This window comes from Aethalodelphis obliquidens, unplaced genomic scaffold, assembly GCF_003676395.1.
Source record: "Aethalodelphis obliquidens isolate GAN/ISIS:26980383/991018 unplaced genomic scaffold, ASM367639v1 scaffold3, whole genome shotgun sequence".
NCBI classification, from domain to species: domain Eukaryota; kingdom Metazoa; phylum Chordata; class Mammalia; order Artiodactyla; family Delphinidae; genus Aethalodelphis; species Aethalodelphis obliquidens.
Genome location: NW_020837947.1, coordinates 38,560,498 through 38,704,676, shown reverse-complemented (window position 1 = coordinate 38,704,676; position 144,179 = coordinate 38,560,498). Strand labels below are relative to the sequence as shown.

Sequence of the window (144,179 nt, the reverse complement as noted above, 5' to 3'; positions counted from 1 at the left end):
CATAACTTGTAGTAGTTCAGAGAAAATGCTTTACAAAGTTTTCTCCCACAATTCACGTTGAAACCACAGCAAATACCATTAGCTCTACCTTCCAGATACATCTAGAATCAACTACTTCCCACTATTTCCCCCATTAGTCACTATTCCAAGGCCCCTGAATTATTGCCACTAGCCTCCTCTGGTTTCTCTGCTTCCACCCTTTCTCCCCTTTAGGTTCTTCTCAACACTGATAAAATATGTCAGATCATGCACAATTCTCAAAATCCTCCAGTAGCCCTTTATCTCACTTAGAGACAAGTCTAAGTAATTGCAACAGCTACAAGTTCCTATGAAGTTTGGCTCCCTGTGCTTTTGTGATCTTATCTTCTACAATCCCATGTATTTACTGTGCTCTAGTCACACTGGCCCCCTTTATGTGGCTTGAATTTGCTAGGCATTCTCCCACTTCAGGGCCTTCATAATTGCTATTTTCTTTCCTGGAATCCTCATTTGCTACGTAACCCCATGGCAAGTTTCCTTCAGCTCCTCCCAGTTTTAACTCATATATTATCTTCTCAGAGTGTTCTTCCCTGAGCATCCTATTTAAAATTGCAATAGTCCCCCGGAACACCCTCTGTCCCCTTCCCTTGGTTTATTTCTCTTTAGCATCATTATAATTTAACATACTGCATAATTTACTTAGTTTAGTTTCATTTCTGTCTCCCACACTTCACTTTGCAAGTTCCAAGAGGGCGAGTTTTTCAGTGTTATTTACTCCTATCGACTTGATGCCCAGAGAGTTGTTTCAAATATTACAGGGATTCAATAAATATTTGTGAAATGATTATATAAGTAAGGAGTAGAGTCCATGGCGATTAAAAGCACAGATTTCAGTGTTAGGAAGACCTGGATATGAATTCCTGCTCTGCCTCTTACTAAGTAACTTACCTTGAACAAGTAATTTTTCTTAGCCCCAGTTTACTCATTATAAAATGGATATAATGATACTTAGCACTCAAAATTATTTTTATAAGCTGGAAAGGAAATAATAAAATTTAAGCAAAAAAAAAGAGAAAACATCACTTTTGCAGTGATTCATTATCACTATCAATAATGAGTAATAAAATGAGATTGTCCAAATATATATGATAAATTGTAATTGCTTTAATTGGCCACTAAGTTAATTATTTTAATCATTTCAAATTTACTCAAAAATTATTTTTTACTTTATAGTGCCATTTGATACTCATTAAAAGATGATTAAGAAAATTACAGTACATTTCTCACAAGTTTTGAATTATAAAATGTAGTTTTATAAATAAAATAGTTTTTTAGATATACTTTCCATAAAGAGTTGCATGTTCAATTTTAAAATGTAATTATAGTATTCAACAAAGACATTTTAAAATAATAAATTTAGATGTTAATCATTTTGGTTAGCTCCAAACTTACAATGAGCTTTATTTTATTTATTTATTTTTTTTGCAGTATGTGGGCCTCTCACTGTTGTGGCCTCTCCCGTTGTGGAGCACAGGCTCTGGACGCGCAGGCTCAGCAGCCATGGCTCACGGGCCCAGCCGCTCCGCAGCATGTGGGATCTTCCTGGACTGGGGCACGAACCCGTGTCCCCTGCATCGGCAGGCAGACTCTCAACCACTGCACCACCAGGGAAGCCCACAATGAGCTTTATTTTAAAGTTGGTCCTCATTTTGTCTGATGGTCCAAGGCTGTTGATCTTACAGCAGAAATTTCTCCCACCATTCTACTTACCCATAGGATTTTCCCACCAACCTACCTTCATTTTCATTGTAAAGAGACTGCACTTAACAAAACCCAATATTGGCTCTGTTCCCAGATACATGGATTTCTACTTTTCTTAAATTTCTCTGTCTCCTTACCTCCCAGTATTCACAATGACTATCACCAACTTAAGCTCCAGGAAAATCAAATACAACTCTATTCCACAAAAACACTGAGGCCCCTTGATCTGGTCTACTCCTCTTATTAGATAATTGGAAAAGTGAAGCACAAGACATATCAAGTGGTTCAAGTTCACAAAGCTAGTCTATGAAAAAGTTGGACCTTGAATCCATTTTGCCAAATAGCCAACCACCTGTTTTGTTTGGAGATTTTTTTTTTTTTACTTTACTATATAGCCTCAACTATCTTCTCAGCTTTACTCTAAAGCCAAACATCTTAACTGTTATCTTAACACATATATGTATGGTTCTAACAAACATTTTACTGTTGTTGAATAATGTGACTGGAACATTCCATGTGCGACTGAATATTGTTTTCTGGCTATCTATCTTATAGTTTTAAGTTATTGGTATGGAAAAAGCCTGGGAAATGTAAATACTCTTCAGTTATTAAGCATTTTAACTTACATTTTAAATTGTAATGTAAAAATAAGTTGGATGTCCAACAATTAGTTGTTTGAACTTTTTAATAATTATTATTTTTATGGGGTATCTTATATTTGCCAACCAATGTTCTAAGAACAAAAATACATGCTCTGGGCCAGATCCCAACAGAACATGAACTTGAATGGAGGTCTAACTCCAGCCCTTTCCATTTGCTGCAGTAATACTTAACTTGTTTACTTACCAGGAAGAACATTGTCTACTTTCTATGTGAAGAAGGATTTTAAAATGCAATCAAATATATGCATTTCTCTCTTCCCTTTGTTCCTTAAAATACTGAACTCATAGCTCACCTCTAAACAAACTTTTTCCAAGATTTCTGGTTCAGATTATGTTAGATGGTCTCACAATTTGAAAGAGATGTCTTTTTAAAAAAATACTATTGTAACTTTTATCCTAAAGTACATGATATTTGTGTCTAATTTTGACTCCAAGCAAAGCAGTTTGTTCCTAAGTAATGCTGCCAGCTATGTAAACTGTTAACTAGACATCAGAGGATCTGTGTATTCAGCAATAGTACCTTTGTGGAAGAGAAAGTAACCTTCCATCTCTTTTTGCACCAATACTGGTACAGTAAATATATTAAAATTGGCTGGTGTTGGTCTCTATTTCAAATAAAGTTTGTTATGCAGAAATGACTAGGTGGACATTATAAACAGCAATCATATCTTTCTGATTCTCTATTATAGTATGCAACTAAATAATATCATTATTAGGTAATCCTCTGAGAGCAACACCAAAAGTTTTTTTAAAGTTTGCATATTTAAAATATTAATGGAAACTTTAATATCCTTATGGGAAAAATAACTCAGAAATGTAAATTTTAGTCACTGAGGAAGACCTTTCAGTGAGCACGCAGCTCTTAACTCCAAACGGAATGTGATACTTAATGCATTAGTATATATCTGCTTAGGCAACATTGGAATAGATAAAAATAATCACAGGAGAATCTTAATAATGAAAAATAATGTCTTACTAGCTTAAATTTCTGAAATCCACCCCTCCTGTCTATGTCAGAAATGTTCTACATGCTTTTGGCTCACAGTTTAGGGTTACATATACGGAGAGTTCTGAGTTGTTCGGAATCTACCAGGAGTCATGAATTGATTTTGTCTTCACTTCTATCTTACCAACTGTGTAAAATGATTTTTTCCATCATATTTTAAGAACTTTATGGTTTCTTTGATAATAATTCAATAGCATTCCTCTTGTTAAACCACCTTGATTCAATTTTAATATTTTAATGCAAAACAAGATTTTTATCTCTTAATGAATTAATCATTTTTATCTCATGATTAATAGCATAATCAATGCTATTTATACAATGGCTGAGATTAAATGTCCACAGTATGTTTATAGTCAGAGAGCATTTTGAGAAGAGAGTAAAGCAGGAAATGATACTAACTCATAGCAGTAGTAATGGCTAACAGAAGTTCATACTGTGTACCAGGCAGTACACTTCATGTTTTTAATGTTTTAGTTAATGCAATCTGTTTAGGAATATTATGAAGTACATGCCTCATTGTATCCATTTTGGAGATGGAGAAACTCAAATACAGAGAGGTTAAAGAACTGGCCCAAGTGGTAGAGAGACAATTAGAACCCAGGCAGTTGAAAACCAAAGACTGTTCTCTTAACTACCATGCTCTACTGCCTCTGGGGTCTTTGGAAAGAACATGAAACACAGATTCTTCTAAAATAGGAGAGAAGAAACTAATGGGTGATATCATAAGTGTGTACAGAAGTGGAGGGGAGAGAAGTTAAGTACTCACTTGATAACTTGCATTTTCTCTGTAAAGTATAAGGCAATATCATCTGTGGATGATTAGGTATTTGGATGTAGGGCAGAAAGTTTAAGGACCATAGTACACTCTTAGAGACACCAAACCAGGCAGCTTAAGTACAATTGTGACCATTAATTAGCAAGCTATTCCCCAAATCACCTTCCCTACATTACCTTAAATCCTTACAGAAAACTTTACAAGGTAAGAATTAAATGGAAACTGAGGATCAAAGAGGTTAATAGTTTGTTCAAGATCGCTCAGATAGTAAGTGCTGAAGTTGGGTTATGAATCCAGGTCTGTCACCAATATCCATGCTCTTCCACTCTGCCACACTGCCTCAGAAAATAATGGAAAAGGGGACCACTGAAGGCAAGTAGAAGTAATATTGAGAAGTATTAAGGGCACAGCTTAGAATGAAAGTCATAAACTGTTGTATAACATCAATATGCATATGTAAGCAATGTTCCACACCAACTCGGGTAGTTTTTGAACCCAAATTAGTAACAGATGTAACTGCTTTCAATTGTGGCAGGAAAATAACTGGTTAGGTGAGGATAGTGAAAGCACAAGGAGTAGAAGAAAAAAGTAGAGCCAGGAAAGAGCTGTTTAATTGAGAGAAAGTGGAGATGTTGTGGCCATGAGGACAAATGTCAGGTTGAGAAGAAGAAACAACAGGAGACAAATGGAAGCAGAACAGTTATTGAAGAGAGAGTGAGATCTCTGAATCTAAGATATTTGCAAATGGAGGAGTTCAATAAGGTTTGACTGGAAGCAGAGATTTGCAAATTCTTAAGCAACCATTTAATGATTTTCACGCTTTTGTGCATACCTAGAGACTGTGACTTGCTTACTTTAGTTAATTCTAGTGCCACTCCTAAGACTTCATGAAAGATTATTTCAGTTTTTATAAGTTAATATCTGTCTTAGTACTCCACTCAAGTTAAGAGCCTTATAGAATGATCGTTTGCTCTCCTTGAGTACTGATGTTTCAAACTATGAAATTTTTTAAAATTCCAACTTTTTGATGTTTTAGAACTTTATTAAAAGTGGGCAGTTCTTCATCTGCATTTGAACTTCTATCAAATATACTGAGTTTCCATTCAGTGGCTACAAAGTGCAAAGTGAAGGCAGTCAATCACCCTATTTGGTTGGATCAACCATCATCACTGGACTTGGACAGTGTAGACCACAAACAATAAGTTTCTACTGCTAGAACTTGGCTGACAACACAGCTTCTGGTAAAAAATAATAATTCAAGATTACAAGTATCATATTACAAATAATCATTTTTAACCCCATAATCCAAGTTGTTGCATCCAAGCAACTTCTTTGAGAACATCGTTCTAATACCTATCTCAATTTACCAACAAATTAATGTGCAAAATTTATTCTAGTTAACTGTAACTGCCAATGAAATAGAGACACAGGTGTAGAGAACCAACGTATGGACACCAAGGGGGGAAAGTAGGGGGTGGGGAGGTGTGATGAACTAGGAGATTGGGATTGACATATATACACTAATATGTATAAAATAGATAACTAATAAGAACCTGCCATATAGCACAGGGAACTCCACTTCGCTGTACAGTAAAAACGAACACAACATTGTAAAACAACTATACCCCAATTAAAACAGAAAAAAACCCTGTAACTGACAAGACCTAAACAGTTACTCACTTGAAAATTCGGTCCTGACCACTTAAGGTCTCTGAAGCAATAGAAGATCTTGACATTACTGCTTGATTGACCTCCTGATCAGTTTACAGAGAACAACCTGTCTTGATTTGACTCAAAAAACATAAGTACAGGGGCATAGCAGTTCCTTGTGGGCTTAAACTAAAACAAATCACTAGCAGGATTTTCCATTGAGTGTGTATTTTTAAATGATTGTCTAAAATGATGTATCTATTCCAGCAAATGGTATGTCATATAAGGAAATTTCATTAATGATTATCAGAAATGCACTCCCGTACAATGAGACAATGGTTCTATACCCTAGCTCCACTGTAAGAGACAAACTTTTATACTGAAAAATATTTTAAGAGCTGTAGTTTTTCCTCATCTCCTTTCCTCTACAAGCATAATAAGCAGTAAAACTTGGTGAAGGCTAAAATAGGTGTCCCAGGCTTTACGTTCCATATCCCTGAGTATACCAGATAATCTTCTAACACTGATTTTGTAATGTTCTGCCTTGCCTGGTTTTTAAATATTATGAAGAAATATGTTACTACTACTCTTCTTGGAAGATTAATTCTCCTTCAATCCTTAATGCTACATTCAATCCTTAAAACATCCATGTAAATTCTTTCTCACAGTGAAAATTTTACTTGTTGAACTTTTTTCTATTACAATGTAATAGAACTTTATATCTTGAAATAAAAATATATACCCTCCACAACAGGGTAACTACTTAACCTGGTAATATCTTACATACATGAGTAATGAGATGACTTCAGCTATTCAGAAAGCAATGGTAATTCATTACCACGCCCTCCTTAACAACAGAAAAGATGAAGCAAAAATAATCCTTAAAAGTAAAATCACAGGTTTAAAAAATGGCAACTGTTTTTGGTGCTGTAACATGGAGGGAAATGTGACCTACTTAGAAACCTTTTTAAAAAAACAGATTCTCAAGAATTTTATAAGCTATCATTTTCTGATACTTTTCAATATTTTTGCCTTTGTTCTTATTTTTCATTCATTTTCCACTATTTGGTACCAGACTCAACAAACACACTTCTTCTGTGGCCTAGAATTGACCCAGTACATTGTACAAATACAAATCTTGAAGTTGATATATTTTATATCAGAACAAAATCCAGAAATACATAGAGGGGGGTGTGTGTGCATGTATGTGTGTGCGTATGTGACCTTCTTATTTTATCTAAAACTTAGGAAAATTACAGATGTCATATTTCAAAGGCAGAGTGCTTATAATAAATTTGATAAGGTATAATATCTTTTAAATTGACCCTGCAGTACTGTATGATATCACTTATATGTAGAATCTAAAGAATACAACACACTAGTGAATATAACAAAAAAGAAGCAGACTCACAGATACAGAGAATAAACTAGTGGTTACCAGTGGGGAGAGGGAAGGGGGAGGGGCAATATGGGGGGTAAGGGACTAAGAGGTACAAACTATTAGATATAAAGAAAGCTACAAGGATATATTGTACAACATGGGGAATATAGCCAATATTTTATAATAACTAATAAATGGAGTATAACCTTTAAAAATTGTGAATCACTATACTGTACACCTGTGGCATATAATATTGTACAGCCACTACACTCCAATAAAAAATTTAATTACATAAAAAATTGATCCTGTAAGACAAAATCTAATTTATATATGAGAGCATCAAGTGATGAATAAGCATGAGCACTATTACACTATAATTTTGACAGTATCAACTGCTATGAAACTAGAGGGGAATTTTTTCACTAGAGTGCTTTATTTGCTGTAAAAACCTGCTGTGCTATAACTCAACAAAGCTGGATGTTAATCAAAAAGAAGCATTTTTCAAATGAGATTTTCTGGCCCTAATATCAATGAGAAACAAGGCAGAGGCATGAGATACAACAGAAGCTACTATGAGTTAAGAGTAAGACTTATCATTGATTATTCCTTCATTCAACAAGCATATGTTTTTCACTCGCATCACAGTCCAAATGGGTTTTGCCAAATGCAACTGGCCTTTCCTGGTGATTTGATATCTGGCTTCTCCATCTTGTGTTGCTGAGACCTTCCAGGGCTTCCTCAGTGTCCTCTACATTCAGGCAGCCAATGAGTAAAGAGCAAAGCTGAAGGACAACATCCAGGAGACTTTATGACTAGGTCTAGTAAGAGTAGACATCACTTCCACCACATTCATCTGGCCAGAAGCAGATGGCCTGAACCAACTGCGACAGGGATCAGGAAATCTTGCCTTCAGGATGCCCATGAAGAAGAAATGGGGTTGGTGAGCATTAAGATTTGAATTGTGTCCCCCAAAAAGTATTTGTTAGTGTTCTAACATATATAACCCCCAGTATCTTAGAATGTGATAGGATTTGGAAATTAGGTCTCTACACAGGTAATCAAGTTCAAATGACGTCATTAGCATGAGCCCTAATCCAATCTGACTGGTGTCCTTATAGAGAGGGCAAAATTTGAACACAGAGACAGACGTACGTGGACACAGGAGAACATCACAGGAAGAGACATAGGGAAAAGACAGCTATCTACAAGCCAAGAAATGCCAGAGGCAATTAGAAGCCAGGAGAGATCTGGAACAGATCCTTCCCTAGCACCTTAAGAGGGAACACAGCCCTGCTGAAACTTGATTTTAGGCTTTCTGCCTGCAGAACTATGAGACAATACATTTCTATTGTTCTAAACTACCCAGTTTGTGGCTCTTTGTTACAGCAGCCCTATCAAACTAATACAATGAGCATCTTGGTGGTCTCTGTCACCATTCCACCTCTGATAAATAGAGGCTAGGTTATTTAGAAAAACCTTCCCATAGAAAACAACCAACTAAAAATTCTGGGTAAAATATTTGTAAACTTATGAAAAAGCATCAAAGTTCTGACAACGTAAGAAAACGCTAGGCCAGGACAGGTCGGTGGCCAAGATGGTGGAAAAGGAAGACCATAAGCTCACCTCATTCCACAGGCACACCAAAATTATAGCTATTTACAGAGCAACTATTGATAAGAAAAGCCTGAAGACTAGCAGAAAAATATCTTCTACAAGTAAAAATAGAAATTAGAAACCACAAGGCAGGTAGGAGGGGCAGAGATGCGGTATAGTCAAGAACCATACCCAGGGGTTGGTGACCCACAAGGGGAGGATAATTACAATTGCGGAGGTTCTACCAGAGGAGTGAAGGCTCTGAGCCCCACATTATTCTCCCCAGCCTGGGAGTCCTGCACCAAGAAGACCAGCCCCCAGGGATTCCCTGGTGGCGCACCGGTTGAGAGTCCGCCTGCCGATGCAGGGGACACGGGCTCGTGCCCCGGTTCTGGGAGGACCCACATGCCGCGGAGCGGCTGGGCCCGTGAGCCATGGCCGCTGAGCCTGCGCGTCCGGAGCCTGTGCTCCGCGCAACGGGAGAGACCACAACAGTGAGAGGCCCGCGTACCGCAAAAAAAAAAAAAAAAAAGACGACCAGCCCCCAGAACGTTTGCTTTGAAGGCCAGCGGTGCAATCTTTCAGGGGACGGGACGCAGAGAGCTATAGGAAATAGACTCCACCCTTACTGGGTGCACACAAAATCTCACATGCTCTGGGACCCAGGTCAGAAGCAGTAATTTGAAAGGAACCTGTGGGCTTCCCTGGTGGCGCAGTGGTTGAGGGTCCGCCTGCCAATGCAGGGGACACGGGTTCGTGCCCCGGTCCGGGAAGATCCCACATGCCGTGGAGTGGCTGGGCCCGTGAGCCATGGCCGCTGAGCCTGCGCGTCCAAAGCCTGTGCTCCGCAACGGGAGAGGCCACAACAGTGAAAGGCCCGCGGACCGCAAAAGAATAAATAAATAAAAAGAAAGGAACCTGGGTCAGACCCACCTGCTGGTCTAGGAGAGTCTCCTGGATAGGCTGGAGGCAATTGGAGCTCACCCTGGGGCTACAGACGCTGACAGTAGCCATTTTGGGGAGCTCGTTGTACCACAAGTGCACTGGTGCTGGCCAGTGCCATTTTGGAGTCCTTCCTCGAAGCAGGAACCTGGCCCCGCCCACCAGCCTATAGGCGCCAGAACTGGGATACTTCAGGCCATGTCACTCACCCGACAGGCCACCTGCATTAGTAACCCCTGACCTCCCAGCCACCTGAGAACACGGCCACCACATGAGAGGGCCGGAGACCAGCCCCTCCCACCAGTGCTCCAGCAGTAGCCCCAGGACACCCGGAACCTTCAGGTAGCTACCAGGATTTGCAGGGAATTACAGCCAGAGACCTTGGGACCCTGCTCCACCCACCAGGGGGCCGGCACTAGGCCCTGGACCAGCCTCACCCACCAGCGGACCAGCACCAGCTCAGGAGGCCCGGGGCCTGGCTCTGCCCACCACAAGGCTGGCACTCTCCTCAGGTTCCCGCCTTATTCACCAGTGTGTGGACACCAGCCCAAGGATACCCTGGGCCCCAGCCCCAACTTACCAGTAAGCAGGACCACAGCAGCTCTGTGGCCCGCCAGAGCTCGGTCCTGGAGTCTCTGACTACAGGGCCCTCAGGGTCCTGAGTCTGTGCACTGGCATGTGGGGCTGGGTCCTGGGCCCTCTGGTGGGCGGAGCCATGCCCAGGGGTGCCTGTGGGTTCTGAGGGTCTTAAGGCAGCCCATCTGCTGGTGGATGGGGCTGCGTCTCTGCCCAGTTAGTTGCCTGACAAGCATCCCAGTACTAGCACCGCCAGGCTGTTGGCTGGGGTGAGGCTGTGTCCCTGTGCTAACAGGCAGGAAACTCTCCATATCAGCTAGGTCTGACCGAGTCTCCTTTCAAATTACTGTTTCGGACCTGGGTCTTAGAACGTCTAAGGTTTTGTGTGCCCCATTTAAGAGAGGAATCTCGATTTCCCCCAGCCCTCTGGGATTCCAGAAAGTAAGCGCTGCTGGCCTTTGCAGCCAAACGTTCTGGGGGCTCATCTTCTTGGTGCAGCAACCCCAGGCTGGGGCACCCGATGTGGGACTCAGACCCCTCACACCTTTGGGAGAACCTCTGTAATTTTAATTATTCTCCTGTTTATGGGTCACCCACCTGTGGTTATGGAACTTAACTATATCAAAACTCTGCCACACCTACCCATGTCCCTGTGGTTCCTTCTTTATATCTTCATTTTACATCCATAGTTTTTCTGTAAATAGTTGTAAATTTGCTGTGACCATGCGAAGAGGTGAGCTTATGGTCTTTCATCCAGTTCAAAATAGGGTTTTAAGTTTTTTCGGGTACACATAGCATCACAGGCAAAATTTTGCCTTTAGTACAGAAAAAAGTTAACTGTAGACATTCATTCTCAATTTTATTTTCTCATTAAATAAGTCAAGTTTTGAATGTTAACTATTATCTAGTTTCTCTGAAATATTTTAGGAAATACAAAGATGCATAAGTAGGGTTCCTGCCTTCGGAGACCTAACCAAACAGTTGAGGAGACTAAAAGATATGAAACAGAGAATAATAAAAGATAAAATAACAAAGTAGTAAATTAAGTTCAGTTAGTAGGATTTCAGTGAAAGCCATATAAAATCTTTCCATTGATTTTACTAAGTAAATATATTTTATTAAGTATATTTTCTCCTATGAGATGAATATGTCTGAACCTTCAATCTATATGATGATGGAGGTTGCCTTTCAATCCTTGTTTGCCTAGATTCTGTAGTCAGTATTATATTTCTCCATCAGTGTATAAATATCATTGAATGACCTCAGGCCTGTTGAATTTTTATTGCCCTCTTCCAGATCAGATTAAAAGGAAAAAAAATTCAAATAAATATTTTATCACTGTAAGCACTCTATTTAGTGTAATAAATTACATTCTGCATCTTGCTAACAAAACTCTATTTTCTGAAGTTTCTTTAAACTCAACTCTTGTATCCTCAAGCCATTTGAGAAAAGATGCAGGATTTAAACAAACATGAATAAAAAATAAGCTCATTTCAAGTAGAGAATCTATAGAGTAATAAATTTTAAAATTTTTTTAAATTTACAAGTGAGAGATGAAAGAATTAAATTCTCCAGTTTTCAAAGGAATGTAAGACCACGTAATAAGAATAAGATGGAGCTCTAATATCTGGGCAGGTGTTGAATACAACCCCAGATAGGAAAGCTGTTTGATATGGTACAGGTGATTGTGAAAATGCTTTCACACACATACGCACACACGCACCCACTTATTTTCTGTGAATTACTGAAACTGATTCATTACAAACAACATCGATAGCTATGCATAACTACTCTGAAAAGTTTAAAACCACTGAAAAAGAGAAAGAGAATTAGCTGTCTGATCCCAAAAGCATTCATCTTCTGCTCCACTGCAAATACCATACTTTGACAAGTCTGTGTGCTCTGTGGGCTAAAACACATGAAAGATTTTGAAAATGTAAATAATTAAAGAAACCCAAAATGTATTCTTATTAAATTATTTAAGGGTAAACATTCCAAGAGATCCAATTTCTCTCATATTACAAGTGTCTTTATAGAAACAGAAGATACATGCAGGCCATATTTGGGGATTGAGGGAACCTCAAATTCTTTAAAAACCACTTTGAAACTTCAAATCAAACACAATGAGCCAAGCTAGAATCCAGGCACATCTCTAAAAGAGCAACCATTGTCAAATTCTCTCAGATGGTTCTTGGAAATCACGTCAAAGGAAACTAAAACAAAGAAAAATTCAAAAGATGATTAAAATTAAGATCCAGCTGTTGAGCTGATCTTTTCCAAGTGGCAAAAACATTAAAAAAAAAAAAAAAAAACTGAATGGGAACACCCTAATCATTAGGATATTTTAATTCACTCTGAAAAAAAAATCTTGCCCATCAATAATGTATTAGGAGTCTAAGGGTATGATTTAAGGATACTAGAAACTGGTGAGAGAGAAAGAAAGCTGATGATGTTATAAAAAATTGGTTACATAAGCCAGTGGACATGAATCTCTTTAATGTAATTGAAATAGAGCAGAAAGGGATTAGCAGGCCAAACCGAAACCCACTAAAAAGACATCTGTAATTGTCTTTTAAAATCTGTTACTGGCAAGAAAAAGAAAAACCACTTCTACTTCCTGGCCACTAAAGCATAGAAAGCTGCATCGGAAATAAGTGAAAAAAGACAGAATCTTGAAAATAGTTCCTATCTTAATTATCCCTAAGTATCCTCTGTTATTATAGAAAAAAGTGAAATCATTAGTGTTTAACCAACATATATAAACACCCACTAACATTAAAAATTATCCCACTAATTGAGCTAACTCCCAATCTAGGTATGGAAAATTGCATTACTTTTTCATTTTACAAAGAGAAATTCAAGGATCAAGGTTCAAACTCCAATAATTTAAGCAAATTTCATAAGGAACTGAAACATTTGTGTAAAATAAGGTAGGGTCTAAAGAACAATGAAAGATTTGCATCATTTCAGTTGCTTAAAAATATTAAAATATATTTTTGGCAGGCTGTTTTGTTCCTTATTTAGTTTTAAAATTTCTACAGATAATTTTGAAACTATCCCATCACTTGAAACATAAGAGTTTACTCTTGGTATTTAAATTGTTTTACTACAAAATGTAAGACAGGGCATAGTTTCAACAGTTTAAAATATAAGACTGGAAAAGCTTACCAGTGATCTTGATAACTAAGATGTTACACTTTATTAACTAAGGGCAATATTGCCAATTATAAAATGTTTATTTGGTACCTGAGTAAGACAAGTCTGAAAAACCATACCTTTTAACTTCCCAAACCTTAGCATTCTAGTAAGGAAGACAGAATTGTACCTAAAGCATGAATCAACAGCCTTAACTGGCCCTCGCCCCTGGCCTGCCAAGGTGTTTTTCTAGTCAGATAATTATTCACGACCATTTTTAATTTCCTCTATTCTAATCAAATCTCCAATTTTCTCCATAACCTGTCCCAGGTTTCCCATTTAATTATCAACAAATGACTGTGTCTCCTGCCTAGCAAAGAAGTACAAGCCCTGAGACACGGACTGCAACTCCCCACAAGGAATCTGTAAACCTGCTTCAATCCGTGCCCATCCTCTCCTCCTGGCCTACGGACAAAATAAGGAAAGGAAAGGGGCCTCACCTCTTATCAAGACCAATAATACCTAACCTGTATGCTAAAAGCCCCTTCTCTGCTGCTTTACCAAGAACTCTTAACTTTTTGTATTCTCCACTTGCCCCATTTTTCTATCAGTATTATAAACAGTCTTACATGTTTCTCATCTTCACAACCTTCCCTCAAGTCCCCTTTAGCTACTGTCCTATTTCCCTTCACAGCAAAATTTCCCAAGAGTGTGGCTTTATATTCATAACTTCCCTTTCCTTGCTTCTTTCTTACCTTTCTGCAGTCTGAGTTCTATTCCCAAATATTCCCTCATATCAAACATCCACTAGAGTAATCAGTCTACTCCATATTGCTAAATACAGTAGCTACTTTTCCGTTTTCATTCTGTTTGAGTTTTCACCAGTAAAAGCCAAAACAGTTCACCACTCCTCTTGGAAACAATTTTCCTTTAGCTTTTACGATACTGTATGCTCTTAGTTTTCCTCCCACCTCCCTGCACTCTGCTTTTAGGACTCTCCGTCGACAACTCATTCTTTTTTGCCCAGGCTTTCAAAGACGGAGTTAAGACAAGGTCTTAGCCCTCTTCTTCTGTAAATCCACGGAGGGGATTACTTTGTCTTTATAATAACACATTTCTAATAATAAATGGGATAATGGAATTAATTTTTTACAGGTGAAAAAAATTGAGGCTCGGGAGGCCTCCAAGATGGCGGAGGAGTGAGACGTGGAGATTGCCTTCCTCCCCACAAATACATCAGAAATACATCTACATGTGAAGCAACTCCTACAGAACACCTACTGAACGCTGGCAGAAGACCTCAGACCTCCCAAAAGGCAAGAAACCCCCCACGTACCTGGGTAGGGCAAAAGAAAAAACAGAGACAAAGAATAGGGACAGGACCTGCACCAGTGGGAGGGAGCCGTGAAGGAGGAAAAGTTTCCACACCCTAGGAAGCCCCTTCCCGGGGGGAGATGGGGGAGGCGGGGAAGCTTCAGTGACACGGAAGAGAGCGCAGCCACAGGGGTGCGGAGGGCAAAGCGGAGAGATTCCCGCACAGAGGATCGGTGCCGACCAGCACTCACCAGTTTGAGAGGCTTGTCTGCTCACCCGCCGGGGCGGGCGGGGGCTGGGAGCTGAGGCTTGGGCTTCGGAGGTTGGATCCCAGGGAGAGGGCTGGCGTTGGCTGCGTGAACACAGCCTGAAGGGGGCTAGTGCGCCACAGCTAGCCGGGAGAGGGTCCTGGAAAAGGCCTGAAGCTGCCAAAGAGGCAAGAGACCATTGCTTCCGGGTGCGCGCGAGGAGATGGGATTAACAGGGCCGCTTAAAGGAGCTCCACAGGCTGGCGCGAGCCGCGGCTAAAAGCGCGGACCCCAGAGACGGGCATGAGATGCTAAGAATGCTGCTGCCGCCACCAAGAAGCCTGTGTGCAAGCACAGGTCACTCTCCACACCTCCCCTCCCGGGATCCTGTGCAGCTCGCCACTACCAGGGTCCCGTGAACCAGGGACAACTTACCTGGGAGAACACACGGCGCGCCTCAGGCTGGTGCAACGTCATGCAGGCCTCTGCTGCCGCAGGCTCGCCCCTCATCCCTACCCCTCCCTCCCCGCGGCCTGAGTGAGCCGGAGCCGCCGAATCAGCTGCTACTATAACCCCGTACAGTCTGGGCGGGAACAGACGCCCTCAGGCGACCTACACGCAGAGGCGGGGCCAAATCCAAAGCTGAACCCCGGCAGCTGTGCAAACAAAGAAGAGAAAGGGAAATCTCTCCAGCAGCCTCAGGAGCAGCGGATTAAATCTCCACAATCAGCTTGATGTACGCCGCATCTGTGGAATACCCAAACAAACAATGAATCATCCCAAAATTGGGGCAGTGGATTTTGAAAGCAATGATATATATATTTTTTTCCCGTTTTCTCTTTTTGTGAGTATGTTTATGCTTCTCTGTGTGATCTTTTCTGTATAGTTTTGCTTTTACCATTTGTCCTAGGTTCGGTCTGTCCGATTTTTTTTTTTAAGTATAGTTTTTAGCACTTCTTATCATTGGTGGATTTGTATTTTGGTTGGGATGCTCTCTTTCCTTTCTTTTCTTTTTATTACTTTTTAACTTTTTATTTTTAATATTTATTTTTTATTTTAATAACTTTATTATATTTTACTTTTCTTTCTTTCTTTCTTTTTTCTCCCTTTCCTTCTGAGCCGTGTATCTGACAGGGTCTTGGTGCTCCAGATGGGTGTCAGGCCTGTGCCTCTGAGGTGGGAGAGCCGAGTTCAGGACATTGGTCCACCAGAGACCTCCCGGCTCCACATAATATTAAATGGCGAAAGCTCTCCCAGAGATCTCCATCTCAATGCTAAGACCCAGCTCCACTCAACTAGCAGCAAACTACAGCGTTGGACACCCTACCAAACAACTAGCAAGACAGGAACACAACCCCACCCATTATCAGAGAGGCTGCCTAAAATCATAATAAGGTCACAGACACCACAAAACACACCACCGGAGGCAAACACAGGCATAGCCTCATTGTACATAACACAGGCACCAGTCCCCTCCACCAGGAAGCCTATACAACCCACTGAACCAAGCTTACCCACTGGGGGCAGACATCAAAAACAATGGGAACTATGAACCTACAGCCTGCAAAAAGGAGATCCCAAACACAGTAAGTTAAACAAAATGAGAAGACAGAGAAACACACAGCAGATGAAGGAGCAAGGTAAAAACCCACCAGACCTAACAAATGAGGAGGAAATAGGCAGTCGACCTGAAAAATAATTCAGAGTAATGATAGTAAAGATGATCCAAAATCTTGGAAATAGAACGGAGAAAATACAAGAAACGTTTAACAAGGACCTAGAAGAACTAAAGAGCAAATAAACAATGATGAACCACACAATAAATGAAATTAAAAATTCTCTAGAAGGAATCAATAGCAGAATAACTGAAGCAGAAGAACAGATAAGTGACCTGGAAGATAAAACAGTGGAAAAACTACCACAGAGCAGAATAAAGAAAAAAGAATGAAGAGAATTGAGAACAGTCTCAGAGACCTCTGGGACAACATTAAATGCACCAACATTTGAATTATAGGGGTCCCAGAAGAAGAAAAGAAAAAGAAAGGTACTGAGAAAACATTTGAAGAGATTATAGTTGAAAATTACCCCAACATGAGAAAGGAAATAGTTAATGAACTCCAGGAAGCACAGAGAATCATATACAGGATAAATCCAAGCAGAAACATGTCAAGACACATGTTAATCAAACTATCAAAAATTAAATACAAAGAACAAATATTAAAAGCAGCAAGGGAAAAATAACATACAAGGGAATCCCCATAAGGCTAACAGCTGATCTTTCAGCAGAAACTCTGCAAGAAAGAAGGGAGTAGCGGGAAATATTTAAAGTGATGAAAGGGAAAAACCTACAACCAAGATTACTCTATCCAACAAGGATCTCATTCAGATTTGATGGAGAAATTAAAACCTTTACAGACAAGCAAAAGCTAAGAGAATTCAGTACCACCAAACCACCTTTACAGCAAATGCTAAAGGAACTTTTCTAGGCAGGAAACACAAGACAAGGAAAAGATCTACAATAACAAAGCCCAAACAATTAAGTAATAGGAACATACATATCAATAATTACCTTAAATCTAAATGGATTAAATGCTCCAACCAAAAGACATAGGCTGGCTGAATGGATACAAAAACAAGACCCATATATATGCTGTCTTCAAGAGACCCACATCAGACTTAGGGAAAAATACAGACTGAAAGTGAGGGGATGGAAAAAGGTATTCCATGCAAATGGAAATCAAAAGAAAGCTGGAGTAGCAATTCTCATATCAGAAAAAATAGACTTTAAAATAAAGACAATTACTGAAGACAAAGAAGGACACTACATAATGATCAAGGGATCAATCCAACAAGAAGATATTAACAATTGTAAATATTTATGCACCCAACATAGGAGCACATCAATACATAAGGCAAATGCTAGTAGCCATAAAAGGGGAAATTGACAGTAACACAGTCATAGTAGGGGACTTTAACACCACACTTTCACCAATGGACAGATCATCCAAAATGTAAATAAATAAGGAAACAGAAGCTTTAAATGACACATTAAACAAGATGGACTTAATTGATATTTATAGGAGATTCCATCCAAAAACAAGGCAATACATTTTCTTCTCAAGTGCTCATGGAACCTTCTCCAGGACAAATCATATCTTGTGTCACAAATCAAGCCTTGGTAAATTTAAGAAAATTAAAATGGTGTCAAGTATCTTTTGCAATGACCACACTATGAGACTAGATATCAATTACGGAAAAAAATCTATAGAAAGTACAAATACATGGAGGCTAAACAATACACTACTTAATAACCAAGAGATCACTGAAGAAATCAAAAACTACCTAGAAACAAACAACAATGAAAACACGATGACCCAGAACCTATAGGATGCAGCAAAAGCAGTTCTAAGAGAGAAGGTTATAGCAATACAATCCTACCTCAAGAAACAAGAAACATCTCAAATAAACAACCTAACCTTACACCTAAAGCAATAAGGGAAGGAAGAACAAAAAACCCCAAAGTTAGCAGAAGGAAAGAAATCATAAAAATCAGATCAGAAATAAATAAAAAAGAAATGAAGGAAACAATAGCAAAGATCAATAAAACTAAAAGCTGTTTCTTTGAGAAGATAACCAAAATTTATAAACCATTAGCCAGATTCATCAAGAAAAAAAGGGAGAAGACTCAGATCAATAGAATTAGAAATGAAAAAGGAAAAGTAACAACTGACACTGCAGAAATACAAAGCATCATGGGAGATTACTATAAGCAACTATATGCCAATAAAATGGACAACCTGAAATAAATGGACACATTCTTAGAAAAGCACAACCTTCTGAGACTGAACCAGGAAGAAATAGAAAATATGAACAGACCAATCACAAGTAATGAAATTGAAACTGTGATTAAAAATCTTCCAACAAACAAAAGCCCAGGACCAGATGGCTTCACAGGCAAATTCTATCAAAAACTTAGAGAAAAGCTAACACCTATCCTTCTCAAACCCTTTCCAAAATATAGCACAGGGAGGAACACTCCCAAACTCATTCTACAAGGCCACCATCACCCTGATACCAAAACCAGAAAAAGATGTCACAAAGAAAGAAAACTACGGGCCAATATCACTGATGAACATAGATGCAAAAATCCTCAAAAAAATACTAGCAAACAGAATCCAACAGCACATTAAAAGGATCATACACCATGATCAAGTGGCGTTTATCCCAGGAATGCAAGGATTTGTCGATATACACAAATCAATCAATGTAATATACCATATTAACAAACTGAAGGATAAAAACCATATGATCATCTCAGTAGAGGCAGACAAAGCTTTCAACAAAATTCAACACCCAATTATGATAAAAAACCCTCCAGAAAGTAGGCATTGAGGGAACTTACCTCAACATAATAAAGGCCATATATGACAAACCCACAGCCAAAATCATTCTCAATGGTGAAAAACTGAAACCATTTCCACTCTGATCAGGAACAAGACAAGGTTGCCCACTCTCACCATTATTATTCAACATAGTTTTGGAAGTTTTAGCCACAGCAGTCAGAAAAGAAAAAGAACTAAAAGGAATCCAAATTTGGAAAGAAGAAGTAAAGCTGTCACTGTCTGCAGTTGACATGATACTATACATAGAGAATTCTAAAGATGCTACCAGAAAACTACTAGAGCTAATCAAGGAATTTGGTAAAGTAGCAGGATACAAAATTAATGCACAGAAATCTCTTGCATCCCTATGCACTAATGATGAAAAATATGAAAGAGAAATTAAGGAAACACTCCCATTTACCACTGCAACAAAAGGAATAAAATACCTAGGAATAAACCTACCTAAGAAGACAAAAGACCTGTATGCAGAAAACTCTAAGACACTGATGAAAGAAATTAAAGATGATACAAGCAGATGGAGAGATATACCATGTTCTTGGATTGGAAGAATCAACATTGTGAAATGAATATACTACCCAAAGCACTCTACAGATTCAATGCAATCCCTCTCAAATTACCACTGGTATTTTTCACAGAACTAGAACAAAAAATTTCACAGTTTGTATGGAAACACAGAAGACCCGGAATAGCCAAAACAATCTTGAGAAAGAAAATTGGAGCTGGAGGAATCAAGTTCCTGGACTTTAGACTATACTACAAAGCTACAGTAATCAAGATAGTATGGTACTGGCACAAAAACAGAAATATAGATCAATGGAACAGGATAGAAACCCCAAAGATTAACCCACACACATACAGTCACCTTATATTTAATAAAGGAGGCAAAAATATACAATGGAGAAAAGGCAGCCTCTTCAATAAATGGTGCTGGGAAAACTGGACAGCTACATGTAAAAGAACGAAATTAGAACACTCCCTAACACCATACACAAAAATAAACTCAAAATGGATTAAAGACCTAAATGTAAGGCCAGATACTGTCAAACTCTTAGAGGAAAACATAGGCAGAACACTCTATGACATCAATCACAGCAAGATCCTTTTTCACCCACCTCCTAAAGAAATGGAAATAAAACCAAAAATAAACAAATGGGACCTAATGAAACTTAAAAGCTTTTGCACAGCAAAGGAGACCATAAACAACATGAGAAGACAACCCTCAGAACAGGAGAAAATTTTTGCAAATGAAGCAAGTGACAAAGGATTAATCTCCAAAATATACAAGCAGCCCATGCATCTCAATATCAAAAAACCAAACAACCCAATCAAAAAATGAACAGAAGTCCTAATAGACATTCCTCCAAAGAAGATATACAGATTGCCAACAAACACATGAAAGGATGCTCCACAGCACTAATCATTAGAGAAATGCAAATCAAAACTACAATGTGCATCACCTCACACCAGTCAGAATGGCCATCATCAAAAAATCTACAAACAATAAATGCTGGAGAGGGTGTGGATGAAAAGGAACCCTCTTGCACTGTTGATGAGAATGTAAATTGATACAACCACTATGGAGAACAGTGTGGAGGTTCCCTTAAAAACTAAGAATAGAACTACCATATGACCCAGCAAACCCACTACTGGGCATATACCCAGAGAAAACCATAATTCAAAAGAGTCATGTACCACAATGTTCATTGCAGGTCATATACCACTACTGGGCATATACTGGGCATATACCCAGAGAAAACCATAATTCAAAAGAGTCATGTACCACAATGTTCATTGCAGGTCTATTTACAGTAGCCAGGACATGGAAGCCACCTAATGTCCATCCACAGATGAATGGATAGAGAAGATGTGGCACATATATACAATGGAATATTACTCAGCCATAAAAAGAAATGAAATTGAGTTATTTATAGTGAGGTCCATGGACCTAGAGACTGCCATACAGAGTGAAGTAATTCAGAAAGAGGAAAACAAATACCGTATGCTAACACGTATATATGGAATCTAAAAAAAAAGAAAAAAAATTATTCTGAAGAACCTAGGGGCAGGACAGGAATAAAGACACAGACATAGAGAATGGACTTGAGGACATGGGGGGGGGGAAGGGTAAGGTGGGACAAAGTGAGAGAGTAGCATTGACACATATACACTACCAAATGTAAAATAGATAGCTAGTGGGAAGCAGCTGCATCACACAGGGAGATCAGCTCGGTGATGTGTGACCACCTAGAGGGGTGGGATAGGGAGGGTGGGAGGGAGATGCAAGACAGAGGGTATATGTGGATATATGTATACATATAGCTGATTCACTTTGTTATACAGCAGAAACTAATACAACAATATAAAGCAATTATATTCCAATAAGGATGTTAGAAAAACCAAAAGAGATACATACTACTATGTATAAAATAGAGAAGCAACAAGAATATATTGTACAGAACAGGGAAATATAACCATTGTTTCATAATAACTTTAAATGACTTTAGCTTTAAATATGTTTAAACCATAATAACTTTTATAATCTATAAAATATTGAATAGTGATTCAATATTGTGCACCTGAAACTAATATAATATTGTAAATCAACTATACTTCAATAAAAATATGAGCTGTTAGAAAGAAAGAAAGAAGAAAGAGAAGTGGACTTTAAAGTTTTAAAAGGTAAAGTAGCATAATAAATGTACTTTCAAGTTATTTAGAATATTTTTTCAGAAAAACTATATGCATGTTTACAATATATGGATATATATGAGAGAACAAAGAAAATATGGTAAAATATTAAAAATAGGTAAATTTGAATAGAAAGCTTCTAGGAGTTATTTGTACTATATTTGTAACTCTTCTATAGTTCTGAGATTATTTCAAAATAAAAATTTTTTAAACACTAGATAGGTAAATTAGAATCAAAAAGTTTTTCATTAAATAATACTTTCATATTTCCTTGATAAAATCAATATCAATTTTCAGAATACATTCACAAACATTTTTTAACTTGTTCTTATAACCATCTCACAAATAGAATATGAAAGATGATTGTTTCTGTAGTGTAGATAAAGCAGTGATAATCAGAGTGGTTAGTGCTCTTGCCTTGGGCCTCATAGCTGTGAGTGACAAAGTCAACAGTAGAACACGTGTATTTTGATCCATTGTCCAGTGTTTTCTCTACCACATTGTTCCTTAACATCTGACAAAATAAAGGAATTTTCCAAATCACCTCAAATGTATTAGTACATTAAAATTGGGGGTTAAGAAAATATGAAAAATGTATTCAGTCAATGCAAATATTTCTTTACTTCAGAGAGTTTCAAAGACCAGTATATGCGTAAAGCTAGGTCAATCATATGTTTAAAAATGATAAATGAAACATGACTCAGAAAAGGGGCCTATGCCACCACCATGCAATATTCATAATTTTATTAATAGCCAGTCATGCATATCAGAATTGTGATTTTATTCACATTGTACTCAGATATGCAAATAAATTTATTGCCTCAATTACTAGAGGTAACATAATCTTCCTAAGCCCTCTTGGTAACAAGGAACCTTGCAATTGTTGATTAACAAAATCTCAGTCTCTTCTACATTAAACAGTCTCCTTCAACTCAAATACCTGGACTATTTGAAGTTTAGCTCTGTGTTTAGCCTAGTTTAAATGCATCTTTTGGATGGCTTAGAGTTTTAGGAAAATGATCAGTCTTTGAGAGTTTGGGCACCTCACCCTTCTCTGTTCAGAAGACATCTGACTGGGTGAGGGAATGTGTACCATCCCCACAGAGGGCTGGGGTGGGCACTGGTGCAGCAGAAAGAGACCTGGGACTCCTGCCTGGTCTCTGCTGGGGTGAGGCTCCTCTGGTCTGCTCTTGCGTGGGTGACTGATCTCGCTTTTGGGAGTTCTCCTTTGAAAGTGCGGCTCTCCCTAGTCTTTTTAGAGAAAGAAATTCACTCTCCTTGGTCTTCTTAGAGACCTTGTATATGTGTCCAGATGTTTCTACAAGCCCCTACCCCTCCCTGAGAATGGATTTTGAGGGTGAGAGGCTTCAAACTGGGCAAGGAACATGGCAAAAGAACACTGCCATCTGATCTTGCTAACCCTATTCCCTCCTCCCCCTCAATCCACTAAAAAAGTGAACTTTTCTTTTATTTCCCTATTCTTTTTTGCCAAAATTTCTCTCTCACGTCCCTTCTCAGATTACAGATTCATGATTCAATCCCAGGACCAAACACAGGGAAAAATACCCAATAATGGAATGGAGGCATAAAAAATCTAGTGTACCCATTACAGATATATAAGCATTTAAGTATGTCTCCCAAGTGGGTATGATTCCAGGACTGAGACAGGCTGTGTTCTGACAGTATTATTCTCAAAAGACAGCTCTTCCATCCTGCTGGTATTTGAAGGAAAAGGAAAGGCATTATTTGCAGTGTTCTTATGAGTATTTGATATTTTAGCCACTAGGCCCCTCTCAGTAGTCAAAAGCATTTAAGTTCAGTCAAAGTTCACTGAAATCTAACTGAGCAAACAAACAAAAAGAGAGGCAGATCACTCCACCCCCACCATCACACCATTCTGGCACATAGAACATGATCATGTGTGATAAACACGTGCACGGGAGACATCTTGACTTCGTCATCCAGGATATAAAGTGATTAAACAGTAGCAAATTTCTTTGCTCCCGAGTTGGCTCTCCTGCACCCTGAAGATTCCATATATTCATTTATACAAACAAGTCCCATTTGGTATTTACTATCATACATTTTAAGCATGAACTATATACCATATTCACTAATTCCATAATTCATAATTAGAAACTGAAAGTTATTTGACCATATGCAGATACCCTTACAAACCAAAATTGAGTTAGAGAAAGGCCCATATGCCCAAAGCAGCATCATGCTGTTATCTTTTCACACCCTTAATTTCCATCTCTTCTAACATTCTCTTCCCTGCGCATAAACAAAATTGAGGCCAAAGAGTAATTATTATTTCACAGGTAATTTGTAAGACTTTTCAGAGTCAAAAAAGAAAGCAAAATATTAATTAAACTAATTATCATAAAGTCAAATCATGCAAATAGAACAAAGATTAGATAAACTATTGGAAACTTTGTTTGAAGCAAAGAAAGGCATTGCATAGTTGAAACACAGTGAGAAAGAGGAAAGAAAATTTCAGGTAGTTATGAGCTTATATCCTAACATAACCTTTGACTTACTGGACATAATATTGAGTCTTTATCCAATTAAATATCTGCAGCACACAGGTTGAAAGAGAGCCTTAAACTTTAAATAGTAAAATATGTTTCTAAGAAGTTCTGGTCCTTTGGAAGGAGGAAAACAATTCTATGCTCACCCTTAACCATAAAAGGCAGTTGCACTTCGTGGTATGAATAGTTCTGAAAGGTGATTTAACTGCAGGATCAAACAGCTCTAGGCTATTATTTTCTTTGCTGGATTTTTTTACTTTGGGAGCAGACTTTTAAAGTATTTCAAGGAAGTACTTATTCTCATATATCCTGGATAAAATTAAGGCAGTTACAGAATGCGAATTAATTTTCTTAGCTAGCTTAGGCTACCATAACAAAATACCATAGACTGAGTGGTTTAAACAACTGAAATTTGTTTTCTTACAGCTCTAGTTGCTGGAAAGTTCAAGATCAAGGTCCAGCAGGATTCAGTTTCTGGTAAGATCTGTCTTCCTAGCTTTCAGATGGCTGCCTTCCCATTGTGTTCTCACATGCAGGAGACACACACACACACACACACACACACACACAGATCTTCCTCTTCTTATAAGGCCACAGTCTTATCAGACTAGGGTCCCATCCTTATCAACTCATTTAACTTTAATTATCTCCAAAAAACTCTATTTCTTGGGACTTCCCTGGAGGTCCGGTGGTTAAGACATCACCTTCCAATGCAGGGGAAGCAGGTTCAATCTCTGGTTGGGGAGCTGAGATCCCACATGCCTCACAGCCAAAAAACCAAAACATAAAAACAGAAGCAATATTGTAACAAATTCAATAAAGACTTTAAAAATGGTCCACATGAAAAAAAATCTTTAAAAAAAGACTCTACCTCGATAAGTAACATTAGTGGTTAGGACTTCAATGTATATATTTCAGAAGGATACAATTTAGTCAATAGCATAAATCAATCATTTCTTAGAAATGATCTTTAGAATTATACAATACTATTTTCTACTAATACCTCTTTATCCAAGTAAAAAATAAATTAATTAATGTCTTGATTGAAAATGATGAAGGCTGGAAATGTGCAGTTTTACTATTGACTCCAAGGTTGAGAAGCCAATGTTAGTAATTTTCTAAGCCTGAAGGATTTGTTCCTAAATATTTGGACCATGACCATTAGTTAACAGGTTGTTGCTAATATAATTTTGAGGTCTCCACATCTGAAAGTTGAATGTCAAAATATGTGTTTTCTTTTCCTCTGCTGTGTTTTTAATCCAAGGTTTAAATTTCTATGTCTTAACAGAAAACCTACCAAGTTTATCTTAACATTTTTTCTTAACAACGAGTCAGTTTTCCTCACCATGAAGTCCATTAGGTTTATGGGGGTGCCAGCAATCATCAAAGTCACAGAGCCAAGGAACGAACTGGCAAAAAGCCTGTTATGAAATTTTTGGGTAAAATCCACTAATAAAAGAAGACCAATAAAAACAAACTCGTGTTCCTTTTTGTCCTTATTCTTACTTTGACTGTTACATTATCTTTTTGATCTTTACCTCTAGGACTGAACAATACCTGATTTGGCTTTCAGATTGATAAGCTGTTTTCTAAAATATCTGAAACAAAGAGCAGGTATTTTCCAGTTGTGCTTTGGTATCTATTTGCTGAGAGCAACAGGTGTCAGAAAGTAATGTTCCTTGTCTTTCTGTCCTCTGCATGCCAAACCCTGAACAGATTCATATAACAAACTGAAGTTCCCCATGAAGTTATTTCTATGGCGTATTTGAAGATGAAGGTGAAACAGTTAAAAGCATGCTGTAAGATATATTTTATTTGTTAAGAACACGTTTTTGATTGAGGATCTGACTAAATAAGAGTTAAATTTTAAGCAATATTTATGAAAACATAATTTGTTATTTTTAAATAGTTATCGATTGTCCATTAAAATGGAGACAAGTATGAAATGCTTTAATCAAATCCCACAATTATCATCCAAATGACACTCTATTTGTTTTAAACTAATTTTTAAAAGTCAGTACCTGAAAAAAATCAGAATATCATATTTAGTTTTTTATTTTCTTATAACCACACATCTTCTGAGGGTGTATGAACGAGCATTGTTACTGTCAAACAGAAAGAGAGAGAAGAGAAAAAGGGCTTAGATGATCAGCCCCGTCTAATTGATGTGGTTGTCTCAGCCATCTGATAGAAGATGGCAAATAGGAATAGTTTAAAAACAAAACAAAAACAAAAAAAGGAAGGACATGGAAGAAATTAGAAAGTCAAAACTATCTTCATGGAAAACAATCCAGTGTCAATCTATCGTTTCACCAATTTGTTGTACATTATGGTCATCTCATGGTCCTGCCTCTTCCTTGGAGGTCCTGTCAAACCCCTTAAGTACATCATGGATTTATGGCAATTTGCAAAATAAATTATGATTGTATCTGGCTCACCAATAAACAAAGGAAAGGGCAATGTAAAAACTAGATAGCAATATGTGATCTATTAAATTATAAATCCACATTTAATGAATTGGAACTGTAAAAAACACATTTTGAATTGTGCAAAAAATATAGTAGTTCAAAGTATAATTATAAGTTTAATTCAATAAATCAACTGAAAGCAAATTAGGGAGGAATTAGATAATATGACAATTATATTTAGTATAAATTTTGAAAATTCAAGGGGGATTTCTATTTCTCTGTAATAGAATAACAAACAATAAAAAAACTACACAGATCAGGGGTTGGAAAACTTTTGTGAAAGTTCAGATATACACATTTTAGGCTTTGCAAGCCACATATAGTCTCAGTCTCCTCTTTTTCAACTTCTTTTATCTCTTATCCTTCTTGTTTTTTTCTTGCATCTTGTTTTTCTTTATTCGCAACCTTTTAAAAATTTAAAAACAATTCTTAGCTCACTGGTCATACAAAAACAGGCTGCAGGTTGGATGTGGCTCATGGTTGTGTTTGCCAACCTCAGATATAGATAAACCAAACAAGGCTAGTATCTTTATAGTTTTCTAATATACCATAATCTCACTACTCATTTTCTATTTTCATGCCTTTGAACTTGCTGTTTTTCTCACCCAGACTGCCCATCCCTCTTTCTTGCCTAATTCAAGTCACATATCATTTAATATAAAATTTACATTCTACTTCCTCCAAGAAACTTATCTGATCAACATGGTATAACTAATATTTTTGTTATGAATATAACCATAGAAATGTATGAAATGTCACATAGTTCATTATTTGCATTAACAATTCCAGGTACCAATAGCCAGTTTTCTTATGTACAACTCTATAATTTTATTGACCATATTTCAATATTGTAATTATTTTAAAGTTATGCTTAGTACTCTTTAAGTCTCAAATTTAGTGAACTATGTTTTATTGCTTTTCTGCTAAGATTAATTCTACTAAGTTAATGCATCTGTTCTGCTAACAGCCTGCTTTAAAACAACTATAGGGACTCAGGGAGGTTCTGCATCTGCTTAGGATTCAGAAAACCACAAGAGAATGTTGCTATTATCCTAACAACAAGAAAAAAAATCAAAATCTACATTTTCTTTACTCCATAGGAGAGCTGAAGTTGCAGGGCAAGCAAATGCTCTGAGTTCCAAAGAGTGACAAGCTCTGTGAGGAGAAACAGTACACACAAATTTTCACCTTTGGCAAGACATGAGAGGATGAGATGGTCACCGTAGAAGTGGGTAAGAATAAATCACACTAAACTTTAACAAATTCTTAAAGGCTGAGAATGGACTAGCATATAAGTTTGGAAAAACTGAAATCCCTCGAAACAAGTATATTTTACACTCACTCACAAACATTTTTCATGAGCCAATTCCATGAAAATTGAAGGTCATGGTAGAAAACTGGAGAGAGCTTCCCTCAGGAACATCGGTATGCAGGTGTTCAGCTACACCTGGGGAACAGATACAAAACTTTGTATTTTCTCAGATCCTTCTCTTATAAAAAGTAAAAGCATTAAGTTGCTGGAATAGAGACAGGAAGTGCTACGTCCCTAGGATCCAGGCAAAAATCCTGTTTCTAGGGGAGGGGTAGAGGCATAACCCATCTGCTTCTGGGAGTGATTAGGAAGTCCCCCTATCTTCAGGACATAAACACTTCCACTGTTTCTGGGGGTTAAGTAGAAAGGGAAGAAGGAAAATCTTTCTGCTCATGAAAGAGGGCAGGTAAAACTCTTGGACCTGAGATCCTACACTGATACGAAGCAGATGTCTGCTACCAGTGGGGAAGAAGCAGGAAACACTCTCCCGCCCAAGACATGTGCAATATACAAGGCAGGGTTTGGCTGGCATGAGTTAGAAAGTCTGGACTATGAAAACTCTACTCCCAAGGCCCAGGAGCAGAGATCCTACCTAAAAATTGGGCTAGACCAGGATAATATAGCACCCTCTTCCCCTAACATGAGTAGCAATCAACAGCAATCTGGGTTGAGGTAAGAACATTGAGAGATATCCTCTCTGTAGCATAGGCATGGAGGACTACTGCAAGGTGAATGTGGAACAAGAATACTGAGAAGAACCCTCCAGTACTCCAGGCATTACTCCTAGCACAGGATAACAACAGCCCACCACAATAGGAATTTAAAGCCTGTAATGAATAAAGGTTTAAATAGCAACAGCCAAATCCAAACCCAGCTCAAGTACTGACAAGATTTACTCAACCCTCCATATTAACAACCTGACAGAAGAGATGGGCTGATTTCTGAGAGGAAATAATTTTTACCTCAGTCTCAACTATTCTTCTATATATAATATCCAGCATTTAGACAAAAATTATGAGGCATGCAACAAAGCAAAGGAAAAATTATTGTCAAGAGATAAATCAGTCAATAAAATCATACTCAGAGTTGTTCCATATGTTGGCACTATCAGACAGCAACTTTACAATAACTGCAATTAACATGTTAACAGATATTTCAGAAAAGATGAACTATATATAATATAAGATAGGAATTTTCAGCAGTGTTATTGAAACTGTAAAACAAGAGTCAAATAGAAATGTCATAAATTTTAAAAGCACAGTATCAGAGATGAAGAATTCCTTTGACATGCTTATCAACATACTGGCTATAGGTATGGAAAAAAATCATTGAACTTGAAGATAGGTCAATAGAAATTATCCAAGCTAAAAACAGAAAGAAAAGAGAAAGCAGATAGAATACCCAAGAGAGGGAAGACAATATTAAATGCACTAATATACATGAAATTTGAGTCCCCAAAGAAGAAATTAAAAACTGTATAGAAGAAATATTTGAAGACAACCAACATTACAAAGAAGAATAAAGATAAAAATTTACAGCAGACTTCTCATCAAAGACTATACAAACCAAAAGATAATGAAATTACATTTTTTAAATATTGATAGAAAAAAGGCTCCTTAGAATTGTATACCCAGCAAAAAAAGAAATAAAATCTTTTAAAGATTAAGATAAAATTAAAAATATTTCTCAGACAAGAAAATAGGGGGAATTCATTGACAGCAGACCTGCACTACTTTTCTGTTAAAGGAAAGTGTTCATTCATCAGGAACATGAAACCAGATGGAAATTTGAATTTATACAAAGGAAGGCAAAGTGCCAGAAATAGTAAAAATGAAGGTAAATATAAAGATTTTTTCCTTATGCTTATTCACTTTAAAAAGATAGAAGACTGTCCAAACCGAAAATACCAATAATGTATTGTGGGATTTATATCATATGTAGAAGTGAAATGTATGACAATGATAACACAAAAGATGAGATGGAGGAAATGGCATAAACTATATTCGAAGGTAAATTATAATAAGTTAAGATGCAATAGCAAACTCTAGATCAACCACTTAAAAAAAAGAGGTAGGGCTAATAAGCCAATAAAGGAGAAAAAATAAAATCATAAAAAATAATCAGTCCAAAAGAGAGCCGTGAAAGAAAAACAAGAGGGACAAACTGATGGGACAATAGAAGTAGCAAGATGGTAGATACACACCAGTCCTATCATTAAAGTAATAATTATATTAAATACAAATGGTTTAAACACTTCAATTAAGAGGCAGATATTGTCAAGTTGGATGAAAAAGAAATAGCCAAATGTATGTTCTCTACAAGAAACACTTATTTGGGTTCATTTAGCAGAGTGGATCTCACAATTTGATGTATATCAGAAGAGCTGAGGAACTTGTTATACTAAACAGTGACTGTGACTGGCTTATTTTGCTCATTAATGTCCTCCAGGTTCATCCATGTTGTCACAAATGACAGTTTCCTTCTTTTGGGGGGCTGAATAGTATTCCACTTTCTTTGCCATTCATCTATCAGTGGACACATGGGCTATTTTCGTGTCTTGACTATTGTGAATAATGTTGTGGTGAACATGAGAATGCAGAAAGCTCGTCGATATTCTTTTGGATATGTACCCATTGAGTCCACTTACTTGGGAATCTAAAATAGTCAAGCTCATAGAAACATAGAATACAATACTGTTTACCATAGGTAATGTGTTGAGGGAAATTGGGAGTTCTTTTTCCATAGGTATAAAATTTTAGTTATACTAGATGAATAATTTCTAGAGATCTGCTATACAACATCATGCCTATAGTTACAATAAATTGTGCATTTGAGAATTTGTTAAGAGGGTAACTCATGTTGTGTTTTTACCCAAAAACAAACAATCAAGGAAAAAGCAAAGACACAGGAAACTCTGGGAGCTGCTAGATATGTCTGTTGCCTTGACTGTGGTGATGGTATCATGGGTGTTTGCATATTTCCAAATTCATCAAATTGTACACATTAAGTATGTACATTTCTTTTTATAAATTAATTATACCTCAATAAAGCTGTTAAAAATTTTTAAAAAGAAACCCCTTTGAATAAAACACAAATAAATCAGAAATAAAAATAAGGAAAATATATACTCTTCAACACTGATCAAAACTAACTTGAAATAATTAAAATCATATCAAAGTAAACTTCAGAATAAGAAATATTACCAGGGAAAAGAAAGATATTACATAATGATATAGAAGTCAATTCATCAAGAATATATGTTAATCTCAAATTATATACACTCAATGACAGAGCTCTAAAATATAAAAATCAAAAATTGATAAAATTAAAAAGAGAAAGATACATTTATCATTGGAGATTTCAACAAATTCTCTTTGAATCATTGTTAGAACCAGAAGAGAGAATATCAGTAAAGATAAAAAAATTGGAACAGCACTATAAACCAACTTGACCTAATTGACATTTATACAACATTCCACCTCAAAACAGAAGAATATATATAGTCTTTTCAAATGCCCATGGAGTATCTACAAAGATATGTTGGGACATAAAACAAACATTAACAATTTTTAAAACTTTAAGTCGTACAAAGTATGTTTTATGATCACAATGGAACTAAGCTAGAAATCAGTATTAGAAAGATGTCTGGAAACCCCCCAAATGTTCATAATTTAAGCAACACTTTTAAGAAACTATGGGCCAATGAAGAAAGCATAAAGGAAGTCATAAAATATTTTGCACTGAGTAAAAAAAGAAAACACAACATATCAAATTTATGAAATGAATCTAAAGCAATACCTAAAGGGTAATTTTTGTCATTAAACGCTTAAATTAAAACAAAACACAAAGGTCTCAAATCAATATTTTAAGCTTCCACCTGAAGGAGCTAAAATAGAAGACCAAACCAAAGCCAAAACAAGCAGATGGAAATAATAAAATAATATACAATATATTTCTAGAGTATCTATGGTAATAGAATGTGGGATTTGTTTCAAATTATTTACTTTACTCTCAAATATAGATTTTCTTTAAGCTTATCAGCATTCAAAACATTGAGAGACAAACAGAATTGACAGAATTTCTATAATAAAAGCTAATTGTCAAAAAGTTGTACTTTTTATTTTTTTGTTTTACAATTTATTTATTTGAATTTTATTTTATTTTTTTATACAGCAGGTTCCTATTAGTTATCTATTTTATACATATTAGTGAATATATGTCAATCCCAATCTCCCAATTCATCCCACCACCATCCCACCCCTGGTAAAAAGTTGGACTTTTTAATGTGATACATCTTTATGAGGATGGAAATGTATCTTAAATATTGCTCAGCCAACTAAATACACAAGGTCAAATTTGGTTACTTCCTCTTGGAAAATAAACCTTCATAAAGCTTTCATAATGTTTCAAATAGTCCATATTTTTCTCACATAGATTACTTTGAGACCTGGATTATTGAATAGAGAATCAAAAAGCTGTCCAATTTTAGACTCGTATTTAATAAATTCTAAAATCTATGATGTGTGAGTTTATTTGGCTTTAAGAAATAAGATCCAAATGAAATTCCAAATCAAAATTTATAGAGTTATATTTAGTTTTTTAAATTACTTGCTATTGTACATAGACTTTATTCTAGTTTATAAAAAATGAGAGCTATATTAATAAACACAAGTTACAGTTTGACACATTTTATGACTGGAAAATAATCTAATCATGGCTAAAAATCTCTTAAGCTTGGCTCAGATATTTTGGCATTGAAAAATGAAAGATTTTCATTAGATACTAATTAACATAAATTTGTGGCAATGTAAGTCTCCTTTTTGTCATTTTAATTTCTAGAAACTCTGTTTAACTAACAGTAAAAGACTAATATAGCTAGTTAAAAATCATTATAGCCTCTATTAATGACAGATGTTTTAGGCCATACAAAATTGTTTGTTTCAACTTGTATTTCTTATGGAATTAAGTAATACATTTTTCATACTGGGATTCTTATTACTTGACACTTTAATAAATATAGTTGTAAGAATCTCAGGACTGTATCATTCTCAATTCAGTGAGCATTTATGATACAGGTATATATTCTCTACATTTTATCATTAATAACTAATGTGTTATTACCACCAGCCAACATTTGTTAAATTTACTCATAAGTAAGGTGATTTATCATTAGATTCTCTAGCTGCAAAAACTTTTAAAATAGTAAGCTTCGGGAAATGGAAAGAGAGAAAATATAACACACATTAATCCAACCTTTCTAAAGAGCACAGTGTGCACTGAAAATCAGAATTTAGATCATTCATAAAAGTTCCCTGCAAGAAGCAACAAGAGAAGCATAATAATTAAATTAACTAAGGAAAGACCCCCCCAAAAAATACAGAAATCAGAGAAGAATTAAATGTAAAAGTGTAGTTGTAAATAAAACTAAATTTGAAATAAGATTTTGCTGTCATTATTGATCCAATCTGAATGCACCTCTTAAAATACCACAGTTAGTTGTTTCCAAGAATGACAGCTGATATTTTTCATACTCACATGCTCAATTCTAGTTGAAGTATGTGCTGACCAACTTTGCCATCTTTGACCTTTCCTTTTCATCTAATCTATCAATATAAGAAAAAGTCAACAAGTATAAACTGAAGTTGAACATATTTTCAGCACCAAACAGTTTTAGAATGGTATAACATCATTTAAAGCTGTGGAACCAGAACACTCTAACTGGTCAGTTTTACCTTTTCTCAGTTCAGATAAGCTTTACAATAATTTTTTTTTATAAAAGTATAGTTGATGTACAATATTATGTAAGTTACAGGTGTACAATATAGTGAATCACAATTTTTAAAGGTTATACTCTGCTTATAGTTATTATAAAATATTGGCTATATTCCCTGTGTTGTACAATATATACTTATAGCTTATTTTATACTTAATAGTTTGTACTTCTTAATCACCTACCTCTATGTTGCCCCTCCCCCCTTCCCTCTCTCCACTAGTAACCACTAGTTTGTTCTCTATATCTGTGAGTCTGCTTCTTTTTTTATTATATTCTCTAGTGTGTTGTATTTTTTAGATTCCATGTATAAATGATATCATACAGTATTTGTCTTTCTCTGTCTGACTTATTTCACTTAGCATAACTCTCCCAAGTCCATCCATGTTGCTGTAACATGACTGAGTAGTATGCCGTTGCGCGCGTGCGTGTGTGTGTGTGTGTGTGTATTCACCACATCCTCTTTATCCATTTATCTGTTGATGGACACTTAGGTTGCTTCCATATCTAAACAATTGTAAATAATGCTGCTATGGGGCTTCCCTGGTGGCGCAGTAGTTGAAAGTCCACCTGCCGATGCAGGGGACACGGGTTCGTGCCCCGGTCCGGGAAGATCCCACATGCCGCGGAGTGGCTGGGCCCGTGAGCCATGGCTACTGAGCCTGCGTGTCCGGAGCCTGTGCTCCACAACTGCAGAGGCCACAGCAGTGAGAGGCCCGTGTACCGCAAATAATAATAATAATAATAATGCTATGAACACTGGGGTGCATGTATCTTTTCAAATTAGTGTTTTTGGTTTTTTCAGATATATACCCAGGAGTGGAATTGCTGAGTCATATGGTAGTTCAATTTTTAGTTTTGAGAAGCTTCCATATGGTTTTCCACAGTGGCTGTATGAATTTACATCCCCACCAACAGTGCACAAGGGTTCGCTTTCCTCCACATCCTCACCAGCATTTGTTATTTGTGTTCTTTTTTGATGATAGTCATTTTGGCGGGTGTGAGGTGATATCTCATTGTAGTTTTAATTTGCATTTCCCTGATGATTAGCGATGTTGAGCATCTTTTCATATGCCTGTTGGCCATCTGCATGTCCTCTTTGGGAAAATGTCTTTTCAGTTCTTCTGCCCATTTTTCAACAGGGCACAACCATTTATTTTTGAAAGGTATGTAATGTTATCAAAGACAAAAGCCTCAGGAACCCCAAAACCAGATAGACCAGAGAAACATTCTACATTACTTCTTATTCCTTCCTATGTATGGGACACCATACTAAGGTCCTCTTGATGGAAATAATACATTGTATTTACTCTAAAGCAATATAAGAAGAGGGTAACTTCCCTCCTTTTATGGCATGGTTTTTATATAACTTGTTTTCATTTATTCAACAAATACTAAATGTCTATTAGTTATTTATTAAGTACCAATGTAGTCCTTGGTACATAATTTCTAAAATATTAACTCATCTTCTTGCCTGAAGGGTTTCTTTCAAGTTTTACAATTAATTTAAAAGTTAATAATCTTGGGTTTTGGTTATGTTATTGTTTTGTAAATCTTAACAGGGCCCATGGTTAAAAACAATAAATCTTTTACCTGACATATAAATGAACTCAAGTGGGTTTGTAGGACAGTCAGGAAGTCAGCCTGACCACAACAGCTGAAATTGAAAGGAAAAGTACTAGAAATTTATTACATGATGGAAATTAAAGGATAGGAGTACCAAGACATGAGTAATCAATAAAGATAAATGCAAGAGAGAAGCCAAAGAGAATAAAGTAACAAAGGAAATTCCTGGATCTAAAAAGTATATTATGGATAGTATTCATGAGAAAAATTTCAGAAGAGAGGACTACTTGAAAAGAAGTTCATTTATTTGACCAGAGGAGTTGTCATAGTTACATTTATCACACATAATGATTCACTATTACAACCTAATCATCCAGTGGTTCCTCTGAATATAGTGTATCCTCTTTTTTTCTTTTTAAAAATAGCTTAATAATATATATCCTGTTACTTTTAGACACATATTTTTGTAATTAAGATCACTTGAACAAAAATATATTTATTCTACTCTGACAGTTTCTTAAGTTTCACTTCAATTCCTTTAACTATAGCTTAATTCAAGTGAAAGTGAATTAAATACTTTTATATTACAAGTAGAAAATATATTATGATCTATTTTTCTAAAATAGTTCTCATTCATATTTCTTTATCTAGATGAAATAGCTTTATTATTTCTTCTAATTATATCAATAATATTTACACAACATAAAACTTTGAAAAGAGACACACAAATATAAAGAAAGTAAAAATCACCAGAATGGGAAAACTTTTATTAATATTATGGTGTCTATATCTTCATGCATTTCTTTAACTTTTTTCATTTATCTTTAATAGTGGCTTAATGTTGTCATGTATATGTCTCTTGTCATATGGATATTAAGTAACAATAAGGATTGGAAGAATCTGCCAAGGAATACTTCATGGATCTTTAAAGTAGCTTAAGTAATTATATAAACCATGCCTTTTCCATTTATGTAGACACCTTGTGAAAATATTTTTTCCAAAAGTTGATAAAGGAAACATACTTTCTGTTTGATAGTTTTGAATAGTTAAACACAGTGTATTAAATACAAAAGCTAAATCCATATCTCATAATAAACACAAAAGCTAAAAACTGCACAATAGATGCAGCTTTTATTAACTGTTTCTACTGATAAGGGAAAAGAAGTTGAAAACTGAGTAGGAAAGTTCAGTGGGAACCAACCATTATTAAAGATCTGCAACATGTCAGGAACTTTAACAGCTCATTAATCTTCACAAAAATCCTCTTCCTTATGAGGAAATAAATAAAAGTTTATTTGATTAATATGAAAGTATACAACACAATCTGGTGTGCACAGGATGAATCTCAGCCAAAGATGTATTTTTAGAATATTTTAATTACTTGCCAAACTTAAAAACCAGAGGATTGAACACAGAAATACATATATCCACCTTCTCTTGGAAATCAAAAGATCTAGTAACACTGAGCATGGAAACAAGTGACTTCCAGTTTGGATGAGGCACAGACATCCAGATCACCAAGTCCCCATCCTGCCAATTTCTCGTTTCAGTTTTGCTGGGTCATTGTAGGCTTTTAAGTTTGTGATCTGGCTTTGAGAAAATTATCCGGCTTTATATTTTTAGTAAGGCACAAGGTTAAAAATCAAAGCCAGGTCTGTTTCTCTCCGAAGGCCTTGCTCTCATTTATGGCTCTGGTTTAAGTTTTTTTGTGTATAAAGATGTACATTGAGATTTTCCATAAATGATTCTGATTTGTCCCATGCTTCAATTCCACTCCTGGGTATATATCCGAAAAAAACCAAAAACTCTAATTTGAAAAGATACATGCACCCCAATGTTCATAGCAGCATTATTTACAATAGCCAAGATATGGAAACAACCTAAGTGTCCATCAACAGATAAACGGATGTAGAAGATGTGGTATATATTTACAGTGGAATACTACTCAGCCATAAAAAGAAAAATGAAATTTTGCCATTTGCAGCAACATGGATGGATTTGGAGGGTATTATGCTAAGTGAAATAAGCCAGAGAAAGACAAATACTGTACAATATCACTTATATGTGGACTCTAAAAAATACAGCACACTAGTGAATATAACAAAAAAGAAGCAGATGCACAGATACAGAGAAGAAACTAGTGGTTACCAGTAAGGAGAGGGAAGTAGGGAAGGACAATATAGGGGTAGGTGATTAAGAGGTACAAACTATTATGCATAAAATAATACAAGAAAATATTGTACAACACGGGGAATATAGCCAATATTTTATAATAATTATAAATGGAGCATAACCTTTAAAAATTGTGAAACACTATATTGTACACCTGTTAACATAAAATATTGTACATCAGCTATACTTCAATTAAAAAAGAGGAAAAAAGCTTTTTTAGAATTTCAGCTTTAGAAATTTTTCTTAAGAAAAATCATTAAGCCTTCCTTTTATTTTAGATTATTCAATTTGTATGAATACATAAATCTTCTTTAAAAATAAAAGAAACACTACTGTAAGCAACATATTCCTGAACACCAAAGTTTTATCATAACCATTTTTAGCTCAGTTATTTACTTTCCCCATATATTGTCAGAATAAAATTTTGACTCAAGTCAAAATAAAATTGGAGAATCAGGGCTTCCCTGGTGGCACAGTGGTTGAGAGTCCGCCTGCCGATGCAGGGGACACGGGTTCGTGCCCCGGTCTGGGAAGATCCCACATGCCGCGGAGCGGCTGGGCCCGTGAGCCATGGCCGCTGAACCTGCACGTCCAGAGCCTGTGCTCCGCAACAGGAGAGGCCACAACAGTGAGAGGCCCGCGCACCGCCAAAAAAAAAAAAAAAAAAATTGGAGAATCACAAGTTAATATCAATATTGTTCTACCTTAGGTATACCTTGTAATTCTATGAAATGCACAGGTAATGTTTAAGGTAAATTAAACAGGTAAATTAAAAACTTTAATTTCAGTGAAAGCTGTAAATGATCCACTTTGCGTACAGATTCCCCTCACGTATCAGTATAATAAACCAAATCTTTATAGTGTTTAAACTTTTTATTAAAACTAACTTAGTTTGCATGTCATCTCCAAGCACCTTTATGATTTAAGAGAACTTCCAACAGTACCCACACTTAACATCTAAATATTACTGACATAATGGAGAAATATTTCAATATGCATACATTCAACATTGAGCATTATAGATGTAAGTGCAAAGAGTAGATTTTCGGACAATCATGGGTAGAGAGATAGGCTCTTCAGCTTAAAGAGAGCATCCTTGTCAAGATAAGCAGTTTAAACAAATTTATCCCAAATAACCTGGAAACTCCTACATCATCATTGAGGCACTTTGAAAGAGCTGGTCTCATAGTGAGCCATAACAGTTTTTACAAATACTTCTACAAACAAAGTTGGTTTGGCTACTATTTAAATACAGGTGAACCAAGAAAACTAATGAAAATGACTTTGGTTGGCCTTAATTCTACTATAGCCTCTATGAGCACTCTGCTTTTAAAACAAGTCTCGGATGGCTGGCTTTCTCAGATTTATGCTGGCAAACATATATCTTCTTGTACTTAAATAAATTAAAGTCATATTACTACTAGGAAAAGCTACTAGTTTACAAAAGAAATGAAATATATCAAATAACATTTTCATCAGGAATAATCATAAAATACTACGGCTGACCTTACAAAGAGGCAGACCTCACAATGTTGAAATATAATTATAGGCACTAAGTAGTAACATTGACCTCTCAAATATGTTTTAGAAAAATCAAAGAATAGGGGTTCAAGTAAAAAAAATTTCCATAGTAAAATCAGTTTAATGAATTGTAAATTATTTTAGAAAGCCACGTAAGCCCAGAATACTCTAATATGCTACATCATAAAGCTATACTTCAAATGTTTTCCATGTATGTTTTCAACAATATATCATTAGTTTCATTTAAAACAGTTAAAATATATACAGATTTTTAAAATTTAAAAATATTTTGAGGAAAAATCTCAATATCAATTAGAGTAAAATGTAAACTTTAAATCTTTCTGAATGTTCTGTAGTTCCAGGATTATGACTATCTTGTTAAAGTAGAAGCCTCTTTCAACTTCTTGTATTTTTATTTCCTGTAGGTAGCCTTTAGCCTGTGTCTTCCTTAACAGAGTCTACCTATAGTAACCACAAATTATGTGAAAACAATGACGTAATAGCATATACCAAAATATTTTCTTCATGAAACTTTTATATAAAATCAATCAGTGTTCAGAAAAGGAGATTAAAAGGTAATTTGTTTACAACCTTTATTTTTAGATGACATTTAAAATCTTTTTCTAGCAATCCAATTGAAAACATTTATATAATTGAGTAGCTGGAATTACATGTCTTCTGAGTTTCTTTCACCCCAATATTTTGAATAAGATAGATTTAAACTGCTTTATTTGGTATACTTAACTTTCTTATATATCTATATCTAATCATTAATAAACTTCTCTATTTTACCTATTAAAAGACTCTCAAAATAAAATTGCTTCTATGACATAATTTCCATTTTAAAAAACAACTTAGCAAAATATAAAACAAATGTATTTACTGAAAATCCCTTTAAACAACAGATAATGTATCTTTCTGTTTTCAGTTAACGATAAAAGATAACACTTCTAATTTCTTCCTTCTCCTCATAAATAGTTGATGCTCATTCATGGATAAATTATAGAGAAGGAAATGCCAACATTTTTCTCCTTCAAGGACTGAAATCTTAATTCTTTGGGTAATAACATGGTGGTACCAGTGATGTTGAAAACATAATACCAATAAATTCCAGCTCCCAGATTGTCATAACAATAAATCAGAAACTATTTTAAGGGTACTGGAAGCTTGGGTACCTCACAAATTATTCAAATGCCATGGTCAGATCTGATAATGTATGTCATAAACATTAAGTGCAAAAATTCTTGGACCAATGAACTACTATAATTTATTTTGTAGGCTACAGAGTACTGAATGAATAAACATAAGAGAAGTTCAAAAGCTGGTCACAGTCTTAGATCACAATATGAAAAAAGGATCAAAAGGATCTCCTTGAAATTTCCTAATAAGTAAAGGAAGAAATGAATGTCCCATTAATGACTAAATCATTACAATATATCTGTAATAAATATGAGAATCTGGAAAACATGCATGGCTGTTTAGCAATAATTTTGTCTAGAATATTTGAAAGTGTGTGACCCTGACTTGGCACACACAAGAATGTAATGGCTTTTGTTTTCATTTTCTTTTTCAGGTAGAATCCAAAGATAGTCTGAGAGCAATCAAAGGTTGTGGTGAGGAACATGGATGTTGAAATGGTGGAAACATGGGTATGACAGCCGATTCTGCCCCTCACTAGCTCTGTAATTTGCGTAAGTTAATCAGCCTTACTAGATATGGTTCAGTTGAAGTAACATGAAATCATTTGATAATTATTGAACATCCATTTGTACTCGGCACCATTCTAGGTGCTAGAAATTCAGCAATGAACAAGACAGACAAGATCTATGATATCATGGGGCTTAAATTACAGTTGTCAGGGCAGGGAAAACAATAACAAGAAAGCAACTAAGATAATTTTATATATTTATATGATAGGTAGTAAGAAATAAAAGTAAGATGTGTTAAGGAGAGCCTGGGACACTCTTCAGATGAGATATTGTGGAAGCATCTCTGAGGAGGAGATTTTTGAGGCGAAACCAGAGGAAAATCCTCCTGTGTGACAATCAGGAGGCAGAATGTTCCAAACTGAGGAAATATGCATTTCATTAGAAACCTATGAGGATTATAAAAATGATTGTACAAAGGGCTTAACATAGTAGCTGATACATAGAAAATATTCTACAATCAGTAACTCTAATCAAAAGGAAAATATTTGCTTATCAATGATCTCTATAACACATATAATTTCTATATGGAATATCTTTGAACATAAAAATCACATAGTATATAATTTACATCCTTCTGCTCATCTCTTTGAGATGGATTATTAAGAGCTGAACAATATATAATATTGATGGCATTCTTGAAATTCTGGCTATTAATCCCAGAAAACAATATAGGGGTAAAAAACCCATATGACTAGAAAGGCAAAGATTGAAGAGGCAAAGAGAAAAATAAATATCATGGAAAGGAAAAGGAAAAAAAGAGGAAATGGTTCTAGATCAGGAGAGAAATAAGGAAGAGGATTTTAGGAATTGTGGTCAAAAGAGGATCCATGAGGTAGAGTCCAGTCTATGTTTATCCACTAACTCACTCTATGTGAAAAGAAGGAAGAAAAGTAAAAGGCGTGTGTTTGTGTACGTGAGTGTAGCCTAATATGGCCAGATATCTTTAGTATATTATCTGATTTATCACTTACAACAGTCTTATTTGAACTACTTGTACTCCATTTAACAACTGAGCTTACATATTTAAAGGACCTTAGAAAACTCATTTTCCTAACATGTATAACTAGAATTGATTAGATGATCTCAAATCTTCCCATATAGTTCTAAAAGTCCATGATTCTGATAATAGGAAAAGAAAATTATCTATGTATAAAGATGATGAATATAAAGGTTCTAAAAAATAGTTGGTCATATGACCTGTCAATCTTTATAAAGACAGGCTTCAAGAATATTTAACTAGGAACTGCAGTCCTAAAAACATGAAATTCAGTCTCTTGGGAGATGGGTGAAGAATGAAATATTCAGACAGGGAAGACCTGGAAAGAGGCCCTAGAGATTTGGGGGGAAATCTGAATAGCCATCCAAACTAATCAAGTTTTATCCAAACCAAATATCCAGGCCTTTTGAAGTTTGCCAGTTACTAATCAAAAACCCAGTAAGTGCTTAGTATCTCAGTTTTAAATAACATCAAACCAACTATCATGTAATATAACAAATAAAGCCAAATATGGATTTTCTCTTAGAGCTGCACAGACACACAAAAAATGTGTCTGAAGTAGCTCTAGTCAAGTAAGAATTTAAGATAATTTTAATTACTCTTATGTTATTGTACTCTTGAAAACATCCCAGTGATTTTTTAAAGGGTTAAGAAAACCAGCTTTCCATAAAAACTGAATTATTAATGATAACTATCTGGAAAATGAATAGTTAAGACTTTGAAAGTATTGTTTAACACTCTATTGCAAACAATATAAAAATAAATTAAGGTTTACTAATGATGAAATGAAAGTCTCAATTGTCCAAAATTCTTATGTCTTGTAGGGCTAGATAGAGAAATTTTGAACCTGAAGTAAATTAATAGTACTGCTTTGATCTTAATGCATTTTATTCTCTCAAAATTATAATATTTTGTCACAATCAGAAGCTGTGATATCAATCAGCATTCTGCAACTATGGTGTAAATCAGCTGTTGGCCAACTTTCTTGAAAAAAATCTTCAAAATATCCACAAAATTATGGAAGTATTACAAGATAATGTTAACATCTTTTATTGATTTAATTTGACATGAAATAAATATATTACCACAATATGCTACTACTATCATTTTTTCCACTTTCAGTCGACTCATTTCTTTTCCTTGAAGCAAAATTAATGAAATGTCAGAGTGGAAGAACATTCAGTTCTGCTGAAGGAAAAAAATTAATCTTACTGAAACACATACGTTCTCTTTTCCCCAATGCAAGTTCCATATGTACATTATGTTAAAATGAGAAAAAAAATAAAAATCTGTACATGTGTCTGTGTAAACTTATCTAGAAAGGCAAAGGGAAAAGCATTGGGAATTCTGAGAAGATGGTGACTGTGCCTTTTTAAGAGGCACCTGCCAGAGCATGGAAGATGGCAAAACTGAAATGATACTTCTAAGAAGCCTCCCAGTCACTTGCTATTATATTTTGCTATTTGATTTCTCTACACTGTATTTATCTTATATTTTCTTGTATATTAAGTGATTACTTATTGTTGGTTGGTTGATAATCTGTCAGCCTCCACCAGAATATAAAGTTCATGGCAGCAAACACCTTAACTCTCTTGTTCACCATGTACCCTCAATGGTGAGAATATAATTGACCTTTAATTTGGCAATGAATGAATGCGTTATACCAACAAATTTGACAGCCATGAAACTTCAAATATGTAAGAAGGAAAAAAGAATTAACTAAAACTTGATCAAACCAGAAAATTTTTAAGTAAACAAAAATAAAATAACAGCAAAAATAAAATGAGATAGAAGAAATATAAGCAAGCCTTTCAACCATTTCAATAAATAGTAAAAGGTTGCTTTCTCCTACTAAAAGGCAGATAATCAAACTGTTTTATTTTTAAAGCAGCTCTTTGTTGTTTTTGAAAAATACATCCAAATCAGTGACAATGGACTATCAAAACTAAAAAAGGGGTAAATGCAAACAGATTTAAAAGATTAGATATTTAATATTTGATATTCATAATTAATATTGGATAAAGTAAAATTTAAAGCTAATGACATTGAAATAGAAAAAGGGGACATTGTTACATATTGGCAAAGGATATAATTCATCAAAAAGATAAAATGGTAATACTTTTTAAGCAACAAGAAGCATGAAAATTAAAAAAAATTAAGAACTGGGATAAAAAGATTAACTTGATTAAAATATAATTATAGGAAAATATTATATCTTTTCCAGAATTTTACAGAGTGAGCAGTTAAAATATCAAGAATATTAATTATTTAATTAATTCAATTAACTGCTTGAAGATATATGTATATATAAAATAGTACATTAAAAACAGAGAGCATTTATTCTTATGTTCATAGAAAATATACATCAATTTTACATAACATTTTAAAAATTCTAGAAGTTTTAAAAAGGATATATTTCATAGGTCTCATTCTTTAAATATAATCCAATAAAAGCTTATATTAAAGGATAAAAATTTTATAAATTAAAAATTTTTTTTAAAAATGGTTCTGAAGAACCTAGGGGCGGGACAGGAATAAAGACGCAGATGTAGAGATGGACTTGAGGACACGGGGAGGGGGAAGGGTAAGCTGGGACGAAGTGAGAGAGTGGCATGGGCATATATTTGGTAGTGACCAAATGTAAAATAGATAGCTAGTGGGAAGGAGCCACATAGCACAGGGAGATCAGCTCAGTGCTTTGTGACCACCTAGAGGGGTGGGATAGGGAGGGTGGGAGGGAGACTCAAGAGGGAGGAGATATGGGGATATATGTACATGTATAGCTGATTCACTTTGTTATAAAGCAGAAACTAACACACCATTGTAAAGCAATTATCCTCCAATAAAGATGTTAAAAATTTTTTTAATTTTAAAAATTAAAAATTTTCAATAATCCAAGAGAAAAACAAATTATAAATTATTTCAGAAGTACTTAGAAACATTACACTAGTTCATATGGCACAACTAAAATAAGACTCAGATGATAGTTGAAAAGCCTTTATTATCAAATAAAAACAACTTAATGTGAAATAAATATTCACTTTGACAAACAGTTAAAAAAATTATAGTAAACCAAAACAAGAAAAATAATGGCATCAATAAAAAGAAAGCTGAAATTATTGAAAAACAAAAGACAGAAGTAGAAGGATGAACATAAGAAACTGACTTAAGAAAAATGAGAAAATCTGGCCAAACTAATAATCACAGAGGATTTTAGAAATATAAAATCTTTTTACCAATTCAAATAGTTTTCATGGCTGTATTGTATATCACCTTAAAGAACAAATATTTCATATTTATTAAACTACTCTGAATTATAGAAAAAGAAAATTCCTCTAGTCTATTTTACTAGGTAGCAAACCTTGATTCTAAAATCCAATAAAAGATAATCCAAAAGGAAAGGAGAGAAGAAGTGAAAAAGGAAGAGAGAGTGGGAGGGACCAAGGAATGCAGGAAGGAAGGGTAGGGGGTACTGGCATAAAAATAGATATATTGATTTATTGAAAAACTACCATACTGTTACCAAAGGACTTCACTATTTAACATTCCTACCAACAGTGCATGAGGCTTCCGATTTTTCCACATCTGTATCAACACCTGTTATTTTCCATTTTCTATTATAACCATCTGAACAAATGCAGAGTGGTATCTTGTTGTGGTTTTGATATGCATTTAACTAATGACTAATGATTTTGAACATTTTTATGTACTTATGGACAGTTTTGTATCTCTTTTGGAGAAAAATATTTCTCACATTTTTAAAATAAATTACATTTCTTTGTTTCATTGAGTTGTAAGAATTCTTTCTATATCATGAATACTAGTTCCAAATGATAAAGCTCAATTTATCTATTTTTTTGTTGTTGCTTGTGCTTTTGATATCATATCTAAAAAACTGTTGCCTAATCCAAGGTCACAAATATTTTTGCCTCTGTTTTCTTCTAAGAGTTTCATCATTTTAGCTCTTACATTTAGGTCTATGAAGCACATTGAGTTAATTTTTGTATATGGTGTATCATAAGAGTCCAAATTCATTCTTTTGCAACTGGATATCCTTGCACAATTTGTGGAAAAGACTGTTCTTTCCTCATTGAGTTATCTTAGCACCTTTGTCAAAAGCAATTGACTATAAACTTAAGGGTTTATTTCTAAACTGTTGATTCTATTCCATTAAGCAATATGAATATACTTATGCCAGTACCACACTGTTTTAATTACTGTAGCTTTATAGTAGGTTTTGAAATTGGAAGTGTGAGTCCTCCAACTTTATTTTTCTTTTTCAGTATTGTTTTGGGTATTCCAGTTCTCTTGAATTTCCATATGAGTTTTAGGATCAACTTGTCAATTACTGCAAAAAAGACAACTAGGATTTTGATAGGAAGTATACTTAGATAATCATGTGATTTTTGTTCTGTATTATATTCACATAATATATTACATTGATTGACTTTTGTGTATTAAAACAACCTTGCATTCCTGGACTAAATCTCACTTGGTCATTGTGTATAATCCTCCTTTGTGTTACTGGATTCAGTTTTCTAGTATTTTCCTGAGGAATTTTGCATCTATATTCATAAGGGATATTTGTCTGTAGTTTGTCTTTCTTGTGATGTCTTTGTCTGGTTTTGGTATGAGAGTTAATACAGGCCTCAAGGAATGAGTTAAGAAGTATTACCTCCTCTGCTATTTTTTGGATATGTCTGTGAGTATTGGTATTAATTTCTATTTAAATATTTGGTAAAATTCACCAGTGAAGCCACTTGGGCCTGTACTTTTCTTGTGAGAATTGTTTGTTGACTAATTAAATTTTTTTGTGTTATCAGCCTATTCAGATTTTCTATTTCTTCTTGCATTCATTTCAGTAGTTTATGTCGTTCTAAGAATGTGTTCATTTCATCTAGATTATCTCATTTGTTGACATACAAGTATTCATAGTATTCATTTATAATTCTATTTCTGTAAGGTGAATAGCCTTTGTTTTTAATTCTTGACTTTAGTAATTTGAGTCATCTCTCTATTTCTTGCTCAGACGAGCTAAATGTTTGTCAAATTCATTGATCTTTTCAAAGAATCAACTTTTGGTTTTGTTGATTTTCTCTTCTGTTTTTCAATTCTCTGTTTCATTTGTTTCTGTTCTAATCTTTATTATTCCCCCCCCCCCTTCTGCTTTATTTGGTTTAGCTTGCTCTGCTTTAGTTTCTTAAGAAGAAAGATCAGGTTATTGATTTAAGATCATCCTTTTTCCTTGCTATAGGTAATTATAGATATATATTTCCCTGTAAGGACTGTTTTAGCTGCATCCCATAAGTTTTTGTATGTTGTAGAACTGTTCTTATGAGGTATAAACTGGGGTTCTTTTCAGGAGGTAGTTGTCAGGTAATAAAAATTCAAGGGGGTCTGTGTTTAAACTGGCATCGATCTTGTCACTCAATAAGTCTAATATTGTCACTCAAGAAATATGCAGATTTAAAATGGTCAGTATTCAGTTCTCCAGATTAACATCTCATTCACATGGAATATTCCTACACATTCCTACAGTCTTATAGTTCATACTGCTACTGTCTCCTAAATAGGGAGAAGAAGATAGGGGGAAATTTTTGACAAATATCTCCACTTCCAGAGTCAGCCAAAAAAAATTTTTTTTTTAATCTTTCATTCCATTTTGGAGTTTTAAGATAGATCTCTTATTATTTTATGTATATAATTTTCTCATGAATCCCTCAAATTTACTGCTTTTTGTCCTGGCTCGTACCCCTTGGGGATATAGTATAGTATGTTAAGAATAAAACATGTGACTTGTTCCAAGAAGGATTTGTATTCATAGTCTCAGAAAAAGATGGCTTTCAAAATGTCCAATTGTTTTTCACAATATCTGGAAAGACACTGATAAGGTATCCTAAAAGTAATCAAAATTGAAGTTGCCAAGACTGATTCATTTACAAGTATTTTTTTACTCTTACTACTGAAAACTGGGTCCTCCTCTAAACGACAGTGTTATTATCTGCAAGTTATGGTGGCAGTTTAAAACACTAGGAGAATTACTTAGAAGAATATTCTAATGGCCACATAGGTCACTGTCTTTATATTTAACTGAAAAGTGTGCAGAAAAATCTACCAGACATTTTTTTATTCATCGTTCCCACTGGATTTCTGAGACTTTCCTCTTGAATATCCTACTTATGTCTTGGAAACATTTTTCTTTTCTAATGTGCTTAACTTCTTTTGAGGTTTCACATTTTTAGTGGGCTTTGTCTTTCTCTTTAATTCTCAATAACACTTATTTGGCCATGATTTACCTATTATCCTGTAAGAATTCACTTGGTTTTCATTCAGTCTAAATAACCTCTTTTGTATACCAAGGAATTTGATCAATTAGAATAATATCAGTTTCAAAATTTATGAAACTTGGAACTTTTTCTTGCTTAGTCTTTTCTTTCTAGCAACTGGCTATTCTCTTGGGTTTTAGTAATCTATATATCAGGAGGAAAATGTATACTTTCATTTCTCTCACTGAGTCCAATTTGGCTCCCAGAACCAGGACTCTTTCCCATAGAAGACAAACTCAAACTTTTAATTTCCTTTACCTCATTCTGTGACCCAATTGAAAACAATACTGTAGTCGTTTAAGTCCTACAAACTTATTATACCTAATTATTGACCTGCAGAAAATATAAAGTTTTATTTCTTAAGCAAAAGAAGACATAGGACCCATATCTTGCCATGGAATTTGTTTCTGGTTCATTAGAACTTTATACATTCTTCAATTCTTATGTCTAGCCCCAAAGACTTTCACAGTGTTTACCTAGACTTCCTTACAATATATAGCTGTAGATTAAAAATGGTAGAAAGCCAAATAATTCTGATATTGTTTTAACATCTTTATTGGAGTATAATTGCTTTACAATGGTGTGTTAGTTTCTGCTTTATAAAAAAGGGAATCAGCTATACATATACACGTATCCCCATAGCTCCTCCCTCTTGTGTCTCCCTCCCACCCTCCCTATCCCACCGCTCTACGTGGTCACAAAGCACCGAGCTGATCTCCCTGTGTTATGTGGCTGCTTCCCACTAGCTATCTATTTTATATTTGGTAGTATATATAAGTCCATGCCACTCTCTCACTTCGTCCCAGCTTACACTTCCCCCTCCCCGTGTCCTTAAGTCCATTCTCTACAAGTGCGTCTTTATTCCTGTCCTGCCCCTATGTTCTTCAGCACCTTCTTTTTTTTTTTTTTTAGATTCCATATATATGTGTTAGAATACAGTATTTGTTTTTCTCTTTCTGACTTACTTCACTCTGTATGACAGACTCTAGGTTCATCCACCTCACTACAAATAACCCAGTTTCGTTTCTTTTTATGGCTGAGTAATATTCCATTGTATATATGTGCCACATCTTCTTTACACATTCATCTGTCGATGGACACTTAGGTTGCTTCCATGTCCTGGATATTGTAAATAGACCTGCAGTGAACACTGTGGTACATGACTCTCTATGAATTATGGTTTTCTCACCGTATATGCCCAGTAGTGGGATTGTTGGGTCGTATGGTAGTTTTATTTTTTTTGTGGTACGCGGGCCTCTCACCATTGTGGCCTCTCCCATTGTGGAGCACAAGCTTCGGACGTGCAGGTTCAGCGGCCATGGCTCACGGGCCCAGCCGCTCCGTGGCACGTGGGATCCTCCCAGACCGGGGCTTGAACCCGTGTCCCCTGCATCAGCAGGCAGACTCTCAACCACTGAGCCACCAGGGAAGCCCATTTTTAGTTTTTTAAGGAAACTCCATACTGTTCTCCATAGTGGCTGTATCAATTTACATTCCCACCAACAGTGCAAGAGGGTTCCCCTTTCTCTACACCCTCTCCAGCATTTATGGTTTGTAGATTTTTTGATGATGGCCATTCTGACTGGCATGAGGTGATACCTCATTGTAATTTTGATTTGCCTTTCTCTAATAATTAGTGATGTTGAACATCCTTTCATGTCTTTATTGGCAATCTGTATATCTTCTTTGGAGAAATGTCTATTTAGGTCTTCTGCCCATTTTTGGATTGGGTTGGTTTGTTTTGATGTTGAGCTGCATGAGCTGCCTGTATATTTTGGAGATTAATCCTTTGTCAGTTGCTACATTTGCAAATATTTTCTCCCATTCTGAGGGTTGTCTTTTCATCTTGTTTATGGTCTCCTTTGCTGTGCAAAAGCTTTTAAATTTCATTAGGTCCCATTTGTTTATTTTTGTTGTTTTTTTTTCTCTAGGAGGTGGGTCAAACAGGATGTTGCTGTGGTTTATGTCACAGAGTGCTCTGCCTGATTTCCTCTAAGAGTTTTATAGTGTCTGGCCTAACATTTAGGTCTTTAATCCATTTTGAATTTGTTTTTGTGTATGGCGTTAGGGAGTGTTCTAATTTCATTCTTTTATATGTAGCTATCCAGTTTTCCCAGCACCACTTATTGAAGAGGCAGTCTTTTCTCCATTGTATATTCTTGCCTCCTTCATCAAAAATAAGGAGACCATATGTGTGTGGGTTTATCTCTGGGCTTTCTATCCTCTTCCATTGACCTATATTTCTGTTTCTGTGCCAGTACCATAGTGTTTTGATTAGTTTAGCTTTGTCGTATAGTCTGAAGACCAGACACCTGATTCCTCCAGCTCTGTTTTTCTTTCTCAAGATTGCTTTGGTGGTTCGGGGTCTTTTCTGTTGCCATACAAATTGTGAAATTTTTTCTTCTACTTCTGTGAAAAATGCCATTGGTAGTTTGAGAGGGATTGCACTGAATCTGTAGATTGCATTGGGTAGTATAGTGATTTTCACAATGTTGATTCTTCCAATCCAAGTACATGGTATGTCTCTCCATCTCTTTGTATCATCTTTAATTTCTTCAGTGCTTATAGTTTTCTGCATGCAGGTCTTTTGTCTCCTTAGCTACGTTTATTTCTAAGTATTTTATTCTTTTTGTTGCAATGGTAAATGGGAGTGTTTCCTTAATTTCTCTTTCAGATTTTTCATCATTACTGTAAAGGAATATAAGAGATTTCTGTGCATTAATTTTGTATCCTGCTACTTTACCAAATTCATTCATTAGCTCTAGTAGTTTTCTGGTAGCACCTTAGGATTCTCTATGTATAGTATCATGTCAGCTGCAAACAATAACAGCTTTACTACTTCTTTTCCAATTTGGTTTCCTTTTATTTATTTTTTTCCCCTGATTGCTATGGCTAAAACTTCCAAAACTATGTTGAATAGTAGTGGTGAGAGTAGGCAACCTTGTTTTGTTTCTTATCTTAGAGGAAATGGTTTCAGTTTTTCACCATTGAGAATGATGTTGGCTGTGGGTTTGTCATATATGGCCTTTATTATGTTGAGGTAATTTCCCTCTATGCCTACTTTCTGGAGGGATTTTTATCATAAATGGGTGTTGAATTTTCTCAGAAACTTTTTCTGCACCTATTGAGATGATCATATGGTTTTTCTCCTTCAATTTGTTAATATGGTTTATCACATTGATTGATTTGCATATATTGATGAATCCTTGCATCCCTGGGATAACCCCCACTTGATCATGGTGTATGATACATTTAATGTGCTGTTAGATTCTGTTTGCTAGTATTTTGTTGAGGATATTTGCATCTATGTTCATCAGTGATATTGGCCTGTAGTTTTCTCTCTTTGTGACATCCTTGTCTGGTTTTGGTATCAGGGTGATGGTGACCTTGTAGAATCAGTTTGGGAGTGTTCCTCCCTCTGCTATATTGGAAGAGCTTGAGAGGCATAGGTGTTAGCTCTTCTCTAAATGTTTGCTAGAATTTCCCTGTGAAGCCATCTGGTGCTGAGCTTTTGTTTGTTGGAAGATTTTTAATCACAGTCTCAATTTCAGTGCTTGTGATTGGTCTGTTTTTATTTTCTACTTCTTCCTGGTTCAGTCCCAGAAGGTTGTGGTTTCCTAAGAATGTGTCCATTTCTTCCAGGTTGTCCATTTTACTGGCATACAGTTGCTTGTAGTAACCTCTCATGATCCATTTTTTTCTTCAGTGTCAGTTGTTACTTCTCCTTTTTCATTTCTAATTCTATTGATTTGAATCTTATCCATTTTTTTGATGAGTCTTTCTAATGGTTTATCAATTTTTTTATCTTCTCAGAGAACTGACTTTTAGTTTTATTAATCTTTGCTATCATTTGCTTCATTTCTTTTTCACTTATTTCTGATCTGATCTTTGTGATTTCTTTCCTTCTGCTAACTTCAGGGGTTTTTTGTTCTTCTTTCTCTAATTGCTTTAGGTATAAGGTTAGGTTGTTTATTTGAGATGTTTCTTGTTTTTTGAGGTAGGATTGTAATGCTATAAACTTCACTCTTGGAACTGCTTTTGCTGCATCCATTATGTTTTGGGTCATCGTCTTTTCATTGTCATTTGTTTCTACGTATTATTTTGTTTCCTCTTTGACTTCTTCAGTGATCTCTTGGTTATTAAATAGTGTATTGTTTAGCCTCCATGGGTTTGGAATTTTTACAGATTTTTTCCTGTAATTGATATCTAGTCTCGTAGCGTTGTAGTCAGAAAAGATACTTGACATGATTTCAATTTTCTCAAATTTACCAAGGCTTGATTTGTGACCAAAGATATGATCTATCCTGGAGAATGTTCCAGGAGCACTTGAGAAGAAAGTGTATTCTGCTGTTTTTGATTGGACTGTCCTATAATATCAATTAAGTCCATCTTCTCTAATGTGTCATTTAAAGCTTGTATTTCCTTCTTTATTTTCATATTGGATTATCTAGCCCATTGGTGAAAGTGGGTTGTTAAAGTCCTGTTCTGATTGTGTTACTGTCAATTTCCCCTTTTACGTCTGTTAGCATATGATTTATGTATTGAGGTACACATATTTTGGGTGCATAAATATTTACAATTGTTATATCTTCTTCTTGGATTGATTCCTTCATCATTATGTAGAGTACTTCTTTGTTTCTTGTAATAGTCTTTATTTTAAAGTCTCTTTTGTCTCATATGAGAATTGCTACTCCAGCTTTCTTTTGATTTCCATTTGCATGGAATATCTTTTTCTGTCCCCTCACTTTCAGTCTGTATGTGTCCCTAGGTCTGAAGTGGGTTTCTTGTAGACAGCATATATACGGGTCTTGTTTTTGTATCCATTCAGCCAGTCTATGTCTTTTGGTTGGAGCATTTAATCCATTTACATTTAATGTAATTATTGATATGTATGTTCCTATGACCATTTTCTTAATTGTTTTGGGTTTGTTTTTGTTGCTCTTTTCCTTCTCTTGTGTTTCCTGCCTAGAAAATTTCCTTTAGGATTTGTTGTAAAGCTGGTTTGGTCTTACTGAATTCTCTTAGCTTTTGCTAGTCTGTAAAGGTTTTACTTTCTCCATTGAATCTGAATGAGATCCTTGCTGGGTACAGTAATCTTGGTTGTGGGGTTTTCCTATCATCACTTTAAATATGTCCTGCCCTTCTGGCTTGCAGAGTTTCTGCTGAAAGATCAGCTGTTAACCTTATGGGGATACCTTTGTATGTTATTTGTTGTTTTTCCCTTGCTGCTTTTAATACTTTTTCTTTGTATTTAATTTTTGATAGTTTGATTAATATGAGTCTTGACATGTTTCTCCTTGGATTTATCCTGTATGGGACACTCTGCGCTTCCTGGACTGGACTGACTGTTTCCTTTCCCACGTTAGGAAAGTTTTCAAGTATAATCCCTTCAAATATTTTTTCAGTCCTGTTCTTTTTTTCTTCCTCTTCTGGGACCCCTATAATTCAAATGTTGGTGTGTTTAATGTTGTCCCAGAAGTCTCTAAGACTGTCCTCAGTTATTTCATTCTTTTTTCTGTATTCTGCTCTGTGGTAGTTATTTCCACTATTTTATATTTCAGGTCACTTATACATTGTTCTAACTCAGTTTTTCTGCTATTGATTCCTTCTAGAGAATTTAAAATTTCATTTATTGTGTTGTTCATCATTGTTTGTTTGCTCTTTAGTCCTTCTAGGTCCTTGTTAAATATTTCTTTTATTCTCTCCATTCTATTTCCAAGATTTTGGGTCATCTTTACTATCATTACTCTGAATTCTTTTTCAGGTAGACTGACTATTTCCTCTTCATTTTTTGGTCTGGTGGGTTTTTACTTGCTCCTTGCTCCTTCATCCACTGTGTGTTTCTCTCTCTTCTCATTTTACTTAACTTACTGTGTTTGGGATCTCCTTTTCGCAGGCTGCAGGTTCGTAGTTCCTGTTGTTTTTGGGGTCTTCCCCCAGTGGCTAAGGTTCGTTCAGTGGGTTGTGTAGGCTTCCAGTTGGGGGGAACTATTGCCTGTGTTCTGGTGGATGATGCTGGATCTTGTCTTTCTGGTGGGCAGAACCGCATCAGGTGGTGTGTTTTGTGGTGTCTGTGATCTTATTATGATTTTAGGCAGCCTCTCTCTTAATGGGTAGAGCTGTGTTCCTGTCTTGCTAGTTTTTTGGCATAGGATGTCCAGCACTGTTGCTTGCTGGTCATTGAGTGGAGCTGGGTCTCAGCGTTGAGATGGTGATCTCTGGGAGAGCTTTCACTGTTTGATATTACGTGGAGCCGGGAGGTCTCCAATGTCTTCAGGACCAATGTCCTGAACTTGGCTCTCCCACCTCAGAGGCATAGGCCTGACACCCGGCCAGAGCACCAAGACCCTGTCAGCCACACAGCTCAGAAGAAAAAGGAGAAAAAAAATAAAGAAAGAAAGAAAAAAAATATATATATAATAAAGTTATTAAAATAATAAAAATTTTTAAATTATTAAAAATAAAAAGTAGTAAAAAAAGAAAGAAGAGAGCACCCAAACCAATAAAGAAATCCACCAATGATAACAAGTGTTAAAAACTATACTAAAGGGCTTCCCTGGTGGTGCAGTGGTTGAGAGTCCGCCTGCTGATGCAGGGGACACAGGTTCGTGCCCCGGTCCGGGAAGATCCCACATGCCGCAGAGCAGCTGAGCCCGTGAGCCATGGCCGCTGAGCATGCACGTCTGGAGCCTGTGCTCCACAATGGGAGAGGCCACAACAGTGAGAGGCCCGCGTACCGCAAAAAAAAAAAAAAAAAAAAAAGTGACAGAACCCTAGGACAAATGGTAAAAGCAAAGATGTACAGACAAAATCACACAAAGAAACATACACATACACACACAAAAAAAGAAAAAGGAAATATATATATATATCTACATATATAAAAAAAAAGAAAGACAGCAACCAAATCATTAAACAAATGTACCAATGATAATAAACTCTAAATACTAAACTAAGATAAACATAAAGCCAGAAACAAATTAGATGCAGAAAGCAAACCCCAAGTCTCCAGTTGCTCCCAAAGTCCACCGCCTCAATTTTAGGATGATTCATTGTCTATTCCGGTATTCCAGAGATGCAGGGTACATCAAGTTGATTGTGGAGATTTAATCCGCTGCTCGTGAGGATGCTGGGAGAGATTTCCCTTTCTATTCTTTGTTCTCACAGCTCCTGGGGTTCAGCTTTGGATTTAGCCCCACCTCTGCACGTAGGTCGCCTGAGGACATTTGTTCCCTCCCAGACAGGACGGGGTTAAAGAGCAGCTGATTAGGGGGCTCTGGCTCACTCAGGCCAGGGGCAGGGAGGGGTACAGAATGCGGGGTGAGCCTGGCGGCAGAGGCCGGAATGACATTGCAACAGCCTGAGGCGCATGTGTGTTCTCTCGGGAAATTGTCCCTTTATCATGGGACCCTGGCAGTGGTGGGCTGCACAGGCTCCCGGGAGGGGAGGTGTGGATAATGACCTGTGCTTTCACACAGGCTTCTTGGTGGCTGCACCAGCAGCCTTAGCATTTCATGCCCGTCTCTGGGGTCCGCGCTGATAGCAACAGCTCGTGCCCGTCTCTGGAGCTCATTTAGGCGGTGATCTGAATCCCCTCTCCTCGCGCACCCTGAAGCAATGGTCTCTTGTCTCTTTGGCAGGTCCAGACTTTTCCCCAGACTCCCTCCCAGCTAGCTGTGGTGCACTAGCCCCCTTCAGGCTGTGTTCACACCGCCAGTCCCCTCTCTGGGATCCAACCGAAGCCGAAGCCTCAGCTCCCAGCCCCCGCCCATCCCAGCGGACGAGCAGACAAGCCTCTCGGGCTGGTGAGTGCTGGTCAGCACCAATCTTCGTGTGGGAATCTCTCCGCTTTGCCCTCTGCACCCCTGTTGCTGCACTCTCCTCCATGGCTCTGAAGCTTCGCCCCCACCACCCACCCATTTCCACCAGTGAAGGGTCTTCCTAGTGTGTGGAAACTTTTCCTCCTTCACAGCTCCCTCCCAGAGGTGCAGGTCCCATCCATATTCTTTTGTCTCTGTTTCTTCTTTTTTCTTTTGCCCTACCCAGGTAAGTGGGGAGTATCTTGCCTTTTGGGAAGTGTGAGGTCTTCTGCCAGTGTTCAGTAGGTGTTCTGTAGGAGTTGTTCCACATGTAGATGTATTTCTGATGTATTTGCTGGGAGGGGGGTGATCTCCATGTCTTATTCCTCTGCCATCTTGAACTTCTCCCCAGTCCTGATATTTTTGAGAGTAACGGTCACTAGTTTTTTTAATTCATAAATTATAGATTGTTTAATGTTCTTGTAATCTGTCTCAAAGAAAGATATAGAGATGATTCTTTTTATAAATAATTATTTGCTTCTGTTAAGTACAATTAAGGATCATAGAGTTAAAGGCAGGCAAATTGGTGAAACATCATTCAAAACTCACTCATATTTGCAAGTTACACTGAAATATTTAAAGGCTTTCTCTTAGTATCTTCCAGATAACTAAAAATTATTTTTCTTATGCCATACTCAGACTTTCATACTTATATTGAAATGTCAGCAATCCTAAATCATGAGAAATTTAAATGGAACTTTCAAACAAAAAGAGAGCTTAGAAATCCAATTGAACACATTTAAATGAATAAATGGAGGTGCAAAAGGCCAAAGACTTGTCAAGATCACACATAGTTAGTGGAAGATATCTGATTCAAACATAAGTCACTAAAATCCTAGCATTGTTCTTTCTCACCAAGCTTCCTATTGAACAATGAAGTGTCTCTTAACCTTAGAATATATTTCACACACAAGAAAGCATGAAGACATAAGGAGGAAGACAACTCCAGTGGAAACTCCTAGCTATTAAAGCACTGGTTTATGAATTTCGCTAGGATGAAAATACTCAACACAAGTAAGAAATATATAGTCGTAAAATCACAGATATTTCTAACTCTAAATAAAATACGTTTTAAAGAATCTTAAATCCTGTTTCTTAATATTTAACAGACTCTTTTCAAAGTTAACTAAACTTAAAATTAGATAGGTCAGCATTCTATTTCTTTGCATGCCTCTCTCCTTTTGAAATACAAATTATAAAAATCTTTCCCATGACCTGAAATACAACAACTCAAATGTTGTCTTGTGTTAAATATAACTCCATAATTATGCACTATCTATAGTGCTCATGTGTTGTACAGTATGTATTTTTTTTCAAGTCAACAATTCTCCATTGAAAGGAAAATATCTCTTATTCTGGGGCTTGTACTGAGGAAAAAGCATTTTAGAAAAATTATTTTTCCCCACAATAGTTCCACAATTTTGCCTGACTACTATTTTGGCTTAAACTTGGAACCACAAGATTAAAGTCTAATGTTTATAGTCTTTTCATTTTATTTCTCTGGACTGCCTATAATCCCTTCTAATCATTTCAGCTATGGCAATTTTACCTACTGCGATAATGCCTGCTCCAACATACAGGTTTTATGTGTGTAGCTATGTTATTCCACTGGTTTGGCATGTTTGTGTCACATTATCAAGTCTGAGTTTTCTCAGTGGGCCTTCTTTGAGCTTTGTAGTCATTATTTTGAAGTACTGCTTCTTGCTGAAATGTTGGTTCTGTCCGAACAGTCCACTGTAATCTTGTTCTATGCATTATTATTCTTCTTTATCAGACAAAAATTTTAAATATGAATGAAACAAGCCCCCATCTGCCTTTGCCTTTCAACTTTATATCTAAGAGAAAGTATAAACATAGTTCTGTACTATTAAGTAATATTTATTATAAAGCCATACTTTTTAATATAAAGATATACTAGACAAGACCTATCAAATAAGTAAAAGCATATTAGATATTTCTAAATCAAAAATAGGGTAAAAGCTCTTCTAGAAGAATATTTATCAAACCAAGAAACTCAACAAAGTACCTCAGATTCAACGTAGGACATAAAAGTAAAAAATTAAACTGTGAGCAGAAAAACCATGGAAGCATCTAAGCTTCATGTTTCAATAAAGACCTTGAGATTTAAAATACTAATACATTTAAAATACTAATAGCAACTGCTATTCAAGATTGGCTTATAAATTCAAAAAAACATATTTCACAAGCTACCAGAGCCTATTACTTCATTTTGCAAAATTCATACATGAACTGCCACACTTGTAACTTCAGAGAAATTGTAGAATGATTCTGAAGAAAGAGGACTGTCTGAAAATGGACTAGTGAGGATTTTCCAGGTTGCTACTCTTTCACTCTTCTCATGGGATTCAAAGTGGCTACTGCCCTGACTGATATTAATGTGTCATTTTCAAGTGCCATTGTGGCCCACTGCATCTGCTATCTTTCCAGGTAATAGAATTCTGGAAACCTAGTTCGATGAGCATTAGGAAGGCATGGGATTAGACTAAAATACTGAATGCCTCAGGGACACATGCTAGGCAGGAAGCTCAAAATCCAGGAGCTTTAAAGAAGACTATTTTGGAGTATCACACAGGTTCAAAATGTTTTTGAAGTTCCTGACCAGAAGACCCTGGTCAAATTACGGGAAATTAAACATTGTCAAGATGATAATTGCAATAATTTAAATCTGTAAAATAGCCTTGAATGCAATTATTAATAGAATGACAATGAAATAAATGTTTCTCGTATTCTGTAGAAACCAACCATCATCAAATGAAGAAATATATTCATATAATGCTAAATGATCAATAATAACTATGCTGTAGTTTCTCTTAATCTGCCTCAACTCTTCTGAATTTGTATAAAAGAACATTTCAAAATCAAAGGTTTTCTTTAAAATTTTTGTTTTATATTGTAGTATATAGTTGATTAACAAACAATGTTGTATTAGTTTCAGGTGTACAGGAGATTATCAAAGTTATTTTTAATGATTGAGCAGCTAATTAAGCATTAACAAAGGCCATTGCCATTTACATGACAAAATCCAGAAGTCCTTCAGGACTAATTAGGTGACATCAACCCTCAATTCTCCCTAATGAGGCCTTTGTAAGTCTTAGAACTATTTAACTTTTTAAACTTGAAAGCTATATAGACCTGTCAGAGTTTGTCCTTTTAAATTGAAATAATGTTTTATATTTTGCCTTTAAAGTGTTAAGAAAAGTCTCTGACGTTAAAAACTCAGTGTCAGTGTAAGTTAATAAGGAACTTTATGAAAGCCGCTAAAGCAGTTCTCCAACTCATAGAAGATAAGAATAGCCTACGAAGATTCAAGGGAATGTTTCAATAATTAATTCTTTTATTTGGTACCTTTTTAATTATTTAACTCCAAAAATCCAAGTCTATTTCTAGACCCCATTCATTCAACTACATGTTTTTCATCCTGTTTTTACAAAGTGACTCAACCTCTATTTATTTTTTTAAATGATTATAACATACGTGGAAATGTGGTCACCTGTGATTCATCCTGTGCCTGTATGGCACTGACCATGTGGAAGTGAATCAGAGGTTGGACTCTATTCTCATCATGACTGATCAACTTGGTAGTATGTTCATTTTCACGCTGAAACAAGCAATGTGAAATCAGAGAACAATGTTAAGGAATAAACATTTGTTTTGAATCCCTTAATCAGAAAAAGCTAAAATTTCATAATAACAAGTATGAATGTTTCACTTTAAGAGCTAAAGCCACATCTACATATGGGATTTGTTGTGAAAGACTTTCAATTTTCTCTCTGAATGCATTTGTGTGGACAAGACAAAACATTAGGTCATCTCTGAAGAGAAGTAATTGAAAAGGTTCTATGCTCAGGCCCATGTTACCAAAGGCAACTAAATCTTGAATGCTTTGAATTTGTTATGACCAATGTATAGATTATAATGCTATACATTGACTGGGCAACATTTAATATTTTAAATTTTGAGAAACTGACCTTTCATATACTTTTTCTCTTCTTTCCCCCTCATGAAAATCATAGTTATCATTAAGAATTAACCAAGTTATAATTTTAAGAAATTTTAAAAATACTTATAGATACTATTCTCAGATGCATACTTTAGAAAGGAAAATTACTTCTTTAAACCAAGATTTCAAGCTTTAAAAAGTCACAGAAGTTTATCATGTACCTTATTTTTGCAATATCTCCACCTGAAAAGTGAAGATATATATATACTCATTGTGTCCAAATCAATTAAAACTGGTTTTAGTTTTTTAAACAAATTATTTAGCATTTGAAGTTGCTAAAGATTATGTACAATGGATATTTTTTAATCTCATATAGTTTGTGATCTTTAGTCTTGTGTGCTAAAATATCCAATTGTTACCAGTTGCCTTTTGTACACTAAGATTGCATAAAGTGTCTCATTTGATTTAAATTACAGAAAATGTTTTCAACATCTATGTTTTCTGTGTCTCCTTTTTACAATGTTTTCAACATCTATGTTTTCTGTGCCTCCCTTTTACAATACTAACCTGAATAAATGCTATGCCCCTTTCCTTAGAGGAGAATATGATTTGGTATCTAAAAGAAAATTCAATACAGGCTAGCATACAATCAACTTTTATTTCCTAAGTAAAAATTTAGTAAAAAATCAGTATTAAAGGTTTTTCTTTTGAAACCCTAAAGGCAATAATGGCATCAATGTAGGTATAAGGTAGTACTGGTTTATTTTCATATTTAGGTGCTAAATGGTAAAATTTGGAGGGGAAATACCAAAGAGAAGCAGCTAGGAATGGTCCTGCTTTGTGGTTTGGCTTGCATGGTGCAAGGCCCCCATAAGCACAGGAAGACAATATAGCTAGCACTATAAAATACAGAGAGGAAAACTTAAACACTGGACAGTAGTTGATAAATCTAGTAAATACTAACATCACTATTAACATAGTAGCAATCCATACTCACTTCTCCCCAACTTTCACCACACTTCCAGGGCAGAAGAACAAATAGAACTTGTCTGTGTCTTCAGAGTGAATAGTGAGCTACAACTGTCTCAACAAGTTTGAAGCAGTGTAAATTATCAGGACCCAAAAGAGAATAAGAAAATAAGAACTTGATTTTGATTTTTAAAAAGGAAAAATGTATAAAATAAAGCACAGGCAAGACTCAGGAAGCAGTTCAGAGGCAGAACTTTCTGAGACGCCCTAAAGCAATGGGACACAGCAAGAGGGATCCTTTATACTATGCCCATGGCTGAGAGCCTCGATGGGAGAATGTGTTAGGATGCTGACTAAAAAAAATTTCCCAATAGTTTTTCCATGTAAACATGTACCTGCAGGAGTTTTACTTAAATTTTCTCTTTAAAGAGTAATAAGATGGAAGCAGCCCTACCTTATATTAAAACATACTATAAAGGTACTATAATTAAAAGAGTTTGGTGTTGCTATAAGGACAGAAATAATCAATAAAACAGAAGAAATACTATGAATACTTAATATTAATTTTAATAATATATTACATAATATAAGGAGGTCAAATGAACAAGGAAAGAAAATCACTTTCAATAAATGGCTCTGAGACAATTAGCTATTTTGGCTACAAATCACTTTAGATCATGTTTTCATATAAACCAAAATAAATTTCAAGTGATAAAAACTATGTTAAGATAAAATGCTAGAATAAAATAGTGACTTTTTACTAGCCCCTGAATAAGAAGGACACTCTAAATTTAAATTAGTGAGATAAATCATAAAGGAGTAATATATTTGACTTCACAGAAAGGTCAAATTTCGGTGCACAAAAAATAGCAAAAACAAATGTAAAGTGAATTAATTCTTTGAAGGGATTGATGTATTGTCATCCAACACAGAGCAGATTAAGGATTCTTCCAAAAATGACAGTTTCACCTTTTTCATGTCACCAAACCTTGCTCTCAGCTGCTGGGACATAAGAGTTCTAGTTCCCTATTTATAACTTCCAACTTCTTCTGCTGCTAGAGAATGTACAAATAAAAATAGTAATGTAGAGATAAAACTCGATTAGGTACTAGCATAATATAACATTTTTAGGAAAATATTGTATAAGCTACTTTTTTAGCTTACACAGTCAATTTTCACCAGATACTGTCTATTACAATACAAATTATGCAACTGTTGTAACAGTTCACATCCTCAAGTCAGGAGCCTTGGAATTCCCAGCAGAAATCATTTTAGTTTTCATTTCTCTTCCTTGGGGAAGAACACCTTTTGTATTCTCTATTTTGTATATATATTTTTTGTTTATATATATTTGTGTATATTTTGTGTATATATATGTTCATAAATATATATGATAGAGAACTTTTTTTTGAAGATTTTCTTTTGATGTGAACCACTTTTTAAAGTCTTTATTGAATTTGTTACAACATAGCTTCTGTTTTATGTTTTGGTTTTTTTGGCTGCCAGGCATGTGGGATCTTAGCTCCCTGACCAGGGATTGAACCTGTACCCCCTGCATTGGAAGATGAAATCTTAACCACTGGACCACCAGGGAAGTCCCTGAAAGGGAATTTTTTCACTTAAGGGAAAAATTCTTTCTTTAACTATATAAGGGATTTTATAATTAGGGAAAAATTGTTCTTTTTGCATACAATTTTGTCACATGAAATCAAATTAAGGGTGTCCACCTGACATTGTTTTATAAAGCCATGCAAATTTAAAACATGTTAGATCGAAGATAATCAAAGCACTCTTCATAATAAATGATGCTTTGCTTTTACTTTTACCTGGATTTCAAGTCCAGAGTGTAAATTAGACTTCAGGTTTATGAAACAGCTTGATTAGCAACCATTCTAGGAATTCATGAATCTATAATAAGAATAATCACTAATCAAGTATGCAACTATGTGGCAGGCACAGTGCTTAAGAGTTAACTGAACTTTAATCTTTACCGTAATCACATGAATTAATGACTTTCATTATTAGCATTATAGGGAAAAATATCTAAATAAAGATATAAATTTGTAGATTTAGTCTAAATATTGGGATCAAATTTTGGAGGACACTTAAAAACCATTCAGTTGCAGGAAAATTATCCATCATTTGGGTTTTTGTGATTATTGTTTTATTCAATTACTAGAAAATTTTCTACGAATATATGATGTTTAGTTATTAATTATTACTCTTTCACTCATAGAACTTTGATTTTAAGTGAAGAAATTCCATATGCAATTTCCTTTGTAGCATACCACAGTATCTCACATAACTTCATGTAGGTAAAAACAGCAGGATATTAGCCCTTTAGAAATAAAGATTTGTTTTCATTTAGGAAAACAAAGTTCTCCTTTTAATAAAAAGCCCCCCAAAAAGTGAACCCTAAACAGAAAAAAATTATTTTAGAAATTATTGTGTATCTGCAGAATTATTTCCCCTACATATCTATCATCTGATGCCAGCATATTTTTCAGCAGTTACCACCTGTTAGAATTCATGTTTTTGGATGAGTGATCAATTAATTTTTATCATGTTGATTTTCCCCAGCAAGCTATAGGTTCACCTCAGCTGCAAAAATTTTCTAAACTGAGCAAAGCCTCCATAGGAGAAGTCAGGATATAATCTTTCAAACACAGTGTAACTCTGTAGGAGTCTATTCAGGAATTTGAGAAAGAACTGTGAGAGAGTAAGTTTGTAGCATGTACGCTGTTTGCAAACCTGACCTTAAAAAGTGATTAAAGTCCACATATAAATGACTATACTTAACTCTTGTATAGCACTTCTGATTTACTAAGTTTAGTGAATTTGCCAAAATTTATCCTAGGCTAAATACATATTACTAGCTATCCTACAAAAGAATTTAAGTCAGAAGCTTGGAACAAGTTGTTCAAGGGGCACCCTACGTGAGTGCCAAGTTGGTTATACAGCTTTTATAGTCTCCTAACCAAAAGTCAATAATACTGAGGGTATCCCTATAGTCAAATATTGATAACACATAGATTTCCTCCAATAGATTGGATTTATTCCGTGTCTTCTTTCCAAAAGGGATTGAAGTTGAATGTTTAAGAGTTTGAACAGACAATTTGACATATGTTTGCATAACTATGATTCCCTCAGAGAAGTCTGATGAAAATAAAACCAAATTTTTGTTAGATTCTGCAAGGACTTAACCAGTTGCTCCCTAAACTACCAGAAAATACAAATCAAAGTGGAACTTGTATTCCACACATGACTCAAAGGGGCTCATATCACATCAGAACTCCATTGCTCTCCATTCATAACAATCATGCTACAAAGTAAGTAAAAATTCTATCTCCCTCTTACATATGTCTTTCATTTTTCCTCAGCCAAAGGCCCCTCATTTATTCCATTAATCTAACATAAAAGCATTTCGTGCATTGCAAAATGAAACTTCATTACACAAATGGGTTTACATTCAGTGGCAGAGACCTTATCCTCTAGTTTCCTTTCTGTTATCCTTCCTTTTAGGAACACTCTTCTCCTCCTCAAGATATGATCACCCAACTAGAGTTCCCAGCATTCCTTGCAGCCTCATGTGACCATGTGATTTGCCTCTTGCTAATGGTAATTAAGCAAGAGTAATGTGGGCAACTTCAGCCTTCTATCTTTAAAAGGGAAAAATCACTTGCCCTCTAATTCTCTTTCCACATCTCACAGTAGATAAAGCAAACAGTGGTGAGCCAGTGTCCACCAAGCAATTGAAGACAACTTTAGGGAATAGCAGAGCAACAATATAGAAAGAACCCGGGTTCCTAAATGACTCAGCAGCCTCCCTCTAGTTAGTTACATTAAACATCTACTTTGTTTGAGCCACTGTGTTTTAGGATTTCCTTGTCACAGCCTCTTATCTGTATCCCCAAATACAATTATTCAAATTAGAACTCCTTTCATCTCATTTCTACTGTTGACACTTTTGTCTGTGTTGAAACATTGCTGCTGGTGATAGTTTCACCCAAGTATGTAGCAAAAGACTATTATGGGGTCAGTATCGCTTCTCTTGTTGGACAAACATGCTTATTTTGTACTATATACCTGAGCCACTGGGTTTATACAAACTTGGGGCATCCAGGCTGCTACCCTTTAGCCCCATGATATTTGTTTTTAATCATTTTATTATAACATCAATGCTGTTTGAAGTTTTTCTTCACTGTGTTCTTGTAATGAATCTTATTTCTGCCTTTTTTATTATCATCATAGAACATTTATTTGTGTGTCTGTTTATAATCCATAATCTGCATATGTATGACCAAGGACAATCTGCCAATAGTATTTATTTCACTGATAATCACCAAATTTCCTGATAGATCCTCCCAAGCTCTCCCATTGGACTAATGCTGGATATACAAGACCTACAGCAGCAATGTTACTGCAGGTGTTAGTCCAAGTTACTGTGGCCCCAGTATACACATATTCATGATGCAAGCTTTGTTGATAACGTTCTACAACGTGGATTTACTACAAGCAAAAAGATAGTTATTCTCTTTAATCCTTTTTTTTAAGGCAAATGTTAAAGTCTCAATGAAATGATGTACAACTGTATTGAAAAAGACTTACATAGTATCTGTTATTTTTCATCTTTCTTACAGCTAGAAAAACAAATGCCTAATGCCTTTCCTTTCATTTTTGGGCTCACAAATTAGAGTATTTTCAAAGAGAAAAGAACCTTAAGGACTTCTTTTCTAGGAGTTTTTAAACTGTGTTCCTGGCACCCTAGGACTCCAGAGCAGTATCTTAAAGTATGCCTAAAGAGCGGTTGGTGGAGGAGGCTGAGTGGTAGGGACCAGAGGCTCCCACCCTGCTTCAGATCAGTTTTCTTTAATCTTTAAGATGTTAGGTTCTGTTTGAGATTTCATTTTTTAAATGTGTTTTCTAATATTTGAAAAGTGCTAATCTAGTCCAAACCAAATGAGGGAACTAAGAGCTCAAGGGAATAAGATTTACTCATGAAGTAAGAGCAGATTTGTGGTGAAGTTAAGATGGGATCCTAGTCTTTTGACATCTTGTCCAGAATTTTTATACCAAAGCTACAGAGATGATTTAATAAAATGTGGGCGTTCAACCACACACAGTTAAAGTGACATAGCTATTCTGGTATTCATGTGACTTATAGGAGTTTCAACAATAACTTCAAATTTCCCTGTATTTTTCATCTGGCTTTTAGTTCAGAATAGTGCTAAATGTTTTGATTTCTGTATCCAGCAATTAAGATTAGTATTAATATTTTTCTACTTTAGAAAAAGCAACTTTTTTAATTTAAAAAATTATGACTGCTCTAAAAAATTTTTTTTAAAGAAGGAAATTATGACATAGCAGAATGCACAGGACTCTAATAGGAAACATGATTCTAAATACTGCTCTGCCATCAAAGAAACAGCTTTGTGCCCTTTCTTTGCCAATCATGTCATCTTGACAGACCTCAAATTTCTTAGTTTTTAATGTGATTAGTCTATACAGCTTATAAGGTTTCTTCCAGATCTAAAAATCTAGAACTCTCTTTTCTAGGTTAATCCTGTCCATCTGCAGATCAAGCAATAAAGTGTATAATTATTCAGTGTATATCTCTGTGCATAATGTATGTATGTATGTTTTAGCATATGCCTACAAATCAAGGAATCTTCAAGCTTTTAATTTTATGGCTCTATTTTATGGGTTTTTTCCATTTTTAAAAATATACTGTTATTTGCATTCAATAAATTCACCCTTTTAAGTGTAGAGTTCTGTGAGTTTTTATGAACATTTACAGTTACATAATCACCACCAAAATCAAGACATATAACAATTCCATCATGCCAAAAAATTCCCACCTCCCTTTAGAGTCAACTTCACACCATACTTATTCCCTAACAACTACAGCTCTGTTTTCTGTCATTGTAGTTTCACCTTTGCTTCTTTATGTATTTTTTTTTAATCTTGAGAGTCCTTACTTCTTTACTTTCATCTGTAGTTCTGAAAGTTAAATAGTATACACTGCACCTACTCTGATGGTTGCCTTATATCTTGTTTAATTTCAACAACAAAATTGACAATAATTCTGAGATGCAGACATCACTACACTGACTTTATATATGAGGAAACTGAGACTCGTAGAAGTAATTTTCCAGGGTAACAGAGCTAGTAAACAAAGAACCCCAGCTCCTTAATGACCACAGCACCACGATACACACCCTGATATAGCCGCTCTCCAGACTTCTTGTACATGAGAGCAAAATAAACTTTTATTTGTTTGAGCCTCTGTTATTTTGAGTTTTCTGCTACATGAAGCCAAATCTAACCTCATTTGTTTTGGATCCTCCTTTTTGAGCATCCTTTTCTCAGGACACATGCTAATCTCTCCAGCAGGCTTACCAGACCCAGGGAGAGATCATAGTTTAATTACATTTTTGGAGCCTTAAATGTGGCCACAGGTCAAAGTGCTATCTCAAATTCTTATTTTTAAAATCTCCATCTATTGGAATCTAAGTCTGTATTTCAATTAGTTCCAAACCCAGAGGAGGACAGGGATGATATTTATTGGAGCTCCTAAACGCCAACATTTATTTTCATTTTTAATTTACCAGATGATTGCCCATTCTCCAATTTGTGTTACGTATAATTTTTAAAAACTGCTTAGTCTACATTTTAGATGCATATTAAAAATACACTTTGCATCATACTCATATTCACAGAGGTCAGTTTGATTTAGCAGAGGCAACCCTGATGCTCAAATCGGACAAATCTACTTCATACTCACAGATGCAAGATCCACAGGCCAAAATTCTCTCCCTTTAACCCCCTTAGAATATCATGTACAGTGGAACACAGCTCCCTGAAACAGCTTTCTTAATCTTAAGGCTATTGACATAAGAAAAATAGTGTCTCCTACAGGGAAGGAGGCTAGAGTGGTCTGTAAATAAAAAAAGATATTATATGGGAAGAACTGAGGACTACATTTTAAAACAGTGTGCCTTCACATGAGCATTTATGTTAAACAATCTGATGAAAGTTCATAAATATTTACTTCACATTGCAATCTGCATACATATTTTCATATCAGATATAGGAAGAATACAATTAAAACATCAAACCGTTACATACACAGTACACAAGCAAGTTACTTGAATGAGTAGGTTAAAAAAATAAGGTAGATTGTTAGGTTTTTTTTAGTGTTGGAATCAGTAACTTAAGAAAGGGAATATAATGTTATCTGGTATTATTAGATGATAGCATAACTAATCTTGTAGAAATGGGAAGGAAGTCATACTATGTACATTTCTCATGGAAGAAACTTTTTTCTACTCTCAGTATGAGTACGTGCTCTGGGGGACCAGTGGTTTTATTTTTTGCCTATGGACTTTCTCATTGTTCTCACAGTGTTTTGCTCTTTTTTTTCAACTGCTAAAGCTAACGGACATATTTATGTATCCCTTCCAGGAAGCAGATATAAATTCATGACCTATGTTTTATATTCTAACATCATTCCAGAGGTCATCTTTTCTTTCTAATCTTATTTTCCTTTTGTTTATTTTAAATCATTTATCTTTTTAAATACAGATATTCCTGTACTATTTCTTAAATCATTCGTGGAAAAACACAAATTCTAAATTAATTAACTAGTAAACTATACTAATATTGGTATTTTTAGTTACCTGCTTAAGACACCTAAAATAATCAGGTATTAGAATAGAATGTGAATGATACTTATATTATCATCTTACCTCTATAAGATCAATAATCAGAGGATGTTAACAGAGTCCTTCACTGTCAATGGTATAAATTCTATTTAATTCATAGGGAAATAAAGACATGAGAAAGCAAATAAGTCTAATGGTTCAAAAATTAGAAACCTGATATTAATGCACTGTTACTGACTCCATGTTCAGACTAATATGTCAGTTATTCATCAACAGAATGAAAGTTAAAGTCAATCAGCTTTATTATTTTTAAAGTGTAGATATATTTAAATGTAACCATACGAATGTGTTTTGATTGGTTCAATTTCTTATTACAGATGAACTTGAGTTAAGAGAAAAATATATCTGCTAAAATATTTGCGTAGATATATGATTCACTATAGCAATATTTTACATAGAGTAAAATAAATCAAAAATGTTTTATGCTGATATCGTTTTTACTAACAGCTCAGGAGGAAAGGGAAGAGAAAACATCTATTCTTTTTAGAATCTTTTGCCTTTATTAGGTGCCCAGGCAATCTGTCTCTAAACCTTTCTGTCTTGTGCAAACATTCAACATCATTAGATTGAAATAGTTTAACTGAGGGAATTCCAATTTATACCTCTTCTAGATCAATTATTATATTTTAGTTGTTTTAAGTGCCTCCTCTCACTTTCCAAGGTGTCCTGATTTGAGAGGCATTATGTGGTCACCCTAAATATGATGGATTTCAGTAGCTCTCAGGAATGATAGATAGCAATAAGGTGCTTACTTCTAAAAGGCCATGATTCTGTTTCTGGGAGACAAAGATCTCTGAAAACTATGGCTAAACATTTTTATGAATTGTCACTTAAATTATCTAGTCTTAGAGCATATTTAGGGATTTCTGTACAAAGTGTATAAAAATAATTCTAGATCAAAGCTTTGAGAGGTTAAGTGACTTTCCCAAGGCCACACATTTACTAAGTGAGAGAGCTAGGATGCTATCCCAGATTTGTTGGATTCCAAAGACAGTGCCTTTAACTAGCTATGCTACAATAACACCCCCTACCTTAGTCCATAATTTTTGTCCAACTCACAGTTTGTTAGAACTCCACCATACAAGTGCTGGCACACTGCTCCCTCACTGCCCAATTCAACACCTCCCATAACCCCCATCGTGAGATCATGCCAACTCTAGTTTCTAATACTCCTATTCTTCTCTGCCAGACCAAAATTAACATTTTTTCTCATGACCTAACGTGAAGTTTGTAACAACAAGTGATAATAGGTAATCAGATAAATTAATCATTACTAATGGGTTGATATCGAATGTGCAATGTCTTCTCAGGGAAAGTTGTATTCTAACCATTTAAAATAAGTATTACAATATGGTAATTAAGGGGCAGTATAAATATTGCAAACTAAACATATGTCAGTTGGGTTAGAGGCATGAGAGTCAGCAGAAGGGCAGTATTTTGGGTCAACTGCATTCTGACATCTGTCAAAACTACTGCATAATCTTTTCAGCCCACTGCTATGTAAGTCAGATCTAGATATTGTCAGTCCATCATTAACAATATGTATGAAATTGCTCAAGTAGAATAATAGGGACAAAACCTTCAGTGTATTTCCCCCAAAAGTATAAAAATAGCAATATGCTTGCATTGGCCTAAACAAAGAGCTCACTGAGCCATGTACCTGCATAAGATAAACAACTCTGCAGTGCTTTACAGGTTTGCTGACTTTTTGAGAAAGTAACCACGGCTAAGTGAAGAATGTCTATAAGAGCAAACATTCAGAATGAATGGTCAGTAAAATCTCAAATTGTATGCTATAGAATAATGTTGTAAATTATTTTCACATTTCACCTGCTTTAAAAAAAATTTTATTCAGACCATAATTCTTTTAGTGTCCTGTCCTCATATCTCAAAAACATTTTTACCTCTCAGAGGCAAACTCTTCACTTCTGTCACCGCTTCTCAAATCACTAAGCCAAGAGATCATACCTGACAGCTTTAAGAATATAGATCCCCAGGCTCTTCCGGGAAGATGGCGGAAGAGTAAGACGCGGAGATCACCTTCCTCACCACAGATACTCCAGAAATACATCTACAAGTGGAAGAACTCCTACAGAACACCTACTGAACGCTGGCATAAGACCTCAGACCTACCAAAAGGCAAGAAACCCCCCACGTACCTGGGTAGGGCAAAAGAAAAAAGAATAAACAGAGACAAAAGGATAGGGACAGGCCAGCACCAGTGGGAGGGAGCTGTGAAGGAGGAAAGGTTTGCACACACTAGGAAGCCCCTTCTCGGGTGGAGACTGTGGGTGGCAGAGGGGAGAGCTTTGGAGCCGCGGAGAAGAGCACAGCAACAGGGGTGAGGAGGGCAAAGCAGGGAGAGATTCCCGCACAGAGGATCGGTGCTGACCAGCACTCACCAGCTTGAGAGGCTTGTCTGCTCACTCGCCGGGGCGGGCGGGGCTGGGAGCTGAAGCTCGGGCTTCAGTCAGAACGCCGGGTTGGCAGCGTGAAGACAGCCTGAAGGGGGCTAGCGCACCACAGCTGGCCGGGAGGGAGTCCGGGGAAAGGTCTGGACCTGCCGAAGAGGTAAGAGACTTTTTCTTCCCTCTTTGTTTCCTGGTGGGCGAGGAGAGGGGATTAAGAGTGCTGCTTAAAGGAGCTCCAGAGACGGGCGCGAGCCGCGGCTTAAAGCGCAGACCCCAGAGACGGGCATGAGACGCTAAGGCTGCTGCTGCCGCCACCAAGAAGCCTGTGTGCGAGCACAGGTCACTCTCCACACCCCCCTTCCGGGGAGCCTGTGCAGCCCGCCACTGCCAGGGTCCCGGGATCCAGGGACAACTTCCCTGGGAGAACGCACGGCGCGCCTCAGGCTGGTGCAACGTCACGCTGGCCTCGGCGCCACAGGCTCGCCCCGCACTCCGTGCCCCTCCCTCCCCCCCGCCCCCGCCTGAGTGAGCCAGAGCCCCCGAATCAGCGGCTCCTTTAACCCCGTCCTGTATGAGGGAAGAACAGACGCCCTCCAGCGACCTACACGCAAAGGCGGGGCCAGATCCAAAGCGGAGCCCCTGGCAGCTGTGAGAACAAAGAAGAGAAAGGGAAATCTCTCCAGCAGCCTCAGAAGCAGCGGATTAAAGCTGCACAATCAACTTGATGTACCCTGCATCTGTGGAATACCTGAAGAGACAACCAATCATCCCAAATTGAAGAAGTGGACTTTGAGAGCAAGATTTATGATTTTTTCCCCTTTTCCTCTTTTTTTGAGTGTGTATGTGTATGCTTCTGTGTGAGATTTTGTCTGTATAGCTTTGCTTCCACCATTTGTCCTAGGGTTCTAGCCGTGTGTTTTTTTTTAATAATTATTTTTTAATAACTTTATTATATTTTATCTTACTTTATTTTATTTTACTTTATCTTCTTTCTTTTTTTCCTTCTTTCCCTCCTTCCTCCCTTCCTTCCTCCCTCCCTCCCTCCCTCTTTTCTTTCTTTCTTTCTACTTCTACTAATTCTTTCTTTCTACTTTTTCTCCCTTTTATTCTGAGCCGTGTGGATGAAAGGCTCTTGGTGCTGCAGCCAGGAGTCAGTGCTGTGCCTCTGAGGTCTGAGAGCCAACTTCAGGACACTGGTCCACAAGAGACCTCCCAGCTCCACACAATATCAAACAGTGAAAACCTCCCAGAGATCTCCATCTCAACATTAGCACCCAGCTTCACTCAACGTCCAGCAAGCTATAGTGCTGGACATCCTATGCCAAACAACTAGCAAGACAGGAACACAACCCCATGCATTAGCAGAGAGGCTGCCTAAAATCATAATAAGTCCACAGACACCCCAAAACACACCACCAAACGTGGACCTGCCCACCAGAAAGACAAGATCCAGACTTATCCACCAGAACACAGGCACTAGTCCCCTCCACCAGGAAGCCTACACAACCTACTGAACCAACCTTAGCCACTGGGGACAGACACCAAAAACAACAGGAACTACGAACCTGCAGCCTGCAAAAAGGAGACCCCAAACACAGTAAGATAAGCAAAATGAGAAGACAGAGAAACACACAGCAGATGAAGGAGCAAGATAAAAAACCCACCAGACCTAACAAATGAGGAGGAAATAGGCAGTCTACCTGAAAAAGAATTCAGAATAATGATAGTAGAGATGATCCAAAATCTTGGAAATAGAATAGACAAAATGCAAGAAACATTTAACAAGGACCTAGAAGAACTAAAGATGAAACAAACAATGATGAAGAACACAATAAATGAAATGAAGAATACTCTAAATGGGATCAATAGCAGAATAACTGAGGCAAAAGAACGAATAAGTGACCTGGAAGATAAAATAGTGGAAATAACTACTGCAGAGCAGAATAAAGAAAAAAGAATGAAAAGAACTGAGGACAGTCTCAGAGACCTCTGGGACAACATTAAACGTACCAACATTTGAATTATAGGGGTTCCAGAAGAAGAAGAGAAAAAGAAAGGGACTGAGAAAATATTTGAAAACGTCCTATAGTTGAAAACGTCCCTAATATGGGAAAGGAAATAATTAATCAAGTCCAGGAAGCACAGAGAGTCCTATACAGGATAAATCCAAGGAGAAATACGCCAAGACACATATTAAGCAAACTGTCAAAAACTAAATACAAAGAAAACATATTAAAAGCAGCAAGGGTAAAACAACAAATAACACACAAGGGAATCCCCATAAGGTTAAGAGCTGATCTTTCAGCAGAAACTCTGCAAGCCAGAAGGGACTGGCAAGACATATTTAAAGTGATGAAGGAGAAAAACCTACAACCAAGCTTACTCTACCCAGCAAGGATCTCATTCAGATTTGATGGAGAAATTAAAACCTTTACAGACAAGCAAAAGCTGAGAGAGTTCACCACCAAACCATCTTTACAACTGCTAAAGGAACTTCTCTAGGCAAGAAACACAAGAGAAGGAAAAGACCTACAATAACGAACCCAAAACAATTAAGAAAATGGGAATAGGAACATACATATCAATAATTACCTTAAATGTAAATAGACTAAATGCTCCCACCAAAAGACACAGATTAGCTGAATGGATACAAAAACAAGACCCATATATTTGCTGTCTAAAAGAGACCCACTTCAGACCTAGAGACACATACAAAATGAAATTAAGGGGATGGAAAAAGATATTTCATGCAAATGGAAACCAAAAGAAACCTGGAGTAGCAATTCTCATATCAGACAAAATAGACTTTAAAATAAAGAATATTAGAAGAGACAAAGAAGGACATTACATAATGATCAAGGGATTGATCCAAGAAGAAGATATAACAATTGTAAATATTTATGCACCCAACATAGGAGCACCTCAATACATAAGGCAAATACTAAGATCCATAAAAGGGGAAATCAACAGTAACACATTCATAGTAGGGGACTTTAGCATCCCACTTTCACCAATGGACAGATCATCCAAAATGAAAATAAATAAGGAAACACAAGCATTAAATGATACATTAAACAAGATGGACTTAATTGATATTTATAGGATATTCCATCCAAAAACAACAGAATACACATTTTTCTCAAGTGTTCTTGGAACATTCTCCAGGATAGATCATATCTTGGGTCACAAATCAAGCCTTAGTAAATTTAAGAAAATTGAAATTGTATCAAGTATCTTTTCTGACCACAATGCTATGAGATTAGATATCAATTACAGGAAAAGATCTGTAAAAAATACAAACACATGGAGGCTAAAATAAACAATACACTACTTAATAACGAAGTGATCACTGAAGAAATAAAAGAGGAAATAAAAATATACCTAGAAACAAATGACAATGGAGACACGACGACCCAAAATCTATGGGATGCAGCGAAAGCAGTTCTTAGAGGGAAGTTTATAGCAATACAATCCTACCTTAAGAAACAGGAAACATCTCGAATAAACAACATAACCTTGCTCCTAAAGCAATTAGAGAAAGAGGAACAAAAAAAACCCAAAGTTAGCAGAAGGAAAGAAATCATAAAAATCAGATCAGAAATAAATGAAAAAGAAATGAAGGAAATGATAACAAAGATCAATAAAACCAAAAGCTGGTTCTTTGAGAAGATAAACAAAATTGATAAACCATTAGCCAGACTCATCAAGAAAAAAAGGGAGAAGACTCAAATCAATAGAATTAGAAAAGCAACTGACACTGCAGAAATACAAAAGATCATGAGAGGTTACTACAAGCAACTCTATGCCAATAAAATGGACAACCTGGAAGAAATGGACAAATTCTTAGAAATATACAACCTGCCAAGACTGAATCAGGAAGAAATAGAAAATATAAACAGACCAATCACAAGCAGTGAAATTGAAACTGTGATTAAAAATCTTCCAACAAACAAAAGCCCAGGCCCAGATGGCTTCACAGGCAAGTTCTATCGAACATTTAGAGAAGAGCTAACACCTATCCTTCTCAAACTCTTCCAAAATATAGCAGAGGGAGGAACACTCCCAAACTCATTCTACGAGGCCACCATCACCTTGATACCAAAACCAGACAAGGATGTCACAAAGAAAGAAAACTACAGGCCAATATCACTGATGAACATAGATGCAAAAATCCTCAACAAAATACTAGCGAACAGAAACCAACAGCACATTAAAAGGATCATACACCATGATCAAGTGGGGTTTATTCCAGGAATGCAAGTATTCTTTAATATACGCAAATCAATCAATGTGATAAACCATATTAACAAATTGAAGGAGAAAAACCATATGATCATCTCAATAGATGCAGAGAAAGCTTTTGACAAAACTCAACACCCATTTATGATAAAAACCCTGCAGAAAGTAGGCATAGAGGGAACTTCCCTCAACATAATAAAGGCCATATATGACAAACCCAAAGCCAACATCGTCGTAAATGGTGAAAAACTGAAAGCATTTCCACTAAGATCAGGAATAAGACAAGGTTGCCCACTCTCACCACTCTTATTCAACATAGTTTTGGAAGTTTTAGCCACAGCAATCAGAGAAGAAAAGGAAATAAAAGGAATCCAAATCGGAAAAGAAGAAGTAAAGCTGTCACTGTTTGTAGATGACATGATACTATACATAGAGAATCCTAAAGATGCTACCAGAAAACTACTAGAGCTAATCAATGAATTTGGTAAAGTAGCAAGATACAAAATTAATGCACAGAAATCTCTAGCATTCCTATACACTAATGATGAAAAATCTGAAAGTGAAATCAAGAAAACACTCCCATTTACCATTGCAACAAAAAGAATAAAATATCTAGGAATAAACCTACCTAAGGAGACAAAAGACCTCTGTGCAGAAAATTATAAGACACTGATGAAAGAAATTAAAGATGATACAAGCAGATGGAGAGATATACCATGTTCTTGGATTGGAAGAATCAACATTGTGAAAATGACTCTACTACCCAAAGCAATCTACAGATTCAATGCAATCCCTATCAAACTACCACTGGTATTTTTCACAGAACTAGAACAAAAGAATTCACAATTTGTATGGAAACACAAAAGACCCCGAATAGCCAAAGCAATCTTGAGAAAGAAAAACGGAGCTGGAGGAATCAGGTTCCCTGACTTCAGACTATACTACAAAGCTACAGTAATCAAGACAGTATGGTACTGGCACAAAAACAGAAAGATAGATCAATGGAACAGTATAGAAAGCCCAGAGATAAACCCATGCACATATGGTCACCTTATCTTTGATAAAGGAGGCAGGAATGTACAGTGGAGAAAGGACAGCCTCTTCAATAAGTGGTGTTGGGAAAACTGGACAGGTACATGTAAAAGTATGAGATTAGATCACTCCCTAACACCATACACAAAAATAAGCTTGAAATGGATTAAAGACCTAAATGTAAGGCCAGAAACTATCAAACTCTTAGAGGAAAACATAGGCAGAATACTCTATGACATAAATCACAGCAAGATCCTTTTTGACCCACCTCCTAGAGAAATGGAAATAAAAACAAAAATAAACAAATGGGGCCTAATGAAACTTCAAAGCTTTTGCACAGCAAATGAAACCATAAACAAGACCAAAAGACAACCCTCAGAATTGGAGAAAATATTTTCAAATGAAGCAACTGACGAAGGATTAATCTCCAAAATTTATAAGCAGCTCATGCAGCTGAATAACAAAAAAACAAACAACCCAATGCAAAAATGGGCAGAAGGCCTAAATAGACATTTCTCCAAAGAATATATACAGACTGCCAACAAACAAATGAAAGAATGCTCAGCATCATTAATCATTAGAGAAATGCAAATCAAAACTACAATGAGATATCATCTCACACCAGTCAGAATGGCCATCATCAAAAAATCTAGAAACAATAAATGCTGGAGAGGGTGTGGAGAAAAGGGAACCCTCTTGCACTCTTGGTGGGAATGTAAAGTGTTACAGCCACTATGGAGAACAGTATGGAGCTTCCTTAAAAAATTACAAATAGAACTACCATATGACCCAGCAATCCCACTACTGGGCATATACCCTGAGAAAACCATAATTCAAAAAGAGTCATGTACCAAAATGTTCATTGCAGCTCTATTTACAATATCCCGGAGATGGAAACAACCTAAGTGTCCATCATCGGATGAATGGATAAATAAGATGTGGTACATATATACAATGGAATAATACTCAGCCATAAAAAGAAACGAAACTGAACTATTTGTAATGAGGTGGATAGACCTAGAGTCTGTCATACAGAGTGAAGTAAGTCAGAAAGAGAAAAACAAATACCGTATGCTAACACATATATATGTAATTTAAGAAAAAAAATGTCATGAAGAACCTAGGGGTAAGACAGGAATAAAGACACAGACCTACTAGAGAATGGACTTGTGGATATGGGGAGGGGGAAGGGTAAGCTGTGACCAAGCGAGAGAGAGGCATGGACATATATACACTACCAAACGTACGGTAGATAGCTAGTGGGAAGCAGCCGCATAGCACAGGGAGATCAGCTTAGTGCTTTGTGACCGCCTGGAGGGGTGGGATAGGGAGGGTGAGAGGGAGGGAGATGCAAGAGGGAAAAGAAATGGGAACATATGTATATGTATAACTGATTCACTTTGTTATAAAGCAGAAACTAACAACAAAAAGGAAAACGAATATAGATCCCCAGGCCAAAGGAAGAAAAGCAAAACTTATTCTATTTATTTTATTGACATGCCTAAGTCATTTTTGGTCTATAGCCTGATTTTCACTGGCTTTTTAAAAAATTAACTTTTATTAGAGTATTGATTTACAATGTTGTGTTAGTTTCTGCTGTACAACAAAGTGAATCAGTTATATATATACATATATCCACCCTTTCTTAGATTCTATTTCCATATAGGTCATTACAGAGTACTGAGTAGAGTTCCCTGTGCTATACAGTAGGTTCTTATTATCAGTAGTTATCTGTTTTATATATAGTAGTGTGTATATGTCAGTCCCAATCTCCCAATTTGTCCCTCCCCTCTCCCTTCCCCCTTGGTAACCGTAAGTTTGTTTTCTACATTTGTGACTCTATTTCTGTTTTGTAAATAGGCTCATTTGTACTATTTTTTTAGATTCCACATATAAGTGATATCATATGGCACTTGTCTTTCTCTGTCTGACTTACTTCACTCAGTATGACAATCTCTAGGTCCACCCATGTCGCTGCAAATGGCATTGTTTTGTTCTTTTTTATGGCTGAGTAATATTCCATTGTATATATGCACCATATCTTCTTTTTCCATTCTTCCTTCAATGTACATTTAGGTTGCTTCCATGTCTTTTTAATGAGATTTGTAGCTCTCCCCATTTGTGGTAGAGCTTGTTTTCATGAGAATGCTATTCCCATATTCACTTGCCTGCAAACCATTCCTGCAAAGATGGGTACAGCGCTACCCAGAAAAGAAGTTGTCATATCTCTTCAGTAAAGTAGACAGGTGTTGTCAATCACACAGCTGATTCCAAATCAAATTTTTGGCAAAAGGTGGCAAAAGAGCACCAGAAACTTGATTTTACGCGTTATAAGAGGCATGATACTGCTGTTCAGAAACTCTTCAATTTGTTCTCGACTGTTTCTAAGTTAAGCCATCTTCCACAAACCCACAACCAAGTGCATGCCTGCTCATGCCCACTAGTGGACTGGGACTTAGGATGCAGCTAAGGTCTTACCAAGCCTATAAAACTTACTTAATTCCTATGATGTCAAGGGGCCAAAAATCAGCATCTCCTCTCAAAAGTCAAGAAAATATATAGTCTTTAGACAGGCATCAAACAATACTATTGGCAGTTTACTTTATTCAAAATGATGTTCTGGTGTTAATTTGATAATGCTTATGAGGTTGTTTGAGCTCATTTGGAGCCAGTATAAATACATACAGAACTTGTGGCAATAGCTGTTAAATTCTTTGCCTACCTGCCTTAAAGTGTTCAGATACCTGTTCGCTAAGAAACATCCTCCTTCTTTAATACCCAGTAATGCTTTTGATTTTTAAGCTGTCTCCCAGACCATGGCCAAAGTGAGATGTTTTGAGCATAACTGATATCTAAACTATCACCGATCTCCTGTTTTTCTTATCCCTCTATTTCCACCACTGCCACAATCCTCATCCAACTTAACAGGATTTCTCACCCTTATTACTGCAATATCCTCATAACTGATCCCCTTTCTCTCAATCATGCCCAATTCTATCCACTTTTTTGCTTTGTAAATTAACTTTTTTTTTCATTGTGTCCCCTTTCTACCCTATTAAGACATTTGCTTAACTTCCCATTTCCTTAGGATAAGGTTAAACAAAATCTTAACGTGGACTATAAAGTGTAAGAGAGTCAGAGCTGCCTACGTTTCCATCACTGGTTTTTCCTGCTTTCCCAGTCTTTCTGCTCCCCATACTCACCAGAGTCTCTCTTGCCTACAGAACTCTGAAATGCTGATCTCTGCCTCCTCTCAATTATCCCACCTTCTCCATCGTCCAGAATCCCTCCAACACTATACTAGCTCACTTCTACTCCTCCTGCAGACTCAGTGTTAATTCTACTTCCCCAAGAAGTCTTTAAATGACCACTGGTGTCCATGTCCTATCCTTGTGGTGTATTCTCATTGCACCCTTTACTTCACCTTTCTTGATACTCTTAACTGGTGAAATGATTTATTATCTATATTTCTTACAGGTCCTAAGTTCTGTGTCATCAAGAGCTCTTTCTGCTTCATGCTTGACCACATGTATATCCAGTGCCTAGCACATAAAGGAAGCCTAATCAATATTTGTTAAATAAATTAGTGAAGTTTATAGGACTCTTTGATTTCTGCACTAATAACAAAGTCTCCAAGAAGAACTTACTGAATCCTAGGATAAGTGCCCACACATTTGTCACTCTTCCAGAAACAGACTCTAATTACTATTGAATTTGCAGAACTCCATGTGCCAATTTTAGCATAAATGGAATGCAGAATTAAAAGATAATTTTGAAGTCAGTTATATGTTCTGCCTGGGAAAAATAATCTAAATACATATGAATAATTATGTATATACTAATATCCCTTCACTCTGATAATGCATGTTCCATCCTATTGCTTAGGGAAGAAAAGTTTACAATCCCATCACTTTATATATGCACAATTTACTTTCCTATTTTTAATTCTTTCCACTTATCACCATTTGACAAAATTTACTTGTGTATATATGTCTTATTATTGCAGCCTCCGAAGAATATATGCTTCATGAGAGCAGGGACCTCTGTCTGATGTTGATCACTATGAGTTCGTGCCTGACTCATACATAGTAAGTGTTTGATAGATATTATTGGATAAATAAATTGTCCTTGTTTCTTGTAGCTAAAGTAAATAATTTTAAAAATATCAATCCCAGGCTGACCTTAGAAATGGATAAATGTTGAATGATTTAAAGGTCTAATTGCTGAAAATATGTTTCCTATCCAGATGCCATTGTGTATGAAAACATGTCATTGATCCGGTTCCTATTAAGGGTTTGGCTTTAAAAATATAGACTCTAAGGAACATACACCAAGGTTTTAAAACTATATCTTTTCCACTTGGCAAGAGTGACCTAGATAAATAACAGAAAGTGATTCTAGTGAAGGAAAAACTGTAATACAGGTGGTAAGGAAGGATGGAAAAAAATGCCAACTACTTTATTCTTTTTTTAAAAAGTTTTTTTGAAGATTTTGTTTTTGATGTGGACCATTTTAAAGTCTTTATTGAATTTATTACAGTATTACTTCTGTTTTATATTTTGGTTTTTTGGCCACGAGGCATGTGGGATCTTAGCTCCCCAACCAGGGATGGAACCGGTACCCCCTGCATTTGAAGGCGAAGTCTTAACCACTGGACCGCCAGGGAAGTCCCTCACCTTCTTTAAACTTTTGCCTGGTATTCTCTCTTTTTGAATCCAAGATGTACTGAAAATCAGGGCCATACTAAACCAGTGAGAAGCTAGTCTACTTTTTAAGATTTCTACAGATGTCACTTCAATGCCTACTCAGTTATTTTAATTTGTTTTACTTCTGTCATAACTTCCCATCAAATGTATGAAACAGTCACCTTTCCCTTGTACCTCAAATCACTTGCCTTCTGAGTAGCAAACTTTATTGCGAGCTTATAATTACAGGCTACATAAAACCATGCTAGAAATAGAGAAGTGACCAGTTATTCTAGTTCATGTTCAGTTAATGAGGGATATCCAAATCGATACAGGGAATGGACTTTTCACCTGCATATTTTGTTCTAATTCAACTCTTTGTTCAGCTACCAGGAAATTTATTTTACAAGGTTTTGCAGGGATTTATGGATTTTTCCATACTCAATGACTTTTAATAATATTTTAAGTATCTTTGAGAATTAGGAACTGTATGCCTAAAAATTAACATCTCTCAAACAATATTCACAAGACTCTGATATGACTTTCCCCTGTACCTGTCAAACATTTTTTTTTTCTTTGATGCTTACTTTCAATGCAAAAACAAAATTAGCAGCAAGTGTGCACTCTGAGGAAAATGAAGTGAGACTGCTTTCAGCAGCACCTTCAGCTAAATGCTTCTTAACATAATGAATTTTTATCCACCTGGAGAATTTTGGAAATGTAGTAATATTCAGAATATACTTGGATCTGGGAATACTGTGACCACAAAATCACTTTTGTATTACTGTATCCAAGTGAAATAGCTATTAATCTTAAACTATTATAGAAAAAATTTAATGAGATTATTAAAATAACTATTAAAACCCCTTACTCTCAGACATTTTGATATTATGACAAAATTTTTAAAGTATATTTTATATATGTGTAATTCATATATAGTGGAAAAATCATATACTTTGGGATGAAGAAAACTTATTTTAAGTTCCAGGCCCAGCTTCTACTGGTATGGTCAAGTTACTTGACCTCTTTAAGCCTCAATTTCCTTAGTTTAATTATGAGAAAATATCAGGCAAACCCAAATTGAGGAACATTCTACAAAATCTCCAACCAATATTTCTCAAAAATGTGAAGATCATGAAAAATAAGGAAAGAATTCACAAACTAGAAAAGACTACAGAGACATGATGGTTATAAACAATTTCTATCCCAAGACTGAATCCTGGAATAGAAAAAAGCATTCATGGAAGACAAGTTAAAGCTGAATCAAATCTGGAGTTTAGTTAATACATGTACCAATTTTGGTTTCTTAGCTTATTTAGATAACATAGTAATAATAGGAAAAGCCAGATATTGAAGATATGGGTGCTCTCTGTACTATCTTTACAACTTTTCTTTAAATTAAATTTATTTCAAAATAAAAAGTTTAGTACAAAATTAATTTAAAAAATAAAAATAGGGCTTCCCTGGTGGCACAGTGGTTGAGAGTCCACATGCCGATGCAGGGGACACGGGTTTGTGCCCCGGTCCGGGAAGATCCCACATGCCGCGGAGCGGCTGGGTCCGTGAGCCATGGCCGCTGAGCCTGCGCGTCCGGAGCCTGTGCTCCACAATGGGAGAGGCCACAACAGTGAGAGGCCTGTGTACTGCAAAAAAAAAAATTAAAAAAATTTAAAAAATAAAAATATTTAATAAAAATAACCATAAAACAGAATTATAGATAAAATGAAATGCAGCTAAATAATTAGTCTTCATTTTACCATTATTTTAATCAAAATAAAAGGCTTTCAATATATAAAGTATAAAATTTTCTATCATATAATCTACACTGTGAATCAATAATTTGAGTAATTTTTATTAAGTTATCTAAAATATGTAGACATATGTTCATTTGCTGGAGTCAGAGCTCTCATTAGCTTCTCAAAGGGTTCTAGAACTCAAAGAAGCCTTGGAAGGAGGAGAAAGAGCAGAAGAAGAGGAGGAGGAGGAGAAATAACATTCACGGAGTACAAGCTCGTGGGACGGGACTATGTTAACGATCTTATCTGAATTATCTCATTGAATTCTCACAATTTCCTGAGTTATGGTTATTATCCCTACTTTCCCAGTCAAGCAAAAGGAGCTTATGATCTTGCCCAAATTCACACTGCTAATAGCCGGGAGTATTTAACTATAGAGCCCAAACAAATGTACACTGTATTATACTGCCCTCCTGTAAGCCCCAAAATTTAAAGGCCACTTGTCCACGTGGATGGGAATGACAGAGTTCTATCAACAATTCTAAAAAGAAGAAAAAGGAAAAGAAAAATTTAAACGAAGACAAGAGGGCAATGACAAAACTTGGTAAATTATTCACTCACTTTTTTAGAGGTGTTTAATTTAAATTATCTGTGAATTATCTAAGAAATAGTTGGCCTTATAGATACCTCTGTACTGTTTTTGATCATTGCTCTTCTGAAAAAAATTATTTTAAAAGTTGTTTGAAACAACATAAAAGCCACAAAGATAATCTGTTTCAGTTTTGAAACCTGTGTCAGTTTAATCTTGGTGACTCAAATAGCAAGCCTCGATTAGAACTCAGAGCTCTGGACTTCTTGTTCAACTGCTCCCACTCTTGGGAACTCCTAATATTCATGAAACTTAGACTAGAACTCATGGAAATAGCAACAGTAGTGCAAGCATAGCTAAAGAAAATGAGTCCATTTGGGAAGCCTTATCAAAAGAGGAAAATGTTCTTTCCTTTCATCAGCTCAGGTGATTCAAGCAAACTGTCAACTTATGTTTCCATCATAATTATTTCCTTCAGCTGGACTTACTACTTCTCCCATCAATGAAGTCACTACATGCATACAAGGTTGTAAAATCAAGGCCCATCCCTGTTGCTAAAGTTTACAATCAAAAGAACACAAAGAACAAACACAAAAATAAGCTTCATCACACAGGGCTGACAAACTCAGGAAAGATCTAAGACTTATCCATTATGAAAACCTAAAGAGAAGGGTTTGTTTCAGAAGAGGAAGAGATGGCAATGAGATGGATATTAGCATTTGGGCTTCAAATGTCTAGAGCCATTGAAAACATGGGTTTCTTTTCTACGTTACGACTGTTGAGAGCCACTTGGTTTCATTCTTTTGCAGAAACGCATTCTGCCTTTTGGAAGGAAAAACAATGATCTTCAGCTCACTGAATTATTCAGAGATAACATGGAGCATTGGAAATCACAAGTTCCCTGATACAGCTCCATGAAATTAATAGTCAGGCTCTCAGTGCCATACTAACATATCCAAAGTGACCTAACCAAGTCATCTCTCATGCTACATTTCTGTCCCTCTCAAAATATGTGAATTACTACAGTTATAGTAGGGTGACTCTTCAATCCTTATAGTAAGTTTAAGAGATATACAAATCGACTGCCAGTAATTAGTTTTTTGGTGTGTGGTAGCCATCATCAATCTAAGAGCTCTACACAGAATTCATGTAGACTGAACTAACTACCTGATTTGTTACTGTATTCAAATGGGAAAGAGCATGCAAAGTCCTTTGCACAGAGCTTTCTACATAATAAAAACTCAACAAATCTCAGCTATTATTTGATTATTGTTAGTTTTTCCTGGTCCTCCCTCTGATGTTAAACTTGAAAGAAACACATTTGTGAAATCATAGGTAAAGACAACTAAATCTGGAGAAGTCTATTAGATTACAAGACCAAACGTGCATATTAAGGGAGTGGGGGCAGGGAAGAATCTAAGAAAATTTCACAACCTCTCTTCCTGATTCATTTTAGTGTTAACAACCCTGTCAGGAAATTCCTCAGTTATTCTAACCTAACTACCTCATACTGCAATTTATTTCCTCATGTTCTGACTTCAATGGAGATAGAGAACAGATGGTCACTCTCCTTTGCATAATAATAGTAAAAAAAATGTTTTGTGGGTTCAAAGACTTAGTAAATCTTTCCTTGATTATTTTCTTCACTCAACAAATAAGTCTAGTTCATTAAACACCATCAGTAGCAGTATGTTTGAATATAGAAGACAAGTGTTAAATATCAAGAAAAGCTTGAGATACATCACTATTTATGTGCACAAAACATTCTCAAATTTGGCTATTTTGAGCAAGCATCTGTATAAATCATACAGCAACAGGATAGCAAGTGATTTCTTTGAAGATCTCTTTGAAGAAGAGATTTCTAGGAACTAAATGCAAAATAAAATTAAGAAAATTCTTAAGTAACCAACAGTAGGATAACTTCTGCAAAAAAAAAAAATGATTGGGATCAGTTCTGCCACATTTTTAAACTCATGTTCAATTTAAGAGAGATTTGAATAGTTTTAGATTAATTTACCTAGGCTAATATAAGCTTCAGAACAAATGATAGAGTGTTATATTTTATGGAGACAAAACAACAAAATTCTGGATAAAAAAATAATACACATCATTAAAATCTTTGATAAGACTGATGAGAAAAGACATCTGTTGATTTAGCTGACAAGACTTGAGAACGCATCCAGGATTGAGTAGATGAAAACAGAAATGTTTACTAAAAAGTAGCATGTCTAAAACATAGTCAGGACATTTTTACGTATACTTAAAAAGAGAAAGAACGATTTCTGGCATCAAAAGGACAGTTCATTCATCTGCATCTTCAGGAATTGAATTTTGTCATTTTATGTTTCTCCTTTCAATGTTTTTTTTCCCCCACTAAATTTGTTTTTGACAGCCTCTTTCCCTCCTTCTCGCTTTCAAACATATCCAGCAAATTTTGAGCTTTAAAAAACTGTTCTAGGGCTTCCCTGGTGGGGCAGTGGTTGAGAGTCCGCCTGCCGATGCAGGGGACACGGGTTCGTGCCCCAGTCCGGGAAGATCCCACATGCCGCGGAGCGGCTGGGCCCGTGAGCCATGGCCGCTGAGCCTGCGCGTCCGGAGCCTGTGCTCCGAAACGGGAGAGGCCACAAAAGTGAGAGGTCCGCATACCGCAAAACAACAACAACAACAAAACTATTCTATTATTAAAATCAAATTCTATTACTGGTAACCAATCCCTTACATTTTAGAAGTTATTAGAATTCAATCTAAAAAGTGTGAATAGCTTTTTTTATTCCTTGGGCGATGGGATAAAATGTTCATGCTTTATGAGTCTCATCTCATTTTCACAAGAGTTGGACAAACCTATACACAGGGCTGAGCATCACATATTTTCCAGGTTTGTTTTTCCACAAATTTATAGTCACTCAAATCCCACATGCTTTTTCTTAGGAAATATTCTTAATTTTCAGCCTGTTCATTTTCAGAAAAATGTAATCCACTTGTAAGAATCACCTCACAAAGTAATTTAAAAATCAAATCTAATTTATTTAAAGGGAAGTTAAATTCACTTCTAAAAAACAAATTATCTTCTCCCTTTCAAATATATAACCATCCCGCCTGTGTGAGAGATCTGTTAAAAAGAACTCATAGAAACAACATATCCATGTTTTTGCTAACAGAATATGCCAGCTTCTTTTTCCTAATTCTTGAATATTTTTCTCGTTGAGTTGTCCTATAGCTGTTCTATGTAAAAGTAAAACTTTCATCCACCAGTGGAAACAGGTGAACTATGTATGTGTCCAAATCTGAGTTTATTTTAGATAAAGAATTAAAAATAAACTCTAAAGGACTCCTTTTTTGAAATCCCAGATTATGTTAGATCCTTCTTCTGTATATTTTAATGATACACCGTACTTGTCTTTCAACATAAAAAACACAGTCATAATTTTTAAAATTACTTTGAGAAATTAGTTATTTAATCTCCCTCTCCCCTGGGAGAACCTAAATTCCATGGGGGTGGGTACCTTTTTCTCTTATTCTAGTACATTGCTGCATAAAGTAGGCATTCAAATATTTATTAAATGAAAGAATTAGTTCATGAATTTCAAGTTTCTGATATTTCGTTGAAATTAGAAATAATCCCTTATGGCTCTAAGAAATGGCCTTTAGAGGAGGAGGCAAGATCAAGATGGCAGAGTAGGAAGACCCTGAGCTCACGTCCTCCCACAAACACACCAAAACTACACTACATATAGAACAGCTCTCTCTGAGAATGGCCTGAGGACTAGTAGAAAGGCTTTCTACAACCAAGGATACAACTGAGACTGGTAGGAGGGGAAGAGAAACAATCTCGTCAGGATCCACAGGAATCCCTCCCCACGCTGACAGCAAGTGACCCAGAGGAGGAGGGGCATATCACAAGCTTGGCACTCCACCCTAAGAAGCAAGGGATTCTAGCCCCACATTGGGCACCTTGGTCCGAGGGCCTGGACCTGGGAAGATGAGCCCCCTTGCCTGGTCTTGAAAACCAGTGGGGCTTAGCAGAGGACTACAGGAAACTGAGACTCCACTCTTAAAGAGCATCTGCAGAGAGTGACTCCCTCTGGGTTCCAGCACAGAGACAGTAGATTGAATGAAAAGTGCCTGGTGCTCTGAAGACCATACAGGGCTGCAGCTTCTGTTTCTCCGGCTCCAGCCCCACTACCTGGCAAGGCAGTGACTGCTATTGCACTATGGGAGAAGCCATGGCTTGCGCTGGGCTGTGGCTCCAGCCCCTCCAGCTCCAGCCTCATATCCCACCAAAGCAGTGACTACCATCACGCCCAAGGAGAAGCTCTGGCCCAGCTCACTTAAGATCCAGCTCCCCAACCAAAGTCACAGGGCACATGCAGACTGCACAGGAATGCTCCCACACAGAGATACACCTTCAAGACTAGGATAGGTAACTGTTTCACCTAACTTCATATAGACAAACAGAGAAAGTAAAACAAAATGAGATGACAGAGGAATAAAACCCAGGAAATTATACAAATGAAATGGAGATAAGTAATTTACCTGATAAAGAGTTCAAAACAATTGTCATAAAAATACTCACTGAACTTGGGAAAAGAATAGAGGAACATGGTGAGAACTTCAATGAAGAATTAGAAAATATAAAAAGAGCAAATCAGAGCTGAAGAATACAATAACTGAAATGAAATGTACACTTGAATAAATTAACAGCAGGTTAGGTGATACAGAAGAATGCATAAGCAAACTGGAAGGCAGAATAGTGGAAAGCTTCCAATCAGAACAGCAAAAAGGAAAAAGAAAAAAAAAGGAACTCTTGTGCACTTGGTGGGAATGTAAATTGCTACAGCCATTATGGAAAACTATATGGAGGATCCTCAAAAAATTAAAACTAGAGCTGCCATATGACTCAGCAATTCCACTCCTGAGTATTTATTCAAAGAAAACCAAAACACTAATTAGAAAAGATACATGTACCCCTATGTTCATAGCAGCGTTATTTACAGTAGTCAAGATATGGAAACAACCTAACTTCCCATCAACAGATGAATAAATAAAGAAGAAGTGGTGTATATATATACAATGGAATATTACTCAGTCATAAAAGAGAATGAAATCTTGCTGTTTGTGACAACATGGACAGACCTGGAGGTTATTATGCTTAGTGAAATAAGTCAGACAGAGAAAGACAAATACTGTATGTTTTCACTTATGCGTGGAATCTAAAAAACAAAACAAACAAAGAGAACAGAACAGAAACAGACTCACAGATATAGAGAACAAACTAGTGGTTACCACAAGACAGTGGGGTCGGGGGAGGGGTGAAATAGGTGAAGAGATTAAGAGGTACAAACTGCCAATTACAAAATAAATAAGTCATAAGGATATAGTATACCACACAGAGAAAAGAGTATGTTATAATAACTTTGTAGAATAACCTACAAAATACTGAACCATTACGTTATACACCTGAAACTAATAATACTATAAATCAACTCTACATCAATAAATTTTTAAAGAGAAAGAAAAAGAAATGGCCTTTAGTAAACTTGATTCATGGCACTAAAAAATTCATTTGGACCCCTAATACTATTTCAGCTGTGTGATTGAACATAATGCTAGTAAGGATAGAGAAATAGATATTTTTCTCTGGTTCATTAAACACTTCTATAAATGATAGAAACTGACTGCCCTGATAGTCTCTTTTATTTTAAACAATTAAAAAAATGGTTGGGTGACAGTTCTGTCACAGAATAGAGTTGTTCCATTAAGCATCTCACTATAAAATGATTCTGTGGTGCTAATCATATCCCTAGAGATGTATATAAAGAAATTTCTTCATGTTTCTCTGCCCTTACATGTCAGAATTGTAAAGTCATTCTGTTATATAAATTGTGCATCACTTCATGTTCATTGTAGCCATGACAGTGTAAAATTAATTAAGGGGCAAATCCCTGGAGCCCATTAGCTTTCATCTTCCCTTTGGGACCAATTACATAAAGAAAATAAGCTCCCATAAACAAGTGTTTTTTGCTCATCTCATCTCTCATTTTGTCTTAGTAAACAGGAATATTTACTTGGACTTGTGAACTTTTGAACAAGGTGTCCTGCTTCCAAAAATATTTATTTGGATTCTGGCCCACTGACAAAAAAAAAAAAAAAAAAAAAACAGAAGCCAGAAACCAGCCTGGGTAATACAGTTATGCCAAAACTTATCTGACTGTCAGAAGGCAACCCATGGAGGGTCAGGTCCACAAAACATTTCTCCGTTTCTTTAAACTCAAACAGTGCTGGAAAAGTTCCAAATGTTTTGCAGGGCTGGAGAGCTAATGTTCTAATTCTATTAAAACATATTAATGGGACTGTCCTTTCTCATCAATACCAGTTAATCAATCCAAAGAGAGGTATTGATCACAAGGAGTTATCTCAGTTATAGCAATCTTATTACTCCTATATAATTTAACATAAAACTAAGGAGCATCCAAGACATTGAAGTACATTTGTTTGAAGGGCAACTGGAGCACGAATGACTTGTTTTCCTTGACAGCTCTAATAAAGCCTTCAAAAGCAATGCAACCCAAACCATCAGTGGCTTCCTTTTTTTTAATACACAGTTAAAGCCTTCACTAGCCTCTCCAGTGAATGATTTGACAGAATAAGACTCTTGATTTGAACCATATTACATGGTATATTAGGTAGAAAATGCCAAGAGCAGAAGGCAATCATCAGATGCGGGATCCGTGAAGCAAATTTACTGAAACTGTTAGTAAATTTACTGGATCATTGCTTTTGGAATTCCATATAAATCATGCAGGTCACTGTATTTAGAAAAAGTATGTAACTGCCTAAATGCAATATCAAAGAATGATAACAGAATGCTCCCTGAAATTACTTTTGTTGAGAATGACCTGCCTTTGCTTCAGCTTTTCCTTCAGATCCAGTCAAATGTGTTTCAATCCTTATTCAAATAAAGAGTATGGGATAGCTTTTCAAAACCAATAACAGAAAATTGCTTTTGGAAAGCCAAACAGAATACACCTTCACTTGCGTACCTTAGCACATAGCCACCACAGATCATAGTCCTACAACTAATTTCAGCCAGCTCTCCAGCCAAAAGTGCTTATGAACAGCAAATACCCAATAACAGAAAGTTGCTGCCATCTACAGTCTTCATGAAACTTTATCCTAAATATTCAAAAATTTTTCTGAAATCACAAAGAGTCCCTATTTTAAACAGATTCAACGTATCAGTCTATATTCCCAAAAAAGAATACATGAGAAAGCACCCTGTTCATTAAAACCTTCCAGATGATCTCTGAGATTTCTTATTAGTTGGACTTGATCTTTTAAACCCAGATGGATTTAATTTTAAAAAAACAAGTAGTTAAAACCTAGAATAATTTTAGTAATTTAGCTTTCTTGTACCAAGTAATATATAAACAGCAACAAATATCTCTTATGACCTTATCTATATTTTCACAGTGGTCTTAATCATCATCTAATTAATTTTTTCCTCTTATAACCACTTAATTAGTAACATACAAATTACTGTTAAATGCCAAGTGGTAAAATGATTAACTGCTGAGAATCTGAATTGAGAAGGCTTATCTTCAAACTCTGGCTCTACAGCTTATCAGTGGTATGACATTGGACAAGGAACTTGGCATCTCTGTGCCTCAGTTTCTTCCTTATTAAAGTGGAGAAAATACCTATTCTGTAAGGGTATTGTGAGATTTAAATTTAAAAATTCATTAACAGCACTAATAACAGTCACTGACATTTAGCTCCTTAAATGTTAGCCTTGTCATAATAAATTCTATTGTTATGAGAGTAAAAGTCACATATGAAAAGGTAAGGAATGGTACTTCATTATCTTATCTCTATGTGTGTATGTAAATTTGTATATTATATATATATACACGGAGGTGTTATCTACATTCCCATAAGTCAGCATAGTAGGTATTTTATTTATTATAAATAAATATTTACAATAATTATAATTATATTATAATAATAATTATAATAATATTTATAATTTATTTATATTATATTATATATATAATTTATTTATATAATATAAATAAATATTTATTAATAAGCCAAAGTATTTTATTCCAGTGGTTCTCAAACCTGGTTGAGCATTGGAATATCTTTGGGAGCCCTTAAAGATTGTGGATGCCCCACTTCATTCCAAGATTCTGATGTTCACAGGCCAATTTTTTTTTCAAAGTACCCCAAGTGATTCTAATATGTGGCCAAAGTTGAGAACCAGTATTATATATTCAGTTGTACATTTTTATTGTATAACATAAAAAATTAAAATAAGATAAATTATTTCAACTATGCACATGAGTTGAAAACTTGTTATGATATTCATCAACTGTGTAGCTAATTTTACCATGCCCTGTATATTGTTTTTCAATTATGTCTATATTGAAAACATTTATTTATAAAATAAACCATTTTCCTAGTTGTTAGCACATTTTGACAGTGAAGTGGAAAAAAATCATATTTATTTTTACCTATCAGCAACACCACTAGAGAGCATTCTATTATTAAAGCATACCGCTTATTTGATTGAAGCATTTTAGCTGTTAATTAATGGTTTAAAAAATTGGGAGATTTCTATAAGCCTGATTCTTACAGGCTTTAGCAAGTTACCCTAGCCAAATTGGAGTGAACACTAAAGGCTAATTCCATATTTGTAATCTGATAAAAAATGGGGCAAGAAAAGTAAAAAAGAAGTCATCATAGTCTATAAAGTTTATCATTTTACATTTCTACAAGTGCATTTTTAAACCACAAGATAATATTTACAGAGGCTGTGTTGTATCTGGATTCAGTAGCAAAGATCACTGTAAATGTTTATCAGTTTAAAAAACACATCCAGGTTTATGTTATAGACAAGTTTCTGTATTCAGTGCCTCATACCATAAAAATTACTCAAAATGTAAAGTTTTTATGATTCTAACTGCATATCTGAGTTAGTTCTAACAATTTCAGCACGGCTAAAATAATGCTCTCTATTACAGTATGAATATGAAAACATAGTACCAAATTAGAATCTTTCAGTAGCAACCTTCATCTTAAAATGGAAATTTTTAACAAATGATTTACTATTTGCCTAGCAATGCTCACCTAACAAATACTGGTATATTTTACATTGCAAACAGATGCTTTTCTACTTCTTCCCAGAGTATGCATTCTAACATGGTCTATGTAGTCGACATATAATTCAGACATTAAAATTACAAAAAAGAAAATATTTCACTCAAAGTGCCAAATTAAACAGCCGAGGGAGGGAAGTAGGCTTCTCAAATATTAGCAACCTTTAGGTTGCTTAGGGTAAAGCATGGCATAATTACTTACATTTTGTGTGAATTTAATGCACTAAACACACACACGCACGTGCACGCGCACGCGCGCACACACACACACACACACACACACACACAAGCAAGAGTTATAAATATTACAGGAAAGGTCTATACTCCAAACTAGAAGAAAGGACAATGTAGGAAGAATTTGCCCAAATAATTTTTTAAAACCTGCCTCTATTCTTTATAGTTTAATGCCACAAACTGTAAAAAGCTAAAATCAATAAGAATTGACTCAAAATGAGTGTTTCAAAAGCATTATAATGCCTAATAAGTTTATAACAAAGATGAAATAGCTATCATTTTAACTGTCTCTGTATATAAATCTACATGATGATAGAGATTAGGCAGAATTATGCTAGTATCAGAACGATAGAATTTTAGGGATACAGTTATAGTAAAGACCATGTAGTCAAGTATTTCTCAATCTTTTAAAGCTATGACAGTTTTTGAGAGATAATAATAATAGCTAATAATTGGATAGATGTTTTGGAGACTTATCATGTGCCAAATGCTGTTCTGTGTGCATTATGAGGTAGCGATTATTATTTCTCAGCTTTCTAGGTGAGGAATATGAGAAACAGAGAGGTTGAGTAACTTGCCAACTACTGCCTGGCCTGGCCAGGCTTCAAGCCTGAGGAGCTGGCTTCAAAGCCTAGATTGGCATTCCCTACAACATATGGCAATAACAAAAATATGTTCTCTATCAATATTTCTATTTTAAAAATAGGTTTTTAATTTTTTCATTTTAGTATACCTTTTGCAACAATTACACCCATGAAATATTCTTATACTCCTCCCTTACTCTCCAAATTGAAAATCATTGCTCTTGTCCAACTTTCCTGTTTTGCAGATTCATATTTTAGGAATACTATGTAAACACTTATATCGGGTGATGAGCCAAACACAAACTTTTCCTCAGTGATATTTTCAAAAATTGCTATATAAATGAGTAAAAGGTGTTAAATTTAATAAAAGATGGAGAAGTATCTGATCATTCAAAAAGCAAAAGATAACCTGAAGGATTTCTGATAGTAGCATTAGACAGGATCTTAGAGAATGGATTGGACTTAGATAAATTTAAATGGGTGATAAAAATGTTCCAAGTACACGGAAATTATGAGTGAGGGGCAGAGAAGGGAAAGTGCATGATGAATAGGAAACAAAGAGTCAAGTTTTTCAGAAACAAAAAGTATGTAAATATATACAGGAAGAAATAATGTTGAAAGTAGATGAAGGAGGTTCTGGAAAGTTAGACAATTCTGTAAACAAGGATATTTGAGGTGGATGGGTATAATAAGACAAGAGCTCGGTTTTAGGCAAGTAAATCTGGTAGCAATGTGTAAAATAGATTGGTATGCTCATAAGATACACCTAGTAAGAGAACTACAAGAATAGACGTGGAAATGGATCATATAGGGGGAAGAAGAAAAACATACTATAGAATTAGAATCCATACATTTTGAGAAACAAGTGGATAGAGGAGTCTCAGAGGACACGGAATTCATGAGACAGAACCACTGTGAAGATGAAGGGCCATCAACAAAAAAAGTAAACGCAAGAGAACAGCAGATATGGGAAGGTAGACCATAATTTCAGTTTGAAATGATGAATTTGAATGGTCAGACCAGTCAGGGGAAGATATCCAGCAAACATTTTTTAAACATTGCTTTGAAACTCAACAGCAAAACCAGGGTTGGGGACACAAATATAAGTATTATATTAGTTACAGATTCTGTTATAAGATATATAAGAAGATACCAAGGTAAATAGTATAGAGTGAGAAGAATAAAGAATGAAAGTAGGTCCTTGGGAAACAACTACATTGAGGAAGATAAGAGATAGAATTGAAAAGAGGAGTCATCAAAGAGAGTGGAAATTCAGGCAAGATGTAATTAGGAAGTTATGGGTGGGAAGAGTTTTGAGAGAGTATGAGGTAAAGCCTGAGGAAGTCCATTGGATTTGTTAATAAGTTACTGACATCCTTTGAAAAGGCATTTGTGGTGGGCAGAATAATGGCTCCCCCAAAGATGTCCACATCTAAATCCCTGGAACCTGTGTGAATATGTTACCTTACATGACAAAAGGGATTTTGCTGATGTGATTAAACTAAGGATTTTGAGATGGGGTGATTACTCTGGATTAACTGGGTGTGTCCTAAGTATAATCACAGGGTTTTTACAAGTGAAAGAGGGAGACAGGAGAGTGAGGGAAGGAGATGTGATGATGGAAGCAAAGCAGAATTTGCAGTGATGCAATTGCTGACTGGGGGGCCATGAGCAAAGGAAAGCGTGTGGCCTCTAGAAATGGGAAAGTCAAGGAAAGTTACTTTCTTCTAGAGCCTCCAGAAGGAACAGCCTTGCCAAATTTCGATTTTAGCCTCATGAGACCCATTTCATACTTCTGACCTCCAGAACTGTAAGATAATTACTGTGTGCTGTTTTAAGCCACTAAGTTTATAGTAGTTTGCTACAGCAGAAATAAGAAACTAATACATTTTGGTTAAACTAGTTGCCACTCCATCTAGAAAAAGGGTACAGATGAACTTATTTACAAAACAGAAGTAGAGTCACAAATGTAGAAAACACGCTTATGGTTACCATGGGATAAGGGTGGGGAGGGATAAATTGGGAGATTGGGGGTGAATCTATTCTAATCTATCTATCTATTATATCTATCTATTCTAATCTATCTATCTATCTATATATATATTATATATAAATCTAATCTATTTATCTATTATAAAATAGATAAACTAACAAGGACCTACTGTATAGTACAGGGAACTCTACTCAATACTCTGTAATGACTTACATGGGAAAAGAATCTTAAAAAGAGTGTATATTTTATAACTGATTCACTTTGTTCTACACCTGAAACTAACACAACACCGTAAATCAACTATATTCCAATAAAAATTTTTTTAAAAAAAGATAGTTAAAAAAAAACAGCTAGTTGCCACTTTTCACATAAACTCTTGAGCTATAGAGTTAAGAAACCTGAAATCAAATCCCAACAGCTCAAGTTACTTAACTTTTCCATGCTTCAGTTTCCTTGTCTATAAAGTGAGGGTAATAATAGTACCTACTTCACAGGCTTGTTGAGAATATTAAATGAAATCATACATGTGAAATATTTGGATTAGTGTCCAGCACATAGCAAGTGCTCAATAAAGTTTGTTATTATTATGCCATGTGATGAAGGGTTAAGGAGTACCCTAACTAACAACAAAGAAGTAAGGCAGTGAGACCTGGAGAGAGCTGAGACTTGTAGAAGCTCAGTGATCTCAAGGTCACCAGACTACTTTGAACTGACCCAAGTCATATTCCCAGTTATGTTGGCCTCTGGTCCAACAGATCTTTTGCACTATAATACATTATTTGTGGCAGAGACTGCTAACTGTCCCCTTCACTTTAGTAATAGAATTCCTGCATTTTCTCCTGGCATAGGGTCACAAAACAGACTACTTTTTACATTCTTCCTTACAAATAGATGCCTCCATGTGTCTATATTATGATCAGTGGGATGTAGCTAGAATTGAAGTATTCCACTTCTCGGCCAATCTTCTAAAGGGAAGATGTTTGATCTCTATTTTCTCCTTCCCTTATTCTAAAGGCTAGAACATGGGCAAAGTGCTAGTGAAGCAGCTCCAGCCATGCAAGAGAAGACTTCACCCTAGGAGACGGTGGACAAGAAAAAGAAAGGAAACCAGATTCCAGGATGATCTCATTGAACAGGGCTAACCACTGCCTTGGACCATCCACCTACCTCTAGACTATCACATGTAAGAGAAGCAACTTCTATTTTGTCTAAGACACTTACCTGATCCATCTTCTATATACTTATACTGTTTCTATAATTAATTTAATTAAATAGAAGGGGAAAAGGGAATATAGAGCAAAAATAGAGGAACCCTGAGGCTTCACATTGATAAATCTAATCATTACTCTAGGAAAACATTGGAAATCTCTTTACTGAAGGGTAATAAAAATATTGATCATAACTTTAATTGCAAACACATTATGTTCCAGGCACTAAGTTTTTAGTATACCTTGTCCCATTAAGCTCTACTGTATTTCTAGGAGGATGGTCGTAATATATCCTCATTTTCAGATAAGAAAGGTGAGCCTTAATGATATTAACTAAATTGCCCAAGGTTACATGAGTAGAAAGTAATAGAGTTGAGATTTTTAACCAAGGCTGGCCAAATTCTACAACCCCAGATCTTCCTTACTCTATATCCTGCCTCCCATGGAGGAATAGTAAATAATTTATTAACTTTGGAAGTAGCTAAGGTACTAAGACTATCACATGTACTTTTATATTATATTACTGCCAAGCAGTTGTGATTTTTTTTTTCTACTGGGAAACATACTTTACCTTTTCTTTCACCTACGTTTTATGGGTATCTGGACATTTTTTAAATTGGGAATGTAAACTTGAGCTACACATCTTATGTGCACACACATACACAAACACATCAAACTTTTCAAGTTAACAGTGGGGTCAGCTCGCTCAAAGTGAGGGAACAGCTGTATAGGTTTTGGAACCTAAGCTGATAATTGCCCTCTTGCTCAAAGGAGCCAATATTAAGCAAATTATAATTTCAAATTATTATATATTCTTCAAATAGACATTCTTCAATCAAACAGTTACTAAAGATTATTTCTGGAAACTGAAGCCTATCTCCTAATTACATGTTTTTTGATCTTTGAATGAGACTTCTCAAAAAAATAGACTGTAGTTTTGTTTAAAGACTACCCAGAAATTTCAGTCCTTTTTCTAAAGCATATTATTTGCTTTGAGTATAATATATATAGTTGGGCATGAGTAAATACCACTAATTTGAGATTTGATTTCTAGACCAGCAGTCATTTCAGGAAAGGACAGCAAAACCTGATTGTGAATATGCTATTGACATTTGGGCCTCTATTTAAGAATATAAAAATTCTTTCATTAGACCTATATCATTGGGCTGCCCTGGTGGCGCAGTGGTTGAGAGTCCGCCTGCCGATGCAGGGCACACAGGTTCGTGCCCCGGTCCGGGAAGATCCCACATGCCGCGGAGCGGCTGGGCCCGTGAGCCATAGCCGCTGAGCCTGCGCGTCCGGAGCCTGTGCTCCGCAACGGGAGAGGCCGCAACAGTGAGAGGCCCACGTACCGCAACAACAACAAAAAAAACTATATCATCAAAACCATGTAATATGTTACAAGCAAGCTACAAATTTGGTGTTCAGTACTAAATTTAATGGAACTCAAATCTAGGCCCATTGAAAGAGTTATTTGAATACAGATAATTTCAGATTTACAATCAAAATTTTGTTCTTGCCATAGACTGGATGTTTGTGTCCCCCAAAATTCATATGATGAAACCTAATCCTCTCAATGTGATGATATTAAGAGGTGAGATCTTTGGGAGGTGACTAGGTCATAAGGGCAGAGCCCTCTCGAATTGAATTAATATCCTTGTAAAACAGACCCCAGAGAGCTTCCTTGAGCCTTCTGCCATGTGAGGACACAACAAGAACATGGGCGTCTATGAACCAGAAGGCCAAAACATAGACCCTGTCATCATGGAGCTCTCAGTCTATTGGGGGAGTTGATTTCTAATCAGAGCACTATGAATAAATGTTAAATCACAGCTATGATAGGTTTTATGATGGAAAGATTAGATTGTTATAATAGGACAAAACAAGAATACATGATATTTCTCTGAGGGAGAAATGTTTAAGCTGTGTACTAAAAAGTTAAAGAAGTTACCAGAGAAGAAGATGAAGGCTTTTGGAATTGTATGGGGAAAGGAGAGAGCATCCAAGAAATTAAAAGGAAGACAGTGTGGATCTTGGGTCAAGATGAGGTTGGAAAAGAAGTCTGAGCCAGAATTGGCAGGGCTTTATAGACCATGTTAATGATTTTAGTCACTGTCTTGGGAACGATGGGAAGCCAATGGAATGACAGGGGGACATAAAAATTCCTTGTTCTCCACTGTCCCAGAGAAAGGGAAGCCATGCCGAAAGCAAAGAAAAACAAACAAAAAATTATCTTGATGACTTCTTGGCTATTTAGGGATTTTTAAAAAGGTAATTGTGACTATATATGATCTCACCTTGAGGGCTAACTTTAGAACTAACATCCTCCCATCACCACCACCACCCCTTCCCATTAATATGTCTGCCACTAGATGTATACTCTAGAAGCACATAGAAGGCAAAACATCTGACCAAGTTATAAGGGAAGTTTAGAGGTATTATATTCTGATATTAAATTGTACTTTGTCATCAGCTGTTGACTTATTCCTTTTTCCACAGCTGTCTTAGAATAACCTCCTTCTTTTTAAAATTCTCACTTATTTACCATGGTTCCCCAAAATTTGAATTATAGAATTTGTGAAAATACAGCTACAATGGCTATTAGGGAATAAACCTTAAGAGTAAGTTTTCCAGTTTGTTCTAAATATCTTGATAAGTTGTAATAAGGTTTTATTATGTATAAAGTGTGGGAAAATTATATAAATTTACTAATATAAAAGAACATAAGACAATTGCCTGAGAAAGTTATAAAGAAGTAAATAAGTTCCTTTGTGAATAAAACAAAGAAATAGCAGTGTGACAGGCTGGAAGAGACCTGAAATATACTTCTAAAGTTTTAATTTTGTGAAAGGATTTCAGAGGAGATGGAAAAAATTAAATGGGTTTACAAAGATTATTCCAAATACTTAAAAGTATTTTATAAGACCTTCATTTCAAGTGATTATAAAAATGGAGAACAAATTCTTCTAGAATCAGAGGAGTATAAAGAAGAAGGAAGGAAGGAAGGAGGAGGGAAGGGAAGGAAGGAGGGAAAGACAGAGAAATAGAAGGGAGGGAGGGAAGGAAGAAGGAAGGAAGAAAGAGGGAGGAAAGGATGGAGGGAAAGAAGGAGGAAACCAGAGAATCTAATTCTTACTCCAAGAAAAATATTAACTTTCTAAATTGAATTATTGTCACTTATCTTATAAACTTATTAAAGAAACTACTAAGGCCTTCTATATCCCAAAACATTGAGATCTCCTAAACAACATTTTTCAGGTTTTGGGCAATAGTAACACCAAATAATAATACAATATGGGGCTTTCATGTAAGACTTCTCTGTAGTAGATGCTGAGCTTCACTGAGATAATAGACAACAGTTAAATCAATTTTTAATGACAAAGAATTGCCTCTATCTGAATGACCTCCAGATCTTGAGAAAACCTCATTTTATAAAATAGACATGCCACCAAAATGTTACTCATAAACCTTTTATTTTTTCTAATGGGATCATATTTCTCCACTAATTTATAATTTCTAACTTGCTTTATCTTCATCCCAAGTCATTCTTCAATCGGCAGAAACGCCCAACAATTTGACTTTTAGTTTCTCTGTCCAGAGCCTGTCCTATGGTAAATGATTTATAATTTTTAAAACAAAAGAACCAATAGATATTACTTTTTAAAAGAAGAAAAGGGGCTTTGCAGTGAATATTTTTATGATACAGATTCATGTAACAGAATCAAACTTCAAAAGAATACTCATCTTACCTTCCAAACTGTATTAGTTAAAATTGGGTAGCCTATCTTACAATAGCAAATAACCCCCCAAGAATCAGTGGCTTAACATATCAAAGTTAGTTTATCACTTCCTGATATTAGCTAGGGATCACTTAAAACCATCTTTCATGTGGTGACTCGGGGATTCAGGTCCTCTCCATCTCAACTCTTGGCTTTCAGGATTGCTGTGGCAATAGAATATTCTGCTAGAAGGTCCTAAATGTTAAGTCATGGTCAGACCTATTAATTTGCATCCATCATTTCTACCCATCATCCACTAGACAGAATTAGACACATGGTCTCCATCTAACTGCAAAGGGAACACATAGATATTTGGTGAGGTCTCAGCCACCATTATCAGGTTTTATTATTTGTAGATACACTTCAAAAAGTGTCTATAGCACATTAGAATTCATGTTCTAATAGGTTTCTATTGAGTGTGTATGTGTGCATGTTTGAATAGACAGGAAATCACTAAATCATACTGGCTTGACTGAACACTAAAACTCTTCTTCTACAAATTCTTGTCTTCCCTTGCTATTCAATTAATTGGAAATTTCCTCTCCTCTTCCATCTCTTTATCTTTCCATTCCATCACTTGTTGCCTAGGAACAGCATCCCACCTCCAACTTGTCCATTCTTATTTAACCAGAAGGCTGATCCAAGATGTGATCTACCATAGTAGAACTAGTTAAAATGCAGGTGACTTAGAAGAAGAGAAAGATAGAAATCATTAGCTACCACTCAACATTCAGTTGCCAACCACTGTCACTAAGTCTTCCATCCCAATACTGATTTGGGGGACAAAATACTCAGTCTCCCTTCCATATTCTCACTCACCAAACAACAAAGGGAAGGAAAGGCAAGAAATAGAAGTTTGAGGATCCTAAGAGAAGAGAGAGAATGTTTCCTGCTTTCTAACAGCACCAAGAAGAAATAAGACCGAAGGAATAAATGGCTTTGTGGTATATCTAGATAGAAACGTAGCCCTTCAAATGATCCCCATGCCCCAAATGTGGCAATGAAGCAGCAGAAACCTTCTAGAACTGAAAGAGCCATACTTCTAGGAACACATGATGTCATTGCTAGAACAATGATAAGATATCACTGCTGCCACACACACATGCATACCTGGAGAAGACCCTGGAATGCTGGCATAAACCACAGAGAGCTGGAGGAAACACCAGGAGGGATGGAAATTACCTAACTTCTAGCCCCATCCCACTGCAACAAGAGAAATGAATGAAAATTCAAAATGCAAATTGAGTTGTTTCATGGAAAATTAACAATTACAATCTATGTTTGTAAACAGGTCAATATCTGTTATAGTCATATATAATTATTTAAAAATATGTGTATACATGTAGATTATAGCAAGAAGGAAAAAGCAAAAATAAAACATGCTAACTTCTAGGGATTATGAATGAATCTTATCATCAAAATGTCCATAAATATAGTTTTAATAAGCCAATAGTGCATACTTACTTAAATTACAAATGACAATATGGTTGTAAAGCTCTCAAGATAGCAAGACAATTTAGAGAAATTTAATAAAATATATGAAAAAGTGTTGGCCAATACTTAGTAGCCAAAATAAATTATAGATAGATTAAATACTTGAAGGTAAATAAAAAATTCTCACATGGATCTGATTTGTTTCTATTCTCTTTAGTAAAACTTCCAATGAAACAATCTAACCAGGCCCTTTTGAAAGTTGACACCATTATTAAATTTTAAAAGCTGACTTCTTAATCTTATTTAAATTCATGTTGATTTTCCCTTATCTTTAATATCTACATGCCTAATGTCATAACTGATTCATGGCTAAACTAGGAACACAAAAATTTAAACATTTTGTTAATTGTCTACAATTACTGATTTTATTCTAAGGCATGCCTATATTTTTGATCAACTCTAAAGCATTTTGACTATCAACTAAATATCACCTGCTGGTGGAATGAAGCAATAGGCATTCTAGTGAGCAAACAACACCATGAGTATTTGAGGCATAACCAAAATTAGCACTGAACTAAGAATGGGTCATTGGTAAATACCAACTGTAAAGTTTTTATCAGTAAGGAGAACTATTTTATCCCTTATCTTGATAAACTGTGAAGAAAAAGTAGAAAAAAAAGTGTAGCTAGTTGAAGCAGTAATTTAAGGCCCTAACACAAAAATTTTGAGAAACCAGTGAGAAACATGACTACTTCATGAGTATCTTCTCCTGCAAGGGTCATTTGGACTTCTCATTAAATATTGCTTCTGGAAACTATGTTGAAACTTCAAAGTGCTTTCCTCCACTAAAAATAGAAGATTTTGCTGCCTGTCGTAAATAATTTTGTCGCAACATATCATTTAGTAAGGCAAGTAAAATGTGGCTCCTTACTCTCATTTAGTGAAGTAAAGGTACCTATTAAAAGATAAAGACACGTAATTTGAATAGCTTCTAGCTGAGCAGTCATCATCTGGACATATGCTATGCAAATAATACCCCACTTCCTGCTCTTCTCTGCATTTAATGCCATTAGTTTTACCTCTTGAATTTTGACACTGAAACAAAACAACAAAATTTTTTAATAAAAATTGTGCACTTAAACTACAAATAAGGTGAGATATTCTGCCTAACCGAATAAAATATAGTATTTCATCATGGTTAACATTATTTTTCTGTAATTTTGTAAATTCCACGGCAAAAATAATCTTCTAAAGTTTGACAAATATCTTCATATTACAAGAAATCATGTAATAAAATCATAAGCAAGGGACTTCACTGGTGGTCCAGTGGTTAAGAACCTACCTTCCAATGCAGGGGACTCAGGTTCAATCCCTGGTCAGGGAACTAAGATTCCACATTCCATGGGGCAACTAAGCCCACGCACTGCAATTACTGAGCCCATGCGCCACAACTAAAGAAGAAGCCTGCACGCCACAACGAAAGATCCTGCATGCCACACTAAGACCTGACGCAGCCAAAAATAATAAATAAATAAATATTTTTTAAAAATCATAAGCAAAACAATCAATTTATTAAACGTACTGAATGGTCACAGGTAAGGGCTTTGGAGTCATAACTTACATCCTGGTTCTAACACATTGTTTATGACCTTGAACAATGTATTGTATCTCATTAGGCCTCAGTTTCTCATATGTACAATGGGAATAATAGTACCTAATTCACGTGGTAGTTTTGAAGTTTAAAGGAAATAATAGCCTTTTAAGTACTCATCATAGTGCCTGGAACAGAGCAAGCACAAAAAAGTGCTCATCTAAATATTATTATAATGTACGCTATGCATGGTGTCTAAAATCAAGTAAAGGAAGATCATTATAAGCTTTGAAGGATCAGGCTTAATAAAATCCCTTATCCATAGAAGCTTTGATGAAAAAAGTTCAAAAATTGGTTTGATAGCATGCTATGTATAGGAGAAAAACGGTTTGCTCAGTGTTAAATAAAAAGAAAACCATTCTACATGGTAAGAAGAGAAAAGGAACACATCCTTACATGATAGTCAAACTGCTGCAAACCAAAGGCAAAAGGAACAATCTTAAAAGAAGCCAAAGGAGAAAATAAAACACGTTTTATACCAAGAAACATCAATGAGAATAACAGATGACTTCTAGTTAAAAAAAAAAAAAAGTTGAAGCCAGAAGACAATGGAACAACATCTTTAATGGTCTGAAATGGAAAAACAAAAAAGAGCTGTCAGTATAGCGTTCTGTATCTGGTGAATTATCTTTCAAAAAATAAACACAAAATAAAATCATTTTCATATACATGAGATTTTGACAACATTTAGTGCCAGCAGATCTAAGAAATGCTGAAAGAAGTCCCTCAAGCCAAACAGAAATGAAAACAGGTAGAAATTCAAACAGGAAGAAAAAAAAAAGTCACTGAAAATGGTAAATATATGGGTAAATACAAAAGACAAATTTTTCTCTTTTTAATTTCTTTAAAAGACAATAAGCTGTTTAAATTTTTTTAGAAATTCTTCTTAGAGTATAAAAACTTTCAAGAGAATATCATTTCCATCCTAACAACAAGAAAAATACAGATAATCTAAAAAAACAAAACAAAACTTTTCTTGAGCCCATCAGACACCTCTGGTAACAAGGCAACTAACTGAACTGAATTTCAAAGTGTGACAAGTTCCTCTGAAAAGAGATTGGTCACATGAACTCTTTCATCTATGGCAGAGCACAAGAGGAAGAGGTGGCTGCCAAAAAAAAAAAAAGAACAAGAATAAATCAGCTAAAACTTTAAGAAATTCCTAAAGGCCAAGTATGGGCTTGTAACAGTTTGCTTGCTCACAAACTCTTTTTCCATGGATCTCTGCTAAGTACTCATAAGAAAGATTCTGGGCAGAACAGGATACCAGGGAGAGGCACTCCCCTCAATGGGGACATCATGTGGGTGTTGATCAGCTACCAATAAGGCATAGGCACAAAGCAGTGCTGCTTCCGTTCTCTCACATAAAGCAAAAACCTTAAGACGCTGGGCAAGAGGCATCACACGTTCTTGCCACCACACCCTAGGCATGGCTTAAGTAGTAGAAGGAATCCTTATCTTCCACCCCAAAATATCAGACAAAGATCGACTGCTTCTTGAAGAAACAGCTACCTGTTTCTGTGGAAGAGGCAGGAGAATCTTCTAGCCCACAATCTTACACTGATACAAAGCAGAGGTCTGCTTCCACTGGGAAAGAGGAAGAAAATTCGATCCTGCCTAAGCCTCTCCAAAGATATAATACATATCTCTTCTGTCACAAGAAGAAAGACCAGGAATACTGAGAAGTTCTTGCTCCTAAAGTCCAGGCATACAGGCTCTACCTAAGACTGAGGCTGGACAAGAATACCAAGTACAAGGACTGCTTAAATATCAGGGTTGAGGAAAGAACACTGAGATAAACTATCTGCTAACCCAGACTCCACCCACAATAAGCACACAGAGTTCATGTGTTCAATTTCTTTTCAGAGGGACTTGTCACACTTTGAAATTCAGTTCGGTTGGTTGCCTTGTCAGGCCACCACTGGAGAAATTTGTAGCCTAATGTGTAATGAGCATGATGATAACAACAACAAAACCTAAACCCAGCTCAACTACTAATTATATTGAACTAAATTCCCACAGTAATGAACTGACAGAAAAAAATGCATGCCATTCCAAAGCATAAGTATTATTTCTGTCAGGCTTTGTAGTTCTTCTCTATACAGTGGCTAGTGTTCAATTCAAAATTACAAGACATGTCAGTGAGTCTAGAGTTCTCCAGAGAGATAGAACCAATAGGATGTGTGTGTTTATAGAAAGAGATTTGTTCTAAGTAACTGGCTTATGTGATTATGGAAGCTGGCATGTCCAAAATCTGCAGGATGAGCCAGCAGGCTGGAGACCAAGGAAAAGCTGATGCTGAAGTTGAAGTCTGAAGGCCATCAGGCTGAAGACTCAGGGATAAGCTGACATTACAGTGCAAGTCTGAAGGCTGGCTACTAGCAGAATTCCCTCTTGCTCAAGAAATGTCAGTCTTTTGTTCCACTGAGGCTTTCAACTAACTGAATGAGGTCCATCCACATTATGAAGGGCAGTCTGCTCTACTCAAAGGCCACTGATTTAAATGTTATCTCATCCCCAAACCCCCAAACAGAAACATTCAGAATAATGTTTGACCATATATCTGAGTACCAGAATATTATTAAGCATCACAATTTACTTTTTAGTAAAAGCAAGGAAAAGAAAAAAAAAAAAGAATGGCAAGAGATAAAAGAATCAACAGAATCAGAGGTCAAAATGCAAATTACCAATATGATAAATGAAATAAATGATATTACCACAGATCCTAAAGACATTAAAATGATAAGGAAATATTATGAACAACTTTATATCTATAATTTTGATAACACCATAGGGAGGTACTAAGTTACATGGCAATCTTGATGATGTATAATTTCCTTATGGTTATGGGAAGGGGGATGTTGAGTAAATGTTAACAATAAAAGAAACTGCCATATCCAGTGCCAACACCACTTCTGTTAAAAATATCATAATATATTACTATGTACACATGGAGGTTGCAACATTATTTTTAATTGTAAAACATTAAAAAAAATTGTAAAAACATTAGAAACCACCTGGAATAGAGGAATAGGTGAATATATTTTAGTACAACCTTACAATGAATATTTTGCAGATAAAAAAATAATTAGAGCTATCCATTTAACAAATTATCCTTTTTGCTTAAGCTATTTCCAGTGGGTTCCTATTCTTTGCAAACTGTATTGTTTTGCATACGTTTTTCTCCTGAGCATTGTGATTTTCCCTGTTCAGATATATAATCATCCTCCTAACCTATGGGCATCTCAAGTATGTACAAGAAACTTCTGAGACACTTCCATCCTCCTAGTCATGAAGAGGTCATATACGCAAACCTAGTAGTGGAAAAGTTTCCTTTAAATATGGAATAACAACACCAATAATAATAATAAAGTCCAAAAAAAATTAAAAATAGGGAACTATATTCAATACCCTGTGATAAACCATAATGGAAAAGAATATTTAAAAAGTGTATATATATGAATAATTGAATCACTTTGCTGTACAGCAGAAATTAACACAACACTGTAAATCAACTATACTTCAATAAATAAATAAATATTTAAAAACTAATAATGAAGTGCAGAGTAATTCATATCATGACAACTGTTAATGTCAATTTTTTAAAAATCTATTCTCACATGAATCTTGTCTCAGTATAGCTTGAGTGAGAAAGGCTTAATCCCCTGAAAACTATAACAATCTTTCAGTTGCCAGTCCATCAACTGTTAATTATAATTCAGATGGTCAAGCAGCAAATGATTTAAAATAATATTTTATTCCACAATATTATTTACACGGTATGGTTGGATATGTTTGGGAGTATTTAGACTGTACATTTCCCAAAATAATTCAAATCAGTAAAAACACTTGGGCACTTAACTATGTGCCTAGTTACATGCTAGATACTATAAAAAGTAAATTTAAAAGATAGATATTTTCCCTTGAAGAGTTTATATAACATTTGGTGAGACTATTACAGAAAAACACAAATATAATGCAATACTATATTAGCTATTTCACTGTACCTGATTTAAGTCAGGGCAAATGAGCTTTAAAATGGTCTATTATTTTCTCCTGCTTTGCACTCAGTTTGTGGCATTAAGGTCTCCTCTTCTGAATATATTTCAACCCATTACATTTTACAATATTATGTTAAAATAATCCATTCAAAACTTTTCCTAACAAACTGTAAGCACTTCTACACCAATTTATTTTTGTCTTGTTTACATCTTGAGTATGCAGCAGAACTGAATAAATGCTGATTGAAGTGCAATAAAACTGCACTGTTCCCTATACTGACTTGAATTACAAAAGGAGGACTCTAGGAAGGATGGTAGACAGTAGTGTTTCTTTATTGCCCCTTCCTTTGTATGAGGAATTTCCCACTGTTTAACTCCTGCCTCTCCAAGGTAGAAAATACACCTGCAGTTAGGAGCAATCCTGAAACTCAATCAGACATTCCAGTAGGAGACCTTAGTGAGCAACGTGAGGAACTATACAGCATGGTTTTCTAGTGAGGGTGGAAGTGAGAGTGCATCCATCTCTCAGCCACAAAGTGATTGAAGTGTGTTCCTGGTGCAAAATTGCAGCAAGGAAAATTCTAACATCTAGCAGCAGCAGCAGCAGCAGCAGTTTCCCTTCAGACAGTTCTACAGTGTGGTTTGGGCATTTTTCCTGGCCATTTAGCCTTGAGTCTGGTTCTTCAAATCTCCAACAGGCCTGTGAGGTTCTCATTATCCTTTTAAATGAACTCCTTTTCTTTTAATTCACCCAGACTCCTTTTCAGTTGCTTTCAGTTAAGAACATTAGCTGATGCAGTTAGTTTGAGCAAAGGAAAACAATTCTAAGAATCAATGATACGTTAAAAATTAAGATTGATACTTTTCTGTATATGTGGGAAATAGGGGTAATTCTAGTTATCAGAAGTACTATATTGGGAAGAAACTCACCTTGTAGGAAATGGACCAGGATAAGTTAGAACCATCACTCAAAGATCCATTCCCTGAAATCCTGCCATCCCTGAGATCTGGCAAGTTGATGTGAAGAAATCGGCCTTCCAATCACTCCAGTCTCATGCAGGGAGAAACTAAATGGCTTATTTTTCTTATTTCAACCACTATTCCCAAGATGTGCTTATATGCAGGAACTCAATAGCAAAATTGTGCAAGGACAGAAACAATAACATTTCTGAGGGTCTATGCAGCCAAACATATCCTATGTGAGCTGGGTTTTTATTTAAATAGTGTGGTGCATGTTTTGTTTTCTCAGCTGCAGTCTGTTGTAATAGAGTAATTTGACTTTCAGTTTATGAGTGATTCTAAAGTACCACTGGAGTGAATCCACCAGCTCTTGCCAATGATGAGGGACAATAATCTTCTGACCAGTGGTTTCTCAAGCCTGGCTGCATATTGGTATATCCACAGGGAAATTTTTTAAACACTGAAACCTGGGTCTCAGTACCAACGATTCTAGATTAATGGTTCAGGGGTGCGACCTGAGCATCAGGATTTTTCTATTTTGTCAGGTGTTTCTCATGTGAGCCAATGCTCAGAACCACAGATCTAGAGCCTGGCTTATCCATAGACCAGCAACTTGTGGAAGTTTGTTAAAAATAAACCATCTCAGGCATCACTTCTGTACTACAAATCAGAATCTGCATCTTTAAAAGGTCCCAAATGAACTGTACAAACACCAGCTGAGAAACACTGGCCTAGACCATTTTTCCATCACTTGGGCCATTCAGTAAAACTCCATAATCAGTATTATTCAATAAAATTGTTCTTTCACCTGTCTTTTCCTTTCCCTTTGCCTTCTTCCTTCCTCCTCCATCCTCTCCTATCCCTTCCAGTGTTGTTGAAGCATCCTAAGCAAATGTTTCTCTTCAGGTTAATAATGCATATGCCTGAGATTTGTTTAAAAAGTCCATCTTTCTCTGGAAATTAACCATTTCACAATTAACCTGGCTGTGGCTTAAGATACTGAGTGCGCTATAAAGCATAAGCTAATACTAATCACGGGAGTAACATGTGAGGAAAACATTGTTGTGAAGGATGTTTTGCATATAAAGGATATTTAATTTTGAAATGGAAAAAAACACATATGCAACATTCTGACTTTATTAAATTGACAATAATATTGTCAATTGAGATTTTTACAGAATGAATAAGCCCTTCTGAAATTTGAAAGTAGTTATATTTATAGTGTTCCACAGCAAGGAAAAATATCATAATAAATTATTTTACATGAAATTGGGTTGGTTTTGTCTGGCTTTTTCTTTTTTGTTTTGTTGTTTTCTTTATTTTTATAAACGGAATAGCTTAGAAAAGAAAGATAAATTAAGGAAACAAAAATATATTCTCTGTAATTACCACTCATTTGGCTTATAACATGGTATTTAATCCTGACAATTTCATCAATCCATGAATACTACATGTAGGTATTTTAAATTTTTAAATTTAGTGTTTTAGCTTACAATGTAGAATATAAAAATCTGCCAAACATGGAAATTCCAGAATCTTGATAATAGTTTTTAAATTCAAAACCAAGAGACACTTTTTGGAGGCACAGATCATTATTCCACCAGATTTAAACCAAACATTCTCTGGTCTCTTTCCTATCTTCCCATTATTTCACAATACCAGGGCTAGGATAAGTTTCTCCCTGCTCAAATTTTCCGTCACTTCCATATTTCCCCATCCTAAGAGTGCTCACACCTCATCATACTTATCCCTTTGGTGCCTATCTTCCCCAGAAAACATTAATTTCAGGGAATGAAAAAACAGATCTAGCTGTTTATTGCTATATTCCCAGGTAGGGTCTCAAAAAATCTGTTGTAAGAATAAAATAATCAACTAATAATAAGTGATATCCAAGTATGTATTTTATTCACTAAAGTTATAACAAAATTTCTCCCAATCTGGAGATGATAATTTATAGAATTATCTTTTATAAATCTAACTCTTTTATAATCTAATCTATTTTTTAAGTATAGGCATCTCTAATAAATGTGAGAAGTGGAAATAAAGCACCCAGAAAGGAAAAAATCTTGCTACATTTTTCCAATTTGAAAATTGTGCTACTCAGCCCAGAATAAAGATAAGAATTTTCTGTTTTTACAGTCATCTGTGAAAATCACACAACACAGGTCAAGCAGGTCTTACCCAGAATATAACTTAAAAGCATTCCCCATCTTGCTTGTCATGAATATTTTCTTCAAGATTCTTGACATACTTCATACAATTCCATGCCGATCTTTTATATTTTCCTTGGTTATACCTTCTCTTACCTGAGTACACTCTTTGGTGATGTTGATGAGGATGATGATTGTTAGTTTTCTGGAATGCTCTCTGCAAAGTCACATTAGGAGATTTTCCTATTTCCCCTTTATAAGGGTTTATTTTTTCTCCTATTCCCTTCTCATAATAAAAATATTTTTTACACATCAAGCTGCAAGAGTCTAAATTGGAGGCACTTTTACCCTTGTTGATGTCATTCAACAAATATTTAGGGTGAACTTAACTAAGCTAACATGTGGTGGAGACAAAGGATGGATATCCTTTTATGAGTTTTTAGACCAGTACAGAAGATTAGATTTTCATTTACACAACAGTGGCACACAAATGTCATGAGAGAGATAAATAAGTATTTTGACAAGTCGAAGGATTTATGTACTTTCCTCCTCTACGGCTGTATATTCTCTAGACACTACTCTGAACAACTATGTCAGTTAAAAATTGCAGCCAAGTCATACAAACCCCCCAAAAAGGTGGTGTAAACAAATAATGTGTTGTGTTTTTCTCACATCATGAGATGTCCAGAGATAAGTTGTTGTTGGTATTAGTTCAGCAGGTCTAGAATATCAGCTCTCAAGTCTTTGCATTCCTCTGGATCCTTCTGTCGGCATGGCTTTGTGGTCATAAGATGCATGCTCCACAACTGGAACTCATCCACAGTCTAGTCAGGACGAAGGGCAGAAAGACATATACCAGCTAAATCTGGCTCTTTGGAAAGAATTTTCCCAGAAGCCTCACTCCACTTTCAAATCATTGGCTGCAGTCGAGTTGTGTGACTATTGTAAGATTTTTAATTTGTTGGTCTGATTTAAAAATGTGATCCTCTGTGTTGTCTTACATTGTGATAGAAACACATATACATTAGAGGATCACAAAGATCTATAATTAGGCCAAAATTCTGAAATCACTGATGATGTTAGTAAATTCAGGGAAACCTATTAATAAAGTAGCAATTTTTCTTTAAATAGGAGTGTTAATTACATGTCCAAAGAGTAATATGGAATCCTTATCATTAAAGAAGTTGTAGAATATAAAATACTGTTTAATATATATTTCAAACACTGTACTAAAAAAAAGTGTTACATATCTTGATTTCAAATTGATTTATTTAAATCAATTCTCTAGTAATTGTTTTACCTGGAAGAAGTCTAAAAATGCCCACCCAAAGTTCTCAACTCCTGTGTATTCAATAAAATACCAAACTAGGTACTGTTCTGAAGGAATTTTGCAGATGTAATTAAAGTCTTAAGTCAGCGGATCTGAAGATACAAAAATTATTTGCAGGAGAGAGATGATCTAATTACATGAGCCCTTCAAAAGCAGAAAAGCAGAAGAGGAAGTCAGATAGACTCAAAGCCTGAGAAGTATTCAATACACCATTGCTGGTTTGAAGATGGATGGGGACATAAAGAGAAAGAATGCAAGGAACCTCTAGGAGCAGAAAGCCACCCCCAGCTAGCAGCCAGCAAGGAAACAGGAACTTCAGTCCTACAACTCCAAGGAACTGATTGTGCCAACAACAGGAATGAGTTGGAAGCAGCTTCTTCTCCAGATCCCCCAGATACAGCCCATCAAGACATCTTGATTTCAGCCTTTGGAGACCCTAAGCAGAAAATTCAGCACATTGGCTTTCTGATCTACAAAACTGTAAGCTAATAAATTTGTGTTGCTCTAAGCTGTTTTATATGTGGTAATCTGTTTCACAGAAATAGAGAACTAATACAGACGTTGGTGTCAGGAGTGGGGTGCTCCCAGAACAAATACACAAAATATGGGAGTGGCTCTGGAATTCGGCAGTGAGTGGAGGCTGAAAGAAGCTTAAGGAGAACCTTAAGGAGCACTATAGAGGAAACCTAGACTGCCATAAATAAACTGTTAGTTGAACCATGGATGTCAAGTACATAGACTGGGGACAGCTCAGAATGAAGCATGGAACATGTTATTGAAAACTATGGAAAGAGGATCAATATCATACTGTGGCATAAAGATTAACAGAATTTTGTCCTGAATTTATGAGGAAAGCAGAATTTCTAAATGACAAACTTAATTATTTAGGTAAGTAGATTTCCAAGCAAAGTGTTGGAGGTGCTGCCTGGTTTTTTACCTGCTGCTTATAGTAAAATGTGAGAGGAGAGAGAAAAATTGATGAAAGAACAGTAAATAAAAAGGAACCAGAACTTGCTGTGGGAAATCCTCTGCCTATCCTGATGGCAAAAACTGCTAAAATTAAGAGATTGTTTCTGAAAGTGAAGCACAGAGAAAAAGCTGAGTGTGTCTGGGCACCCCTTTGCTCAAATTTTGGAAAGACCAGAAGGTCAGAATATTAAGTCTCAAGAGATTAAGGGTTTGCTTCACAGATCCTCTTAAAACAGGGAGTTTCTAGGAAGCTTAAGGGTACTCTCCATCAGCCATTTCAACAGAAGCCAAAGATAGAGAAAAGATTATCTCAAAATGTGTTATGGACTTGAGATCTGTCTATTGAGATGAATCCCTGTGCCAAGGGAGATGCACAAGTTTCTTGAGAAATCTATGTCAACAGAAATACTGCTAGCATAGACCAAAAAAAGAAAAAGGAAAAAAATTACAAAATGAAAGGTTATTGGACCCCTGAAATTCCATTGGCAGGAAGTGGGCCTAGAGCCCAGAGAGTAGAACTGAGAGCTCAGTGGGGAGAGCTGAGAGCCACAGAGAACTGTTCCCAGGGTTTGAAACCTAAGGGAGTCTGCCCAGATGGATTTCAAAACTTCTTTGGAATAGAAACTCCCTTTTATTTTCCTTTTCTCCCATTTTGAGCCATACTGTCTGTAACTATTATCTTCTTGATGTCCCACCAATTTCTGTTTGAAGCAGATTAGATGTTTATTTAATATCACAGTCCACAGATGATAGGAATTGTGCACAGGAGCCTCATCTGCACTGATTCAGTTGCTTTAGATGACGAGATTTTGAATTTTGAGATGATGTTGTGTTGGAATGAGACTTGTGGGGATCTTGAAATGGGTTGAATGTATTTTACATGTGAAATGGATATGAATCTTTGGAGGGGGGCAGTAGACTGGGGTAGATAAAACTATGGTCATCCAAAGATGTCTTGTTCTAATCCCCAGAATCTGTGAATATGATATTATTATCACTCCGATGATTATATAATATTGTAGAGCATGATTGACCTTAAAATAGGAGGATCACACAAGTCCTAATGTAATCTAATCTAACCATAAAAGAAGAGAACTTTTCTAGCTGGTGGGAGAAGAGAAAGTCAGGAGAAGGATTCAACATGCCTTGGTTGACTTTGAAGATGGAATAGGCATGAGCCAAGGCATGCAGATAACCTCTCTAGAAACTGAGAACCACCTCCAACCAGCAGCCCTCGCTGTTAAAACCTGAATAAGCCTGGAAGCACATTGCCTCTCCAATAAAGCCACCAGATAAAAGCCTACAGTATTTGCCCCTTTAATTTCAGCCTTGTGAGACTAGAGTAACTAGCTGAGCCCACCTGGTTTTTTGACTTATATAACAGTAAGTTATATAATGAAATAATACATGACTATTGTTTTAAGCCACTGTTTGTGGTAAATTGTTACACAGCAATAAAAAACTAATATCATGTTGAAAAAAACAAAAAGCCTTTGGAAAGACATTTGGCATCAGAAATCATCTTGTTATGGGAATGCCATTCATTTTAACCAAGTAACAGATATATTTTCTCTGATTGCAGCCTGTGGAAACCATTTCTATGTGAATCTAGAAGTAAAACATGGATCTTAATAATTTCCTTTTCAAATTGAAATTTTAAGTATAAAAATAAGAATTCAAAATAATGAACGGGCTAATGAATTAAAGGAGAGACTTTTTCCTAAAGATTTCCTAATTAATTAATTTAACAAATGTGTTTTGAGCACCTATCATGTACCAGACTCTTAATGTGTTGTTAGCAATGTAAAAATAAACCATATATAGTCTCTATCCTCAAGGAGCTCAGAGGACAGATGAACAATAAGCCCAATAATAATGACCAACATTTATTGGGTACAACTTACGTGCCAAGTGTTGTGTTAGGATTTTATCTATTCTCCTTTTCAACAAACAGATAAGTCCACGATGAAGGACATGATAAGTGGATATACTAGGCAACACTTATGGTACAAAAGAAACTAGCAAACATGGCCCATGAAGGTGATTGAGAAGGTTTGAGCTGTTAAATTGAAGATTAACTAAGGACTCATAAGACAGATAAGATAAAGAGGAACATTCAAAGCAGAGAAAATAGTGTGTATTAAGTCTTGAGAGCATGAAACAATGCGGTTTATCTGGGAAAGTTCTAGGTTTATCTGGGAAAGTTATAGGGAAAGTTGGCATGAGAAAAGATGGTAACATTAAAGAGACAGGCAGCAGTCAGTCAATGGAAGAACTTGTATGCTTAGCTAAGGAATTATAGACTTGTGCTAGCTGTTCCAAAAATATTTTAACTTTAATTATAAGAATAGAGCCTTTTCTCTTTGCCACCTACTTCCTCATTCTTGTGTTGAAGGAGGTCGACCTACCTTGAAGAGAATACATGCAATAAGAGAAGTTATTTTAGAAACCCTAGTGAAAAACTACTCAATGAATTTTACCTGTTCCCACCCCCTTATTTTAACCACTGGGAATAAGGGGACCCAGAGAGGTTATACTATTCACCTAAGTCCCATAACTAGAAAGAAGCTTATTAAGAGTCTGGATTCAAGCATTCTGACCCCCATTCCAAGAATCTTTCTACCTATGCCTTCAGTTACTTTTGTAGTTTTCACATAATGATGTTTGAAAACTAAAGAAGTTTTTATATTTAAAATATTTGAAATATTATTTTTAAAAATAGGTAAAACTTTTAAGGTAAGTGTTCAAAATGAGTGTACAGTTTTAGAAATCTAATACAATACATATGACTAAATGATTTGGCCCTGGGTTACTTACTCAAAAGAAGGAAAAAGTAAAATAGATGAGAAAAAAGAGTGTAAAAAACTCTGATCTCAGTCTTTGAGATGCAAGCATACTGAGGTTCTCTACTCAGCCAGAGTACCTCAGAGTCCTGGGCTGTTCAACTGACGTTCATGCCCAGGAACACCATGGAAGCAGACTGTACCCTTCTCAAGTCTGACACAGCAGAAAACTTGCATAAAAGGTTTTTATGGCAGTTATTACAATCTCTTCTCTAACTTTCTTCTCTTCACACATATACACACACAGGCACACACGCACACATATACCTTCCCATTACTATACTAATTCACATTCCACAGTGATAATCTATAATATATGACAAATGAGTCTTCCAATATTTCCCTTTTGATTTTCCTATCTTTTAAAAAATATATTATTTCCTAAAATACAGACAACCAATCATAATCTCAAACCATTATGGATTCCCTAATGCTGTCCCCTAAGACAATGTCAATCATGGAAGACAATATTCTAATATCCATTACCCTCATATGAAAAATCTCAGGGGCACATGTTTGTTTGTCTGTTTATTTTATTTATTTTTAAAATTTATTTATTTTTGGCTGCATTGGGTCTTCATTGCTGTGTGTGGGCTTTCTCTAGCTGTGGTGAGCGGGGGCTACTCTTCGTTGCAGTGTGTGGGCTTCTCATTGCGGTGACTTCTCTTGTTGCAGAGCACAGGCTCTAGGTGCGCAGGCTTCAGTAGTTGTGGCATGCGGGCTCAGTAGTTGTGGCTCACGGGCTTAGCTGCTCCGTGGCATGTGGGATCTTCCCAGACCAGGGCTAGAACCCATGTCTCCTGCATTGGCAGGTGGATTCTTAACCACTGTGCCACCAGGGAAGCCCAGGGGCATAGGTTTTATATCAAGAAAAAAAGTATGCATTTTTTTAGCTCTCCTGTGTCTATCACAACAGTTATAAGCAGACCCAAGACACAGAAGAATGCCAATAAGTTAGCTTCAGAGGATAAGTATTCTCACCCCAAAAGCTTTTTAACTAAGTGAAGAAAGATGTTGATTATTTAAACAAGACTTTTCAGACTTAGGAAAGTTTACTTGTTTATTCATAAATTCTTTCTTGGGTTTAGAAAAAGAGAAAGGGGGGAGAATAAAATAACTCCATAAGTTTTAAACTGTGGACAAAAGCCTTTATAAAACTTAAATAGACATATGTATTAAAGCAGTTGACTCTACCCACTGTGGGCGATTATACTAGTGTTCAAAATATTTGCAGCCTCTCTTTATGATACCCTCCCACTAAGGGAGGATTGTATATTCCCAACCTATTTAAATCAGGCACGGCCAGTAGACATCCTTTGGTCAATGAAATATAAGCATAAGAGATGTGTCATGCCCCTCCCAGGCAGAAACTTTAGGAGCCAAGACACTGTTCACCATGTAACTGGTAATATTACAGAGACAACTCCATTATCATTTTACCTGGCATAAGGTGATGGGAGCAGAGTCACAGCTGACCTATAATGGAGAAAAAGTGTGAGCCAGACATAAACTGTTCTTTGAAAGCCACTGAAATGTTAAGATCATTTGTTATTACAGCCTAACCTAGCCTATCCAAAAGTAGGAGGAAATTTCCTCTTTGCCTAAAGCAAAGATGACACTAAAGATTGAAACACTGGAAGTACGCTCCCTGTCAATAATGCCATATAATATTGTATTGGAAGACCTAGCTAGCTCTGTAAGACAAGAATAAGAAGATGGATAATAGTTGATAGATGATAGGTATATAAGTTATAGATACATAGATATGTAGATGTTTATTTAGATTATGATATCTACATATATGTTATATATATATGTGTGTGTGCTTTTAATATATATATATGTATACACACATATATGAAAGATAAAATAAAAGTGTTATTTTCACAAGAGAACTGATAGCCAAATAACTACAATTAATCAGAGATTTTAGTAATGTTGCTAGATGCATGGTCAATGTAACAATCAATGCAGAAAATCAATCATACTCCCATACACCAATAGCAAACAGCTAGAAAATGAAATTTTTTTAAGTTTCCATTTATAACAGCAATAAGATACCAGAGATAAATCTAACAAAAGATGTCATGAAAAAAATTATAAAATATTATTGGAAAACATTGAAGAAGATCTAAATAAATGGAAATCTACACCCCCAAATTAATCTGTTAAATCATTCAGTTACATCCAAACTCACAGAAGGTCAGTTTATTGAAGTTAACAAAACTTTTTATCAAATGTATAAGAATAAGCAAAGACCCAAGAATCCTAAATATAATATTGAAGAAAAATAGTAAGATTCAAGATAAAGAAATACAATACTGAAGAAGAAGAATAAGGTATGGAGAATCACCCTTGTGATCTCTTGGCTAACTATAAAGTAATTGAGACGATGTGATATTGTCTCAGGGATTTAAGATAAAAAGAAGAAAAATAGATCAGAAAGAAAGCCCAGAAACAGAATATTTGAGAACTTAGGACATGATGAAGATGAGGTTACCATATACTGGAAAATATCTTTAGGCCTTCAGGATGGGAAGAATAAACCGTTAAGGAAAAGATTGATAAATTGACCATATTAAAATGTAAAACTGATGTACATCAAAAAATGCTAGAGAAAAAGAGTAAGAGAGAGGAAAAGAGGAAGGAAGGGAGGGAGGAAGTCTTGGAAAGGATATTTGCACTACGTATAACCAGCAGAAAATTAGTAGCCAAAGCGTATAATCACATGTGATCAATAAAAAAGTACAACGATAAAAATGAGGAAAGAATAAAAAGAGTAAATTCCTAGAAAAGGAAACCAGAATGGCCAATAAACATATGAAAATATGATAAAGCATTAGTAATCAGAGAAATCCAAAGTTAAATAAGATACAATTTCACACCCCTCAAATTGGCAAAAGTTTGAAAGCCTGACCACATAAAGAAATTGGGAGATTTCATGTGTTACTGGGAGGGTAAAATGGTGCAATCTATTTGGAAAACAATTTGGTCTTACCTAGTGAGGAGAAGATGTGCATTCTCTTTGATCCATCACTTCCACTCCTAAGTAGGTACCCTAAAGAAACTCTTGGACGGACCACCATGAGACACGCACAAGAAGGGTCGTTGCGCTACTGTTAATATTGATGAGGTTCTCATCCATAACAGGGGATAAAATTAATACTTACCTAATAGGGTTGTTGTAAGGAATAAATGAGTTAGAACATGTAAATCCTTAGAACAGTACCTGAAATCGTGTAAGTGCTCAATAAGCGTTAGCTGTTGTTAATAAATTCCCTTACATTATTTTGATTCCCGGCATACACCCTAGGCTCAGTACTTGAGATATTTTCCTTTGCAAGCTTTCTTTTCTTCACAACTGCTGACCTCATTTAATGGGTAGTTCCCTAGGTCCCAGACAAGTCAGCTGGCCATGTAATAAGACTGCAGTCAGGCCTGCTGTGATCTGGGTGGGACTTGCTCATCCTCTCAGGTCATGTTTATGCTAAACCTTTTCTCCAGAGGTGAGCTGGGCAACTATCCCATTTTACATTCTCCCCAGTGAGGTCTGCCAACGTTCTTAAAACTATCAATATTTTGATCTATGTGATTAATGAATGCTAAATCATACCAATTAGGCATTTCAATTTTACCCCTTAACAGGATCTTCAATTGTAAGATTTTACTTTAATTAAATGTAAAATGAAAGAGAGAAGGAAGAAAGAAAGGGAGGGGAGGGAAGAGGAGAGGAGAGGAGGGAAGGGAAATTGAAAGAAGAGATTCCAACTGCATGTAATTAACAACATAGAGAAATACTTTTCGGCAACCCTATCCAAAATTTCAGCATGAGTAAATTTTGTGTCCCACTCTTACCTACAGCTCTTATGACTCCCGTTCCTGTTTGAATAATTACTCCCATTCCCTCAGAATCATGTCCTTTGAAACTCTCAATCCTATAAACAAGTCAATATTAAGGATTAATGGATAATAACATAACAATGTGTCGTTTCCAGATACCTTATTGAGACTTCTAAATGGCTCCTAAATTAGATATAATCAATTCACCAGGATTCTCTAAAAGTAGATTCCTCCAGTGCTAAAAGTTTTAGTCACCATGGCCATTGAGTATGGGAGAAATTCTGGAGGAATAGACTTTTAGGAATCTACCAAACCACATTAACTATCTGACTCATTTATAGGTGAGATTGGCTCTGAAAGTACCCTCAATCCCACCCACTACCTGTTTCAAGTTATAATCATGGGTGGGAGAGGAATGAACTTAATTTGAGGACTAAGAACGGATACTCTTCTTATTAATGACCAATTTATTTATTTTAAAGTATTTACAAAGCATTAGAATGTATCAGGCAAGCATTAACCTGCTTAGTTACAAATCATTATTTGATTTTTGTTTCACTCTGTATTTAACTATACCTTTTTCCATTCTCACAGCTGACACTTGCTCCTGTCCCATCTCCTGGTCTTTCCCCACTTCTTCAAAACTGACAGACAATAAAGGTGTGAGGATGGATCATGTCCATCACCCGGCAGAAGAGGTTGGCAAGAGGTAGGCCAATAGCAGTAAACTGAGAAAAAACTGACGATTCAGTGAAGTTATGACACTGTCATCCAGAATGAACCAAATGTTCCAACATAAAGGTACTTTCTCTGGAGTTATTTCTGCTAAAACACTGAAGGATTGTATATTCTGCTTCTATGGGGGAAGAAGCTGCTTGCTGAAAAAATTCGTGTATATGTTTTGTGATGTGTCTCTACGTGTATGGGGACGATGATGTGACACAGGTTCTGTGATCTTGAGTGATACATTATCACAGTATATGGCTGTGAATAAGGAATACTAAAAATTAATCCTTATTAAAATTGTCAGAAGGTTGAAAACCACATACAGAATTAATCAAATGCTGTTTATTCAGAGCTAACTCTAGTAAAAAGTCAGCTACTATCTGTTTAGTTCTGGTAGACTGGAAGGGGCTTGAAAGGAGAGTAAATTTTATAGAGCAAAAGGAGAATATTTTAAGAAAGTCTTTGATTGGTCAGTGTTCTGTTAAGGTGGGATTTTCTAGTGGGTGGGATTTGGGGAAATAAGATGAGGAGACTTTCCGATTGGCTTTTGGCAGCTTTAGATTGGTTCTCTATACTGGCACATTGCTTAAAGATCTCCAGGTAGGTTAGGGCCATATGGGTTTTCCTGTTTCAATAAAAGACTATCCGGTCCTCTGCTTTAGGGTTCAAGCAATTCACAAAGGTAAATTATTTTTCCAATAATTCACTTTTAATGACTTTTTAATTTACTTTTATTGCCTCATACACCACATACTGTATAAGCTTTTACAAAAATAGTGATTATTTCCATTGTTCAGAAACTCCTTACTCAAGCACTATATAAAAGTTTGTGAATAAAGTGCTAAAAATAGTACAATAAAAAAAATTTTGAAAAAAAATAAAATAATAATTTTTGGTTTAATTATATTATAAATTAATAAGACCACTAAAATGTTATGACAAACAGGTATAGTTCATTATTTTCACTCTAACTGCATGACATTTGAAAAATAACAATAATCCCAGGATGTGTATCTCTAATCTGATGATCTCCATTCCTTACCAAGTCCTCAATTTGTTTCTTTGCTCTTTGGAGACAAAGTTCCCTAGGGTGGTTGTTTGTCTGTTTGTTTATTTTTCTTTTTAATTTATCAACAAAGAACAGCTTTTTTTTTTTTTTTTACTCTTGTTGAAATGGTATTTTAACATTTTTTTAAAATTATTGTTCCTTCCCACATATCAAGATGACCATAACCCTCCCTGCCAATTGTTAGGAAGACTGCTGCAATTTCCCTTTCCTTTCTTTAGTTGCATCAAATACTCTAATCATCTTATTCGGCATATTGGTCAGGGATGTCTTCTCTATGCCCTTCAGCTATGTCTCTTCCCACAACCACTCTAAACCTTTTAACTTTTTACAGATGTAAATGCTGAATCATTCCTGCCTTTCATCATAAGTCCATTCCTCCTAGACTCTTCAATTATCCCCAGACTCCTACTTTGAACATTTCCCAACTGGATTGCACAAAGTAGTAAAGTTGGTCCAGATTTGCTTTTTAATACTAACAAAGACACTCGCTTAATGAGTTTCTACTCCAGATGAGGCCCTTTGCTAAGTACCTTCCATACATCTTCGCAATAATTCTATAAAGTAGGAATTTACAAATAGGAAAACTGAGACTCTGTGAGTCCAGGAACTAGAAACTCATTTCATCACACAGATAGTAACTGGGGAACCAGTACATGACCAATCTGATCATAAAGTCTGTGTCCTGCCTTAAACCTTCATCAAGTGATTCCTGACAACAGTCTGCACCAGAATTACCTGAAATACCTGATAAAATTTAGGCTTCTAGGCCCAGGCCAGATCTTTTGAGTTAGTATCTCTGAGGAAAAGAATCAGCAATATACATTTTTAACAAGGCTCCAAAATGATTCTTAGGCACACTGAAGTTTGAAAGTCACTAAACTGCAAGGCACATATTTTGTGTGTTGTTCTCCGTGTCTCATCACCAAGCACAGTATCTGGCTAATAGAGAGTAAGTGCAGATGAGCCTAAATCAACAAGCCTACCATAAGAAAAGGGTGTTGGTATTGATTCTGTGTCTTTGGCTCTCTAGGAAAAGGTTCTATAAAAACACTAGGAGAGGGCTTCCCTGGTGGCGCAGTGGTTGAGAGTCCACCTGCCAATGCAGGCAACACAGGTTCGTGCCCCGGTCCGGGAAGATCCCACATGCCGCAGAGCGGCTGGGCCCGTGAGCCATGGCCGCTGAGCCTGCGCGTCTGGAGCCTGTGCTCCGCAACGGAAGAGGCCACAACAGTGAGAGGTCCGCGTACCGCAAAAAAAAAAAAAAAAAAGGAAATCTCTTCTAAATATAATCTCTTATCCCTTCTGAGTAAATCAGGAACTAAGAAAAAAAAATTTAATCTGTTAGCTGCTCCCTGCTGTCTACAGGATAAAGTCCAAATTCTTTCATTCTCCATTTGAGACCCTGCACCTTGTTTTCTTTTACTTTCTTACATATCTTTTCACCATGTAGAAAAGCCTCACTCATCCAACTCTCCATTCTGCTCATATTCAGATCTGGATCATCCTTCAATAGAAGATTGTGGCAATGGACTGAGTGTAAGCTGATAGAATAAATGGCAGGAATAAAACAGAACAGACAGTCAAAGTCATTTTGAAGGTAGAAACCACTTAAGTTTCTTTCTTGGGAAGTCCTAAGTCATAGAGGCAAAGAATATCAAGGGAGAGGAGAAGGAAACCTGAAAAATGATAATAATACTGTCTTGTACTATTATTTGAATGTTTCAGTTTTATGTATACTGTAATCTCCTTAAAGGGAGAACATTTTTTTTGCATTTTTTCCTTTATATACTCATGTTTTTCATAGCAGTAGGCAATAAATATTTGTTGAATGAATGAACAACATCAATTTTTCCTTGATTGCCATTTTATTACTATCTCCTTTTATTTAAAACTGTCTGTGAATGTTCACATTTATAATAAAACATTTTACTTATGACAACTTGAATGGCAAAAATGGAGACATCTGACAATATCAAGTGTTAGAGAAGATAAGGGTTAACTGTAACACTTACATGAGGACTAGGGTAAGTTGAAACAATCACTGTGGAAAACAGTGTGGCGTTACTTTGTAAAGGCAGAACATGTGCATAGCCCATAACCTAGAATTTCCACTTCTAAAGAAATTTTTACATGTACACTAGAGAAACTCTTGCACACGTGCTCCAAAAAGCTCACAGTAGCAATGTTTATAGTAATAAAGTAAAATTAGAAAAACCCAATGGTCATCTAAAAGAAAATAGATAAATAAATTGTAGTGTGCTCCCACATGGAATAATAAAATAGTATAGATGGAAACACTACAATTTGTAACAACATAGATGGCCTCTCACATACATAATTAAATGAAAAAAGCATGAAACTGAAGGCTATTTCCAGTATGACACAAATGTTATAGCTCAAAACAAGCAAAAATAATATTATATCATCTAGGCTTACATACACATATTTTTTTAAATTTAAGACAAGAGAATGATAAATCTCTGTGTTGATTCTCAGAGTGAAGAGAAGAGAGGAAGCAAGCATCCAGTTTAGATATAAAACATTGGTAGCATTTTTTAATTCAATGCAGAGTTCTTTGTTGTCCATTATATAATTATACGTTAGAATTCACATATAAGTTACATATATTCTTGTTACGTAGCAAGTAGCATATTTTTTAACTGATAATAAGTGTTCAAAAATGGCAGCCTTAAAAATTTTTCTTTTTAGAAAAAATTCTTGTTTTAGTTAGATGTAAACATGATTTGTAGATCCTACCCTAGAGAAATGGCAATGTAATAACAACTAATAGCAACATCTGACAGTGGGAGACTTAGGATTATAATGAATTTACTGGATTCATTACTTGTTTTTACTTCATTAACTTTTCTGCTTCATCAAAGTACTCTAAACAATAAACTTAGTTTGTCCAACATATGGGAAGAATTAGACAGAAAATCTTTTATTTCACATTGTTATGCCCAGAACAATCTCTTTGTTTAACCAGAACACTGGCTTTGTCTTCAAATCCACCAGGGACAAGTAGGAGGGGAAAAGTTATGACAAACATCAATTCAAGTGTTTTTGTTTGGTTTTTCTATGTATTTTTGCAGCAACTTTGTCACAAAGAGCATTTCCAGAACTTTGCGTAGTCTGATTGTGGTACAAAACCTTTACACTTTGATTTAATACGAAGGTTATTAGAAACTACAATGTACCTTGAAAATCTTGAGCCTGTAATTTCCCATTTCCTACAAAGAGATTTTGTCACTATTCCCCCCATCACCATAGATATTCTAGCATATTACCGTCATATGTGCCAGTCTTTTCTGAATGCATGTCTGCCTTAGGAAATCGTTCTAGTCCAGAGGTAATGTTTGCACTATAAGGTCACATCAAAAATAAAGCATGCCCTTGAATAACAACACAACACTTCTAGTGGAAGTGATCCTTATATCTATGAATTTTAAATATCCACTTTTTTTATTAACATCTTTATTGGAGTATAATTGCTTTACAATGTTGTGTTAGTTTCTGATGTATAAAAAAGTGAATCAGCTATATGTATACATATATCCCCATATCCCCTCCCTCTTGTGCCTCCCTCCCACCCTCCCTATCCCAACAATCTAGGTGGTCACAAAGCACTGAGCTGATCTCCCTGTGAGATGCAGCTGCTTCCCACTAGCTATGTATTTTACATTTGGTAGTGTATATATGTCAGTGCCACTCTCACTCCATCGCAGCTTACCCTTACCCTCATGTTGAGCTGCATGAGCTGCTTGTATATTTTGGAGATTAATCTTTTGTCAGTAGCTTCATTTGCAAACCTTTTCTCCCATTCTGAGGGTTCTCTTTTCATCTTGTTTATGGTTTCCTTTGCTGTGCAAAAGCTTTTAAGTTTCATTAGATCCCATTTGTTTATTTTTGTATTTATTTCCATTTCTCTATGAGGTGGGTCAAAAAGGATCTTGCTGTGATTGATGTCATAGAGTGTTCTGCCAATGTTTTCCTCTAAGAGTTTTAAAGTGTCTGGCCTTACATTTAGCTCTTTAACCCATTTTGAGTTCATTTTTGTGTATGGTGTTAGGGAGTGTTCTAATTTCGTTCCACAGCACTTATTGAAGAGGCTGTCTTTTCTCCACTGTAAATTCTTCCCTCCTTTATCAAAGACAAAGTGACCATACGTGCATGGGTTTATCTCTGGGCTTTCTACCCTGTTCCATTGATCTATTTTTCTATTTTTGTGCCAGTACATACTCTCTGATTATTATAGTTTTGTAGTATAGTCTGAAGTCAGGGAGCCTGATACCTCCAGCTCCGTTTTTCTTTCTCAAGATTGCTTTGGCTATTCGGGGTCTTTAGTGTTTCCAAACAAATTGTGAAATTTTTTGTTCTGGTTCTCTGAAAAATGCCATTGGTAGTTTGATAGGGATTACACTGAATCTGTAGATTGCTTTGGGTACTATAATCATTTTAACAATGTTGATTCTTCCAATCCAAGAACATGTTATGTCTCTCCATCTGTTTGTATCATCTTTAATTTCTTCAGTGCTTATAGTTTTCTGCATACAGGTCTTTTGTCTCCTTAGATAGGTTTATTCCTAGGTATTTTATTCTTTTTTTGCAATGGTAAATAGGAGTGTTTTCTTAAATTCTCTTTCAGATTTTTCATCATTAGTGTATAGGAATGCAAGAGATTTCTGTTCATTAATTTTGTATCCTGCTACTTTACCAAATTCATTGATTAGCTCTGTATTTTTCTGGTAGCATCTTTAGGATTCTCTATGTATAATATCATGTCATCTGCAAACAGTGACAGCTTTATTTCCTCTTTTCCGATTTGGATTGCTTTTATTTCTTTTTCTTCTCTGATTGCCGTGGCTGAAACTTCCAAAACTATGTTGAATAATAGTGTTGAGGGTGGGCAACCTTGTTGTTTACCAAAGGTTGGGCAACCTTATTCCTGATTTTAGAAGAAATGGTTTCAGTTTTTCACCATTGAGAATGGTGTTGGCTGTGGGTTTGTCATATATGGCCTTTATTATGTTGAGGCAGGTTCCCTCTATGCCGACTTTCTGGAGAGTTTATATCATAAATGGGTGTTGAATTCTGTTGAAAGCTTTTTCTGTATCTCTTGAGATTATCATATGGTTTTTATCCTTCAGTTTGTTAATATGGTGTATCACATGGATTGATTTGCATATATTGAAGAATCCTTGCATTCCTGGGATAAATCCCACTTGATCATGGTGTATGATCCTTTTAATGTGCTGTTGGTTTCTGTTTGCTAGTATTTTGTTGAGGATTTTTTCATCTATTTTCATCAGTGATATTGGCCTGTAGTTTTCTTTCTTTGTGACATCTTTGCCAGGTTTTGGTATCAGGGTGATGGTGGCCTCGTAAAATGAGTTTAGGGGTGTTCCTCCCTCTACTATATTTTGGAAGAGTTTGAGAAGATTAGGTGTTATCTCCTCTCTAAATGTTTGATAGAATTTGCCTGTGAAGCCATCTGGTGCTGAGCTTTTCTTTGTTGGAAGATTTTTAATCACAGTCTCAATTTCTGTGCTTGTGATTGGTCTGTTCATATTTTCTATTTCCTGGTTCAGTCTCGGAAGGTTCTGCTTTTCTAAGAATGTGTCCATTTCTTCCAGGTTGTCCATTTTATTGGCATATAGTTGCTTGTAGTAATCTCTCATGATCCTTTGAATTTCTTCAGTGTCAGTTGTTACTTCTCCTTTTTCATTTCTAATTCTGTTGATTTGAGTCTTCTCCCTTTTTTCTTGATGAGTCTGGCTAATGGTTTATCAATTTTGTTTATCTTCTCAAAGAACCAGCTTTTAGTTTTATTGATCTTTGCTATTGTTTCCTTCATTTCTTTTTCATTTATTTCTGATCTGATCTTATGATTTCTTTGCTTCTGCTAACTTTGGGGTTTTTTTGTTCTTCTTTCTCTAATTGCTTTAGGTGTAAGGTTAGGTTGTTTATTTGAGATTTTTCTTGTTTCATGAGGTAATATTGTATTGCTATAAACTTTTCTCTTAGAACTGCTTTTGCTGCATCCCATAGGTTTTGGGTGGTTGTGTTTTCATTGTCATTTTTTTCTAGGTATTTGTTAATTCCCTCTTTGATTTCTTCAGAGATCTCTGGGTTATTTAGTAGTGTATTGTTTAGCCTCCATGTGTTCGTATTTTTTAGTTTTTTCCTGTAATTGATATCTATTCTCATAGCATGTGGTCGGAAAAGATATTTGATACGATTTCAGTCTTCGTAAATTTACCGAGGCTTGATTTGTGACCCAAGATATGATCTATCCTGGAGAATGTTCCATGAGCACTTGAGAAGAAAGTGTATTCTGTTGTTTTTGGATGGAATGTCCTATAAATATCAATTAAGTCCATCTTGTTTAATGTGTTATTTAAAGCTTCTGTTTCCTTATTTATTTTCATTTTGGATGATCTGTCTATTGATTAAAGTGGGGGTGTTAAAGTCCCCTACTATGATAGTGTTTCTGTTGATTTCCTCCTTTATGGCTGTTAGCATTTGTCTTATGTATTGAGGTTGGGTGCATTTACAATTGTTAGATGCATTCCTATGTTGGGTGCATTTACAATTGTTATATCTTCTTCTTGGATTGATCGTTTGATCATTATGTGGTGTACTTCTTTATCTCTTGCAATTGTCTTTCTTTTAAAGTCTATTTTGTCTGATATGAGAATTGCTACTCTAGCTTTCTTTTGATTTCCGTTTGCATGGAATATCTTTTTCCATCCCATCATTTTCAGTCTGTATGTGTCCCTAAGTCTGAAGAGGGTCTCTTGTAGACAGCATATATACAGGTCTTGTTTTTGTATCCATTCAGCCAGTCTATGTCTTTTGGTTGCAGCATTTAATCCATTCACTTTTCAGGTAATTATTGATATGTATGTTCCTATGACCATTTTCTTAATTGTTTGGGGGGTTTTTTTGTAGGTCCTTTTCTTCTCTTGTGTTTCCCACTTAGAGAAGTTCCTTTAGCATTTGTTGTAGAGCTGGTTTGGTGGTGCTGAATTCTCTTAGCTTTTGCTTGTCTGTAAAGGTTTTAATTTCTCCGTTGAATCTGAATGAGATCCTTGCTGGGTAGAGTAATCTTGGTTGTAGGTTTTTCCCTTTCATCATTTTAAATATGTCCTGCCACTCGCTTCTGGCTTGCAGAGTTTCTTCTGAAAGATAAACTGTTAACCTTATGGGGATTCCCTTGTATGGGATTTGTTGCTTTTCCCTTGCTGCTTTTAATATTTTTCTTTGTATTTAATTTTTGATAGTTTGATTAATATGTGTCTTGGCGTGTTTCTACTTGGATTTATCCTGTGTGGGATTCTCTGTGTTTCCTGGACTTAATTGGCTATTTCCTTTCCCATGTTAGGGAAGTTTTCAACTATAATCTCTTCAAATGTTTTCTCAGATCCTTTCTTTTTCCCTTCTTCTTCTGGGACCCCTATAATTTGAATGTTGGTGCATTTAATGTTATCCCAGAGATCTGTGAGACTGTCCTCAATTCTTTTCATTCTTTTTTCTTTATGCTGCTCTGTGACAGTTATTTCCACTATTTTATCTTCCAGGTCACCCTCTGTTCTTCTGCCTCCGTTATTCTGCTACTGATTCCCTCTAGAGAATTTTAGTTTCATTTATTGCACTGTTCATCATTGTTTGTTTGCTCTTTAGTTCTTCTAGGTCCTTGTTAAACATTTCTAGTATTTTCTCCATTCTATTTCCAACATTTTGGATCATCTTTACTATCATTATTCTGAATTGTTTTTCAGGTACACTGCCTATTTCCTCTTCATTTGTTTGGTCTGTGGGGTTTTACCTTACTCTTTCATCTGCTGCATATTTCTCTGTCTTCTCATTTTGTTTAACTTACTGTGTTTGGGGTCTCCTTTTTGCAGCCTGCAGATTCATAGTTCCCATTGTTTTTGGTGTCTGCCGCACATGGGTGAGGTTGGTTCAGGGCTTGTGTAGGCTTCCTGGTGGAGGGGACTGGTGCCTGTGTTCTGGTGGGTGGGACTGGATCCTGTCTTTTTGGTGGGCAGGGCCACGTCCGGTGGTGTGTTTTGGGGTGTCTGTGAACTTAATATTATTTTAGGCAGCCTCTCTGCTAATGGGTGGGGTTGTGTTCCTGTCTTGCTAGTTGTTTGTCATGGGCCATCCAGCATTGGAGCTTACTGGCCGTTGGGTGGAGCTGGGTCTTAGTGTTGACATGGAGATCTCTGAGAGAGCTCTCACCAATTGATATTACGTGGGGCCAGGAGGTCTCTGGGGTCAACTGTCCTGGACTCAGCTCTGCCACTTCAGAGGCTCAGGCCTGACACCCAGCTGGAGCACCAATACCCTGTCAGCCACACGGATCAGAAGAAAAGGAAGAAAAAATAAATAAATAGGGCTTCCCTGGTGGCACAGTGGTTGAGAGTCCACCTGCTGATGCAGGGGACATGGATTGGTGCCCCAGTCCAGGAGGATCCCACATGCCACAGAGCGGCTGGGCCCGTGAGCCATGGCCACTGAGCCTGTGCGTCTGGAGCCTGTGCTCCACAACAGGAGAGGCCACAACAGTGAGAGGCCCACATACGGCCAAAAAAAAAAAAAAAAAAAAAAAAAAAAAAAAAAAAAAAAAAAAAAAAAAAAAAAAAAAAAAAAAAAAAAAAAAAAAAAACATAACATAAAAAAAGTAAAAAATAATAAAATTTAAAAGTAAAATAAAATAAAAATTTTTAATTAAAAAAATAAAAGAAGAGAACCAAACCAATAAATAAATCCACCAATGATAACAAGCACTAAAAACTAAACTAAGATAAACATAAAAATCAGGGATAAATCAGTTACAGACAGCAAATCCCAAGTCTACAGTTGCTCCAAAAGTCCACCACCTCAATTTTGGGAATATTCATTGTCTATTCAGGTATTCCACAGATGCAAGATTCATCAAATTGATTGTGGGGATTTCATCCCCTGCTCCTGAGGTTACACGGAGAAATTTCCCTTTCTCTTCTTTGTTCGCACAGCTCTTGGGGTTCAGCTTTGGTTTTGGCCCCGCCTCTGCATGTAGGTTGCCCTCAGGCATCTTTTCCCTGCCCGGAGAGGAGGGGGTTAAAGCAGCGGCTGATTAGGACTATCTTGTTCTCTCAGGCTGGGGTGGCGGAGCGGTACGGCAGTGATAACTGGAATTCGGGGTGAACCTGCTGCGGCAGAGGTCAGCATGATATTGCAACAGCATAAGGCATGCCATGTGTTCCCCCCAGGGAAATTGTCCCTGGATCTTGGGACCCTGGCAGTGGCATGCTGTACAGGCTCCTGGGGTTGGGGGGTTGGGGGGTTGGCAGTGACGTGTGCTTGCACACAGGCTTCTGGTGGCTGCAGTAGCAACCTTAGCATTTCATGCCTGTCTCTGGGGTCCGTGCTGATAGCCACGGCTCGCACCCATCTCTGGAGCTCATTTAGGCAGTGCTTTGAATCCCCTCTCCTCGAGCACCCCGAAACAATGGTCTCTTGCCTCTTAGGCAGGTCCAGACGTTTTCCCAGACTCACTCCCGGCTAGCTGCGGCGCACTAGCCCCTTCAGGCTGTGTTCACGCAGCCAACCCCAGTCCTCTCCCTGCGATCCGACCTCCGAAGCCCAAGCCTCAGCTCCCAGCCCCCACCCATCCCGGTGGGTGAGCAGACAAGCCTCTCGGGCTGGTGAGTGCTGGTCGGTACCAGTCCTCTGTGCGGGAATCTCTCCGCTTTGTCTTCCGCACCCCTGTTGCTGCGCTCTCCTCCGCGGCTCCGAAGCTTCCGCCCTCCGCCACCCGCAGTCTCCACCAGTGAAGGGGCTTCCTAGTGTGTGGAAACTTTTCCTCCTTCACAGCTCCCTCCCAGAGGTGCTGGTGCTGTCCCTATTCTTTTGTCTCTGTTTATTCTTTTTTATTTTGCCCTACCAAGGTACGTGGGGAGTTTCTTGCATTTTGGGAGTTCTGAGGTATTCTGCCAGCGTTCAGTAGGTGTTCTGTAGGAGTTTTTCCACATGTAGATGTATTTTTAGTGTATTTGTGGGGAGGAAGGTGATCTCTACGTCTTACTCCTCTGCCATCTTGAATGTCCCCCTCCACTTTTCTATTACAAGTGTAAGTTTTTGTCCCTCTTCATGTTTTGAGGGATTATGTCTTAAATATTTTTTTATTCCTAAAAGTAAGAGATATGAGTGAATGATTAAACAAAAATTTTCAAGCCATACAAATCTAATGTAATTACTAGGAATTAGAATAAACGCAGAGATGCTTCATTTGCATGTCTAAATTTTTTACTTATTCACTGTAGGAGAGAAATCAATAAGAGGACTACATAGAAATTTAGTAACCAGGGGTTAACTAGAAATTTCTGAATTTCCTAAATTTCTTGAAGAGTCCTATTCCTTCCCATTCCTTATGCACTATACCCTCTCCCTTTGGCTCATTCAAATTTACAGATGCAAACTAAAGAGACATTAACCCCATAAAAGTTAACAAATGCCAAGTCAATAAATATTTCCTGAATAGTATGGTAGATTAAAAATAAAAATCTGCAACCCACACCGTAACATGCTTGAGAATCAGAAGTTTCTTTAAGGCATCCTTCCATGTCATGGACACTCTTTTACCCAGCATCTCTGACCAATGGTCACACAGCCTCCAGTGATGGGAAAAGCATCACCATCAAGGGAGGCCCTTTCCATCAGTGACAGCCTTGTTAGAAAATTCTTAGGTTAAACTGTAATTTATAGCTTTGCATTTTTCCTACTTTTGGTTTTGCTTTTAACCTATTATAATAACAAATCTGTCTTCATGTTTACATAAATTTTTTAAAATAATGACTATTTAAAATGTCCCCGTTTTCTCTTTTGTTCCACTATAACATTCCCCATAGGACACAGTTTTTAGCTTTTCTTCGAGTTTCCATTTTATTCTCCTGCATAGCATTTTGTCAGTGTAACTCTAAAAACATGGTACCCAGAGCAGATGTACTATTTTGGTGTAAATCATCTTATACTATAGACTCTAGACTTCTATTACTACAACTAGACATAATGCTAGCTTTTATATAATTCAGTAATTATTCATTCAGCAAACATTTACCAAGTACCTAAGTACTACGTTTTAGGCTAGACTTTAGGGATTCAAAATCAAGTAGTCCCTGCACTCATATAGCTGTATTACACTATTAGCTCATGGGAAACTTATGATCAGTTAGAACCCTAGTTCTTTTTCATTTGTGTTTCTACAAGCAGATCACCATCTCTGTCTACTGATATGTAAAGAAATTTTCCTCCACAGTGATGAAACTCACTGACTTTAATCACAGCATTCCCTTTAAGAATGACAATTTTTAATTCCAGTTCCCCATACTGTATATTCTATTCATCACCCCGTTAAACCCTTAAGTCAAAGATTAGAAAAAAAACATCATTCTTTCATCTTATTAAATGGCTTTTATAAAAATGAGTAGCTTGGAGTCAAGGACAAACACCTATCATGAGCCTTCGACCTCTCTGTTCTGTGTAAATCACCATGCAACACACCTTGAGTACAGTGTTTTTAACCAGACCAGAATTTATCACTTCTGTCATTCACCCTGCATTTCATTGATTGATTTACAAATGAAAATTACACGAAGCATATCAAGTGCTTTACTCAAGTTATGTTGTGCACATATTTTCCTGATTTACCATACTAGCAACTCTATTACAGAAGGATATAAAATATGTTATGGCTTGTTTCCAATTAACTTATTTTGAAGGCTTGTGATGTCACAATTCTCCAAAATTCTCCAAAGTGCTCGCAGTTTTTTTGTTACTGCATTCTGTACTTTTCCTAGAGATTGAGATTATGTTTTCAGGTCTTGTTCTCAAGACTTAGGAAACTACTGTTTTCTAAGTTTATGTGCTGACATATTTATTAAAGCATAAGCTTATACCAAAAATAATTTATAATAATACATATAGTTGAGAGTCACGTGGAAAACATTAAAACTCAATAAACATTAATAAGGTTATATAAGAATGGTACACCATTGTAAAGCAATTATACTCTAATAAAGATGTTAAAAAAAAAAGGATGGCATATTAAACTGAGACTGAAAAGGTACTTAAAATGGATAAGTTGAGCCAAAAAAAGAGTCTGACAGAACCAATATATTAGAAATAGATAGTAAAGTTAAATTTGCTCAGTGTGTCACTAAATAGAGCCGCATTCTAAATCTCTGTACTAGACTTAAACATCTCTTTTCATCCTCTGGAAGTTTAACAATTAGCTGTCTACACTTTTCTGTCACTTTTCATCTCCCACCCCTCCCCAGCACCCACCCCCCCCCCCATAAGAAAATTGTAATACTTAAAGAAGCAGGTCAGTAATGCCAAATGAAGTCATGGACTTACGGTGGGAATAGAAATGTCTGAGAAGAGGATGTTTCTTCAAGTGAAAACTTAGTAGTAGCCCAATAACTGAAACACATAAAACTGAAAGTTTCTCTGGTTAAAGGAACAGAGCCCCTCTTCTAGAACCTTGCCTCTCACACTTTTATATGCATATGAACCTCACCTGAGGATCTTGTTAAACTGCAGTTCCCAAATCAGTAGGTCTGTGGTGGGGTCCAAGATTCTGCTTTCTAACAAAGTCCAAGGTGATGCCCATGTTCTGATCCATGGATCAGACCTTGCAAAGCAGGACCCTGGGCCATCTTCACAGTATTCCAAAGATTCCCCCAAAGAATTATACTTCATGTGGCTCTAGAATTTCCACCTGTTTTCTCATAGCTCCACATCATCTCCCTCTATGGTAGGCACAATTATGCCCCCACCAATGATGTGTCCTAATACTTGGAACCTGTGAATATGTTAGGTTTACATGGCAAAGGGGAATTAAGTTTGCAGATGGAATTAATGTTGTTAATCAACTGACCTTTAAAATAGGGAGGATATCCAGGTAGATCCAATGTAAAATAGGGAGGTTATACAGGTAGATCCACTGTAATTAATGTTGTTAATCAGCTGACCTTAAAATAGGGAGGTTAACTAGGTAGATCCAATGTAATTCAATGTAATCACAATGTAGTCCTTAAAGATGGAGAGTAAATCAGAGGAAGAGAGAGATGTGAGTCTTGAAGAATTGTCATAGAGATACAGTATTGCTGGCTTTGAAGATGGAGAAAGGGGGCCAGGAGCCAAGGAATGCGAACAGTCTCTAGAAGTTAAAAAAAGACAAGGAAACAGATTTTTCCCTAGAGCTTCCAAAAAGGAACATAGCCCAGCTAATACCTTGATTTTAGTCCAGTGACTGGTGTCAGACTTCTACCCTACAGAACTGTAAGATAATAAATTTGTGCTGTGTTAAGCCCCTAAATTTGTGGTTATTTGTTATAGCAGCAATAGAAAACTAATATACCTGCCTCATGACGTTTGTCACTGGATAACTAAAGAGCCAACTCTAATGGTCTAAAAATATCATAGCTCTCTCTTTTTTTTAAAAAAAGTAGAAAATATTGTGACTTCCCTGGTGGTAAGGTGGATAAGACTCTGCTCTCCCAGTGCAGGGGACCCAGGTTCAATCCCTGGTCAGGGAACTAGATCCCACATGCATGCCACAACTAAGAAACCCATGTACCACAACTAAGGAGCCCACCTGCTGCAACTAAGACCTGGTGCAACCAAATAAATAAATAGATAAATAAATAAATAAAAGAGGATTACTGTATATACAATGAGCAAGTGGATTAAAAGGAAAAGAAAAGGAAATATTTGAGTGACACTTTTTCCCTGAATTGCTACTTCATTTTAAGCTATGAGTTGTGTAGATGCTGCAGGGGTCTCTCTATAGACATCAGTGATTCCTACATGTAACAATACAGTATACTTTATTGTACTAAGCATCTAAATTTTTTTTAAACTCAATTGTTTTGCTGGTTTTAGAACCAGATTTATTATTCAAACAAATTGCCTGGAGTCTGACTTTAAATATGACATTTCATTGTTTTTTAGTGTTCAAAGATGTGTCACCATTACTGTTTTTAAAAAAAATACATGAAAACCCATAAAATGATTTTTGTCAGTATTTTTCTTCCTCATGGTATTTAAAAAGAATTTGCCACATTTACCACCAAATAAGTTTAAACATCAGCATAATAAATTTTCCATGATTCTAAATTAGTTAGAATTTTGGTTGAAAGGAACCAGTACAAGTATAGAAATTGAAAGTATCAGGAGTTAGACAGGCCTCTTATATGAACAATCTTTAATTTCCCAGAGATGAGGGGTAGGGGTGTCAGATGGTGGTTAGCATTTTTTAGCAATAAAGTATTTTTAATTAAGGTATGTACTTTTTTTTGACATAATACTATTACGCACTTAATAGACTACAGTATAGTGTAAATAACTCTTATATGCACTGGGAAACCAAAAAATTCTTGTGACTTGGTTTACTGCGATACTCACTTTATTGCAGTGGTCTGGAACTGAACCCACAATATCTCTGAGGTATGCCTGTACATGCGTAAGGAGTCCTTGAGGTCACAAATTCTCTATAAATACATTTACTCCAATCTGACTGAATTTGAGGACATTATGTCACTGTTTTCCACCAGTTCTCTTGATCCCCAGTTTAAATATCCTGCTCCTCCTGTTAAATTACATTTAAAATTTAGCTACTGGCTAATATCTTACAGTAAGCAATATTTTGACAAATGCCTGTATGTTACTGCCTCAAGCGCAAATTATTAGCTAAACAAACAATTGAATCAAATACAAAAGTCGAGAAACACATCAACTAAGTATTTGCTGAGTAATCTTGCCTGTGGTTGAACAAATACTTATGCCAGCTGACATCTGTTTGATTCTGTCCTCCTAGATATAAATTGGTAGTTTTGACCTTATATTTTTCTGCTGCTATTAACTGTGATCAAAGCATCCTATGACAAATTGTACAGGGATCACTGTACAACTTAAAAGAAAGTCTGCTGAAAACTAGTTAGATCAAATCATGGGAGGAAAAGATTTATTTATTTTAAGCGTAAAATTAGTAATGTTGAAAGGTTTCGTGGTTCTGAGTTTGTTACATCTGTAGTGAAAACAGTATGTTTAACACCATACCCTGAATTTTGTTACTTTCTATTATTTAATGTTGCTTTTTTTTTTCTATAGGACAATACAACTAATGTTTTATCAGAAATTTACCATTAGTCTTTTTCAATCTGTAACTTCACTTTTTTCTTGTTAAATAACAAAATTTTAACTAGTTAAGTGTCATTTCCAATTTAATAATGAAAGCAACAAGAAAAACATAACTGATTCACTTAAAGATTTGGAGAGCAAAATTCTCTATTCCATGAAGGGAAGGGTGGGTAAGTGGCTATGTGTAGCTCAAACTGTGAAATACCTTCTCTAGTCAAATAAATGCTTATTTATACACAGCTGCAGAAAACTGAAGCATATGAAGAAAGAATCAGAAATACTCTCAACAAAAGTTTCTTTAATTTTTGATACAGGCCAAGCTCTTCATCTTTGAGAAATTGCTTGTATAGAGAAGTGTCCTAAATTCTTCCAACAGTGCAATTCTAGCTGCTCCAAGTAATACATCTCATCCTTGTACATGAGAAAGTGTTTAGTGAAACCAGATGGCCAACTGTTTTCCTGTACTGAAGCTCTTGAAACTGGCAAGAATATATTTGAGGTCAAAAACCTTACAGATCCTAATGACATGAACAGACACTTGAAAACTCTGGTTCATCAATAATTAGATGGTTTCAGTTATTCTCCACCCAACTCTTATTAATTCACAGTTTGTTATCTGAAAAATATTATTCTAACACACACAGAGCTCAAATCTCCTCCATCCCCATCTTTGTGAAAGTCTATACAAGTCCTATATCATCATTTGAAGCACTAAGGAAATAATGGGGAATTAAAACTAGATTTAAACTCAGCATTTAATCAACTCACTTTTATTACTGGATATACTGAGGGTCACCCCTGAATATTCAACTCAGACAGATCCACTCATGCACCAGAACCCAGCTTGACCATAAAATCTATACGCAAAGACAAATGGATACTTTAGGCCAGTACTTCCCAAAGGAATTGCCTAGCGATCTTATTAATATAAAGATTCTGACTCAGCACGTCTAGAACAGGCCCTGACAATATGCATTTCTAATAAGCTCCTAGGTGATACCAATGCTTCTGGACTGTGGAACATTTTGAATAACAAGTTTCCAGGGCTAGACAATATTCAGAATTCTACTACAGCCATTTCTCCCAACTTTTCCCATGATTTGTTCCCAACCTACTTATTCTCTTCTCCATGACCCATTGTCATGATACCTCACATCAATTCCCCTTCTATTAACTATTGGTGTAGCCACACAGTTTGTCTCTTTGTCCATCTGTCCAGCCTCCATGTTTCTCATCTCAATGGAGAGTATCTCTTGTAGTCTCTGACCTCTAGAATCCCTTCCTTCATTTTAACATCACCTCCAGAGCTTCTTGTCTAGATAACAAGGTGAAGAGAAAAAATAAAAGAAGACCCTAAAGTATCAAAAGGAAGTATAAGATAGGAAAGGTGCCTTTGGGGAATCTGAAATCCATTTGAGAGTTATCAGATAATTAAACCTAAAAATCTGTTATCAGTGCAAGCTTACATGTATAAGACAAGTGATCAACCAGTGCTTAGGAGTTCAGAGAGAAGAGAAAGTAATCTCAGCAGACTAAAAGTATAGGAGCTTTATCAGAAATAGGAGGGATAAACTCTACTTTAAAATTTGTATAGGGATTAGATTGGTGAAGTAGTATGGGGATAGCATTCCAAGGAGAGAGAATAATGTAAGCAAAGGTGCAAGGGTCGAAAAGTTTAAACAAAGGATGTGAGGAGATCAGTGAATACACCCATCAGAGAGGCACAAAGGGTTAATATGAAGTTCCTGAATGCCAAGCTAAAAAAATTAGTTCTATTCATTGGTGATGGAAGGCACTGAGGTTATAGATGGGAGTGACATGACTAGGATGATCCTACTTCCCACTTTGCCTGGGACAGTTCTAGTTTATACCACTAGGAGTAATTATAATAATTATTAATATCCTCCCTTTCATTGTTCAAAGTGATCCAGTTTGAACAATAAATTCTATAGTTGCTCTAAACATAATGAAATTAGTATTTCACTCAAATGGATTAGAACAGTGGCATGTAGACTGTAGCCCCAAGATGTGTGGTCCACAAATGGAGGACTGCACAGGGTGCTAAAAGAGCATATTTTCTTTGTGTGGTTATGCTGATTATTACAGGTGGATCAAACTTTTATGGTAGTTACACATTACATATCTTGGATTTATAAAATATAGGTAAATTAACTAAGTACCATGCCAACTTACCATGCAGTTTATTTTATGGTTAGAACTTTTCAAAATATAAAATTCAGAACGAGAAAATTAATAAAGGGATGTGCAGAAGTAACCTCTGAATTAGAATATATTGCAAATAAATTAAGAAGGCAATGGCAGTTTGGGGAATGGACATGAAAAAGAAATAAGTTAGATGTTAGATACATTTTAGATGGAGAACCAAAAGGTCTTAGAACTACCTGGCTACAAAAGGCCAGAGAGGGGAAAAGGTAAAGGATGATTTTTGAGTTTTAGACTTGGATACCTGGAAGAAATAAGAAACATAAAAGGAGTTATAGAGTAAGAGAGAGGGGAGTTTGGAAGATGGGTTAATGGCATGATCTTCAAATGGACATATCCAATAGGTATTTTAATTTCTATTTTTGCCTAGGAACTGAATCCTTCCCTTTCATTTTTCATTTCTAAAAGTCATATCTATATTGTCTGTTATCTCTTACATACTTTTAGATCCACAGAAAACTCAATGAAATGAATCCTTCCATTTTTGTAGAAATATCAAATTCCTGGTTTATAGTCCCAGTTTCAAAGACATGGAGGTTCAAAATATTTATGTGATTAACCTGACATTACTTTTTAAAAATTAAATAATCAACACCAGGAAAATTATGAATTTAAGGGATTGTTTACAGTATGTCACCTTAGATATCAAGACATGCCTAAATTCAATATAAGAAAGCAATTTTCGTTAAAAATCGTAAATGAAAGGGAAAAATGGCTTGATTTACATATGTAGGGGTTAGTCTGTCTTCTTTTTTACCTAGATTCAGTTTACATCAGCAATATATTCCTGCTTTACTCTCTCTTCTTTCAGTTCTTAAGTCAGACTTAACTGGGGTTTGTCATTGCCTGAACAGGAAGTGTATGAGGGATAGGAGGAGGCAAAATGTTGGAATAATGCCTTAAATCTATCTTCCTATTCATTTGCCCTACACTTATGGCTCTTGCCAGTTCCCTAAGTCCAGACTGATCAGAGTTTGAATCCTCCAGCCTGCTTTGCCCTGGGCCATGTGTTTCCTCCTGAGTCAGACCAGAGACCTGACATCCATATTCAAGTACACCCATGCTCTTGTTTTTCATCCTAGGTTCTAATGGCATTTCAAACTAAGTCTTTTGTATTCAGGGATGCTTCTGGGCTTCTCACCACTTAAATCATAATGTTAAAGTAGGAAAAAATATTGTGGAACACACACGAATTTTATAGGTGAAGAAATGAAGCCCAGATAGTTTAATTAGTCAGAATCATATAGCAAATTTGTGGCAGCATTAAGAGTAGGAGCTAAATGTTATGTCTTCTAGTTCAAGGCTTTGTTTACCACAAAAGCTTTATTCCTTAGCTGTTGTCTCAGTGCTGAGACCAAGTTTAACAATAATTGTATTTTGATCTTTACCATATATATCATCCTATCATTTGTATCCTCTTACTAAGCTTCATTTACAAGATACAGGTAATTCATTTTCACCTGTAAAACTGAGGTACTCCTAGGGTGAAATATAATAGCTACTGAAGCAAATCACTAAAAACAAATTAAATTCAAATCACAGACTATAACGTTACCAGTTTGAAAGGACATGGGGAATCTAAATGATGCTGAGTAACTATCAAAATGAAAGAGTAGATACAGCTCAAATAATCGTCACCTTAGTAATGTTCTTAGAGAACTGCTACCATCAAGGAGAAGTTTCATGAGGTTTTAAGAAGTCAGAACTTTAAGATTTCCCTAGAGCTCAGAACTAATTCAATTGTAAGGTACTGATTCAGAACTGTTTCAAAAGAATAATTCCCCATTCTAAATCGCCAACACTGATGCTCTAACAAGCAGAAACTCATTTTGTGTACAGACTTCAATTCCATTTAAAGATAAATTAAACAAGCAACAACAAGACAAATGTTATAACCCAGGCCTGATTGTTGCTACCGAAAAAGAAAAAAAAAAGGATAAAAATCATAGTAGAATTCCAGAGTCTCAAATATACATCTTGTTCCAGCAATAACCCACATGAATTTTATCCTTCCCCACTGAAAACCAAAACACTAATTTAAGTGCTTCAAAGCTAGCATGTTTTTTGTGCAAAAGACTTATTGGTTGCTTGACAAGGAAATAAATCAAGAGATGGTGAAAAAATGTTTTGCACAAAAGAGTAAGGATTCAGAATCCAGGTCAATGTATTCTTTCCCTCACCCTTTTCTACTTTCTATAGCAGGTCCCAGAGGAGAAGACTAGGCATAAATAATGAGATGGGAAGAATAAAAATTTGAACATCTAACCTCTCAAACCCTCAACAGAAATATATCAATAGAGAAGAAAGATAAAAGCTGATGCTAGCTTGGTTTCTCACTTACTCTCAGGAGTGGGTGCTTGTTTTTGCTAAAAACTCTTTTTTGTGTGCATCTTTAAATAAAGAAAATAGAAATACATGAAAATAACAAGGCTTCTTATAAAATGCCTTTATAAAATTAACAAAATCAACTTCAATCAGAAGATTTATTAGTTGTTTATTTTTTTTTGATTTGAGGATTATAGATACTATACAGACTTCTGAACTAATGAAAGGTAAGAAGATATTTCACATTTATGTCCAACATCAGAAATTACTATGTCTCTGTTGGATGTTTTCTCCATCAGTAAGTTAGAGTGGCATGGATGATCTTTTTTCTTACAGTTTTAATCATGCAAATATTCATGGCAATGGCAAAAAGCCTGGGCATAGGTCAATCCCCCTTGCTACACTTCTGAAAATCTCAGGACGAAAAGTAACCCAACTCACTGAACAGCTACTGTGTTCCTGTTTTGATGCTAAGGGCATTAAATACAATATTTACAGCAACCTTAGGAAGTAGATATTATTGGCCTTCTGTTAAAGACTATCATGACTCAAAGTGAGCCAATGAGGGGGATGAGAATTCTAATCTAAAGTTTTCTGACTCCAAAACCTATTCTCGGGATTTCCCTGGTGGTCCAGTGGTTAAGATTCTGCGCTTCCATTGCAAGCGGCATGGGTTCCGTCCCTGGTCGGGGAACTAAGATCCCACATGCCCCATGATGCACGACCAAAAATAAATAAATAAATATTTTTAAAAATTAAAAAGAATTTTTCTCTCCATAGCTCTGTGCTGCCACTAGTATCAATAACTGCAGGTGATCCACCAAATATGTGAATTAGACAATGAGTTATTGCATTTACTGTGAAGACCACATAAGGTCATTTAATTGCATTTGCTGATAACTACAGAAAAACTACTTATGTAATTACTTTAACAGATAGGCTATTCGGAGAAAATGCCATGATTATTTTTTTCTTAAAATATCACCAATGCACATACAACTAATAAATTCTTCTAGGTAATTTAGAAAAATCCCCACACAATTCAGTGCACCATATTTGTGAATATGCATTTAATTGCTCTCTTATTTTCCTCTACATTTCCCTCCTAGAAAGAATAGTTAGTGATAAGATGATTTCACAGACGAAATTCCAAAGAACTCATACAAGATGCAACTTCAAGTTGATTTCTGCTAATAGATGTGTTTGCTCCAACCTTCAATTTTGAACAAGCATATGGGGAACAGCCAACCAGAAACTTGAATGCAGCCTGTGACTAAGGAACAATGTGTGTCTCTGTGTGACACTAACCAGCACATAGAGGGAGCTAGTCATGTTGACCTCACTGAAATCAATCTGTCATCAAGTAAACTATCTGGGTAGAATTATCTACGAACTCTTGATGGCCCCTCCAAAAACCTAAGAGTTAGCTATATGTATTAGTTCCAAATATAGTCATATATTCAGTTACCAAAAACCTCACTCATGCATGAAAATGTTAGAAAAAGCCTTCAAATCTACTTTAATCCAGAAACACTTTCTGATTTATAGGAAGAGAATGAAAGTGTTGGTTACTCCTTTATCATACCGAGAAGGCAATAATCCACATACCATTCAATGATCAGAAGCCTCTTAAAATGAGATATCCTCTCCTTCAAGACACTAAACTTTGCTTTCCTTTAGAAAGGAGTGTTTGGTATTAAGTTCATCTTGCTCAAAGCCACGTTACTACTGAGTGAAATAACAAAACTGGATTATCTAAGCACGGCAGCCCGCTAGGCAGCACATTTCTGAGTGGTTATCACAGACCGTACCTTAAGTGGCTGTTGTAAGGCCTGAGGCCAAAAGCAAAATGATTCACAAGAACTACATGAAACAGCAAGAAATTATTCTGTTTGGCTTTCATACTGCTATTGTAAAATGGAATTAATATAGACTAGAAAAGAAAAATATCTATTAGGTGTTTTCTCCTCATGTTCACAACCTTTAGTTGGAAATGTACCACAGGATAGAAACTGTGGATATAACTCTCCAGCTTAAACAGAAATTCTGTGGCTTGTATGTGGTTTCTGGCCACATACTAAGTAAATTAGCCATTGATACATTGTTAAAGTCACTCATGTGACAAGTGAGTCAAAAAGACCATGTGTGCAGTGGGGTAAAGAAGGGAAAGGTGTTTTTCATACCTTCAGAAGGAAAATGTTAGCCTCAAAGAACTTTTAGAGAAGATTAATCACCAATTTTCAACAGGTAGTTTTGAGTTACCTGCTTGGGTAGCTCAAGAGAGCTACTCGTGACAACTGTACCTGTTGCCAGGGAACCTCAGACTTCCACTTGTTCTACCTGGAATTTAGTAAATTTCAACAAAAAAAGTTGAAAAAGCTTAGTTATAGACCAAAGAAAATATGCTAATAATAATAATAGGTACCATTTCATAAGTATATGTTATGTTTCAAGAGCTTAGCATTCATTACCTCATTAAGTCACAATACATTTATTTTAGGAAAACTCCGCATTAGACATGAGGAAACTAGAGTTCAGACATCAGACAGTGTCTTCAATCACTTGAATATTATCTCCATCAGGGCCAACATGGTATAATTTACTAATGTGAGTTTAGCTCCAAAAATAGTGCTGGGCACACAACAGATGTTCGATCAGTAATTGTTGATGGATAGTCTGAACACTTCCAAAGTTGAAGACACTTTCTCCTGTGCCATGCTACTTCTCCAGACATGTAGGAAGACAAGGAAAGAAAGAAAGAGAGAAGGAAGGAAGGAAGGAAGGAAAGAAGGAAGGAAGGAAGGAAGGAAGGGAGGGAGGGAGGGA

General features: G+C 36.0%; 3 long non-coding RNA genes across 6 annotated transcripts in view; all 3 read left to right on the top strand.

The window, feature by feature from the left end:
- Positions 1–14,747, top strand: part of LOC113609828 (uncharacterized) — a 31,974-nt gene extending 17,227 nt beyond the window's left edge. Inside the window, exon 3 of one of the 3 annotated variants that reach the window (XR_003428820.1) lies at positions 14,616–14,747. This is a non-coding gene — a long non-coding RNA (uncharacterized LOC113609828). The other 2 variants (XR_003428819.1, XR_003428818.1) reach the window with 2 other exon arrangements.
- Positions 14,748–22,184: 7,437 nt separating this feature from the next.
- Positions 22,185–43,249, top strand: LOC113609822 (uncharacterized). 2 transcript variants are annotated; one of them, XR_003428813.1, is made up of 4 exons: positions 22,185–25,121; positions 28,213–28,344; positions 41,027–41,144; positions 43,084–43,249. It is a non-coding gene; the product is annotated as an uncharacterized LOC113609822 (long non-coding RNA). The 2 variants fall into 2 exon arrangements; XR_003428812.1 differs by having other exon boundaries at positions 22,394–25,121; positions 41,027–43,249.
- A 37,109-nt stretch (positions 43,250–80,358) lies between these two features.
- LOC113609817 (uncharacterized) lies at positions 80,359–122,758 on the top strand. The gene is made up of 3 exons (XR_003428811.1): positions 80,359–80,768; positions 96,671–96,839; positions 120,416–122,758. It is a non-coding gene; the product is annotated as an uncharacterized LOC113609817 (long non-coding RNA).
- Positions 122,759–144,179: the final 21,421 nt, after the last annotated feature.